This window comes from Myotis yumanensis, unplaced genomic scaffold, assembly GCF_028538775.1.
Source record: "Myotis yumanensis isolate MYYU_CA2020_CCGP unplaced genomic scaffold, mMyoYum1.0.hap1 SCAF_1, whole genome shotgun sequence".
NCBI lineage: Eukaryota > Metazoa > Chordata > Mammalia > Chiroptera > Vespertilionidae > Myotis > Myotis yumanensis.
The window spans coordinates 139,281,948-139,426,126 of record NW_027223752.1 but is presented as its reverse complement, the minus strand read 5'-3'; the positions used below and the strand labels follow the sequence as shown (position 1 = coordinate 139,426,126).

Sequence of the window (144,179 nt, the reverse complement as noted above, 5' to 3'; positions counted from 1 at the left end):
TTCTAGGAGTTTCATGGTATTGGGTCTTAAGTTTAAGTCTTTGATACATTTTGCATTAATTTTTGTCAGTGGTGTAAGATAGTGATTTAGTTTCATGGTTCTTTATGTATTTAACCTGTTTCCCCAACACTGTTTGTTGAAGAGACTATCATTTCTCCATTTTTTATTCTTGTCTCCTTTGTTGAATGTTATTCATCACATACATGGAGATTTAATTCTGACTCTCTATTCTGTTCCATTGTTCTGTGTTCATTTTAATGCCAGTACCATACTGTTTTCTTACTCTAGCTTCATAGTATAGTTTGAAATCATAAAGTGTGATATCTACACTTTTGTTCTTTTTCCTCAGGATTGCTTTGGCTCTATGGGGTGTTTTGTGGTTTCACACAAATTTTAGAATCTTATTATATTCCTGTGAAGAATTACTTTAGTATTTTGATGTGGTTATGTCAAATCTATAGATGACTTTGAGTAGTATAGACACTATAACATTTCTTATGATACTTGAACATGGGATGTATTTCCATTTTCTTGTGTCTTCTATTTCTCTCAGCAAAGTCTTGTGATTGTCATTGCACAGATCTTTCATTTCCTTGGTTAAATTTATTCATAGGTTTTATTGTTTTTGATGCTATCATAAATGAAATAGTTTTTTATTTCTATTTTAGGTGTTTCATTATTAGTGTATAGAAGTTCAAATGATTTCTGCATGCTGATTTTATACACTGCAACTTTACTGAAATTATTGATTAGTTTCAACAGTTTTTTGCTTGTTTTAGGAAATTTCTATATAGAAAATAATATCATCTACAAACAGTAACAGTTTTACTTCTTTGTTTTCCAATTTACATGACTTTTATTTATTTTTTTTCTTGACTAATTGCTCTAGCTAGGATTTCCAGTACTGTATTAAATAAGAGTAGGGAGAGTAGGCATCTTTGTTTTGTTTCTGATCTCAGAGGAAAAGCTTTCAATTTCTTTCCATTGAGTATTTTAACTGTGAGTTTGTCACATATGGCCATTATCATGCCGAGGTATGTTCTTTCTATACCCAGTCTGTTGCAAATTGTAATCATGAAAGGATGTTTTTTCTGCATAAGCAAGATTTTTTTAAATAAAGCTTATTTTATCATTTTTTTATTTTAGGGATGTGATTTCTGTGTCCTCTTCATGAAAACTTTTCCTAACCAATGCCACAATAGAGTCATGTTAGAAGGACCCAATAGTCAGCTTTAAGAGTTTTTAGCTGTTTAAAATTATGACAGTTTTGAACATTGATAAGAACAAGATTATGTGATTGCTGAACATTTAATATAAAACATTGAATCAATAAAAATTTATGATTCCATCATAATAGCAACCAAAAGTGGGGGAAAATCAGAAAAAAACTAATTTTTGCATTTACATTGGGTATCAAATCAATTTTTCTTTGAAAATATGTAATAAAATGGAAAAAATAAATTCATGTATCTCTGCCTTTCTAATAGGAACTGTATTTCAGAGTAACCATGGGGAAAGCTCTACTCTACATAAGAATGCCAGCTAATAGTCATGGAAAAAAGAATACAATTCTAGAAGAATCATTATTTTGCAATGTTCAATTAAAATATGTAGTCAATAATCACAAATTTGTTTTAAAACCATTACACAATGAATGGATGCATATATAATGCCAAAGTGCACCACATAAATTATTTTCTGGTTATAAAATAAAATTTTAATGTGTAACAAAGGAACAAGGCTGTCTTCTTCTTAATATAGTGGCCAACATTTAGTTTCAAAAATGGTAGGACAACCAAATATCATGTGTTTCTAGATATAATGCAGTATGAATATGCATCACCATGATGCTGCCTAAAAATGTTTAGTATCTAATCCAGACTTGGAAACTAATTCTAGGTTACAGGAAATATAAGGTATTTAGTTATAAAGTTAAATGACACTGTGAGGAAGATGTGAGGCAGTGTTCAAAAGGTCAAATTCCTGTTGTGAAATTGTTTTGAACAAAAGAGACTTAGGTATGACAATCAGATACAATATATGCCCATGGATTCAATAATTTTCATGCAAAAAATGTGAAAAACATTGGGAAACAATAAGGGAAAATTTATGGATTGCCTACTAGATGTATATGTAGTAAATGTTCTTACTTTTAAAAAATACAATTCATTGTGTGTGTGTGTGTGTGTGTGTGTGCGATGTAACAACAGTACATCACTTTTAAACGATGTAGGGTAATAAGGGTTAAAAAGAAAAATGTACCCCTAACTGGTTTGGCTCAGTGGATAGAGTGTCAGCCTGCGGACTGAAGGGTCCCAGTTTCGATTCCGGTCAAGGGCATGTACCTTGGTTGCGGGCACATCCTCAGTAGGGAGTGTGCAGGAGGCAGCTGATCGATGTTTCTCTCTCATCGATGTTTCTAACTCTCTATTCCTCTCCCTTCCTCTCTGTAAAAAAATCAATAAAATATATTTTTAAGAAAAAGAAAAAGAAAAAAGAAAAATGTACCCTCACTCCAACTACCTCTCACTTTTTCATGCTCCCATCCCTGGCACACTCCCCAGCACATATTGTATTGTTTTCTCTATGACAGTTATTATTAACTAGAAAGACTGGGTTAGTTGTTTGGTTGGTTGTTGCCTCTCTCCCTCCTCCAGACTGTTATGTTCTAAGAGATGTGGGATCATGTCTGTCACATTTATAGTTGTCCTCTAGACCTTAAATAATACATGGCACACCACAGATGCTCAGTAAACATTGTTAAATGTTAAAAAAAAAAAGTACAGTTGCACTAAATTACAATTAACATTTTATTTGTGAAGAACCTTTTGAAGATTTCCTTTGAATAGCTTCACACATGGTTTCCTGGTGAAATATGTTGACAAAATTGGGAAGGGGATGTTTTTTAATTAAACATATAAATGTAATTTACATTATGCACTGCCAGTTAAGAGGGTAAAAGGATGGAAAGATGTGGGAGTTTAATTCAGTGTTACTTGAATCACATGTGAAGGGTCTGCTGTGCTCTGCTGGAAGACACCACGGTACACTTCCAAGAGCTGAGTGTTCTCGCACCTGTTTCTGAGCCATAACCTGTTTACACTTCCTTAATAAGAGGAAACTCAATGTTTTCAGAAGGCCAGTGCATGACAGTTCTAAACATATCCTGTTGGAATTAAATCTTCAGTTCTAAAAATAAAGCTTTCAGTGCTCAGATGAAAGAAAATTAAAACATTTTATTTTTTAAAAATATGACACTATAAATTGTAATCTAAAGTAACTGTACCAGTGTGAATAAGAACATTTTTTTATATCTACAGGAAGCATATATTAAATTCAATATTATATTTCCATTTATAGATTACAGAGACTTTATGGCTCAAAAAATGCTAGTAACAGATTTTTGTCAAATATGGACTGGATTCCAGGGAAAACTAATAAGACCATATGCTTATCATTTGATAACTTGACATTGAAAAATCTTTCTTAAATAAAAAAAGGCCACCCAAAGAAGTCCACTAGTGACATGTCTAATGACTTATTCTGTATCTCTTACTCTAATCAAAACATGGAGAACTAGAAATAAGCATCATTGATGCTACCATTGCAACAGCAAAGCACTGTTGCATGAACATATTTGCCAGGTTACGATTTCTTAAAACCAGAATTCGACTTCACGTCTAAGTTTCATTGTCATTGAAAGGGAAGATCATAAGGAGTTATATAAACACACAGGATGAGAACTAGTCAATAATGAAAAATAAAATCAATCTCCCCCCCCCCCCCCCCCCCTCCAAGCCATAGTAACCTCATCTATTCAACAAGTATTCAGTGAGCTTTTGTTACTTGCCACATACTATGCTAGGAACTGAAAATATAAAAAAACAAAAGGAACATGGTCCTTGTTCTATATTATAGCGGGAACATCCCTGTTCTCATGGTGTGTTCCAGCAGAAGCTACATGAGTGAAGCAAAATATATCCTAAAACTATGCAGAAATAGATCAGGAAGTCAAGCTTCTAATAATAGTGTTTCCTTAAGAGGCACAGAGTAATCTGTTAAATAATCTATTAATGCTTTGGACTGAATGTCGGTGTAAACCTGAAATTCATATATTCAAATCTCACCCCCTACCCCCCAGTGGTGATATTAAGGTGTGGAGTCTTAGGAATGTGATTAAGTCATGAGGCTGGAGCCCTCATGAATGGGATTCGTGCCCTCATAAAAAAAATCCCACTGAACTCCCCAGCCCTTCACCATGTGAGGATACGAGGAGAGGTCTGCAACCAGGAAAAGGGCCCTCATCAAAACTGACCATGCTGGCATCTTGATCTTGGACTTCACAGCTTCCAAACGTTTTGTAGTATTTTGTTATAGCAGCCAAATAGACAAAAACAAACAAACAAACAAAACAGTTAGTATGTTAAATGCATGTGTCATCTGGTGATTGATGATGCAATGTAAAATAAAATATTTATCAAAGTTTAAGGCATTACACAAACATAATGAAAATAGTAGTCAGCATCCAACTTATTTACTGATGTTTATAATTTTGATAAAAATTGAGAAGCGTAAAAGTACCATACAAATACCATACCTATCTAAAATACACAAATGTACAAAGGTAAAATTAAGCAACTAACATATCAAGATCAAAAAGAGTTTGTTTTGCCCTCACCAGTTTGGCTCAGTGGATAGAGTGTCAGCCTGGGGACTATAGGGTCCTGGGTTCTGTTTTGGTCAAGGGCACTTACCTTGGTTGTAGGCTTGATCCCCAGTCCAGGGCATGTGCAAAGGTAACCAACCAATCAATGTGTCTCTCCCACATCAATGTTTCTCTCTCTCTCTCTCTCTTCCCCTTCCTTCCACTCTTTCTAAAAATCAGTGGAAAAATATCCTTGGGTGAGGATTGGCAAAAAAAAAAAAAAAAAAGAGTTTGTTCTAGGAATACAAAATACTTCAATATAATTTACTGTATTAGCATAATCATCTATATCAGTGGTTTTAAACCTTGGCTGCACATTAGAATCACCTGGGAATCTTTTTAAAATCCTGATTTCTGGGCCTCATCCTCCGGAAATTCTGTTTCTTTGTTACTAATATCCACCCCATAACAAAGAAACAGAATTTCTGGAGGATGAGGCCCAGAAATCAGGATTTTAGAAAGATTCCCAGGTGATTCTAATGTGCAGCCAAGTTTGCGAACCACTGATCTATATGGATGCCAAATGGTTTTTGAGAGAATTCATCATGCATTCAGAATAGAAAGAAATTATCCTGGCTTTATAAAGAGTATCAGAGACCAGCCCTGGCCAGGTGGCTCAGTACGTTGGAGTGTTATTCCCCACACCAAAAAGGTTGCGGGTTCCATTCTCAGTCAGGGCACATACCTGGGTTGCAGATTCAATCTCCCTAGTCAGGGCGTGTGCAGGAGGCAGCCGATCTCTCTCTCTCTCTCTCTCTCTCTCTCTCGCTCTCGCTCTCACTCTTGCTCTCACTCCTTCTCTCTCTTTAAAATCAATAAAAACTTATCCTTGGGTGAGGATTTAAAAAAAAGTATCAGAGAACAATAGCAAATTCTGTACTTTAACAGTGTTCCCTCCCATGTTTCTTACGTAAAAAACAGCACCTATTTTCTGCCTTAATTGTGAGGACATAAATTCATGCATTTGTACCAATGCTTGATGCACAACAGTCTTTTATACCTTTTAGAGACACCGACGAAGTTCAGAGGGAAAGAGGGGTGGGAAGAGATTAACCAAAGAACTTATATGCATATATGCATAACCCATGGACAGACAATCGTGAGTGAAGCCCTGGGGAGGGGTCAGGTGAGGGGTACAGGGGGTCAATGCGGGAAAGAGGAGAGCATCTGTAATACTTTTAATAATAAAGACAATTTTTTCAAAAAGTGTTATAACTATTCTTAGTTCATGAGACAGTGTTACCAACTATGCTTCCCATGCTGTACATCACATCCCTAGAATTTAGGTATTTATGACTGGAAGTTGGTACCTTTTGACAGCTTTGTCCTTTTCTCCCATCCTGCTACCCCTTGAATCTGGCAACCATGAATCTGTTCTCTGTATTTCTGAGCTTGGTTGTTTTTCCATTTTATTTGTTTTTGTTAGTGATTTTATTTAGAGTCCACATATTATGAGATCAAACTCTGTCTTTCTTTTTTTTAAAATAATTTTTAAATATATTTTATTGATTTTTTTACAGAGAGGAAGGGAGAGGAATAGAGAGTTAGAAACATCAATGAGAGAGAAACATCGATCAGCTGCCTCCTGCACATCTCCTACTGGGGATGTGCCCACAACCAAGGTACATGCCCTTGACCGGAATCAAACCTGGGACTCTTCAGTCCGCAGGCCAACGCTCTATCCACTGAGCCAAACCGGTTTCGGCTGTTTGTCTTTTTCTGTATTACTTATTTCACTTAGGATAATGCCCTTGAGGTCCAAATGGCAAGATTACATTTTTTCCTATGGCTGACTAGTATTCTACTGTGTATATAATACACACACACACACACACACACACACACACACAGCGCCAGCCCAGGACAGCTTCAAAGCTGATTTCATTCATACATTTAAGGATAATAAGCCCTGACTAGGTAGCTCAGTTAGATACACTGTTGTCCCAATGCCCCAAGGTTGTGGGTTCCATCCCCAGTCAGGGCACATACAATAATTAATAAATGCATAAATAAGTGGAATAACAAATCCATCTCTCCCCCCCCTTCCTCTTTCTTTCTAAAATTAACCCTATATAATAAAAGCCTAATATGCTAAGTGCCTGGTCAATAGGTCATATGCTCAATCAATCAAAGTGTAATATGCTAATGATATGCTAAGGCTGCTCAACCACTCACTATGACGTGCACTGACCACCAGGGGGCAGATGGTCCAACCAGGAGGTTAATTTGCTGCTGGGGTCCAGCCAATTGGGACTGAGTGAGAAGGGCCAAACATGCCCTGGAGCCCTCCTATGGTCCCTCCCCAGCTGGCCAACCTCCCACATCCCTCCCTGGCTCTGATCATGCACCGGTGGGGTCCATCGGCCTGGCCTGTGCCTCTCATAATCCAGGACCCCTTGGGGATGTCAGAAAGCCGGTTTCAGCCCAATCATGCACCGGGCCTCTGGTCAATAAATAAAAATTAAGAATAAAAATTCTACACAAATTCTTTCAGGAAATATAGATGATAAATATCATCCCAACTCATTTTACAAAGCCAGTATATTCCTAATAATGCAAACCCTAATAATAACATTCCAAAAAAATAATATTACAGATATCCCTCATGATAATGGGCATAAAAATCAACAAGATATTGTTAAATCAAACCCAGAAATAGATCAAGGGAATGCAAAAATAAGTTTCATATCCAAAAATGTAACTCAGTACATTAACAGAAAGAGAAAAAAATGAAATGATCTCTTCAACAGAGGTAGCAAAACATTTCACAAATATTAACATCCCTCATAAAAAAAAAATTAAAAGAAATCTTGCCCTGGCTGGTTTTGCCCAAGGGTCATGGGTGTGATTCCTGGTCAAGAGTTGCAGGTTCATTCCCCAGTCCAGGTTGGGGCATGTGTGGGAGGCAACCAATCAATGTGTCTCTCAAGCATCAATGCTTCTCTCTCTCTCTCTCTCTCTCTCTCTCTCTCTCTCTCTCTTTCTCTCTCTCCCGCTCCCTATCTCCCTTCTAATCTCTCTTAAAAAAAATTAATGGAAAAAGAGTATCCTCAGGTGAGGATTAACAAAACCAAACCAAACAAAACAAAAGATCTCTGTTCTTACAAACATCATATAGTGAAATATCTCTTATGATTGGGGAAAAAGCAAGCATATCCACTTTTACTGCTTTATACAATATAGTGAAGGTTCTAGCTAGTGTGTTAAGGAAATAAAAATATTTAAAAAATTTTTAAATACTGGACAAGAGTGAAACTGTCAATATTAGTAGACAACATGATTATGTTTATAAGATGAATAATTTAGCAAGGTTTCAGTATGTAATACCAATATATAAAATAAGTTGCATTTCTATATATTAGCAACAAATTATGGGAAGATAAAATATAAATATATATAATTTAGAAACAGCATTTTAAAAAATCAAATACCCAGGAATCAATCTAACAAAAATATGGCAGATCTCTAAACAGAAAACTAAAATTACTATTGATAGAAATAAAACATATAAACAATAGAGAAATATTTTTATTAAATTTATCAGGGTGATATCTATAATAATAAAAGCATAATATGATAATTAGACTGGACGACCTTCCAGATGAAGCCAGGGCTGCGAGGGAAGCCCAGGTCCCAGGTGCCAGAGAGAAGCCAGTGCTGGCAGCCAGTGGAAAGAAAGCCTACTCTTGCACGAATTTTGTGCATCGGGTCTTTAGTTGGCCAATAAGATCATAATTTCAAGTGTATATTTATATGATACATGATCTGTACTAGTATATGGCATTACATGCCCACCACCCAAAGTCAAATCATCTTCTATCACAATATATTTGGTCTCCTTTACCTTCTGCTAACCCCCCCCCCCACCCCCTTCTCTCTGGAAACTATCATAATGTTGTCTGTAACTATGAGTTTCAGTTTTATATCCACACTAGGAGCCCAGCGAGCGATTGGAAAGTGCGCAGCGCAGCCCACCCTCGAATCGCCTAGGGATATTTTCCCGTTGATTTTTAGAGAGCATGGAAGAGAGAGGGAAAGAAAAAGAAAAACATGGATGTGAGAGGGACACATCAGTTGGTTGCCTCCTGACCTGGGCCCACAGTGCAGCAGCCCCTACAGTCGCTGCCCATCCGGCTCTGTTTCGCTCCCCAGACCCTCAGCCTATTGGTCTGGCCCTGCCTCGCTCCCCAGTCCCCACAGCAGCCACGCTGCTGCCAGTCCAACCCTGCCTCCCTCCTGGGCCCTTGAAGCAGCTGCGGCTGCTGCTGATCAGGCCCTCCCGCAGCACAGTCACAGAGGCCCTTGCCACGCAGCCCCCAATGCTGCATGCACAACCTCCTGTCCGGTCAACCTGTTATGGCGTCCTGGTTAATTAGCATATTTCTCTATTTTTTATAGATAGATAGATAGATAGATAGAGATATGAATGAAATAATATGGTTCTTAGCTTTTTCTGGCTGACTTATTTTGCTTAGCACAATATTCTCTAGGTCCATTCATGTTGTTGTAAATGGCAGTATTTCATCTTTTCTTATGATTGAGTAGCATTCCCTTGTATATGTCTTCTTTATCCAATCCTCTATCAAAGGACACTTTGGGTGTCTCCTTATCTTTGCCACTGTGAACGAGAAATAGATCAAGTTGAGTATAAGTCTTATAGAGATAACTCTTCTTCCCTAATTGATCTTTGGATTCAACACAATTCTAATCAAAATTCCATCAGGCTTTGTTAAATAAATTAGTAAGCTGATTCTACAATTTATAGGAAAATGCAAAGACCATAGCTGAGGATAGAAACTCTTAACGTAAATTAATAAGGGTAGAGTATTACACTACCTTATTTCAAGTTTATTTGAGGTAAATCATAGACAAAAAATACATATTTTTTGGAATCAAACATAAGAATATGTGTTCACAATCAAAGATAGTCAAATATGTTTTTAAAGTATATAAAAGTATTAACCATAAACGATAAGATTATTTGGTCCTCATTAAAATTAAAAATATTTTTATAAAAAGATGTCATTGATAAAGTACGTACAGAAGCCTTGGCTTGGAAAATACATTCTCAGCATATATATCTGGAAAGAACTCATACTCCAAATATCTAAGGAATTCCTACAAATCAACAATGAAAATATGAAGACTCAAATATTTTCACAGCAACAGACATTTTGCAAAAAAGAATAAACCAGTGGCCAATAATCACAAGAGAAAGTTCTCCAAGGCCTTAATAATCAAGGATATTCAAATAAAAATATGAGATGTGCTACCACTACACAGTCAACAGAATGATTCAGATTTAAAAGACTGGCAACACCCTGCATTTGTGAGAATGAAAAACAATTTAATGTTGATTCTTTGCCAGGAATATAAATGCAATGATCACTTTGGTAATTTCCTACAACATTGAACATTTAGCTACCCTGTATCCCATCAATCCCCCCACCGCAATATATTTATGCAAAGAAATCATCATCGTCATCATCAGAGCAACCTTATTCATAGGAGCCAAAATCTGGAAACAAGTTATCAAACAAGAATGAGGAAACATATTATAGTTTATTTAATTAGTACCATGAATATTATTTAGCAATGAAAAGATATGAAGTATGGAAAAAGGCAACAACATACATCAACCTCAAAAATTATTGATGAATAAAGAAATCATATAAAAGAATAGGTATTTTATGATTTATTAAGTTCTATAACAGTCACAATTAACATTTAGTGGTAGCATTCAGGCAAATGAGAATTTTTGGGGGATGATAATATTCTAGATCTTGTTTTGAATTTACATTGTATGAAGTCATTAATCTAATACTTAAGATCTGTGTTTTAAAATTATACCTTTAGAAGTACCAGAAAATAAAAAGTATATATAAAAAACAATATGTGCAAATATGTTCAACAGGAACATTGTGAATATAGTTAATGCCACTGAATTGTACACTTACAAATGGTAAAAATGAGCCCAGCTGGTTTGGCTCAGTGGTTGAGTGTTGACCTATGAACCAGGAGGTCATGGTTCGATGCCCAGTCAAGGCACATGCTGGGGTTGTGAGGCTCGATCTCCAATGGGGGGCGTGTAGGAGGCAGCCAATCAATGATTCTCTCTCATCATTGATATCTCTATCTCTCTTTTCCTCTCTGAAATCAATAAAAATATATTTGTTAAATGGTAAAAATGACAAAGGTTGTTTTATGTATATCTGACTACAATTAACTATATATATTTTAATACCTATAACATATATGTTACAGCAAGTAGTCATGAATTTACCCAACAATGATACCAGTGGTCACAATGGAAAGTAATATTGAAGGGTGAGGGCACAGGAAACTTTGCCATTAGCATGAAAGCTTCACCTTTTACCTGTAAACATCCAATGTTCTCATTCATAGACTGGTTTTTGCCATAAGAAAAATGCAAAAATTATTATGTGATGAGCAATCCTTGATCTCTTCACCTTTCAAACTTTTCTATCTAGTAATAGTGAAATATTCCAACAGTAAATAAGTCTAAATCTGAGCCAAAAATCTTCCCCAATCTTCCATCCTGCCCATTCCCGTCCTCTGCCCCATCCCCTTCACCTGAGCTCACTTTACCCTCATTACCATGTCTACAAAGCAAGCTCTGATTAAGTCATCTTAAGGTCATCTGCACGTTGGAGAAATGTTTTACTAACAAGAGTTTTCTGGAGAAATGGAGGATTTGGGGAACTTCAAGACAGAACCAAAGTCCTTGCTTTTTATTCATGGTTCTGGTGCTTCCCTGGACCTTTCAATTCTTCCATTGGTCCACACGCCTTCTAAAATAAAAACTTGCCTCATGCACTTTTTTCTGTCACCATTCTTTATTCTTTCCTTCCTCCTTTTCTCTTTTCCTCCTCCCCTTCCTCCTCCTCTACTTTTTTTCCTCCCATTCTTCCTTCCTATTCTTGGTTTTGATTTTGAAGCTTGATTCCAGGAGGAGTAGGTGAGAAACACTTCTTTTTTTCTCCCATTTTTATTTTCTATTTATTGGAGTGATATTGGTCACCCTGAATATATAGGTATCAGGTGTGGGTTTCTATGTTACAAGATCTGTATATTGCAGCACTGTGTACCCACCACCCAAAGTCAAATCTTCTCCCATCACCATATATTAGGACCCTCTCCCCCCGCCCCTTCTTCCCTCTGGCAACCTCCACACTGCTGTTTGTATTCATAAGTTTCAGTTATATATCACATACTAGAGGCCCGGTGCACAAAAATTTGTGGACTCGGGGGGGAGAGGGGGTCCCTCAGCCCGGCCTGTGCCCTCTCGCAGTCTGGGACCCCTCAGGAGATAATGACCTGCTGGCTTAGGCCTGCTCCAAGGTGGAAGAGGGCAGGCCCAATCCCTAGGTGCAGCCCCTGGTCGGGCTCAGAGCAGGGCTGACTGGGGAGTTGGGGTGCTGCCCCCTGTCATGCACAGAGCCGGGCGGATTGGGAGGTTGTGATGCCACCCCTAGTCACGCTCAGGGTAGGGCTGATTAGGGGGTTGGGGCGCCGCCCCCTGTCACACTCAAGGCAGGGTCGATGGGGAGGTTGCGGCGCCACCCCCTGTCACGCACAGAGCAGGGATGATCAGGGGGTTGGGGCGCTGCCCCCTGTCACTCACAGAGCAGGGCCCATCAGGGGGGTTGGGGCTCTGTACCCTGTTACGCACAGAGCAGGGTCAATCAGGGGGTTAGGGAGCTCCCCCCTGTCACATACAGACCAGGGCCGATCAGGGGGTTAAGGAGCTCCCCCCTGTCACTCACAGAGTAGGGCCGATAGGGGAGTTGGGGCACCACCCCCTGTCACACACAGAGCAGGGTGGATCAGGGGGTTGGGGCACCGCCCTCTATCACCCACAGAGCATGGCCGATCAGGGGGTTGGTGTGCCACCATTGTCACACTCAGGGCAGGGCCAATGGGGAGGTTATGGCTCTACCCTGTCACACACAGAGCAGGGCCCGTGGGGGCGGGGGGGTTGGGGCGCTGTACCCTGTCACACACAGAGCCGCAGGGTGATCAGGGGGTTGGGGAGCTCCCCCCTATCAGGCACAGAGCAGGGCTGATCAGGGGGTTGGGGTGCCTTCCCCTATCATGAACAGAGCAGGGCAGATAGGGAGGTTGTGGCCCCGCCCCCTGTCACACACAGAGCCGCAGGGCGATGAGGGGTTTTGGTCACTGCCCCCTGTCACGCTGATCCCGATGCCGGGAGGCCTCGCTGCTCCGCTGATTCTGGTGCTGGAAGGCATATTACCCTTTTACTATATAGGATAGAGGCCTGGTGCACGGGTGGGGGCCGGCTGGTTTGCCCTGAAGGGTGTCCTGGATCAGGGTGGGGGTCCCCACTGGGGTGCCTGGCCAGCCTGGGTGAGGGGATGATGGCTGTTTGCAGCTGGTCACACCCCCTTCAGGTGGGGGTCCCCACTGGGGTGCCTGGCCAGTCTGGGTGAGGGGCTGAGGGCCATTTTCAGGCTGGCGGGTGACTAAAGCTCCCAACCTGTCCTTTTTTTTCTTTTTTTTAAATTCTGGGCCAGCTTTAGCTCTGAGGCTTGGCTCCAGCTCTGAGGCCTTGGCTGCTAAAAGCAGGTATCTGGTTTGTTTGGGTTCTATAATTGTAACACTGTTGCGGTCCTGCTCACTCCAGCTCTGAGATCCCGGCTAGCTGAAAGCAGGGATCTGCGTTTGTTCTATAATTGAAACAATGTTGCAGTCCTGCTGGCTGAAGCCCGGCTGGCTGAAAGTAGGTTTCTGGGGTTTTGTTTAGCTTCTATATTTGTAACAATGTTTCTTAAACTTCAAACTCAGAGGCCGGCAAGGCAAGCGGAGAATGTTGGCTTTCTCCGTCACTGAAGCAAGCAAGCCTCCTGTTGGCTTCAAGCTACCTGGCTGCCAGCTGCCATCTTGGTTCAGAGTTAATTTGCATATCACCCTGATTAGCCAATGGGAAGGGTAGCGGAGGTACGGCTAATTACCGTGTTTCTCTATTATTAGATAGGCTATGAGTGAAATCATATGGTTCTTAGCTTTTTCTGACTGACTTATTTCAAGGCCCATCCATGTTGTTGCAAATGGCACTATTCCATCCTTTCTTATGGATGAGTAGTACTCCATTGTATATATGTATCACATCTTCTTTATCCAGTCTTCTATCACAGGACACTTTGGTTGTTTCCATGTCTTGGCCACCGTAAATAATGCTGCAATGAACATAGGGGTACAGATATCTTTGTGAATACATGGTTTCGAGTGTTTTTGGGTATATACCCAGGAGATGGATTGCTGGGTCAGATGGTCACTATTCTTAATATTTGAGGAATCACTGGACTGCTTGCCATAGTGGTTGTACCAGCCTACATTCCCACCAGCAGTGAATGAGGGTTCCCCTTTTTTCCACAAGCTCTTCAACACTTGTTATTGATTGTCTTGTTGATAACAGACTCTCTAACAGGTGTGAGGTGATATCTCATTGTAGTTTTGATTCTCATTTCCCTAATTGCTAGTGAAATTGAACATCTTTTCATATATCTATTGGCTGTTGGGATATCTTCTTGGGAGAGGTGTATTTTCAGGTCCTTGGCCCACTTTTTGATTGGGTTGTTTGTTTGTTTGATGTTGAGTTTTATGAGTTCTCTATATATTTTGGAAATTAAACCTTTGTTGGAACTAATGTTTGAAAATATCTTCTATCTGGTTGACTATCTCTTTATTTTGTTGTCAGTTTCTTTAGCTGTGCAGAAGCTTTTTAGTTTGATATAGTCTCATTCATTTATTTTTGCCTTTACTTCCCTTGCCTTTGGGGTCTAGTTCAGAAAATGTTCTTTACAACCAAGGTCCATAAGTTTGGTTCCTATATTTTTGTCTATATAACTTATTGTTTCGGGTCTTATATTTAGGTCTTTAATCCTTTTAAATTCATTTTTGTACATGGGGAGTAACTGTAATCCAATTCCATTCATTTGCATGTGGCTTTCTAGTTTTCCCAGCACCATTTATTGAAGAGGCTATCTTTACTGCACTGTGTGTTTCTGGCTCCTTCCATATACATGTGGAAGAAACATTTCTTGCCGGAAGCTGGTCCATCCTTGTTGCTTGACACAGTTGCTGCAGGGAAGAATCATCTGCACAGCATATGTTTTAAGGGACCTGGCATATATGGCATACTGTTCTTAATATGTTTGCTCCCCTTCTTAGCACTATATGTTTTAACCAAGGTCATCTCTCCAAGAAAGGTTGTTTCCCCAGGTGGGGATTTTTTCCTGGAGTTAGGGATTAAAAGGTCTAAGGAAGGGAATAAATCAGTGAAACCTTTAACTAAGTGCCAGGCGGGTAGTTAATCACTTTAACGATGAACAATCACACTTAAGCTACATAATCTTTACTTAGTATAATCTCCTTCAGTTACTTCCTTGTAGCTTAACAGAACAATAGAGTAGTGACTTTGGAATGGAGATAACGAATGCCCTAACCTTTGGAATAGAATGGATAGGGTTAAAATCAACTGGTATAAATACAGATGCAACAGGACAATAAAGAGAGAACCTGGCTATGATGATTGACTGAACGCTGCCTCCGTGTCATTCCTTTGCCGACTCTATCCACACCTTTGGGAACCCCTGGACCTGCTGGGGCTGGACCCCAACAATTTCTGACAGCTCAATAGATGAAGGGGAGAAGCACTGAGTGTGGTTCCCTCACACAGGGGAGGAGGGGCTTGCGTTAGCTTGGGAACACAAAGTTCTGCCTAGAGATAGAAGCTAGAGGCCCTCACAGGAAGCACAGTCCAGCTTCACAGCATCTCAGTCTCTGAAACTGAACTGAGATGATCCCAGATTGCTAGGGCTCTCAGGGGCCTAGCAAAAGCATATATAAAGCCCTCTCTGAAGGAAGATAACACCATCCAAGGCCTCAAATTACTTTTATAGACAATTTTGCAACTGCAATATCCAGCACAAACTCAACAGTAGCTAAACACCAAAAGAGTCATGAACGCATGAAGGAAAATGAACAGAAATGTCACACCATATAATCAGACCTAAAGGAGCTCTAGATATTAATGTTAACAGAACCCAGATTTTTTTTTAAATATATTTTTTATTGATTTTTTACAGAGAGGAAGGGAGAAAGATAGAGAGTTAGAAACATCGATGAGAGAGAAACATCAATCAGCTGCCTCCTGCACATCTCCTACTGGGGATGTGCCCACAACCCAGGTACATGCCCTTGACCGGAATCGAACCTGGGACCCTTCAGTCTGCAGGCCGACGCTCTATCCACTGAGCCAAACCGGTTTTGGCAGAACCCATATTTTAAAATCAGAATGAATCCATCACACAGATGGTATCCTATATAAAAAAAAAAAAGCCTAATATGCAAATTTTTCCCTTGGTGGTCGACTGGGAGTTCGACTGCTCATTATGACGTGCGCTGACCACCAGGGGGCATTGTGGAACATGGCAGGTGTCAGCAACGTGGCACTGGCAGTGGATGGCAGAGGAGGCACTGCGGGTCTCGATGGGCCCCTACAAGAACAGAACCACAGTAGTATGGTGGAGCAAGTGAGTGGGTGGCACCAGGCCAAGGTGGGTGCGAACAGGGGCCCATCAGCAACCAACAGTGCCTCCTCTGCCATCTGCTGGTAGACGGTGACCAGTGGTGGTGGTGGGATGCGGGCCGCTGCCTGACTCCCAGGCGCTGAGGGAGCTGGGCGGGGGAGCCTGGTCCCAATTGATCGCCCTGCAGACAGGATGGTGGAGCAAGTGGGGGTGGTGGTGCCAGGCCAAGGCAGGGCACCAGGCAGGGCTGCGGGGCTGTGAGGCTGGGGGCATGAGCTGGGGCCTGATCTCCACAGGCCACCCCAAGGGACCCCACCCATGCACGAATTTGTGCACAGGGCCTCTAGTTTCTGTTCATAAAAATCACCTTTAACAAATTACATTAGGAGGGTGATCATAAGAGACATGAGAAGTAAGGCAAATGTCTGGAGGTGCTTTGTCCATATGTCCTGTTCCTGGACTGAAGGAGGCAGCCTTACAGGCCTTGAGGTAAGATGGTCATGGGCGAGGAGAGGGAAAAGGCCACTAATGGGAATGGAGAAGGGGGAATTGAGAGCCCATACTCTGCCTTTAGATGATGTATCCAGAGAGGGATCCCAGTGTCTGTGCCTTTCTCTGGATACAATTCAGGATTATTGATCCAGAGCTTCAAAGCTTGAAGGGTTCTTCAGGACTTGAAGAATAAGACAGGGTATCATTAAATTAGAGAAATACAAGAGTTACAAGATGATTTTGGAATTAGAACTATTGAGAAGATAGTAGTTTGGGTATCCCTCAACATTCAGGACCACCCATAGAACTATAAGCTTTAGTTATCTGAGTATCATCATTGCCTACTTGACTATGAGTTCCATGATATCTGGAGTGATGTCTCTCTTACTATGGTTTTCCTGGTATTAAGCAGATTTGGATGTTAATGAAATTGAACTGTATTGAAATAACCTATGTGAAGTCACTCAAGTCAGTGAATAGGGTGGTATTCAATTCAACATTTATTAAAAACAGCTAATACTTACATAATACTAATATACACAAAGCACTGTATACTTTTTCATATATTAACTTTGAAGACCCATTATAATCTTACTAGGGGCCCAATGCATGAAATTCATGCACAGGTAGGGTTCCTAGCAGTTGCCAGCTGCTGGCCGGGGCCTCCCTTTCCCAGGATGCCTGCTGCCACTGCCAACCGGGGTGGGGCCAGCCGGGGGAGGGGTTGAGGGTGGTTGTACAGACAACCCCGCCCCCTTGGTTGAACTCCCAGTCGAACTCCCGGTCGAGGGACAATTTGCATATTAGGCTCTTATTAGATAGGATTCCATAGGTCTTTTAGGATTCTCATTTTACAGATAAGAAAACTGAAGCACAGAAAGGCTAAGTAATTTTCCTGGGTTTACATGACTAGTAATGGGGAGGAGGGGTTGTATTTGAAGGCAGGTGATCAGGCCCTACAGCCCAAGATACTAACTACCACTTCCCAATTCAACAGAAAAATATTAAGGATTCCACCCCAGATTTCTTCTTGCTAGATGATTCCACTATACTAGACTGTCCTCTTTCTACAATGCAATTAGTTCACCTAGAACTGTGTCTTGACTCTGAATTTTCTTTTTGCAAAAGGCTCATCTTACATATTTGTTTTTTAAAAATATATTTTATTGATTTTTTACAGAGAGGAAGAGAGAGGGATAGAGAGTTAGAAACATCAATGAGAGAGAAACATCGATCAGCTGCCTCCTGCATACTCCCTATTGGGTATGTGCCCGCAACCAAGGTACATGCCCTTGACCGGAATCAAACTTGGGACCTTTGAGTCCACAGGCCGATGCTCTATCCACTGAGCCAAACCAGTTAGGGCCATATTTATTTTTTTAAATAACTATTTACTTAGAAGGCTAAGCATTGTACATATATTTAAAGCATATAAGAGTGTTGATGTGCTGGATCAAAGTGTGCTGTTACCCAAATGAGTTACTTTTTAGTGCAAATAAGTCAGTTCCATCTTACCCAATAGTGGCAAAACCAACTAAACTGATAATATTTTCTCCATGAAGTTTTAGTTGAAACATGTTTGATTGACTAAATTAATTTTTTGAAAGGACCTCAGATTTTTCTAATTTAAATTTGCTGTATTTTGCAATTAGGGGACACAATGTTTGCAATAACATGTAGTTTACTCTGCCATTTTGTAAATGGTCTAGTGACTTTTGAACCACTTGTCTCAGTCAAGAATCCACTGCGTAGAGTGGGTATTTTCCTGTTTGAAGGCATTGGCATGTTTGTCAGAATACTAACTGTATTTTCTACACATACATATTTTTAAAGACATTAGTTTGTTATGTTAGCATGCCAATTTCAGGTATCAAATATATGCTTCATATCTGTGATTTGATCAAATCAATATGTATAAAACCTTTTATTATCAATTTTATTTAGACATCAATATTCTTTTTAGCCAGATTTGTTATCTACTTAAGGTCAATACAGAGCATAAAGAGAATTTCCACAGAATTAAACCATCATTTACTCAAATTTAAATTGAAGGATATTTACTAAGATATTATAGTATTTGAAAAAATTGCATGTTTCAAGCAATGTACAGTGAACCCAGCTGAAGAAATCTCTCCACATTATTAAAAATACTGATACAAAAGGAAAGGAAAGCATTTTAGTCAATTGAGAAATGTATTCCCTTGTGGGGTGAGATATTTCATAGTGAAAATGTTGTTATGAGGTGGACAGAGGTCAAAAGCAATGCAATCTGTGAACTCAATTCACCCATGTTCCAGCTAATATTGTACAAGTGAAGGCTTTTATGGATGTATCATTTCTTGTTCCCCATTGCAGTTCCTAAAATCATGAATGCTTTAATTGCACTTAAATAAAACAAAATTAAGTGAAGCATTACTAATTACTTAATTTAAGTCAAAATTAAGTCAGGCATTTGCTGGATGATTTTATGGCTTTCTTGAAGCACTGTGAATATTCCACAGAAAAAGTACCTGCATTATAATAAACAGTGATTACCATACCCTATATCTTCCATTCAGCCTCCAGATCGACACTCCTTCCTTCTCCATGGATACAATGGGGAACCAACCTATAAGAACCACAGCAACATGTTCACTTGCTCTATGACTTGCTATTGGGTTGGCCATTTGGGTGCCCCTGCAGATGGAAGGAAGAAAGGGGAGTTGCCTCAGGATGATCCTGTCCCTGGAAATATGGCACAGTTTTCCTCAATACATGATTTTCTCATTGTAACTTCCAATACCTTTCTCTCCACTCTTCCCTTTGATCCTGGGGGTGGCCACATATCTGCTGATATCAGCCCCAATGTGCTGCCCTGTCTCTTGAAATTTCCCTGTACCCTGAACACCTCTTTTCTATAGTCTTTTCATGAAACATATACCTCCCTCCCAGTGAATTAGCTCAATTTGAGTGTGCCATCAGATTTTACTGGAGGCCCTGGTTTATAAAATTAACATAAGAAAATATATTTTAAGCTCTCCAATGTAATAAAATACATTTAGAACTTGTTATCTAATTCTTCTGAGAATCAAGAATATATAACCTCCCTTTTGCTTGTAAATAGTTTAAAACATTTTAAGTAGACTAACCAAAGAACTTACTAAATCCCTCTTTTATCTGTTACTGGACAAGAAAAATGACTTGATATAAACCTCTGACTTAGAAAGACTGTTCATTTTTTCTTGAGCACTTATTATGTACCAGTCACTCTGCTAAGCCATGGAGATGCATTATTGATAAGAAATAGTCCCTGCCTCCAAGGATCTCAGATGGATACGCTGATAATTATAGCGCCATTTGGCAAGTATGATGATGAATAAGAGAAAGAGAATTATAAAAACTCTGGAAATACAAGTGAAAGTTTCTTGTCGGATTAGATTTTTTTTTTTTAAGATGGAAGAAATTGAATCTTTTTATGGCCTAGACTAGGGAAGGAACAAATTCCAGGAAGAGATGCCAGAGTAAGAAAATTAAGAGTCCATCTTTTTGGGGGGAAAAAAGAAATAAATAAGAGATACCTTTTGTTTACTTGAATGATGGAGGGCAGAGTATTTTAACTTATTAAAATCAATTCAAGTACAGCAATCCAGGACTGTATCTCAACCTCACGATTTATTATCACTCAGCCATCTGTGACCAACAGTCCCTGCGGAACTGTTCCAAATGTATTCTCCAACGTCAAATCTATGAGAGAAACAAAAAACTGGCACCTTTCAGTAGGTGAACATCTGGATTCATTTTGAACAGGTAAGAACCATGTACCTGATATTTTAAATTTTAATGACCACAAGGACCAATGTGGGAACACATTCTATTGTAATAAAGTTGAAAGATTTAAGTAGGTAAGCTGGAAGAATGCTGACTGGTTAGAACACCAAAGGCCCACAGAATGGCAGAATAAAATTTTGAAGATTTACTAGTACAACAGCAGGCTCTGGGGGAAAAGTGTTCAACTTAGGGTTCACAGTCCCCAATTTTGTTTAAATGGAAACAGTAATTTCAAAAAATTTCTTGAAAATGCTATTTAAAAAGGAATGTCTGCAAGTTAGAAAATGTGCATATGATATGGTTGGTAGGGTGGAGTAGACCTCATTTTCAGAGAGCAAAATATTATTACAGAAAAAATCATTAATTTCAGTCTCCCTGAGATGGAGGAACTTGCAGCATGAGGAGTTATCAGCAGCACTGGACTGAATCACCTGGCAGCAGCCCTGAGCTGGGAAATCTACCCAAATGTCCACTCTCCCACGGGTCCTTAGTGTTTCCTCCCAGCCCACAATAGGGATCAGTGCAGAATGACATGTGTGTCTAATCTTTCAACCTCCTTTGTAATAAAGAGTCATGCTGTGCTCTACCTTCCATTCACCCTTCAGATCTACTCTTTTAAAAAACTAATTTATTTTTTATTTGCTCACTTATTTATTTTTAATTTTTATTAAATTTGTTGGGGTAACATTGGTAAGTAAAATTATATAGGTTTCAAGTGTACAGTTCTATGATACATCATCTGTATATTGCATGTGTGCCTTAATTATCTATACTTATAAAAGGGTAATATGCTAATTAGACCAGATGTCCTTCTGGACAAAGCCATGGTGGTGGGGGCCAAGGCAGAGGCAGTTAGGGGCGATCAGGCTGACAGGAAAGAGAAGTTAGGAGGATCAGGCCAGCAGGGGAGAGCAGTTAAGGATGACCACCAGACTGGCAGGGGAGAGCAGTTAGGGGCAACCAGGCCAGCAGAGGAGAGTGGTTAGGGGCAATCAGGTAGGCAGGTAAAAAGGTTAGGGGGCAATCAGGCAAGCAGGCAGGTGAGCGGTTAGGAGCCAGCGGTCCCAGGTGCGAGAGGAATCCCGGATTGGAGAGGGTTCAGGTCGGGCTGAAGGATCTCCCCACCCCCCACCCCCCGTGCACAAATTTTGTGCACTGGGCCTCTAGATAGTTATAAAAGGGATGGAAGAAAAAGGTCCATCTGCCCAAGCCACAGAACTGAAGCAAAGCAGGCCTCTAAGCTGCTCCCTCCAGAAGTGCACCAGAGACTGACTGTGTCCCTTCTCCCAAAGTCTAATGTTGAAACCTAATCTCCAATGGGATGGCATTTAGAGGTAATACTTTTGGAAGGTGATTAGGCCATGAGGGTGGAACCACATGAATGAGATTGATGCGCTTTTAGGAAGAGAATCCAGAGAACTCTTGCTCCCTCTGCCATGTGAGGACACAGAGAAAGGACGTTTATGAACCCAGAAATAGGCCCTCACCAGAATCTGTAAGTGCCTTGATCATGGACTTTCAGCTTCCAGAACTGTGAGAAATAAATGTCTATTTCTTTTTTTTTTTGTAACCCTCACCTGAGGATATGCTTATTGATTTTTAGAGAGAGAAAAAAAACATTGATGTGAGATAGGAAAGATTAATCAGTTGTCCTGACAGGGGATCAAACCTGCAACCTGGGTAGATGCCTTGACCAGAATCAAACCCCAAAACGTTTTGGTGTATAGGATGATGATCCAACCATTGAGCCACCCACCAGGACATGTCTATTCTTTATAAGCCACCAAGTTTATAGTATTCTGGAATAGCAGCCCAAACTCTTACAGAGTGCCATGACTCCCTGAGGTCACCCACACAGGAGGGCTGGGGATTAAGATATAGGGGAGGATAGATTTCAACAAGATTCAGCAGCAGGTCCAGAGGTGAATGGGTCCTCTATCAGAAGGTACTGCTACTGTGGCACCTGATGATCAAGGGCAGAAGCCGGCCAGCAAAGGATGCTCCTGTGGTCACTTCTGGCTTTGCCATCAAACGCTGAGAACATCCTCATTCCCTCACAAATGCACTGGGATTATCTGCATATTTAGCTTTGTATGACTTTCTGTACAATTCACTAGTGGGAATTTATAAAAGGGCTCTTATTAAGTAAAGTGTATGACATTTTTAAGGTCTATAATATACATAACTATAACCAAAATCCATTCAAGAGAAGTATACCTCAGAGGGAAGGCAGGAGAGGGTGGATTGGAAGAGATCAACCAGTGAACTTGTGTGCATATATGCATAACCCATGGACACAGACAATGGGGTGGTGCTGTCAACACATTAGTGCAGTACTATTGTAGATCATTTCAAAGCCATTACTGCATCCAAAAGTAATAGTCTTTCATCGTATAATAAGTTAGCCACATGTGACATTTTATTTATTGAGCAACCACTATGAATTGATACTGTGCTCTGCGGTTATAAATATGAATAAGATAAAAACTCTACAATCAAAGTGTGTATGATTAGGGTTACCAGATTTAGAAAAAAATGCCCAATTATGTATCAATTCCCGATACACAATTTTTGATACAAGTGTGCCCCAAATATTTCATGGGATATATTTATACTTTAAAAAAAATCATAGTTCATCAGAAATTCAAATAGTACTGGTACACCAGTATTTTATCTGGCAAGCCAATTATGACAAAATAGAAAAGTAATAAAAGTAATTATTTATTGTAATAAATATAAGCAGTTGTATTAGTGCTATAAAACAGGAACTTAACCATGTTACACAAGTTGAGAGGTGGGAGATCCGAGAATTCATTAAAGAATTGTTTCTAAACTGGGTCTCAAGAAAGAAAATCAGACTTAGACAGATGATAATCACTGATGTTCCAGAAAGGAGGGAAAGTATGAGTAAAAATGAATGGGAACAAAAGCACCAAAAATATCCTGGTATTGTAGTTCACTTTGATTGGCCAAGAAATTTATATTGGGAGATAGGTAGAAAGGAGTATCATCAACAGCATATGTAGAAGTTACAAGTTATAGAGTGTGAAGAAAAGGCTGCATTACAGTTTTAGGATAATAATTAGAAATTCTAGGATACAGTAGTTCAATAATTTGTTCTAAATTGGTGATATTTCTGCCAGGAAGAAAAAAATAATTATTATAGCAACTTATAGCAAGAGTAATGGCTCCCTCTACTGTTTGAAAGTAGAAAAATTCTCAATTGGTATCTAGAAAAATGTCATGATTTAGAGACTGGATATTTCATTATAAAATATCGGGCAATATTGGCAATATCATGGAACATCTTCATTTAATCTAAATAGTTTTTTCCTATATACTACAATTCATAAACTTCTCAGTGACAAAAGTTTGGGGATTCACTTAAAGACATTAAATAAAAATAGTAAATTGCTTAAAGAAAGCTCACCGAAGTTCTTTCATCCTCACCACAGTTGTCTTCCTACATAATCTGACTTAAAATGAGAGCAGACAGTAAATCTGGGATTAAATACGTGCTCTAAGTGGGGCATAAGTAAGACTCACTCTGTGAGTTTGTGAAATACTGTTTTTATCCCAAACCCTCTAAAGCACATGTGACATAAGAGGGGCTGCCAATTTGCACTTGCAACAATTGCCCTCAAGTGAGTCAGGGAAGTGCTTCTCCCAGGTGCAACTTCCTAATAAACTAACACTCTTCAGCTACAAACGTGTTGCAGTGACTCCTGATTATCCTCGAGTAATTAGCACCACCTGTTTAACAAAAGTGAATCGCTCCCCACTGTCTACTAGATCAACTCCAAACCTCTCTCTCTGGCAGGAATTCGGGCTTTCCCTGCGGGTCTTCCCATCCAATCACACCCCCATCCAAGGCCCCATCCAGCGAGGCTTCTCTCTCATGCAGCCCCACTCTGCCTGGCCTCTCCCTGCAGAACCATTACTCTTGCAGGCAAGTGTGACATCTGCTCTGTTTTGAGGCTTAAGTCTCCACATCTACTCTACTGACCTCAACAGCCGCCTGTGGGCTTAACTCTCCAAATGCTACATGTGCCCCACGTTTCAGACTTGCTCCTGAATGCCATGCAGTATTTACCGGTTTCTGATCAACTTATAGGCCAACATATGTGTTGGCTTCTCTGGCACAATATATGTCTGATTCGTTCGCCTGAAACACTAAAGCACTGGAAATGCCAAAAAAAATTAGTAAATGTCCTTTTTAATACATCCAAGACAATACTTTTTAAAAAGAAGACAAACAGGATATTATCCAAACTTTTTAAACAATTACAAATGCCAGGAATATTTGACACAGAACCAAATAGTACTGCAGTTATTAGAAAATAAACGTACTTGCTACAGCAGAAGCTCCCAGAATATTCAAATTTTAAGGCTATTATGATCACTTTTTTGACATAAAACTTTTGTTTGCAATGATGTCTCTGCTGTCATGAGCTAGAACATCAAGCTGTTCTGATGATGTCTAGTATATTCAGGACCGATTTTCAGCCAAAGCCCCACATAGGGCATGAAATGTGGAATATATCCAATTACAATTTGCTGCTTGCTTTGAAATGACCAAACTGTCTTGAATTACGCACTCTTATCTAGTTTACAAGCATCAATTTGACGAGGAGGCACCCATTATCCATTAATTAAATAAACAAATGAACCCAAACAGACAAGTACAAAGTGTGCACTTTATCTAATAAGGTTACACACAAGTTGTAGTAGTTTTCTATTACTGCAAAGCCAGTTACTACACACTTAGGGGCTTTCAGCAATACCTATGCGTTATCTCGCAGCTGGGGAGACCAGAAATCTGGGGAGACATGCCTGGGTTCTCTGCTTAGGGCTGAAATGAAGGTGTTAGCTGGCTCCTCTGCTTTCTGAAGGATTTAGAAGAATTTATTCATGCTGTTGGCAGGATTCAGTTCCTTTCACTTGTAGGACTGAGGTCCCCATTTCTTTTTTTTAATATACTTTTTATTGATTTCAGAGAGGAAGGAAGAGAGAGAAAGAGATAGAAACATCAATGATGAGAGAGAATCATTGAGTGGCTGCCTCCTGCACGTCCCCTACTGGGGTGTAGGGGTGTGGGGAGGGGATCGAGCCCACAACCCGGGCATGTGCCCTTGGCTGGAATCAAACCTGGGACCCTTTAGTCTGCAGGCCAACGCTCTATCCACTGAGCCAAACCAGCTAGGGCTCTTTTTAAAAGAAATATATTTTTATTGATTTCAGAGAGGAAGGAAGAGGGGGCGAGAGAGAGAGAGAGAGAGAGAGAGAAACATCCATGATGAGAGAGAATCATGGATCGGCTGCCTCCTGCAAGTCCCCCACTGGGGATCGTGCCTAGAACCAGGGCATGTGCCTTTGACTGGAATTGAACCTGGGACCTTTCATTTTGCATACTGATGCTCTAGCCACTGAGCCAAACTAGCTAGGGCACAAGGTCCCCATTTCCTTGATGGATGTCAACTGAGAGCCACTCTTAGCTCCAGGAGGTTACCTGGATGCCTTGGCGTGTGGTCCCCTCTTTCTTCAAAAGCATCATTAGTACATGGCATGTCCCTCAAGCTTTGGATCACTGACTGCCTTTTCTTCCACAACCAGTGATGGCGAACCTATGACACGCGTGTCAGAGGTGACATGAGAACTCATTTTTTTGGTTGATTTTTCTTTGTTAAATGGCATTTAAATATATAAAATAAATATCAAAAATATAAGTCTTTGTTTTACTATGGTTGCAAATATCAAAAAATTTCTATATGTGACACGGCACCAGAGTTAAGTTAGGGTTTTTCAAAATGCTGACACTCCGAGCTCAAAAGGTTCCCCATCACTGCACTAGACAGTGAAAACTCTACTTTCAAAGAATTTGTGAGATTAGAGCAGTGGTTCTTAACCTTCTGGCCCTTTAAATACAGTTCCTCATGTTGTGACCCAACCATAAAATTATTTTCGTTGCTACTTCATAACTGTAATGTTGCTACTGTTATGAATCATAATGTAAATATCTGATATGCAGGATGGTCTTAGGCGACCCCTGTGAAAGGGTTGTTCGACTGCCAAAGGGGTCGCGACCCACAGGTTGAGAACCGCTGGATTAGAGGCTCAACCTTTTGCCTTATCCTATACTAGGGGCCTGGTGCATGAAGATTCGTGCACTGGGGGTAGGTCCCTCAGCCTGACCTGCACCTTCTCCAATCTGGAAGCCCTCAGGGGAGTCCTCTCCAATCCGGGAGTTTCTGTCTGTCTTTGCAATCATATGAGCGAATTGTCTGAGACCCCCAACCCAGTTTTGTTTGTTGCTCACATACTAATAGAGGCATTTTTTTTCTTTGCTTCATTGGTGGAGATTTCCTGGAAGTTTTAGGATATCTTCCCTTTAATTTTTCCTAGACACTCTGATTTTACTTATGTCTCTCACCTTTGCTTTCCCTCCATCCCCACCACAACAGTAACTTGCTCCAGACTCACTTTGCTCTAGTGCAGCAGTTCTCAACCTGTGGGTCACCAACCTGTGGGTCGCGACCCCTCTGGGGGTCAAACGACCCTTTTATAGGGGTCGCCTAAGACCATTGGAAAACACATATATAATTACATATTGTTTTTGTGATTAATCACTATGCTTTAATTATGTTCAATTTGTAACAATGAAAATACATCCTGCATATCAGATATTTACATTATGATTCATAACAGTAGCAAAATTACAGTTATGAAGTAGCAATGAAAATAATTTTATGGTTGGGGGTCATCACAACATGAGGAACTGTATTAAAGGGTCGCGACACTAGGAAGGTTGAGAACCACTGCTCTAGTGTCATCTGTCTGCCACCAGAACTACAATTCCCAGCATTCCTGGTACTCCCTATGCTCTTGGTTTTCCCTTCCTGCTCTGTCTCTGTCCCAGGGCCTCCCACTCTGCCAAGTCCTCCAAGCCACCAGCTCTCCCGCTCTTCTCTCTGCCTGGTGCTTGTGTATGCAAATTAACTCAAATTAACACAGGTTAATTTGCATATTCACTCCTGATTAACTGGTGAGTGTAGCAGGGGGACAGTCAATTTACATGTTTCTCTTTTATTATATAGGGTAATATGCAAATCAACTGAATAGCAGAAAGACCAGTCAGCAGGGGGCAGGGCCAGTGAACAGGTGGCATCAGGTCAGCCAAAGCACGGGCAGAGGGAGGGGACAGAAATGGGGGGAGGCGGCAGCAACCAGCGGCAGTGTGATTGGGGGATGGTGGGGCTGTCCTGGCCAGCGCCATCCCCTGATCAGCCACCTGGTCACCTCCCACAGAGGCCGTAAGTAGGACATCCCCTGAGGGCTCCCATACTGTGAGTGGGTACAGGCCAGGCTGAGGGACCCCCTGAGTGCACAAATTTTCATGCACCAGGCCTCTAGTAACATATAATCATGGGAATGGTATCTCATCACATTCATAGGTTTCACTATAATCAAAGGAGAGGAGATTGGACAAAGGAGAGAACCATTGTCTATCACATATGTCCAGTGTATTACTTGGTAGTTATGCTTTGTTTTTAAAAAGATTGAGCATATATTTATTAATTCAACACACATGTATGGCACTCCAACTATGTCCCAGGTGCTGTTCACACAAAGATTCATTAACCATGGTCCCTGACCTCAAGGAGCTTGATTTAAGTTTTGCTTTATTCCATAACTAGTGGCCCGGTGCAGAAAATTCGTGCATGGGGGGGAGGGGTGTCCCTCAGCCCGGCCTGCACCCTCTCCAATCTGGGACCCCTTGGGGAATGTTGGCAGGATTCCGTTCCTGCTACTTCTACAGCCACCTATGGTCTTAACTCTCCAGCAACAAATAGCACAATCCAGCTGAAGCATATGCAGACTGACTCACCATTACTGTTACTACATTTAGGAGAATGAATTCTAATGGCCCAGTGCAATGATTGGCAAACTGCGGCTCGCAAACCACATGCAGCTCTTTGGCGCCTTGAGGGTGGCTCTTCCACAAAATACCACGTGTGAGCGAGCATGTACAGTGCGATTGAAACTTCGTGGCCCATGCGCAGAAGTTGGTATTTTGTGGAAGAGCCACACTCAAGGAGCCAAAGAGCTGTATGTGGCTCGCGAGCCGCAGTTGGCCGACCACTGGCCTAGTGGACAGAAATGTTAATGTAATTTCAGAGGAACCTAATTTATAACCAGATCGTGGCCCAGGCACTGGGGAAACCTGACTCAGCCTGGCAACTCCTCCATCACGGTGCTGGGACAAGTTTCTAATTTATCTTAATCTACTTTGTCATACTCCCAACTTCCATGACCCCTCCGCCCACCCTCTGCCAGGCTTTCAACCACCCACAAAAAGGGTTTCTTTTATAGACTAGAATTAAAGCTTTGCACATTTTATACCTGCTGTTGCTTCCTGAGAAAAGGTTACAGGAACCTCAGTACATTTTAATGAGTTAGATTTTTAGGTCTCTACTGATTTATGTCAGAAAACATTTGAGATTTTGTAGTAAGTGTATGGTTGACGTGAATTATCACGTCTACCATACCTCATACACCATCCTCTTATTTTAAAGAGTAGTCATCAAAGTAGAATAATTATTAAATGTCACTGTTGGATCTCTAATAACTACAAAGAACTAAGTATGTAGAAAATCAAATTCCTGCTTCCTAGATGTGACTCACCATTAAGTTTCTTCTTATGGACAAAATACACTGTTTTAAAAAAACATCAGGGGTGCTGTGGTCCAGATGAGGAAGGGAGGGTCTTCCCAGGAGGGTTACTTAGGGAATTCCCAGAAATATCCTCGGGCTTTTCTGGACCCCTTAAGGCAATGGTTCTCAACCTTGGCTGCACATTAGAATCACCTGGGAATCTTTTTAAAATCCTGATTTCTGAACCTCATCCTCTGGAAATTATGTTTCTTTGTTATGGGGTGGGGCCACAACATTAGTAACAAAGAAACAGAATTTCCGGAGGATGAGGTCCAGAAATCAGGATTTTAAAAAGATTCCCAGGTGATTCTAATGGGCAGCCAAGGTTGAGAACCACTGCTCTAAAATAGATTGTGCCCCACGCCCGCACCTTTCCCGCAGGTGCAGGGAATCTGAGCCTGAGCTAGTCCACCTGTCCCCTGCACCATTGGTCCCTGCTGGAATAAGCCTGCACAAGCACCTTCCACTGTGCGCTCCCTGCCTCCCCTCCAAACCTTAGGTGCGGGCACCTGAGCCCCTGGCAGGACCCCGCCCCTCCTGCTCCCCCAAGGTTGGAGCCTGCACCTCCACACCAGCGCGTTTAGGAGTCCCCCTGGTCGCCCCCCAACACCACTGGCAATTGGAGCTGGTATGGAGGCCCAGTGCATTCGCGTCTCCCCTCCGCCTCCCCCCACCCCGCCTGGCCTTCCTCTCGAGGCTATTGACTCCACTAGTGGGGCCCTGGGCACAAGAGCCACGCAGGCAGGCAGGTTGCCCAGAATGTAGAAGTGCTGGGGCGGGGCAGGGCGGGGTGCGGGGCGGGCACGGAGCTACAGAACTACTGACCAGACCTGTGGGAATGACTGAAGGTGAGTGAGCAGTGAGCGCGCTGGGCATGGAGGCTGCAGAAGGTTTGTTCAGAGGGGCCTCCACTGGGCATTCCTCGGGATGGGGCGGCGGGAGGGGCATCCCTGGTGCCTTGGACCCCTCCCTGGGCCTGCCCACAGAGTGCACTAGCCCAGGGCGGCTTTCCAGGTGCCCAGCCTGGGCCACTTTGACTTGCAGAAGTTGCTCAAGATGCAGCTGAGGGAGGGAGGCATGTCCTCACTGCCACCTGCAGCCTTGCCAGAGGCTCTGCAAGGCCCATGGGGAGAAGGAGCTGCTTCCAGGGCAAGTCCGACTCATCCAGAGAGCCTGGCAGTCCAGAGTCCTCACAGGCCGAAGCTCTATCCACTGAGCCAAACTGGTTAGGGTACCGAGAGCCCTCTTAAGTAAAGGTGGTGGGACTCTCTTGAAATATAAGTCCCCAGATGCCAGCTGGGCCAGCCTGTGGGCAGACTTCCTGAGGAGAGAGCTGTCTAAGGAGTTTGGCCTGTTCTTTTAAGAATGTTGGGGAAGGAGGAAGTTAAACCTGTATTTAAGACAGTTTATCTGAGCCTGGCAGGCCCAGAGCGCCCCTCGAGGAAGGTCTCAGCTTAGGGAGAAGCATGAACACATAGAGACAGAAGGTAATGCCTGCCACTGATTAACAGGTTCACCTGTAGATAATTCAGGTTTATTGAACAATTAGCAATAATAGGCAACTTATTGTATAAAACAAGAGTTTGATCATTTATCTGTTCAAAGGGAGGACAGTTGACAAGAGTAAACATTGACTGCGTTTGGCTATGGATCAGGTCCCCCAAGACCCCCAGGCTTGCTGATTCATTGGGAAGACTGGCGGCTTTGATGTATCACGGGGAAAGGACAAGGCAACATTTGCAAAGGCTCCAGGGGAGAAGTCCTGGGGATCAGGCTTTGGCTCCCAGTGGAGACACGGGAGCACTGAACTCCCCAGCACCCATTTCTGGGACACCTGAAGTGCTGCCAGCAGAGACTCAGCACCCTGACATTGTGTTGGCGGCCCATCCTGTGGGCATCCCACACTGGCATACAGCCTAGTTCCAGACCCCAGAAGGACAATCGTGTTTAATACAAAGCACATTGCATAATTGGTGTAGGCACAGAGAGCCCTCTTTTTAAAAAAAAAAAATATATATATATATATGTACATATATTTTTATTGATTTTTTACAGAGAGGAAGGGAGAGGGATAGAGAGTTAGAAACATCAATGAGAGAGAAACATCGATCAGCTGCCTCCTGCACACGCCCTACTGGGGATTGAGCCGAAACCAAGGTACATGCCCTTGACGGGAATCGAACCTGGGACCCTTCAGTCCACAGGCCGAAGCTCTATCCACTGAGCCAAACTGGTTAGGGTACCGAGAGCCCTCTTAAGTAAAGGTGGTGGGACTCTCTTGAAATATAAGTCCCCAGATGCCAGCTGGGCCAGCCTGTGGGCAGACTTCCTGAGGAGAGAGCTGTCTAAGGAGTTTGGCCTGTTCTTTTAAGAATGTTGGGGAAGGAGGAAGTTAAACCTGTATTTAAGACAGTTTATCTGTAGATTTTATTTGCATTATTCTGTGTAGAATCAAAAGGTGGAAATAGGGTTTTTCTGAACATAAAATTAACTAACTTATTCATTTATTTTATTTTTACATATTTTGTATTTGTTTTAGGGGGAAAGGAAGGGAGAGGGAGGGAGAGAGAGAAACATGGATGTGACAGAGAAACAATGATCAGTTGCCTTCAGTACTTGCCCCAGTTGGGGATGGAATCTGCAAGCTGGATAGAAATTGAAGTGGAAACCTTTTGGTGCATGAATCTACGCTCAACCAACCCAGCCACACCAGCCAGGGCAACTTAATTATTTCATTTACTGAGGACCTTGTGCCAGTTTGGGTTGTAGACACAGGAAATGCAGGTGGAACAAGACAGATACTCAACTTTGAAGCACCAGTGTTGAGTGCAGGCAAGTTATTTCTTTTCTTTTTTTTAATTCTTTATTGTTTAAAGTATTACATAAGTCTTCTTTTTTCACCATTGACCTCTCCCTGACCACTCCTACCCCCACAACACATACCCTCACCCCCCTACTGTCTGTGTCCATTGGTTATGCTCATATGCATGTATACAAGTCCTTTGGTTGATCTCTTAACCCCGTGGGCCAAAGGGCCGCATGTGGCTTGCGAGTCACTGTTTGTGCCGACCACTGTTAACCCCTCACCCCCCACCTTCCCTCATAGGTTGGACAGCCTGTTCAATGCTTCTAGTCTCTGGTTCTGTTTTTGTTCATCAGTTTATGTTGTTCACTATATTCCACATATGAGTGAGATCATGTGATATTTATCTTTCTCTGACTGGCTTATTTTGCTTAGCATAATGCTCTCCATTTCCATCCATGCTGTTGCAAATGGTAAGAATTTCTTCTTTTTTTACAGCAGCATAGTATTCCATTGTGTAGCTGTACCACAGTTTTCTAATCCACTCATCTGCTGATGGGCATTTAGGCTGTTTCCAAATCTTAGCTATTGTAAATTGTGCTACTATATCCTTTCTGATTGGTGTTTCTGTTTTCTTGGGATATATTCCTAGAAGTGGGGTTACTGGGTCAAATGAGAGTTCCATTTTTAATTTTTTTAAGAAACACCATACTGTTTTCCACAGTGGCTGCATTCCCATCAGCAGTGCAAGAGGGTTCCTTTTTCTCTGTATCCTCTCCAGCACTTGTCATTTGTTAATTTGTTGATGATAGCCATTCTGACAGGTGTGAGATGGAACCTCATTGTCATTTTGATTTGCATCTCTTGGATGATTAGTGACTTTGACCATGTTTTCATATGTCTCTCAGCCTTCTGTATGTCCTCTTTTGGAAAGTGTCTATTTAGGTCCTTTGCACATTTTTTGATTGGGTTGTTTATCTTCCTTTTGTTAAGTTGTGTGAGTTCCCTGTAAATTTTGGAGATTAAACTCTTATGTGAAATAGCATTGGCAAATATGTTCTCCAATGCAGTGGGCTTTCTTGTTGTTGTGTTGATGGTTTCTTTTGCTGTGCAGAAGCTTTTTATTTTGATGTAGTATCATTTGTTTATTTTCTCCTTTGTTTCCATTGCCCTAGGATCTGTGTCTGTAAAGATATTGCTATGACATATGTCTGTTATGTTGCTGCCTATGGCTTCTTCTAAGATTTTTATGGTTTCCCATCTTACATTTAAGTCCTTTATTCTTTTTGGGTTTATTTTTGTGTATGGTGTAAGTTGGTGATCTAGTTTCATTTTTGCATGTATCTGTCCAATTTTCCCAACACCATTTATTGAAAGACTGTCTTGACTCTATTGTATGCTCTTGCCTCCTTTGTCAAATATTAATTGAGCATAATGGCTTGGGTCAATTTCTGGGTTCTCTCTTCTTATCCATTGGTCTATATGTCTGTTCTTGTGCCAGTACCAGGCAGTTTTGAGAACAGTAGCTTTGTAATATAGCTTGATATCTGGTATTGTGACCCCTCCAACTTTGTTCTTCTTTCTCAATGTTGCTGTGGCTATTCCAGGTCTTTTTTCATTCCAGACTAGTGGCCCAGTGCATGAATTCATGCACATTGAAAGGGAATTAATTAGAAGAAATATTTTAATATCACTATTTGCCCTTTCTCTATAATAGAAGTGTCAGAGATGAAAGAAAATTAGAAAAATGTATATGAAAGTAATATATAAATTTATTAATAAATAAACAATAACAAATTGTCTGAGCTCTGGGTGCTGGTGAATGGGATTCCTGGCTGTCAGGCCACTGACAGCAAGCTGACCAACGGCCGATTCCCTGAGGGCTGATTCTGCTGGGGGGGGGGGGGGGGGGTGAGGCCGGCCTGGGCTTGGGCCCCCAGCAGTTTGCAGGCCGGCCATGCCCCCAATCAGGGTGTGGGTCCCTGCTGGGGTGCAAGGCCAGCCTGGGCTTAGAGCACTGGCTTTTTACAGGCCAGCAGCCACACCCCCGATCGGGGTGCATGTCCCTGCTGGGGCCGCTGTGTTCTGGTCTCTGGACCTCCTGGTGACCGGTTGTTTGGTCATTCTGCATTATGGTGTCAGAGCCACAGGCCTTTTATTAGTATAGATGAATTTTTGGAGAGTTTGTTCTAGGTTTTTTAAATATGTCATTGATATTTTAATGGGGAGTGAATTGAATCTATAGATTGCCTTGGGTAGTATGAGCATTTTAATGATGTTGATTCTACCAATCTATAGATTGCCTTGGGTAGTATGAGCATTTTAATGATGTTGATTCTACCAATCTATGAACACAGTATATTCTTCCATTTGTTTCTTGTCTTCCTCTATCTCTTTTTCCAGTGTCCTGTAATTTTCTGAGTACAGGTCCTTTACCTCCTTAGTTAAGTTTAGTAAAGTCTTCAAAGAGAGTATATTTTTATTGGTTTCAGAAAGAGGAAGGAAGAGGGAGAGCGAGATAGAAACATCAATTATGAGAGAGAATGATTGATTGGCTGCCTCCTGCCCGCCCCTCACTGGGATTCAGCCCGCTACCTGGGCATGTACCCTGACTGGGAATCAAACCTTAACCTCCTGGTTCATGGGTCAACACTTAACAACTGAGCAACACTAACCAGGCAATGATAAATATTCTTAATGGTGTACTTTAGCCATTAAAAGCAGATAAAAAATTTTAAGTAAATATTCTGTTTAAGGAAACCAGATTAATACATTGTTTAAATAATACCATCCAAACTACATGATTAAACATGTGATTGTTGACCTAATATGAATAACTTATTACTTAAGAATTATGAATAGCTACTTTATTATACTGAGTAACATGCTATTATAAATAGGCTATTCTAAACATTTGTATAAAATTCCAAAAAAAAAAAGATGTAGTATTTAATCATAACACTAGGTGGTGGTAACTGACTTTATAGAAATTAAAGTGTGAGAATATTTCTAATGTGCTCTATTTTTTGAACATGAAAACATTTAGTGCTGCTTTCATTTCAGAAAAGGAGGGAAATTATAAGGCTGCACAGTACCATTTTTACCTGTTTCACCCCACTCCAGTCTTTTCCTTTGAATGTTATAATCCAATGACTCTCACATTTGTAGGTTTCATCCCCTTAACAATTTTAAAAATTATTGAGCATCCTAAAGAGCTTCAGCAAATAGGGATAAATAATTTTTGTTAGAAATTAAGAATGAGAAATTTAAAAAGATGTGTTAATTCATTTAAAATAACAATAAGACATCTAATACTTGTTCATATGAATATTTTAATATAACTATTTTCCAAAACTAAAACAAATATTAAGAAGAGTTACTGTTTCAAATTTTTTAAACCCCTTTAATATCTAGGTTATTAGTTGACAGTTGGATTCTCATATTTATTTATAGATTCAATCTGTTAGAATATAGCATATCATTTAGTCTCTGGAAAATTTTTCTCTGTACACTTGACAGTGTAAGGAAGGCAATATATGTCAGCCACCACCTGTGTTCTGCCTGGGCCCACAAAGAATAAACTACAAAGCCATCTGCAGTGGGTGCTTCTTGTGCTAGGCTTGGAGGTACCCAGGCAAGGCCAAGCTGTGAACCAAGGCCGGCTGCTGCTAGTGCCAGGCCTGGGCCACATAACTAGAGGCATGGGGTTGGCTGAGACCAGAAGCTGCTTAATTGAGAGTTTTAGAGAAATCTGAAGCATGAGCCAAACAGGCCAGTCCTATGTTAAAGCCATTGGGAACAGCTTGGGTGGGTCCAGAAAGGTAGCTGGAGTAGGTTTTCCCGGAACCACTAAGGTGGGGCAAGCAGTATGAGCCAATTTTAAGGCTCTGGTATGGGACTGGGACCCCTCACTCCTCAGGGGGGGTACCTCCACAGCCAACGTATCTTCCTGATTTTTATCTGTCACACGTAGTTGTGGGACCAGCCTATTCCAACCCTCCATCTCTCCTACCAGTCTCCATGTGGCTCCTTCTTTAAAGTTGTAGTTGTAGGACTTCCCTTCAGCTCTATTTCAGGTGGTTCTGAATGATGGTTGTTCTGTAGTGTAGTTGTAATTTTAATGTCAAAACTGGGTCATTTTTCTGGGGTTCTTGTCCCAGCATCAAGAAGGGTTCAGTAATCTGGAAAAGGGGATGTGCGTAGATGACATAGGAATCCAGAGACTAATAAAGAATCTGGAGATGAGATATAATTTTGAAAGGCCATTGGGGGTCAGAGGACCTTCAGCTAAAGAAACTGAAGACTCCCTTCTTGTCTAAGACCTTTGCTTTTATTAACACAATTTGTCCTAAGGCAAGGTGTAGGTAATACACTTCAAAGGGTAAGGTTTCAAAGGGTACAGAAGCATTGTCAGTTAGGGGAATAGCCTACAGCTGTTCAGGTGTTTGGCCAGTAGGAGGCAATAACATGTAGATTAAGATGCCCTTTAACTGTGTGACAGCCACAATCAGTTTCCTATTCAGGTTTGGGGAAATGCTTTTAGCCATTCCCAACAGATGACTACATGTGTGACTCACCCCTGTTGAGTCCCCAAGTCTCATCAACCTTTTGATGAAACTCTTGAAATTATGACATGCTGGAATTGGTTCTCGGCACATTTTAATACTTTCTTGTAGTTTAGCCTTCCAGTGGGGAAGGTAGGTCCTAAAAAGAAGCAGAAAGTGAATTGCCGAGAAGAGCACATAAAGGGCAGAATAGGAGACTAGGACCTTTTCAGGGATGGTTGTCAGAGGAGGCTTCTGTGGAAATGACAGCTGGGTCGAAACAGGAAGGATGAGAAGAAGCTGGCCATGGGACAGAAGAGTGGGTTGGAGCACATGTGCAGGTGGAGGGGACAGCAAATGCAAAGTCTTTAATCTGGGAAAGAACATGCGTGTTCAACACACTGAGCAATGTGGCCAGAGCTTATTGAGTTAGATTAGGTTGTAGACAGGCAGGAACCAGATCCTGTTGCCCTTTTGAATGCCATGGTGATGAATTACATTTTCTCTTAGCTGGAGTGGGGAGCTGTTGAAAGATTAGGCTGAGAAGAAAGATGACCAAACTTGGATTTTAAGATCATATAATATTATTTTATATATAATCATTAAATGTGATTAAAAGTAAAAAAAAAATTAAGTCCACATTATTTTATGCATAACAATTTCTAAAATATTGCTGGGGTCCAATCCCAGCAGGTCCAGGGGTCCCCAAAGGTGTGGACGGAGTCGGCGAAGAAGGAATGACACGAAGACAGCCTTCAGTTGGTCAGCAGACTAGTCAGGACCTATAGCCAGGATCTCCAGCCAAAGTTCTGGTCGGAGTTCTGGTTAGGAACTGATGAGGATCTGACGTTTATTGTCTTGTTACATCCGTATTTATACCAGCCGATTTTAATCCTGTCAATTTCTATTACAAGGTGTTTCTCATCTTCATTCCAGGGAGTAAAGACCATGTAGCTTAACTACCCGCCTGGCACTTAATTAAGGGGTTGTATCCCCTCCCTAACCTCAGGGAAAGATCCCCACCTGGGGAAACAACCTTTCTCGGAGAGGTGACCTTGGTTAAAACACATGGCGCTAAAGGGAGCAAACATATTAAAAACAGTATGCTATATATGCCAGGTCCATTGAAACATATGCTGTATAGATGTTTCTTTCCTGCAGCGACTGTGTCAAGCAGCAAGGATGGACCGGCTTCCGGCAAAATATGACTGGTAAAAACGGAGGTGCTAGATGTTAACAATTTGGGTGAAATATTCTAGGTTTTTAAACTGAATAGTTACTGTTCACTGAGGACATGTTATCTAACAAGCAATGAGGTATGTTCTTTACTCATACCATCACAGAAATATTCTTGAAAAATGAACTACCATCACAGAGTTAGGATTCAAAACCACATCTGCTTGACTTCATTTTACCAAGATTTTTTTCCTTTATGGCTCTTTGTAGGGCCAAAAAGAGTTGGGAAGGTTGAAAACTGAGGAGAAGGAAAGCAATTTTATATGTTTATTCAATAAATTATTGCATATATTTCTCATTATGAAGAGTGATTGGGAAGGTAGATGCTGTGAATTAGAACAATAACATTGAATTTCCCTAATAGGACATTATCCTGGGAAAGAATTTCAAATCCAGCTTTGATTAAAAGTTAACATTCACTGATTTTATGGTACACAAGCAGCATAAAAAAGATTTAAAGCATGTACATATATCATCATTATAAAGTCATCATTATAATATTAACAACTAAGCCCCTGATCTTACTTGAGATCCCCAGGAAAGGAGTTGGGCATGGTTGGTAGATCAGCCTTTGGAGGAAGTAACTGTGCAGGGCAGAGAGGGCCTGAGCTCTGGAGCTGAGAGCAGTAATTGTTATGGAGCAAAGCAGGGTAGAAACAGTCCTTAACCCTTAAGTGTTGCCTGTTCTTATTTAGTAACATGAATGAATATATGTTGTTGAGCCCTTTGAATGTGACATTACTTTAACTTTTAATTTTTAAACTTCTGGTTTATAAGTTGAGAACTTAAAGCAAGAGAGGTGACAGTGGACACCAAAGGATCAGGAAGGATAACAGGCAGCATTTAGACTAACTGGTTGCGATACAATGGTCAAAAGTAACGTGTTTTTTCTGCTTGTTTGTTTGGCATATGCAACTTCTCCTGCATGGAACAGCATGTGTAATGGCAAATACGTGACAGTTTTGGAATGACTATACTCAACAAATACCTACATGACACTTTAGAGTTAGCCCAAGTCCTGACATTTGGACTGGGAAAGAAAACGATACAGGAAAGAAAAAGTATCATGCTGTCAAGGGAATAGCATTGAAGAAATAATTTAGGGGAAATAGCACTAATTAAACCAACTGGCCCAAAGAGCAATACACTTTTCTCAAACTAATTCTGTAACAAACCTAATTCTCCAGGTTTTCAATGTTTGCTCAACTCAACTGTGTGTAGAGATTCCTTTCATTTTTTAGATGTTTTTCTTTGTAGAGGAAGACTATGACTAGTTGACCTGGTTTTCAGGTCCCACATGTTTTTTGTTTTGTTTTTTTCTTTTTTAGAGCCTAAAAGACTACACTACACTGGAGTCTATCTTTTTTTTTTATTGCTTAATTCTGCCTGAAGTTAGTTACCATAATAAATGTTTTCTCTAAGCAGTGCATATATTATCCATCAGTGCTTGGAAACAAGAAAAGATGTGTTGCTCTAGGAAGACTGCTATTGTTTTGTTTTTAAATAACTATTCATTGTTGAAAGTATTACATATGCCTCCTTCCCCCCTCCCCCCCACATTGGCGCCTCCAGCCCCCCAGTCTAGTCCCAGGTCTTCAACCCTTATTGTCTGTGTCCATGGGTTATACATATATGCATACAAGATCTTTGATTGATTACCTCACTCCAGTTGTGTGATCATAGTGTCTACCAGGGGACAGGTGGAAAGCCAGGCCTCTGGCCCTAGAATGGGTGGTACAGTCACTCCTGGAGTTTTCTTTTTCTGGAACCATAGCTCCTTGGAGGCCAGAAGAAATTAGCCAGCTCTGCACCAGCAAAGCGTTATATGTTGTGATTTTGGGTTTGGTTTGATTGTTGGTTTTGTGTTGGTTTCAGAGAGAAATGATTTTTGGACCAGGCCCCGTGGACTGATTTCCCCACTCTGGAAGCTCAGACCTCAAGTGAGAGGAGCCAGCCTCTGAGGGCTCCGCCCTGTGGGGCCCCCACATTCCAACCTGGAACTCCAAGACAGCAGGGCCACGGGGACCAGGGGGTCCTGGTCATTCCAGGTGTGGCCTGGGCAAGGGAGTAGGAGAACAGGGGCCCAGGCCTTCTATGGAGAGTTACCACAGCACCCACTCCAAGGCTGCTGGCTTTGCTCCCACCAAGAAGGCCACCAGCAGCCTTGCCAAGGACAGGAAGAGTGGCAGGAGGCCTTGTCTTACATGGGGCAGGAGAGCCACAGACAAGTCCCATGGGTGTAACTGTGGTGCTTGGGGTGCCCTCATGCAGTGCAGTGGGGGGTAGCAACTGGCTGGTGGCAGACCAGGAGGTCTTCAGGCCATGCCCCTTCAACCTGACTGTATGACCCTTTGCTGCTTTGGTTACAGTAGGGGTAGATAGGCCTGAACCAAGGAAATAAAGCCTAAAAGGAAAGACAAAGCTCTCCTTTGTTCCCGACAGGGCGAGCACAAAGCTCACTTTTCAGGCATGGGAGTGGCTGCACTACTGGATCTGCCCCTTCGGGTCAAGCTGCCCATGATCCCAGGGAGCAATAATTTATACTATATGACAAAGTTAAGTGAAAAGGTAATTTTTGCCTTGACGTTGGTTGTCTTTGCCCATTTCTACCTGCTTTGAAAGTCAGGTGCTACATTATACAAAAGTACACGAAGAGAATTTGCATTAACATTCACAGCAAAAAAAAAAAAAATCAAACCCACATCTAAACCAAGATATTGTTTAGCATTCATGCCAAGCAACTTCATCTAGTCTGGCTCGCACAGAAAAATGGGATGGAAAGGATTTATCCTTAGTTCTCTCTTAAGTTTTGGAAGCACATTAACATTTCTTTATAACAACACAAGATATACTTATTTAGTGATATTTTATTTACACAGAAATAAATATGTTTGACTCAAAGGTGCAAAACTATTGGTGCTGGCTGGCATTTAATTATATCGAGATCTTAACCAATAATAACTTGTTACACAAACTTCTCTATAGTTATGTTTTGAGAGAAATTCTATCTCATCCACAAAAGTGAGTATAAAATGGAATTGAAATGAATTGACCTGCTTCAGTACTGTAACTTCACTTTAATGGAAGAAGGCTCTGCCTCCCGGAAGACACTCCATCATTCCCCCCAACCTTCCTGTCCAGTCTTACTCCCACCTAGAACCTCTGCTTCCTCCAGTTGGGGTCTTTCATACATCCTCTCACATACCATGGGAATGCTTCTGTGCCTTTCCTCACCTTCCCCCAAACCTGGCGTACTCTTTCCTCTTCTCTGCAGTCTATGAACTTCAGCCACATTTCAAGATTTTTTTTTGTGAACTATCATAGCCCCCAGTGAGCTTATATTTCCTTAGAATTTGCATTGCTCTTGGTTTGTATAATTTTCAGTCAACACTACAATTCAATGCTACACTCATCCTTGACTCAGTCACTAACACTTGTATAATATATCTATGAATGTGCATGCCAATACATGAAGTCATTATTATACCTCATAGGCTGTTTTGTAGATTGCATTTTTAAATAATATTGACAATTTTCCATATCAATAAAGGTTGGACTAAAATTATTATAAAAAATCATCTTATTTTTGACAAACTTAGACTAAATGTAAGATTTACATAATTTGATATATACTACCATATCACAATGTTTTTAATATTGGAAATTGAAATACGTATGATTATCTTTTAAATGTATTTTTGTCACATGTACCTTTTAGTATTATCAGGAACTCTCTGCACAGATGACAATCTCAGCTCAATCCAATTTTTCTAATTATTATTTTCTAATATTCAAATTTTCACCACCTTTTTTTTGAGAGGGAGTTCTCTCCAAGTTGGCTTTTATTTATTTACTAAAGGCTCAGTGCAGAAATTTATGCATTGGTGAGGTCTGGTTGGCCTGCCCCAATTGGGGCCGATCAGAGCCAGGCCAGCTGGGGGGAGGGGCCGTGGGAGGTTGGCTGGCTGGCCCCACTCCTGATTGGGCCAGTTAGTCGGCCACAGTGCACTTCATAGTGACCAGTCGTTCTGGTCATTCCCATTGCTTGGCTTTTATATATATACTAGTAGCACAGTGCACGAAATTTGTGCTCATTGAAAGGGAATTAATTAGAGGAACATAATTTGGACTCACTATCTAATATCAATAATATGTGAGCGTGAGGCAGTCTGCATTTATGAAATTCAATGACATGAATTTTAGCTATTACTTTGCCAAATAAGTGGACTTTACAGATATCATTTAAAAGAGCTTGGACAAGTAACCTCTCTAACCAGCTAGTGTAACAAAAGATTTCTTTAGAAGTAGACAAAATATTTTAACAAACACTTTGCAAAAAAATCATGGATGAGCACAAGATAAGATGCTCATCAAGTAAGTAGATTACCACTTACAATTAAATACAACTGTACAATTAAAAGAAAATGGACTTCTGATACATGCAATGACATGGGTGAATCTAAAAATAATAGTCATCTATGAATTGAAATAGAAATAAAAACTGTATATTACATGATTCCACTTATATAGAATTCCAGAATATTGAAACATACAGTAATAAGACACTGACCACCAATTGTCTGCAGCCAGGGGCAGATGAAGGGATTGGCTACTAAGGGGCATAAGGAATCCCTCTAGGCATGTTCGATGTGGTCTTTTTCTTAATTGTGGTAATGATTCCACAAGTATATTATGGCTCAGGATTCATAGAATCATATACATTCAGTGGATTATTTGTACAAATTATGACACAAGAATTAATATCTTGCCCTGACCAGTTTGGCTCAGTGGCTAGAGTATCAGCCTGTGGACTGAAGAGTCCTGGGTTGGATTCCAGTCAAGGGCATGTACCTTGGTTGCAGGTACTTCCCAAGTGGGGGGTGTGCAGGAGGCAGCTGATCCATGTTTCTCTCTCATGGATGTTTCTAACTCTCTATCCCTCTCCCTTCCTCTCTGTAAAAATCAATAAAATATATATTTTTTAAAGAATTAATATTTTTTACCTAATAATATACAAACCTGTAAATTGACTGTCCCTCCACTACGCTCATCAGCCAATCAGAAGAGTATGCAAATTAACCCAACAAAGATGGAAGTTAATTTGCATACATAGGTGCGAAGAGGCAGAGCGAAGACTGAAGGCTCCAGCCAGAGCAGCACTGGGTCCCAGGTGCCTGAGGAAAACCGGTGCCGGCAGCCAGGGGAAGGGAAGGGAAGGCCTATTGTATGAATCTCTTCATGCAATGGGCCTCTAGTAATTAATAAATATAAAAATGGATTTAAACATGGATGTGCATTGTGCTACAATTTTAAATAGAAAAAATTAAAACATTTTTAATTTTCAATACTATTTTAAATTAATCCAGTTGCCTACAATAATTCCACTAAAACCAGAACTTGTTCCTAATTTTCAAAGAAGCATCATCATAACTAAAGTTTATTAGACTGCCAAAATATCTTTTCCCAAGATATCAGAATGTGTCTCTATGCTTTTAGAATTTGGTTTTGAAAATATTTAGTATAATTGCATCCATCTTCCTTTTTTATTATTAACATTAACCACCTACTGCTCTCCATTCCTTCTGTTATGTAGTGCAAATACATGGTTTATGGTGAATTCATATCTAAGCATTATAATCTGGTGAATAGTAACACAGAGTTGGGAAACATGTATACCTAGGTGCATATTCACTCTCTGTCATCTACTAGCTATTCTCACTGTAGTCTTACTTATTCTCACTGTAAAATCCAATACTAAGAATTCTTATTTCAGAGAGATGATGCAGAAAGTTATTGAGACATGTAAATGATGTGCAATAATGGTATTTACTACTTTCAATTATTACCAACTACTGCTTTTGTTTAGCAATTTCATTTTACAGATGAGGAAGCTGGGATCTAGAAAAGTTAATAGACAGATTCAAGGCAATAGATTGTTCAGTTTAAAGCCCATATCACACCTATTTATTCTAAATACAGTTAGTTTACTGTACAACATGTTGACAGACTTTAGTTGAATTTACCATTCTGTCCATTTCTTTTCTGAAACTAATAAATTAATGTTATTTATCATTCAGATCATATACACTCGGATCCATAATTTAGAAAAATGCCTTAATGTTTCTCTGCAGGCCAGAAATGCACCAGTGTTGAGTCTTTTGCAGACAGATGTTCTAGACTCTATAAAAACATAAGAGGGTGACAATCTCACCTACCCACACTGTACACTCACAAACCCCTCTTGCTCTGCAGTGAGCAAGATGTTTCCAGGCAATAATTGGGGAAAATTTACAGGATTCATCCTGTTGGGTGTTTTTTTAAAAGTATCATAGATTTACACTGAATTTTTTCCAATGTCTGAAAATAATTATTTTATATATTTTTGTTTGCCTTCAGATTTTGTCTTTGCATAAGGAGAGAGGGTTAATCCAGTTCATTTCTTTGTTGTGGCTAGAAAGGGAAACTACTGTTTTATTTTTACTCTGATTATTTTTAAATTATTTTATTAGGAAACCATTCAGTAATTTTAGTTGGGAACTTTGTCCTGGGTATATTAAATATTTGATGGGTTTTTCCAGTACAGTGGGGCCTTGACTTACGAGTTTAATTCATTCTGAGACCGAGCTCGTTAAGGAGCTCATTAAGGAGCTTGTTAACTCAAATTACTCTATCAACTCAATGCAAAAAATTGAGACAGCTGGTATCTCAAAAAACCCGTTAGTCAGGACACTCGTAAGTCAAGGCCCCACTGTACAAGCATTTTACACACTAGGGTTTTATCATTGAGTCAGGATCAAGAGGACACATGAATTTCCTCTGAGCTTAAACCACCAAGTCTAAATATACTTGACTCTAGAAAATATCTAAGAGTATAAGAGTTTAGTTTTTTGTCCACTTCAGAATTGTTGTTTACGTAAATAATATTTTTATGTTCTAAGCTGGTTCATCATATTCAGGAACAATTATATTTTGTGTTTTCAAGTTTCCCATTGCTAATATGTGCTAGGCTCTGATATAATTAACTATGTTCATAAAAATTGACATCTGATCATCGTTTGTAGATCTTTATACAGAGAATTCCCAATTTCACAAGCTTCACTTTAAAGTTTAAAACATGGGTATTTTGGTTGTCTTAACTAGGAAGAAAAGTTTCTAAATAATACTACAACACAATTAGAATAAGTGATCATTATCCATAGGTTTTGTTTTAAGTTACATATTCCTTTTATGAAAATTATTTCTAATTTGCAGACAGCCTATTTCAAACATTAAATAAACTACTTACTCTCCAATGTATTTCTCTTATGTGTGTTTTTTTTTTTATTGTAAAATACGTGGAAAGAAAGTAGCTGCATTCTACAGCTGTGACAAAGTCAATAAATGAGACAAGGAACATCAGTAATAAATAAGACAATTTACGTCCTTCAAAAATGACTATCTCTACTCAATATCAAAGCCATAGCCAGTGGTAGAGCCCAGAAGCTGGCATGGCTACAGTGAATACTTACTGGGAAATCAGGTTGTCACTCTATCGGCTACATTATACTGACAAGGGCACACTAAGATTCCTGTGGAACATTTAAGAGCTTTCCTTTTGAGTTCACTGCTAGGAAATGATCTCATTTCACTTGGTCACTGATATCAGTTGAGTGACAGAATGCATTTCATTGCTGCTACTGCAAAGCAGTTAGCTTTTACTTCCCATTGTAGGCAGAGTCCAGAGTGTTCGTTAGTGAGAAATAGGAAGAAGTGTACTAAATCCATAAGATTGATGCAAAAAAATAAAAATTATATTACATTTCCAAATGTTACTATGTTTCTAGAATGGCTAGGGGTCATGGGAATAGAGCATGTTCCAATATGATGTCAGGTAATTCACATTTTACATACACACACTTGCCCTGCTTATCAGCTATCAGAAGTTAGACTCCTATAACAAAATTAAAAAGTCCCAAAGTGTTTTCAGAACTAATTGTGTCTTCTAGTAACCACTAAATCTATAAGGATCTATGGTTAGTTAAACTGAGTTTCTATTGAAGTATAGTAATCCTCCTTTGGAAAATTGCTATTTGAAACTGCTGTTTGAACTATGTTATTCTTAGACAGTCTCTTATTCAGTAGGTCAATTCTGCTATTTTTAGATAGTCTCTTATTCTGTAAAATATAACTTTGTTTTTTAGCTTGGATAATAGAAAAGTTAAACTTAATTGTCTGACCTTGAAAGCTAGCCCTCTAACATAAGGGACTGATACGCTGATACTGATGTCAGGTGTCTATAAAGATATGACATATACTCAAGGTTACAAGTTGTCTGTATAGTATGACAGGTTTTTGCTAGATATGATATGTACTCAAGGTTAAAGCTGTCTACAAAAATAACTTATACAAAGAACTAGAAGGATATAAAAAGGAAATACTCCTTCCTGTGCTTGTTCAGAATTTGACAGAGGTAATCTGCTCTGAACCTGTGAGCAATAAAGATGACTCCTAACTAATTGGCTCATTAAGGCTTCTAGTCCAGCTCGCTGATTTTCGATACAGCACTATGTCATAGGTAACTAGAGAAACGACACCACTACCCAAAAGCTATGATCAAATCACAACCAGGAATCATATTCTCACACTACTATTTGGATATTAGTGATCTAGTCATCATCTATTCATGGATCCAGGTATGTGACTTGAATTTATATACAACTAAGGAAGAGTATTGTGTTCACTTTTACTGAAATACTTAAGCTCATATCTGTACAGCACATTACAGGTTACATTATATATTTATACATATTAACATATTTAAAAACTATGTAAGATATGGGGAGAATGATTGCCTCATGGGAGATAGGACCACCAATTTTAGAAGGGTAATAGGCTAATGTTACATGTGCAATCATGTGCAATCTTTGTGTTTGCTACACTTTCTAAAAATTAAGGTCCACAGAAACTGTCAATGTCGATATAATATGAATATACCAATTTTGGGGAATAAATGATAGAACTAAAACAAGGGCTTATAATAGAGAATTAGTGGAGAAAGGAGTGATTACAAAGAAATTTCCAGAGGAAATTGTATGATGTATAATATTACAAGAGACTGAATAAACTCTCTTCTGTTAAACCAAACACAAAAGAGATTGTGAAAATGATAAAGCAATGCCACTATTCCATTTTTTTTTTTTTTGCCTCAAATAATAAAATTTATTTTTATAGTTCTGGAAAAACACTCAAGCCCTCCAAGGCCCTCCAGGGTTTCTTACTACAGTTAATTCTAATAAGAAAATTGGCTTTTAACAACATACAACAACAAAGCTGCAGTGTTGATACCTGCTATTTCAGTTCATTTTATCCTTTCTAATAATTGATTTATTTAAAAACTCTTACCCAAGTCCAGCTGTGTAGAGGATTTAATTTTTGTTAGCATTTTGTAAAATTATGGGGGTTACTTCTGGCAGAAATCTATTTCCACATGCTTACACTAAGTCTTTTGTGACTGGAAACAATAGTAGCCTTGGTTGCATGATCTTTATAGATATTTCTGTTTTGTTTGCAATATAAACTATAGAATTAACTTTTAGGCACTTGTGTACTTACTAGTTCATTCCTTAAATAAGCTCATTCATACAAAGCGACCCCCAAGGCTCACAACTGAGGGCTGAGGCGTTGCCCCGCCCCCTCCTCTAGTCCTCGCTCCGCCCCCTCTACCGTGGCCCCTCCCCTCCCCCCTGGCCGCGCCCTTCCAGGCGGTCAAGTCAGTTACTCTCTGGGCTGGAGGTTGGGGCTGGGACCCGGCTTTCAGCATCCAGGGCACCGGTCCATCCTGTGCAGCGGCCTATTGCTGTCTCCTGGCCTCCCCGCCCGGGGCTGCAGGGCCACAGCGAGCCCGCCTCCCGCGGCCACGGCAGCCCAGCAGGTAACAGGCGCCGGGGCTGCAGTGCGATGGGAGCACCCGGCGCGGTGCGGGCGGTGGGATCTGCTCCCCGAGATGCTCGGGCGCCTGGGGGAGTCACCCGGAGCCACCCTCCCGCCTCGAGGCGCCTTCAAGGTGAAGCCCGCGGGGCGGCAGCGGGGGTACCTGGCGGGGCGGTGGGGCGGGGCTGGGCGTGGGGCCTCAGCAGCTGCAGGGGGGACCCCTTGGGGACCTCGCAGGACCCCGGGTGAGGCGGCTGGGCCCACGGGAGGCTGGGGGAGGTGCAGGTGGAGGGAAAACCTTGGAGTTGAGGCAGAGTCAGGTGCTCAAGGGAAAAGGAGTCACTGATAGTGGCTTTAAGCTACTCACGTTTTAAAAACGCCTTTTTTTAAAATTGAGAAAGGTGTCTCTTCTGGGGAAGTGTTAATCACACATTTTCGGAATACAAGCGCTTTGCAGTGAGATTTACACATTAACATTCTTTATCTTTAAAATTAAAAGCATCCTGTGAGTGTAACTGAAGTTGTTTGAGGGCTTTTTCTCAAATGACAAGTTGATGAAAGCAGGTGACTCATCTTTGTCTGCCCTGAAGTGGGGGGCAGGGGGTGGGGGGAATAGCAAAGGGAGGTGGGGTGGATGCTGATGAGGAAGGAATGCCTATGCAGGTTTGTGAGGGTTGTGGGGTGGGACCTTGTTTCTGTCATTCTCTTGGGCGAGAGTAGAATAACTCTTGTTGTGTTTTTTTTTTTCTAATTTTACACACAGCTTTCAAGTTTGTTTTAAAAAGGGCCTCTTTGAAAACAATCTCTGGGTTTTAGGGATGCACCTGCTGCTCATGCAGTAACCCTTTGCAGACAAGTCCTAGGCAATTAGCTATGATTTGATGTACTTGTAAAGAAGCACTTTGAATTGCTGTTACCTTTTCTTTGATGTGCTTAATGTAACCTTTTTCATTCACCCTTTGTTCACAAGAGAAATGGTGAAGGTCACCACGTTTCAGCAGTAAAGGACTCTTGGGGCAGTGTCCCCTTCCAGGTGCACCCTCTTCTACAAACTGGTATTTCCATTTAGGCCCCCCCCCCCCCCCCCCCCCCGTTGTCTTTTCATCTTTGTTGTTGAAAGTATTACATAGGTCCTCCTTTTCCCCCGTTAACCTCCTCCAGCCCGCTGCCATCCCCAGGCCCTCACCACCCCATTGTCTGTGTCCCTGGGTTATGCATATATGCATACAAGTTCATTGGTTGATCTCTTCCCACCGCCTTTCCCTGCTTTCCCTCTGGGGTTCAACAGTCTGTTCATGCTTCTAAGCTCAAAGCATGGGGTCAAGTTTAGTTTCCTCCTACCCTCCGGTAGGCAGGTAGTATTTATCGTGCTCATTTTACATGTACATAAACTCAAGGCTCGAGAGACAAAAGGAGTTCAGCCCCAGGTTACTTGACATCTACTCGATTTTGTATCCATCATGGACTTAATCCAGGACCCAGCAAGGTCCCCACCACCAAGCAAGCTTCTGCATACCCGTTTGATCACATGTACCTGAGTCAGAGATGGAGATGTTATTTCAGAGTGAGGAAATATTGTCTGTTAGATGATGGGTTTTCTTTTCCTCAGAGGTTGCTAAGAGTCTGACTGGTAGCAGAAAGTTATTTTTTTACACAGTCAAAACAAAACAAAACCGAAGTGCTAAGTGAAAGTATTTCAAATTTTCCCTCTCCTAACAGATTAGAGTTTCTAGCACCCAAGGAAAATTCCCATAAAGAAACTTTATCCTGTTAATTTGTATGGAAAATGAGGCCTCTCATCTGATGGTCACAGCTCTCTGGAGGTGTGGGCAATTGGAAGGAGATTTAGGCTGTTTACAAAGTACTTGCCTGTGTTCTTAACTTGGGATCTCTGCTCCTTTTTGACCTCCACTAGATGGTGCTCTGGGTGCTGCTTTTTGGAGATTTCAGACTGTTTCTCCTTAGAGCATTTCACTGACAAAGGAGCAAATGTACTATAACTGTTTCTGTTGTAATTGCGATTCCGAGAGAATTGCAATCAGTGATTTAATCTGTTTTATTCAACGAGATTATTTGGATAGAAGGAAACAACAGCTTAATTTAAAGTGAATGAAATTGTTGTTAATTTTTAAAATAACTTCTACTGAAAAGCTCTCTGGTTCTCCTTGTGTCAGGAACCCAGACCACAATGTGGATTTATTGGTCCTTATCAGGCAGGTAAGTGTTTTGTGTGTGTTTCTTGAATGCTCATTTATATCTTCCTAATCTCTTAGGAGAGCATGATTATCACCCTGCCTCACTTATGAACCTGCTGATGGTAGGAGCTGTTCCTCAAGCTTCCTTGTTCCAAGGATAGCTTGGTGAGGTTGTTGGAGAAGGGAGAGGAGAAAACATAGCGGTTGCTTGGATAAAAAACATGACCTGTTTTAGGTGTAGGAGTTGCAGTGTTAGTGGAGAATAAGGACTAGTTAGGATGATTGCAATTTGTGAGATGTTTTGCAGAAAGCACTGAACTTTTAAAAGGCCGGGGAAGAATGGGAATGGGAAGGTCTTTAGGTAGCTGGTGTGTGTTTATTTCTGTTCCACTGACGTCCATGTGGGGAGAAGAGCTTTGCTAAACCCTTTCTTGGAAACAACTATGATCCTCTGGGGATTTGATTGTGATTGGGAGGAGGAATCTACACAAGTGACATTCCTTCTAGAAAAGTAGCTCCCACCAGTGCTGCCAGCCCTTGGGTGAGTGTGAGCATAGGAAGGTGGGTGGTTGTAAGTAGCCAAGCAGATTAAAGACTTGCCTGAGTGTGGGCTTCCCAGCGCTCTCCGCACCCTTGACAACTTTAATCGAGTAAGAATTCTCACTAAGGCTTATAGCTGTCCTGGGTTCCAGACTTGGACTAGTTACCTATTTAATCTTCAAGTTTGTTTTTAATTTAAATAATTAAGTGGAATACTGAACTTTGTAAAATGAGTTGAATATGTAAGTGAATAGCTTAAAAGACTATTAGGCACATGGTAGGCTCTAGTCTGGTGGGTGTGTGAACATACTTACTATGATACTCTGGTCTTCCACCCCCTAGAAAGGCCCCACTAGAAATAGGCAAACTTGAATATGCATAGCCCTCTACTGCTCCAGCCTGAGAACTCGTGTTCAGGGAGAAAAGAAGGCTATTGGTCTAAATATTGCTTTGAAAAGAGCAGGAGACATAGGATGCTGTAAAGGACTGGTGTAGGTTAAGGTCAGGGACAACTTTAGCAGTTTTTGCTGTAGTATATGTGGTAAAAGCATCTGGTTAGCTTTACTCATGACAAAACATTGTCTTTGAAAGACAGTGGCTATACTAGTAATGTTTACTGTTAGGGTTTGGTCAGTGAGGGGGACTATGGAAGAATTCACAACTGAAAGAAGACATGTAGAGAAGTTCATTTTGCTTACCATTGTACTGCCAGTCAATACAAGGCAGGGAACAAAAAGCTGCTTCCACCTTTAAAGAGTAATGGCTTCTGTTGCTAGGTGACAAGGAAAAGAGGAGGATTTGGGGCTGAAGTTGAGCAGATAGATACCAACGGCTGTCTTGAAAAGTTACAGTTTGCTTCCTTTCCAGGAGACAGTCCAGCAGATGTCCTAGGGAAATGTCTTATCAGTATTTTCCCAAGCCTGTAAAATAGGCTTAGAGCAAAAATTGTTAAGAGTTCAAAAGAGGCTTGTTTGAAGGTGAGGGGGAAGGGAAGTTTCTGTTAACTAGGGACTCTTTGGTGAGAATTATCCCTGAGTTGTGAAAACAGAAAAGAGGAGGTGGATGCAAGAATGTAGCCTTGATGCTGACTGGTCTGACTTAGTGGTTGAGTGTCTACCTATGAACCAGGTTCAATTCCCAGTCAAGCCACATGCCTAGATTTCCAGCTCAATTCCCAGTATGGGGCCTGCAGGAAGTAACAGATCAATGATTCTCTGTTATCATTGACTAGGGATCCAGTGCACATACTCGTGCACCTTGAAAGGAACTGTGGGCTGCAAGGCTGTGGTGGGGACAGGGGCGGGTCTCGGCCCATCCTCTGCGACCTCGCCCGGCCCCTCCTGCTGCTGCTCCCCTCCCCCCACCCATCCCCTTTCTTCCTGCAGTCCTGCTCCCACCTCTGCCTCTGCTCCCACCTCTACTCCCAAGCCCTGACAGCACCAGCCTTGCTTGCACCAACTGAAGGTGCAGAGCACTCTTTGAGGCTGATGGCACAGAGCAATTGGGGCTAGTGCCCACAGCAGTTGCGAGCAGCAGCTGCTGCCCTGATTGCCCCTCAGGAGCAGGGGGATGTGAAGAAGCCCTCAGGGATGATCCAGGCCTGCGCAATTGGGACTGGCTATGGGTGCAAGTGGGGCCAGTGCTGGCAGTGGGTGTGAGCAGCGGCTCCGGCACTGGCAGCAGGTGCAAGTGGGGCTGCCATGGACGATGCCCGCCATGTTCCATGCTCTGCCAACACCCGCTGCCAAAGCCTGCCATGCTCCGTGCATGCCCCCTGGTGGTCAGCACATGTCATAGTGATCCGTTGTTCAGTTGTTCAGTTCGGTCTCTGCATGTTAGAGTTTTATATATATAGATGTTTCTAACTCTCCCTGTCCCTTCCTCTCTGAAATCAATAAAAAATATATATTTTTAAAAAGAATGCAGCTTTCAGTATAGTCCACACTTTATATAAAAGGCGTTTTATTTTTTAATTTTCTAACATTTTTAAAATCCTCACCTGAGTATATTTTTTCCATTGATTTTTTTGAGTGAGTGGAAGGGAGATGGGAGGAGAGAGAGGTGAGAAAGACTAATCAATTGGTTGCCCCCCATACCTGGTCCCACTGAGGCAGGGGATCCTGCAACTGAGGTACGTGCTCTTGACTGGGGATTGAACCTATAATCCCTCCATCCTCTGGCCAATGCTCTAACCCAGACCTAAACAGGCCAGGGCTATCACAAAAGTTTTAAATGTTGCTCCTGGGAGTTTAAAGGAAATAGCTAAAGTGATCTGCAGTACCCAGTAACATCTGGTCTATGGTGACCATGTATTTGATGACCCTGAATGCAGTTCTTGGAGATAGCTTTGCTCAGCATGCTGAATGCCTGGTTGATATCCTTTCTTTTATTTTTTAAATAATTATTGAATTTGAGAGAGAGAGGGAGAGGGAGAGAAACATTGATTTGGTGTTCCACTTATTTATGCATTTATTAGTTGTTTCTTGCATGTGTCCTGACTGGAGGTCAAACCCCATAACCTTGGCCTATTAGGACAATGCTCCAACCAACTGAGCTTCCTAGCCAGGGCAGTGCCTGGTTGATTTTCTTTCTGCCTGAGAGCCCACCTCTTGTTGGCAGTCTTCTGAAAAGCTGCACCCCCTTCCCATTACACCCTGTCACATTCACTCATTTTATATCTGTTGTAGAACACTCTTTTTAAAAAAATATATTTTATTGATTTTTCACAGAGAGGAAGGGAGAGGGATAGAGAGTTAGAAACATCAATGAGAGAGAAACATCAATCAGCTGCCTCCTGCACACTCCCCACTGGGTATGTGCCCTCAACCAAGGTACATGCCCTTGACCAGAATCGAACCTGGGACCCTTGAGTCCATAGGCCGACGCTCCATCCACTGAGCCAAACCGGTTAGGCAAATCTATCACACTCTTATCTTAGCTTTATTTGTTTACCTTTTACTGTTTCCTCGGCTAAAATATAAACTCTATGGGCAAGAATCTGATCTTGGCTACTGTGCTCCCAACACAGTACCTGGTGTAGAGGGACTGAATACTTACTGGTTCAATTAAGGAATGTATGAGGTGGGGAACAGCCTCCTGTGCTCCCTCCAAATCAGGTGTGCAGACTTGAGTGGATGCTGTTTTTTAGATAGGACAGGGGTCTCAAATGCTATTCTGATTGAATGCTGTTCTTGCTAAATGTTCAAATGTAGCACAGTATTTTGCAGACCAGCTGTAAACAGGATGAGTTTGACAGGAACTCAGCCCATAAATGTAGCCAACTTCGATGTAATGGACTAAATAGTGCAGTGAAGCAAGGCTCAGCCTCCCTTCTGAGAGACAGAATTTGGATATGAATGCCCTGTCTCCTTTACTTGCTGCAAGAAAAAGAAAACTGCTTTGGGACAGACAGCCACATTTTGTTCTTGAATAGAGCAGCCCAAGCTAGAGCACCCCAGCTGGCAAACGCCTTGAGTTTGGTAACAAGTTCATGGTCCACTATCATTATGGGTGCATGAAAAGCCTGTCATTTTTATTGTACCTTTCTTTTAAAAAAAAAAATATATTTTATTGATTTTTTACAGAGAGGAAGGGAGAGGGATAGAGAGTTAGAAACATCGATGAGAGAGAAACATCGATCAGCTGCCTCCTGCCCGCCCCCCCCCCCCCCCCAGGGGATGTGCCCGCAACCAAGGTACATGCCCTTGACCAGAATCGAACCTGGGACCCTTGAGTCCACAGGCCAATGCTCTATCCACTGAACCAAACCGGTCAGGGCTGTACCTTTCTTTTTGGTGTTTTATTTTTTTTTTTTTTGGAGGGGGTTAATCCTCACCTGAGGATATTTTTTCCCCATTGATTTTTAGAGAGAGTGAATGGGAGAAAGAGAGGTGGGGGTTGGGGAAGAGAGAGGGGGGAGAGAGAGAGAGAGAGAGAAAGAGAGAGAGAAACATCACCAATGAGAGAGAATCATTGATTGGCTGCCTCCTGCATGCCCTGGACTGGGGATTGAGCCCGCAACCTGGGCAGTGCCCTGACCTGGAATCGAACCATGACTTTCTAATTCATAGGTGGATGCTCAACCACTGAATCACACTGGCGGGGCTAACTAGGTAGCTTTTTAAAATCATTTTCCCCATGCCCTCTAGGTTAACTGAATAATCATTCTGGGGAGTAGAGTCTAGCAATCGTATATTTAAAAACTCCTCTTGTGCCCTAGCCAGATTTGCTCAGTAGATAGAGTGTTGGCCTGCAGACTGAGGGGCCCTGGGTTCAGTTCTGGTCAAGGTCATGAACCTCCGTTGCAGGCTCAATCCCTGGCCCTGGTTGGGGTGCATGGGGGAGGCAACCAAGCAATTTGTCTTTCTCACATAGATGTTTCTCTCTCTGTGTCTCTCCCCTTCCCTTCCATTCTCTCTAAAAACCAATGGAAAAAAATATCCTTGGGTGAGGATTAACCAAAAACAACAACATAATAAAAACCTCCTCTACTGATATCCATGCTTGAAATCATGCATCAAATATATTCACATTTTTTCAATAGCGTCTAAAATTTTTCTCCTTAGTCTTGTGCCTTAGATTAAATCCTAAGTATCTCAGTTTTCATTTCTACTGTGAATGAATTTTCCCCCTACCCAGTATAGGGGAACCCCATTGATATATATGCCCATATATATAGCTATAAATTAATCAGCTAATTTTTCTATATTTAATTTTTTGGGTCATGTTGAACTCTTACTATATTTAATGACTAATTTTTTGGATGTTTTATGAAGATGATTATTTGATTTTATTTATTTTTTGAGAAGAACATTTATTGCATAAATTACAGAGGTTGGAAAAGTTATTCCTAGGAGAAATGTGTTTAGGAAACAAGTAATGGAGGAGAAGGAAGGGCCCTTGGAACTTGGGTGGGAGGAAGCTAATGGTAAAGTGCCTGGGAAGGAGGAGGGGCAGGGGGAGGGCACTGGGTCCTCCATCCTCAGGTTTTAAGGGTGGAGATTTTAGAGGAGGTCCCAGAAGATCTCAATAGAATACTCAGGGAAAAAAAAATGGCGGAGGCTTAGACGGACGTGTTGGTCCTTCGTCCCGGAGCAGATAGGGGCGAGCAGCTGAAACGGGTAACAACCAGCCCGATCAAGCTGGGGAGGTTCAGCTGAGAGACAGTCTGCAGCCAGGAAAGACAGAGAACTCCTGAAAAATGCGGATGGTTAGAGATTGAGGCTGAAACTTCCCCCTGGGCGCCAGCGCAGCGGCGAGACCGCACCATCTTGGGAGGCGGTTATCGGCATCCAGAGATCGGCTACTAACCCAGCGGCTACTAACCCGGAGGCGGCGACTTGTGGGCGGCGCGACTGCGGGAGCCCAGAGGAGGCCTGCGCCCCTCCACGGAGGGGCGGACACTCCTGGGCGGCCAGCAGAGGCACAGCGACCACACCATCTTGGGAAACAGAGCTGCTTGAGACTAGGATCCTGGCCTCAGCACCACCCAGTCTGATCTCAGACGCATACCAGGACCCTGCAGCCACTGGGGACAGAGACCTGTGACCACAGCTACAGACCTGCAGACACGGAAAGTTCGGAGATCCCTGCTGCAGATCCGTGAGTAGCAGAGCCCATCCCCCCTTCCCCCAGGATCGCGGGCAGTGCCAGAGTAACTAACTGATAGACCTACCCCTTGCCGGGGCCTCAGCGCTGCAGAAACTTTGGCCTGAAAGTGCACGAGCACCTTAGAACTGATCCTATGCGCACTTCGGGCTTCAGAGCCCTGGGCTGGGAGCAAAAACGCGCACAGCACCAGGAACTAATCCTGTGCGCACTGCTGGCATCAGAGCCCTGGGCTGGGAGCAAAAACGCGCACAGCACCAGGAACTAATCCTGCGCGCACTGCTGGCATCAGAGCCCTGGGCTGGGAGCAATCGCGCGAACGGGAGTTTGTCCGCCTAGCACAGGCCCAGAAACCCCGTTTCTCAGGGCAGGAGGCAGCACCAAGCACCAGTGACTTGACTGTGTTTCTTATCACCTGCGCCTGAGATCCTGATTTCCTGTGCATTCGTACTAAGAGCCAGTGAATCCAATTCCTGGTGCAAGGGCACACAGGGACCCTGATTCTCAAGGTGAGGTTGCGCGAAGCAACAGAGACTCTGATACTGAACTCTTGGGGAACTCTGACTCCTGGCGCAAGCTAGGGGGCTCTGCTCTGGTGCTAAACACGCGTCAGGGGGGCCTCTATTTCAGCACAGTGCAGGCAGGGTCCCTAATTCTAAGGGCACGCGCGAGGCCACATTGAGTGTTGGCAACACTGACACAGAGCGAGCCTGGTTCCCACCAACCAACAACAACCACACATCTTAGTGTCAGAGCTCTTCAGTGACACTAGGGTGGTGGGAGCCTCCCACTGCGCACGGCCCAGGCCCACGCAACTCAACCTTTGAACCATCAGGAGATAATCAGAATGAAGAGACGACACAATACCCAGAGGAAAGACAATGAAGAATCACCAAGAAAGGAAATTAATGAAGCTGAAGCGTGCAACATGACAGAAAAAGAATTCAGAATGATGGTTGTACAATTCATTCACCGGATGGATGAGAAAATCAACAACCTATGCAAGAATCAGGAAGAAATGAAAAGTGATATAGCTACAATCAAAAACACCATGGAAAGTTTCAACAGCAGACTAGAAGAAGCAGAAGACCGAATTAGTGAGTTAGAAGATAAGGCAGAGAAACAAGCTCAATCTGAACAGCAACTGGAGAAAAGAATTAAAAAACAGGAGGAGAGCCTAAGGGAGCTTCAGGACAACATGAAACGAAGTAACATACGCATAATAGGGCTGCAAGAAGGACAAGAAGAGCAGCAAGGATTAGAAAATCTATTTGAAGAAATAATGACAGAAAACTTCCCAGATATGGGGAAGAAAAAAGTTACACAAATACAGAGAGTCCCAGGCAAGATGAACCCCAAAAGACCGACACCAAGACACGTCATAATAACGATGGCAAATGTACAAGACAAAGAGAGAATCTTAAAGGCTGCAAGAGAGAAACAGAGAGTTACCTACAAAGGGTCCCCCATCAGATTATCAAACGATTTCTCAACAGAAACACATCAGGCCAGAAAAGAATGGACGGAAATCTACAAAGTGATGCAAAGCAAAGGACTGAATCCAAGAATACTCTATCCAGCAAGGCTATCATTCAAAATTGAAGGGGAAATAAGAAGCTTCACAGACAAAAAAAGGCTAAGGGAGTTCATCACCACCAAGCCAGCAATGCAAGAAATGCTAAAGGGACTGGTGTAAAAAGAAGAAATAAAAAGCCCAGAAAGAAAGCAGCCACAAAAAAATAGAAATGGCTACAAACAAGTACCTTTCAATAATAACTTTAAATGTAAATGGACTAAATGGTCCAATCAAAAGATATCGAGTGGCTGAATGGATAAAAAAACATGACCCATACATTTGCTGTCTACAAGAGACCCACCTCATTAGAAGGGACTCACACAGACTGAAAGTGAAGGGATGGAAAAATATCTTTCAGGCAAATGGAAATGAAAAAAAAGCTGGGGTAGCAATACTTATATCCGACAAAATAGACCTCAAAGTGAAGGCCATAACCAGAGATAAGGAAGGCCACTTCATAATACTAAAGGGATCAATACAACAAGAGGATATAACCCTGATAAACATATATGCACCCAATGCAGGAGCACCCACATACATAAGAAAACTCCTGGAAGGTATCAGGGGAGAGATCGACAACAATACAATCATAGTAGGGGACTTTAATACACCACTAACATCACTGGATAAATCCGCTAGACAAAAACTCAGCAAAGAAACAGCAATCCTAAATGACTCACTAGATCAGATGGACTTAATTGACATCTTCAGAACACTTCACCCCACAGCTGCGGAATATACATTCCTCTCAGGTACTCATGGGACATATTCAAAAATAGACCACATATTGGGTCACAAGCAAAGTCTCCACAAATTCAAGAAGATTGAAATCATAAAAAGCATCTTCTCAGACCACGATGGCATAATGTTAGAAATAAACCACAATAAAAACAACCCAAAATACTCAAACACTTGGAAGCTGAATAGCATGTTATTAAATATTGATTGGGTTACCGATGACATCAAAGAAGAAATTAAAAACATCCTGGACACTAATGACAATGAAAACACAACAATCCAAAACCTCTGGGACACAATGAAAGCAGTCCTGAGAGGGAAGTTTATAGCTCTACAGGCCTACCTCAAAAAACAAGAAAAAATGGTAGTTAATCATCTAACTCTACAACTCAAAGAATTAGAAAGAGAGCAACAAGAAAAGCCCAGAGTGAGCAGAAGGAAGGAGATAATAAAGATTAGAGCAGAAATCAATGAAATAGAGACCAAAAAAACAATACAGAAAATCAATGAAACCAAGAGCTGGTTCTTTGAAAGGATAAACAAGATTGACAAACCCCTAGCCAGGCTCACCAAGAAGCAAAGAGAGAGGTCCCAAATAAACCAAATCAGAAATGATAGAGGCGAAATAACAACAGACCCCAAAGAAATACAAATGATTGTTAAACAATACTACGGACAACTCTACTCCAACAAACTAGACAACCTGGAGGAAATGGACAAATTCCTAGAAAAATACAACATTCCAAAACTCAATCAGGAAGAATCTAAAAATCTCAATAGGCCAATAACGATGGAAGAAATTGAAGCAGTCATCAAAAAGCTTCCAGCAAACAAAAGCCCAGGACCAGACGGCTTCTCAGGGGAGTTTTACCAAACTTTTAAGGAAGAACTGAAACCTATCCTCCTCAGATTACTACAAAAAGTCCAAGAGGATGGAACACTTCCAAACACATTTTATGAAGCTAGCATCACCCTAATACCAAAACCAGGTAAAGACAACACAATGAAAGAGAATTACAGGCCAATATCCCTCATGAACATAGATGCCAAAATCCTCAACAAAATCTTAGCAAATCGGATCCAGCAGTACATCAGAAGGATCATACACCATGACCAAGTAGGATTTATCCCAGGGATGCAAGGATGGTACAACATCCGTAAATCAATAAACGTGATACATCACATAAACAAATTGAAAGAAAAAAACCACATGGTCATATCAATTGATGCAGAAAAAGCATTTGACAAAATCCAACACCCATTTTTGATAAAAACTCTCAGCAAGGTGGGAATAGAAGGGTCATACCTCAACATAATAAAAGCCATATATGACAGGCCCACAGCCAACATCATACTCAATGGACAAAAACTAACACCATTTCCCCTAAGAACAGGAACAAGACAGGGATGTCCACTCTCTCCACTCCTGTTCAACATAGTCCTGGAAGTATTAGCCATTGCAATTAGACAAGAAGAAGAAATAAAAGGCATCCAAATTGGAAAAGAGGAAGTAAAACTGTCCTTATTTGCAGATGACATGATATTATACATACAGAACCCTAGAGACTCCATCAAAAAACTACTAGACTTAATACATGAATTTGGCAATGTAGCAGGATACAAAATTAACCCCAAGAAATCCGAGGCATTTCTATATACCAATAGTGAACTTTCAGAAAGAGAGATTATAAAAACAATCCCATTTACCATCGCACCCCAAAAATTAAGATACCTAGGAATAAACTTAACTAAAGAGGTAAAAGACCTCTACTCAGAAAACTACAGGACGTTGAAAAAAGAGATAGAGGAAGACATAAACAGATGGAAGAACATACCATGTTCTTGGATTGGTAGAATCAACATCATTAAAATGTCCATATTACCCAAAGCAATCTATATATTCAACGCACTTCCCATTAAAATACCAATGGCCTTCTTCAAGGATCTAGAACGAACTCTCCAAAAATTCATCTGGAATAAAAAAAGACCCCGAATAGCTGCAGCGATCCTGAGAAAAAACAAAGTAGGTGGGATCTCAATGCCAGATATCAAGCTGTATTACAAAGCCACTGTTCTCAAAACTGCCTGGTACTGGCACAAGAACAGACATATAGATCAGTGGAATAGAATAGAGAGTCCAGAAATTAGCCCGAACCAATATGCTCAATTAATTTTTGACAAAGGAGGCATGAACATACAATGGAGCCAAGATAGTCTCTTCAATAAATGGTGTTGGGAAAATTGGACAGATATATGCAAGAAAATGAAACTAGACCACCAACTTACACCATACACAAGAATAAACTCAAAATGGATAAAGGACTTAAATGTACGACAGGAAACCATAAAAATTCTAGAAGAATACAAAGGCAGCAAAATCTCAGACATATGCCAAAACAATTTCTTCACTGATACAGCTCCTAGGGCAGTTGAAACTAAAGAGAAACTGAACAAATGGGACTACATCAAAATAAAAAGCTTCTGCACAGCAAAAGAAACCATCAACAAAACAACAAGAAAACCCACCTCGTGGGAAAACATATTTGCCAACGTCATATCTGATAAGGGCTTAATCTCCAAAATTTATAGGGAACTCATACAACTTAACAAAAAGAAGATAAACAATCCAATCAAAAAATGGGCAAAGGATCTAAATAGACACCTTTCAAAAGAGGACATTCAGAAAGCCAAGAGACATATGAAAACATGCTCAAAGTCACTAATCATCCGAGAGATGCAAATCAAAACAACAATGAGGTACCATCTCACACCTGTCAGAATGGCCATCATCAACAAATCAACAAACGACAAGTGCTGGAGAGGATGTGGAGAAAAAGGAACACTTGTGCACTGCTGGTGGGAATGCAGACTGGTGCAGCCACTATGGAAGGCAGTATGGAGGTTCCTCAAAAAATTGGAAATGGAACTCCCATTTGACCCTGTGATCCCACTTCTAGGAATATATCCCAAGAAACCAGAAACACCAATCAGAAAGGATATATGCACCCCGATGTTCATAGCAGCACAATTCACCATAGCTAAGATCTGGAAACAGCCTAAGTGCCCATCAGTAGATGAATGGATTAGAAAGCTGTGGTACATCTACACGATGGAATACTATGCTGCTGTAAAAAAGAAGGAATTCTTACCATTTGCAACAGCATGGATGGAACTGGAGAGCATTATGCTAAGTGAAATAAGCCAGTCAATGAAGGAAAAATACCACATGATCTCACTCATTCATGGATAATAAAGACCATTACAAACTTTTGAACAATAATAGATACAGAGGCAAAGCTGCCTCAAACTGATTGTCAAACTGCAGTGGGAAGGCCAGGGAGGGTTGGGGGGGAGGAGGGAGGGGATTAAGAGATCAACCGAAGGACTTGTATGCATCCATATAACCATAACTAATGGACATAAGACACTGGGGGGTAAGGGAGGGCAGGGGTCTGTCAAGGGCGGGGGGGAAAAAAGGACACTTATGTAATACACTTTGTAATACTTTTAGCGAAAAATAAAAAAAATAAAAATAAAAAAAAAATATACACATGAAAATATGGTAAATAGTGAATATGTATGACCAGATTAAAAAATTGAATGAAATATTAAAATGCTAATTATGTAACAGACATAATAAGACATTCAATAATTTTGTTAGAGAAGCTTCCAGAAAGAGGTGAGAAATTGATGATGAAAAATTGCTCAGAGACAAAATTGTGTATGGAATATTGGGTGAATGGAAAGAAAAAAAATCTGTCTGGCAGCAATGAATAAGTGCTTATTCATAGGAATAAACAAAAAATTGTTTTTATTTTCAAAAAAAAAAAAAAATAGAATACTCAGTAGCTTTCCAGTGTGTCCTTTCATGGTGTGGTCTCCACTGACTGATTGGCTGGCACCAGGGCAGGGGGTCCTGACATCAGCTGCAGCTGTTTTTGCTGGGTCTGGAGCTGAAATACAACTGAGGCCTAGATGTCATCTCTAGGGAGGGAAGGTCAGGGGGTCCAAACCTCGTGGCCAGCACTATGCTAGGGGAGGAAACGCTACCCTGGGGGCAAGGTCCCACCCTACAATTGAGTGTCCATTGCTAGGCACCTGGGGCTTTCCATCCTGGTGACCTTCTGTGCCTGGCCCATCGTCCTTGCTCTACTCGTGTCTAACTGCCTACAACATCCTCTCTCCCCCCTTCAAGGATCTTGGCTCTGAAGTCTTTCAGAGAAAAGGGGTGCATGGTCTTTTCTGTAGCTGCTTCCTATTGAAAGGGGGCAACGTTTTTCTTCAGAGCCAAGAGATCCTTGCTTTCTGTCCCAGGGACAATGAGGCCTGGGCATGGAAGGAGGTTGTGCTCTTGTCTGGTATTCCCTGAGTGCACATTGGACTTGTCACCTGATGGAGACAAACTGTGTTAAAAAAAATCTTAATATTATTGGGGCAAAAGCTAGGATAACAATAATTATGACAGCTGGTCCAGTGGAAAGAAAAGCGTTTTAGTACTCACTGATCCAAGTCAAAAGATGGAAGAAAATGAAACATTAGTTGGAGAATTGTAGCTAAATATTTCAGAAAACTAGATAAATTCAGTATTTAGTTCAATTCCTAGGTAAAAAAACAAACAAACAAAAACAACAACAACAACTTTGAAACAATTGAAGTCTAATGCTCACAACTGTGTATTACAGAGTTCATTGAAACATAACTTTCGCCCCTAAAATCACCCTCATTGTTATTAAAGAGCAAAATTAGGACCAATTTATTTACTGTGTTAAATCTAGTTTCAATTTGGCCTGGTTATTTGCCTTATTCTGTGTAAAATCAAAAGGTGGTTGCCCTAACTGGTTGGGCTCAATGGATAGAGCATTCATTCACCTGCAGACTGAAGGGTCTCAGGTTCGATTCCGGCCAAGGGCACATGGCCGGCTTGCGGGCTCCATCCACAGTAGGGGGCATGTGGAAGGCAGCCGATCAATGATTCTCTCTCATCATTGATGTTTCTATCTCTCCCTCTCCCTTCCTCTCTGAAATCAATAAAAAAGATATTATTTTTTTAAAAAAGGTGGTTAATTTCTTGCTTATAGCTGGGTTTTTCGGAACATAAAATTAATTAACTTAGTTGGTCCTTTACTGAGCACCATGTGCCAGTTTGTGTTGTAGGCTCAGGAAATGAAGCTAGAGCAAGACAGACACTCAACTTTAAAGCCCCAGTGTTGCGTGGAGGCAGGTTATTTATTTCTAAAGGGATATATTAAAGCCAGCTAGCCAGCTAGATGCCATTAAATATGTGATGGCCACACCCATCACTGAGAGAGAAAGGGTATTTTTTCTACTGACATTTACTTAGGAAACTTACTGAACACCTAAAAAAGGGGAAAAGAAAGAAAAGAAACCCCTACTCCCTTCTTAGGACTTATTTCAAAAATGCCCTGTGGTTTGGGACTGTAATCACAGTGGACCTTTTGGTCTGACACTGACCGGTCCAATAAGCATTAATACCCTGATGGGATGGCAAACTAACACCCTTATTATTTTTTTCAGAGCATCATATCAAATCAATTAACAGCCTCATCTCAATTGACTCCCTTGCCAGAAAGAAACCTAATGCTGTGAGAAGTGAGATGACTGGAGGCGAGTTCAGAAGGTGTGGAAAGAGACAGATGGCAGAGGTACTGCACAGTTTACTAAAATGTGAATATCAACACCATCGAATGCCCACTTCCTAAAAACCCGGATTAGAATGTCCTGAAGTTGGAAATGGGAGCTGTTCCACATCAAATCAGGTATAGCAATTCTTAGCATTTTTGTTTACATATGCCTTTGAGAATATGATGATAATGATGAACTCAGCCCAGGAAAAGTGTACATATTACTTACACACAAAATCCTGTTCTATAAGAACCACTATAATACCCAAGCTGGAACCCTATTAGTCACAGTGTCCATACACTGTGTAATCCTATGTGATCACTTGGCTGCCAGAGAGTGTTTCTTCTATCTGACCTAGTTTCATTCTATAGCGTAAGCCTCTGTCCAGTGTTTCTGACCTGTTTGCTTCAGAAAAGATTACTACAGAACTTCTTGTAAAAATTTTTCATATATGCAAAAGGGCTATGAAATTTTGTGATGAAAATTCCTGAAGTTGAAACTTTTCTAATCTTTCCCTACAGATTGTGGCATGGAGTGCTAGTTACTTTCCAATACCCGGTTCTCCCTTCTGTGTTAGTTATTCAGCAATAAGATTACATTTTTGAGCCTCTCTTATAGCTACATATGGCGATGTGACTAGTCTTTAAGCCAGTAATATGTAAGCACCACGCTATGAAGATATTCTGAAACAAAATCTACCTTGTCTTACTTTGCCCTGCTGTCTGGAATGAAGACAAAAGAGCCGGAGATCAATAGCCATTCTGAACCATGAGTTTGAGATGTGATGGGAAATACTGTGTGTTGACCCTTCTAATAGAAATAATTTTCATGAAAATAGACACCTTGTTTATCTTGGTCTAAGCAACATCCCCAGCACTTAAAACCTGTATGGAATGTGGGAAGGGCTCAGGTATTGCATGGGTATTGAATGAATGAGTTTACACCAAACTGTGAAACACTGATCATAAAGTCCTCCCAGGGGACATTCTGCCCTCAGTAGCAAAGGCAAGTTCTCTGTTTCTATAACAAAATCTAACTCCTCCATAATTCAAATTATATTACTCCTATTAGCTTCCCTTTGCTCTCCTTGTTATAGGAGATATTCTTTTCTTACTGCTCTCCAATGTTCTCTTCAAACAAAGTATGTTAAAATCTATTTTCCTAATAATTCTTTCCATCATTTTTTGGCTTAGCAAGTTTAAAATTATTTAATATTTAAAGTCATGCATTTCTATTTGTGTGTGTATCTGTTGTTAAGTGCAGGCACTATTTTGCAACATAATCTTCAGTGTTGTCTCAAGCCTACAAGAGTCATCCAAAAGGGTATCTAATGACATTCCTAGGACTTTAGACAATATTAGGATGGAATGCAGTCACCAGGTTCTGAGGATTTAACTAGATGCTATTTACAGAAACTGAAGTTCACCAAATGTTTTCCCATCCCACTGTGGTCTCCACATTTTAATATATTGCTCATTCTTGTCACCAGACCTTACTTATATCTTTTAAGCTATTGAGTATTCATAATTTCTGCTTCATTGATTTTTGAGGTGACCTTTCCCTCCTATCCTTTTAATAAAGGAGAACACTATATCTCATCAATTTTGGTGGGGCATGTATTTGATTAAAGAGTTTGTAAATGTTCCTACTTTTTGCAATTACTGTACATGTCATTTTCTCAACTTTTTTTCTCTACTCCAACAGTTGTTTCTATTTCTTTTAATTATTTGGGAGAAATAATTAGCCTCCTCTTCTACATTTCTGACATACGTATTTATAGTAGAGCTCCTTGGTTTTTATTAAAATGTCTTTTCAATGTACCTGCTTTTGAGGAAAGATATTATTCAGTTTTCCTAGGTATTTTGTGAAAGGACAGAACGGGGCTGATAACCGTGTTCCTAACTCCTCTTCAAGCAAAAGCCATAGAATGTATGTATCAGTTGCTCAGCCAGCCCTTATCTCAGCCAATAGGAACGCAAGGAAACTAGCCCAAGGCCAAAAGTATGCTAGCCACCTCCTGTCTTTGTGTAACCAGACCCTAGCTGCACCCTGCCCTTGCATCATTAGCGCCCCCCCCCCCCCCCCCCCCCCCCCCCCGCCATCACTCAACCAACCAGAATTGGCCAAATCAGTGGTCCGAGTGAGCCCCCACCCCCTGACCCAAGCCCTATAAATTCTTTGTTCTCTTGGAACTCGGAGCTCTCTCTTGCATCCAGTAATGGAGGCAGAAGGGGGACCAAGTCCCGGGCTTGAATAAAAGACCCTTTGCTTTTGCATCGGAAAAGGCTCCCTGGTGGTGGATTATTGGGGACCCCGAACTCTGGGCATAACATTTTGAGCTTTTCTGAGGTGTATACTTCTCTACACAGTATCCTCTCCTTCCCAGAGTAGCTTTCCACAGGGAAGCCTATTAAAATAAAGAATAATAGAGGCCACCAGATGAGCTCTTCCTAAGTCTCTCCTCCACCAGGAATGTCTCTGTGAGCACCCAGGACCCTCTCCCTCCTTGTTTTCCTGTCTTTCTAAAGCAAATCTATCCCTGCTCTGGAGGGCATCCACGGCTGCTTCTGTGGGGGGTCTTGCTCCATTTAGTCTCCCTTCTCCTCTAACTACACACTTTTTCTTTCTCCTTTGGCTCTTCCCCTTTAACATATAAATATACTCATTTTTTTTATCTTAAAATAAAAAATCCTAAAGCTGTATTTCCTTCTAACTACGACCACATCTCTCTTCTCAGCCAAAGGTTTGGGAAGAGAAGCCCTCAGTTGCTTTCCTCACCTTCTCTCTTCCTATTCACTTCTCCACCCAGTTGGATCATCAAATGCATTTGTAGGTTTCCTGCCCTCCTGACAACATTTGAGTGTGTTTAGGAAATGCTGTTTGAAGCCCGAGGCTGGGCCACATGTGTGCGCTGGGAGAGGGGATAGAGGGCCTACAGGGCAGGGAGGACCAGCATTCTGACCCACTGCCTTCCCTGCCAGGTGGGCACGTGGAGGGAACGCTGCCGTGATTGGTCCCTCGTAACCAGGTGACCACAGAATGTGTTCTGGTTGGCTGGGGCCCGCCAGGAGCCCTGCCTTCAGTTGAGAAGCAGCTGTGGCAGGCGGTGGAGCTTCGGCTGTGCTCTCTTCTTGCAGTGGTTGTGATTCTCAGCAGTTGCCTGATCAGCACACCTTTTAAATACGTGAGACTGCTGGCTGTCCTCACAGACTAGTCAACTCTGTGGAGGCAGCAGCAGCTGACAGCTGGGCGGGGGCGGCGGGGCCCCCTGGGTTTGCCCTATTGGGGGTGGGGGGGGGGGTGGTTAGGGGGACTGTTGAGTGAAGGCAGTGACAGCAGCAGGAGTAGAGGTTCCTCATGGGGAACAAACTCACCTGCTGCTTGAAGCCCAAGGCCAGCCGCAGGCGGGGCCGGGAATCTGAGTCGGTGCATCCGGCCCCTGAGTCTGGTGACCATGACCGTGAGGCGGGCCGAGCTGATGAGGATTTTGAGTTCTTGGATTTCATGTTCACCAAATGCCACCCTGTGCTGCGCCTCAGTGACCTGCAATTGCCCGAAGGTAAGGAGGTGGCAGGTGTTCGCTGATCTCAGTCACACCTCTGGGCTCTGCTGACCCCAGGATCCCTAAGGCTCCTTCTTGCCTGGGGCAGCTCTCTAAGACCTGGCTCTTCCTGGCGCCCCCACCCCTTATTTTTTCCCATCATGTCTGGCCAGTTCCTTTCCCTGTTCAGTACCCCAATGCCCAGTTCTTTCCTCCATCCCCATTCAGCCTAAGACACTCTTCCTGCTCATGGCTGTGTTTAGTGTCTTGTGGGACTCCATGAAGACTTTTGGGTATATTTTCTCCTTTTCCTCAATGAAAACTTTAATACCCCAACTGTAGAGTTTCCATCCCATCTCCCTATCCCTACCAAGCCTTATGGTTCTTAGTGAAGGAAGCAGTAGGGCCTGTGAAACCCTTGTTTCTTCCTGTTAAGTTAGTTGATACTGGGGACAGTTCAGCTGCAAAGACTTTATGGTTTGTTATGTAAACTCAAAATTGATAACCGACACAGAACCTCTATGGTGTTCTTAAGTAGGCTGTTTTCAGTTGCCTGGATAGAAGCTGTTTATTCCTTCCAACTATAATTTGAACACAGAAGGAAATGGTGGGAGAGGGAACTCAGAATTTCTGAATGATGTGAAACGTTACCGCCAGTCCTACAGAGAATAGTTGCTTGTTTGATTTTTACACAAAGATGGGCCCAGGGAGTCTGATTACTTTAATATCTCCACTTAGACACAAACACGTCTTCAGTCTTACTTCCGTGACTTAACAGACTTCCCTGTCATATTGCTTGTTCTAAGGAGGAGTGAGTGGTTCAGTTCACAAGAGTGTTGGTCAAAAGTTTCAAAAGAGAACACTGGGCATTTAAACTTAAATTGGTGACATAAAGTCTTGGGAGGTAAGATTCCAAATGGTGCACAAGAATGTCGGTTTGTCTCCATGGCTCCCTCTCCATCCTCTCCCCTCCTGCAGTAGATTCCTGTTTAACTGCAGGAATGTTGAGGTGTAAGTTCTAAAGAGCAGGTGCCTGAAGCCTGGGGAGAGTGGGGGACATGAGTGGAGAAGAGGGAGAAGAGAGGAAATACTGAATAACAATGTAACTAATGAAGACTGTTTTTTGTGTTTTGTTGTTGTTGTTTTTAAGTAGAAAATGTACATTTACAAAGATGTTAAAGCCCCTTTGGCCCATTTTATTTTTAATTTAAATGGCAGAGATTATTTCATTGTTTCATAGAGAAAACACATTATAGCTTTTATTCTATTTAAACTCTAGTTGAGCTTTTAATTTCTTTAAAAGTTAGAATAATTAAGCCTGGGGATTCACCTGGATGGTGGACATGGCTTTGTAACTGAAAAGTACTCCTTGTTCAGAATATTCAAATAGTGTCAAAAAACAAACAAATTATGTGAATTAATTGTATCTTTAAACACAATGCAAGCGAGGACCTGTGGAAACTTCTGTTCACTCTGTTTGGTGCTGTAAGGTGTGCCTCTCCCTGAGTGATTTTATAAACCAGTTAGTAGATGGGTAGTGTTGGAGGAAGACCAAAATAGGACCTTTATATACTTTAAAGATATACAACTGATTCCCATGCATCACTCATTTGGTCCTTCTAACTGCAAACAAGGCCCATGTATACTCTCCTTCTATTGCTGATGAAGAAACCGAGACTTAGAGATGTGAACCAACTGTGTAACCAGCTGCTGAACAGGAGAGGCTGACATGCAGATGATAGATGTGCCAAGTTCAATTTTGTCTGCATACAGCACTCCTTAGAATTCAGCCTATATGTTATAAACTCTCCACAAAGTGAGTCTATTTAACTTGCTCCAGTCTTGATTATTTCCATTTGAAATTATTGTATACAACTCAGAAGCAACAATTACCTCTCCATCCCATGTGTATAATTCATTACCAGGGATAAGAATAAAAATAGAAGTCAACAGCAGCATCAAATTACCAGGTTATTGAGCTGATATATTTTATATAGTTTGTTCTGAGGGGCTCCCATTGAAGGGACAGTGCTCTGGATATTTGCCAGAGGGATTTTGCCAAAAGCTGGTAGGAGGGCAGGTCAAGTAACAAAGATTAAGCATAAGCCTACAAGAAGTCATGATAAATCAGAAAAGTTGAAAAAAATGGAGTTCATAAGTATATAACTTACCTTTTTATGTTTAACATGATAGTTTGAGTTTCAATTCATTTTTAACTTTGGGGGGCATTCACTAAAGTGATATGAGAAATCTCAATTTCATCATTTGCCCATTAGTAAGTTTCCATAGAAACATGGTGGGAATACCAAATATCAAGTACAAGCACATTGAAAGTTTGCTTGTAATGTCTTTATTTCAGACAATTTTACATCAGTTTCTCTGGAAACTAAGAAATACCTTCTTGGATGTAAAACATTCTGGCTTTTCTAAAATGGAGAATTGAATTATTTGGTTACTTACACACAATCACATTTGAATGATGTTCTGCCTTGTTCTTCTGAAACAGATGAACCTGATTTCTTTATGTCATTCCAAAGCAATATTCTTAAGAACCTGGCACAGATCTCAGATAGACTTAACAGAATTTTTCTAGTACCTTGCCTTTATCTAACAGTGTATCTGACCTAACCGATGGTAATATCAGTAACACAAAAAAAGGCCCTAGAGTCCTGTGATCAATTTAATCATTACTCTTCAACTGTTCATGCAGCCTTTTATGTTCTGACCTATGAGCTCTGCTAATTTGCTGCTAAATGTGCTCTCTCTCAATGAAGCCTTTCTCCCTCTCCCCTGAGGAGTGAGTGGGCAGTGAATTGGCAACATGATGAGGAAAAAACCTCTGCACAACAGAACTTTACTTTTTCCAGTAATTACTTTAACCCTCTTTTTTTGTGGGGATGAATATTAATAAGCATTTGATGTAAAAGGTTGGAAAATAATATTTTGGTGTTTATTCTTCCTGAGTCTTTTGTATGCGTATAAACATAACAGTCTATTTTAGAAAAATGAGGGCACTCTTTATGTGCTGCTGTGTCACTCAGAGTTATAAAGAGAATAAGGACATCAAGCTCCTGGACCTGTGCCTGACCCCTGGCGAGCATCCAGGATCTTTCCATGCAGCTGTGTGAGCTCCCCTGCAGGCCTTCTAATAACTGATCCTGTACCTTCAAATGGTTGGAGCACCATTCAGTTACCCACTGTTATGAGGGGCCATCTTTCAACATGAAGCCAGACACAATCCCATTGTAATGCTTTATTCTTGGGACACAGATTAAAATAGATGCATTGTATTTACCTCTAGAATTCAGATGGTATACTTCCTTATAACTTCATTAGGATGTCATTTGTAGTTAAGGTATTTTAAAGTTAAATATTCATATATACACACACACACACACACACACACACACACACTAGAGGCCCGGTGCATAAAAATTTGTGCACTCAGGGGGGGGGGGGGGTGTCCCTCAGCCTGGCCTATGCCTCTTGCAGTCTGGGACCCCCTGGATGATGTCCACCTGCTAGCTTAGGTCCGCTCTCTGGGGGACTGGGCTTAAGCTGACAGCCAGACATCCCTCTGGCAGCCCAGCAGCCCTCGGGGAATGTCCACTTACCAGAATGGAGCAGACCTAAGCCGCAGTCGGATATCCTTAGTGCTGCTGAGGAGGCGGGAGAGGCTCCTGCCACCACCGCTGTGCTGGCAGCCGTCAGCCTGGCTTGTGGCTGAGCAGAGCTCCCCCTGTGGAAGCGCACTGACCACCAGGGGACAGCTCCTGCATTGAGCATCTGCCCCCTGGTGGTCAGTGTGTGATATAGTGACCAGTCATTTCCAGGCATTCTGCTGTTAGGGTCAATTTGCATATTACCCTTTTATTATATGGGATAGACGCCTGGTGCACGGGTGGGGGCCAGCTGGTTTGCCCTGAAGGGTGTCCTGGATCAGGGTGGGGGTCCCCACTGGGGTGCCTGGCCAGCCTGAATGAGGGGCTGATGGCTGTTTGCAGGCTTGTCACACCCCCTTCAGGGTAAGGGTCCCCACTGGGGTGCCTGGCCAGTCTGGGTGAGGGGCTGAGGGCCATTTTCTGGCTGGCCAAGCCCCCGTTGACGGAAGCTCCCAGCCTCTCCTTTTTTTTCTTTCTTTTTTAATTTTTTTTATTCTGGGATTTATTTACCTTATATAATTGAAAGTTTGTAGCCTTGAGTGTAGCTCAGAGCTGGCCAGGGCAGGTGGGAAGCTTGACTTTCTCCATCGCCAGGGGCAACCCAAGCCACCTTCTCACTCCAGCTCTGTGGCCACAGCTGGCTGAAAGCAGGTATCTGGGGTTTATTTATCTTCTATAATTGAAACTTTGTTGCCTTTAGTGGAGCTCAGAGATGCCACGGAAGGCGGGAAGCTTGGCTTCCTCCATCACTGGAGCAACCAAGCCTCCTGCTTGCTCCAGCTCTGTGGCTGCCAGCCGCCATCTTAGTTGGGTTAATTTGCATATAGTTGCTCTGATTGGCTGGTGAGTGTAGCTTAAGGTGTAGCAAAGGTATGGTCAATTTGCATGTTTGTCTTTTATTGTGTAGATATATAGTATTGATTTTTTACAGAGAGGAAGGGAGGGATAGGGAATTAGGAACATCAATGAGAGAGAAACATTGATCAGCTGCCTCCTGCACATCGCCTTCTGGGGATGTGCCTGCAACCAAGTTACATGCCCTTGACCAGAATCGAACCTGGGACCTTTCAGTCTGCAGGCCGATGCTCTATCAACTGACCCAAACCAGTTAGGGTGAAAGTTAAATGTTCTTATCCCAAATTAAAGTCACCATTGGTTTTTCACTGGACATAGCACTTCTCTTTTAGTGTTTTCGTGGGTTTTGTGTCTTTAATTCCGAATAACTGCTACTCCAAGATCAGAAAGCAGTGCAGTTTAGATGACAAATCAAAAGATTGCATTAGATAAAACCTTAGAAGGTTATAAGAAAATTGGGAGAAACTTAATTGGTTTGGGTACACTGAAATAGTAGATATTTATTGGGCACCATTCCAGATGCAGGACAAACAATGAAATTCAAGACAAAGTCCTCCCACCCCCAACTTAGGTTTTAACATTCTAGAAGATCCTAGGGGCAGACAACACATGAACAATCAAGAAAGTCAGGGTGGTTAAAGACAGCTGCTCTCTTTCAGTGACACTGAGCACTTCTAAAGGTGAGAGAGACCCAGTGAACATGTGGGGGCAGAGGCTTCCATGCAGAGTCCCTCAGGTGGGAGTACAGAGTGCAGGCAGTAAGAGCAAACACGGGGTGGCTGCAGCAGACTGAGAGGGATGCCGGGAGGAGGGCAATGGTGCATTAAGACCTTGTATGCCGAGTGGGCCTTGCCAAAAGTACAGTGGGGCCTTGACTTACGAGTTTAATTCATTCCATGACGGAGCTCGTAACTCAAATTACTCGTATGTCAAATCATGAACGTGAACGAGTGAGACACATGATGCTGGGCTGATGTGGCGTTCACTGTGACGTTCGCTGCTCCAACTAGCGGTGGAGTATCTGAAGCTGGCTCGTAACCCGAATTTTAGCTCGCAACTCAAAGCAAAAAATCGGCCAAGGGACGGCTTGTATCTCGAAAAACTCATTAGTCGGGACACTCGTAAGTCAAGGCCCCACTGTATGCATTTTTCTCAAATTGTAATGATTTCCCTGCATATAAACCCATTGGAGGATCACATGTAGGGAAATGATGCTAATTCTATAAAGAGAGCGAGAAGAACAGGAAGAGAGAGATGGAGATGGAGATGGAGATGGAGAGAGAGAGAGAGAGAGAGAGAGAGAGAGAGAGAGAAAGAGAGAGAGAGAGAGAGAGAAGCTACTGTGAGAAGGGTAGAAGGAAGCAGGGAGTTCAGGTAGGAGGCTGGCATAGTAATTCACCTGAGAGCCAACAGTAACTTGAACAGAAACAAAAACAAAAAGGGCCTAAAAGTAGGCTGACTTAAAGAAATTAGGTAAATCTAAATGAAGTAGCAAATATGAAGAAGTCACAGAAAAAGAAATGCAGATTATCTTTGAAAGTGTTTTATATACAAGAGAAATGCAAATAAATCTTCTCCCAATAGGAGAGAAATACTTTGGGAGAAGATCCATAAACTTGGCACTTAAGGTTTTGGTAAGGCTGCAGAGAAACAGTTCCCTTCATATTTTGCTGATGGAAATACAAAATGGCTCCACCCCTTGAAGGGATGTTGGCATAAATCACACAGCAATGCAGATGGCATTAATCCCGAAATCCTACTTTGCGGAATTTATGCTGAAGACTTACACCACAAAATGAAACCACATATCCACAAAGTTTATGTTGCATTATTTTCAAAAGGACAATAACTTACTTCCAGTGAGGGACTGCTTAAGTAAAGTGGGGGACGCAGGACCCACTGTGTGCCCTTTGGTGAGACAGCCAGCTCAAGGCCTTGGGTAGGAGTCACCCTACAGGGTGGGAAGTGTGGACTCAGAGAGATAAAACCAGTGTATATTGTAATAGGTGGACTCCTAACTTTCTGTTATGGGCCACAACATAATACAATGTATAGTAAATACAATGCATAGTGTAGGGCAGTGGTCCGCAAACTGCGGCTCATGAGCCACATGCGGCTCTTTGGCCCCTTGAGTGTGGCTCTTCCACAAAATACCACGTGAAACTTCATGGCCCATGCGCAGAAGTTGGTTTTCGGCCTGGGCGAGTCTATTTTGAAGAAGTGGCATTAGAAGAAGTGGTGGTACGTTCGCTGAGGTCGACCCCTCAGATTGAGGATGTTTTTAGCAAAGGCCAGCTTAGGAGTACCCTAATTAAGTTAATAACAATGTAACTACCTATATAGTTTAAGTTTAAAAAATTTGGCTCTCAAAAGAAATTTCAATCGTTGTACTGTTGATATTTGGCTCTGTTGACTAATGAGTTTGCCGACCACTGGTGTAGGGGATAGAGCAGTTCAGTAAATGCAGGAGGCCTTAAGTAAGGTGCCCAGCAGTGGGCCCAGCAACTGCTGCCATTTCTATTTTATTAGTATAAATGGAAATCATTGTCTTTCTGAAAAATGCTGCTTAAAACCATTCTATAAAAAAACCATTCTGCAGTATTTAGTAAAGAGTACAAGTTATATATAAAATTATTTTAGGCCATAAACAGAAAATATTTTATGGAAGCATCATACAAACTGACAACCTTAGGGCCCTAGTGGGCACAATACATGCAAATGACAGGCAACTCACTGATGTGGAAATATCACTGTTAACTGTGGCCACACTGTGCACTCAAGGAAATGCTAATTCGATTTGGTGAGGTTCCTGACTCACATAGCCATGATTTTTAGTAAGTATTCGAAGCTGGGTAGAAGCTAAAACTGATATGCTTGGTGGCATTATCCACTAATATGCCCTCAGCTGTTTTAGAAAGCCACTTAGTTTTATAAATTAAGCCATAAAAACAATCTAACCTTTTGGTCTAGTCATTTTATTTTAAAGAGTCTTTCTAAGGAGATTTAAAAGGTTGTTATAACACTCTATATATGTGATGAATTTTTAGAACTATGTAAGTACTTAACCCCCCGCAGAGGTTGGCTATGTGAAGTATAGCCAACAATTTATAGGCGATTATGTATCTATTAAACAGCAAATTTGCTGCAAGTTGAAAAAAAACCTATATTAAAATAGATTTAAATCTTTTGAAGAGAAATACTGACTTTATATCCAGAGTTCACAGAGTGAAAATCAAGGTACTCCTTGATTCAGGAATGAAAGGATCTTCTCAGCACTTGTCTCAGTTCTGCTCCTGTTGATTTCTCCTGAAAAGGCTTCCTCCTCATGCTGGCAAAGGGGAGTCTGCAGCTCCAGACTCTCTAAGGATCCTCGAGTTCAGCTCTGCCTTTCTCTCCGGTTCTTGGGAGGTCCCAGGCAGCTGTGATTGGCTGGCCAGCCCTGAGGCACCTGCCTACCCTGGAACCCAGGCGTAGGGAAGGGGAAGTTTCAGCTGTTTGTTTCTTTGTTTGTTACTTGAGCTAATTTTGATTTTTTTTCAGCATGTTGTCATTTCTTTTATTCCAGCATTCTTGATTTTTGTATTTAGAGCTATAGCAACACCTGTTCCTTTGGGGCATGCCTGTGTGTGTGTGTGTGTGTGTGTGTGTGTGTGTGTGTGTAAGCCTTCTTCTTTGTCTCAAGTACATATTTTCATGGGCTTCCCATTGAAAATTTTAATTAAACTTTATCACACCATAGGCATTGACACAATAATATGGCTGCTTCTGCAAATATTTGCTCTTATCTTTTCTTATTCAGATGCAATGTATTTACTTTCTTTTTGGTAGGAAGTAGTCTTGAATTCTGTCAGAAGCCTGAGGTTAGAGGCTGCTGTGATAGTCTCAGCCTCTCACTTTGTGTACAACTGAATTCATTTATTTCTCCAAGTAGCTAACACTGTCTTATTTTTCAAATATGGGGGGAAAACCTTTATCATAACTTTATTGTTTTTTACATTAAAATGTTGAATAGCATAGTTTCTACAAAAGCAATTTAATAAACTGAAATGCAGTGAAGGAACATTTTTGAAGAACAAGGCAATTGGTGCAGTTATTTAAATTTCTAGTGTTGGCATTAGTATCAAAATGGATGGCTCAGATGCCTGTGAAATCAGGATGTCCCAAATTATGTTTGTGCAAGATGCAAACTGTATTACTTGGAGGGGAAAAAGGGTTCTAGGTATAAATTTGTGAAATGATGTGTTAGACATCATTCATTACTAGACTGATTAGTTCTTAACATATCAATGGGAACTTTAATCTCTAAGAATCAGGGATATCATTTATTTATATGTAACTTCCAAATGCCCTTTTAACAAATAGAACCATTATTATGCGATTTGGGAAATATTGCCATAACCATTACTCTCTCAGGATCTTGATCCACTTTCTTAGAAGATTGGTTAAGTGGTCTCAGATGATCATTACTAAAGAATATCATAGGGTTTGTTTTTTTAAAGTAATCACTTTATTATATCACATAGTGACAAACTTTGTGTTATTTAAATTTAGATATCTATTTGGCATACTTTCCTAAATAGAAGATTATCCCACCTTGGTGCAAGGTGGACTGCAGGCACACCTACCTTTACATAGTTACAACAAATTGCATTTATACAAGCAGCCCTATAATCAAGTCCAGAAAGTATTCTTATTGAAGCCTTCAAATTAATTGTGTGGCCTGGAAGGAAGAAGTGGAACTTTAACTTTGGAAATTGAAGGCAGAATTTAAAAATCACTTTGATGAAAGTATAAAAAGTCACTGTCATGACAGTGTTCCTGTAGACTAGAGTCTTAAGCTATTATACTGTCCTTTTAAATGTGCCACGATATGGAGCCCTAAGCAAGCCGCAGCTAAGAAAGTAAGTTCATGTTTTGAATGGAGTTAGAATTAGCCTAATGAGTAAAGAACATTTGCCAAAAACAGCTCATGTGATTTGGGCATATTTGATATATTAGCTGGTATCTGACACTAATTGGCCACAGTGTAAGTTGCTTCTTGAAACTGTTTCTGGAATGTGCTGGTAATCTACATTTATAAAAGGCTAATATGCTAAATGTTTTTCCCTCCGTCTGGATAATGACATCACGTAGCAATGCCAGGCTTCCTCTCCCTAGCAATGACTAGCCTCCTTGCAATTTCTTCAGCCCGGGAACACAACTTGCTTTATAACCAGGTGGAAACACTTCACACTGTAACTAAATGTCTGTGAAGCATTTTCCTGTGCCTCATCTCATTTGATCCTCACAGAAGTCCTGGAGAAGGTAGATAGGAGACTCAGTGGGAATTCTATTTTCTTTTCATTAGCCAGAAAATGGAGATTTAGAAAGCTTAAAAACTTGATCTGACTGAAAAGAAATAAGAAATGGTGGACCTTGAAAATGCCTTCAGGTTTTCTCATGGCCCAGAATATAGTCAAACCCTGCTGCAGTTAAATATTTTACCATTTGTTCTCCCTGTGTGATCTACAATAATAATCTGCTTCATGTTGATATTTACTGCTGTGTTGCTGACAATTACCTGAAAGAGAAGTTGGGGTGCTTCACTGGGCTGGAAAAAGTTTAGCTAAATCAGAAAGCAGGTCTAATTAAGCAAGTTTATTCTATATATAAAAGGCTAAGTTGACTCATGCATGTGCTAGTCATATAAAGCTCTCTCTGGTGCCAATTGCACATGTGTGTTTCGATCTGTCATTGTCGATCATGAATTTGGTTGACACTTCTATTATAGAGAAAGGGAGAATAGCAATATTAAAATATTTCTTCTAATTAAATTCCTTTCAGTGTGCATCAATTCATACACCGGGCCTCTAGTATCAGCATAAATGAGAGTGACTGTGTTTCTAATTGACAAGTAGACGTGGGCAAGCATGTACATGATTCATAGACTACTTAGGTGCAAGTTAAAAAAAAGTCTTAGGCATAGCTTTTATTTATTCCACATGCATAGAAAGATTCTACAATTTTAAATTTTCCCAGTAGAATTTTTATATTGTTGCTGTGAGAAATGTCTCATCTGTCTGAATTCAAATGACGGACTCAGAGACAGAAGTATGGCGAAAATGAGACATTTAATAATTTGGCCTCCAGAGTTGGTGTCCTTTGTTGTAGGCACACCTGATATGGGGAGCATTGGCTATTTATTTAATCCCTCCTCCAGTTCCTCATTGGCTGAGTACTATGGGGTCACCTGTTTCCTCATAGATCACCTAGGTCTTGCTGTCTCCCATTGGGCCTTTTACAAAATTGGGCTGAGGCCTTTCTAGCTTCCTGCACCTCCCCTGTCTAGCTGAAGCAGATGCCTCAGGGGTTTCCACCATGATGCTGGCCCAGGTGCACAGTTCTTTGTTCCTCTTCCCTCCTCCCTACTTTCTGTTTGACCTGGGAAATTCAGTAAATCCCATCAAAAGCCAACCATGTGTAGGATCCCAGAGGTCCATTTCCTACATCGCCTTCACTAAAAGTGGCTTGTTACCATTACTTAAAATCTCTTCACAACACCGTTATAAGTAGTATAAATTGGTGTGTAGCTATTTTTAAATGATGTATTTTTCTATTTGGGCTTTAGGTTTAATCCCTTCTGACCATCCAAGTGGGAGCACAATTTTCCTGAAGAAATCTCAAGTGGACAGTAAGTCAAGATCGGATTTAAATGACAGTTAGGTTTTTATTTGAATAATTAAAAGGATCAGTTGTTTATATATGAGGGTTGAATTTGTAGTGCTCAAACAAAAGGATGCTATTTCACATTAGAATTTGAAGCTCTTCAAACTCTCTCACCCTATGTAATGCTGCCAGAGTACATCAGAAGAACAGAGCCCTATGGGGTTCCCTAGAAGCTTAGCAGGAGCACGTGCAACTATGTCAATTTCCTGTGTCCTGTTTGTTTTAGGATAAGAACCAGAACTGTAGGATTTTAACGCTCTGCTTGCCTGCTTATTTCCTTAATGTTATGTTCAATCGAGTTTACTTGCTTAAAAAGGCACACGGATCGAGTCTTTCCGTTGATTGTGACAGCAGAAGTACAGGCAGGGAAGGGTCCATTTTACTTGAATTCACGCAGCTCAACAAAAAGTGGGGGTTTTAACATGCATTTTCATGGCATGTGTGCATGACTGTCTGGAGCTGATCATTTTGCTTAGGATTGCTGCATTTCTCAGTTTCTTCCAGAGCCAGGGGCTGCTCACCTGTAGAGAGAGGGTGAGAGAGTAAAGGAAGTGCTATCCCATGCCCCTCTCCTCAGTCCTAAGGAATGTGTGCCTATGATGCCCCTCCCACGTTAAAGGAGGCAGAGTGGGAAACAGAGTTCAGCCCAAGACCCTCTTTGGAGCTTTTCTTTTTCTTTAGATCTTTATTAGAGCAAAACTACTTTGTTTTTGTACACTGTTTAGTTAGGTTAGCCGCACTCACTTTAAAATTTAAAATGGATAGTTTACTTTACAATTGAGTAGAGATGCATTTAATTTCTTAGTAAGATATTCAAAGTGGTTACCTGAGTGGTTCAGGATGCTTGCAGGTGCCTGGCCAGAAACTGGTTCTTAGAGCCCTCAACTGTTAGATCCTGGTGGTTCAAGTACAGAGGGTATCTACGTAGAATTGGAAACTACGACTGAGTAGTGGCTCAGAGGGACAACAGATAAGCTTTTTTATCAGCTAAGTTTCTCCCCTGGCCTAAGTTAGTTTGCTCTTTTCTTCTGGACATGGAGAGACTTTTATTTGTACTAAAACAGAATATCCATTAGGTCAAAAAAGCAAATCTTAGTTTTAAGATTTTGCTTAGGGGACTCCTCTTACCAGGTGCTTTAAATTATAAATTTGGTTGGAAGTTATAAAAGAAATGGAATAAAATTTGTTCTTATTTTGTATGTTGGTAATCTTTCAGGCAATCAGTAACTTCTGTTTTTCTATGGCATTGGTATCAGTACTGATTGGTTAATTTTGTTTATTCTTAGTGCGAGAAAAGAGGAAGAACAGCTATTCCTACCATGTAAGTAAATGGTTTAAAAGTTAGTAAGAAATTAGTAATTTGAATTAAAAATTGTCTGCCACGATTTTTAACAATATATAATGGAACCAATATCATTAGCATGGTAGATTTTCTAAATCACTTCTGTTATCTTCATGATCAAACTTCCATATTTAGGAAAGTTTTTGGCTTTAGTAATGTTCATTTTTAGGGCTTCTGAACTTTAAGTTAAATGTCAATAACATGGTTGTGGTATAAATATCTGCCTTAATTTTTGCCTTAACTTTTAATCTTGATTTTTAACAAAATGATCAACAATATAAAGCTAAGTCAATTTTTAGGGTTATATCTTAGCTTATTGTCATCGCAAATGAAAGCTTATGTTTCTTCCTCCAGTGTGGCCTTTTTTCCCTCCCTCTGTCCTCCCAACAAGGATCATGGTTTTTATTCAATCAGAATCAATGTTTACATTATTATGACTTTGTAAATATTTTTAATGCTGAGTCATATAGTTCTTTGGCTGTGCCTCTTTCTTGTATCCCCTTCATTCTTTTGCTCAACAAATGTATATGCACTTTGAATGATTATGCCAGTGTTTATTAACATACAGTTCAGTTTCAAAATTTGAAAGAATCTGCAGAAATGAATAATATTTCTTGTCAGTGCCTATTTTCAAACTGATGACTGGTTTGGTCCAGGCACTGCTGATAAAGCAAAGCAATGGAATTACAAATGTCAAGAATTAATTATTTTATTCTGTATTTGTGTGCCCTCAATTTGTGGACTGTTGCCGGTTTCGTGCTGTAAACTTTATCTTTTATGTCTCGCCATAAAAAAGATCTAGTAGGACTTTAGGATACGTTTTCTTTGTTCTAAGCTTAGTCTGGCTTCGCCCATTATTTCAAATCAGTTAAACCTGAAAAGGAGTGAAACTTAAGTGAGTTATCAGCTGTTCAAATGTGTATGCTTCTTGGGACCCCCAATATTACTGAGATTTGAGCACCACGACACTTCTCCAGGATAATCCAAACCCCTGTTCCTCATCAACATAATCTCACGGAGTCAAATGCAGCAAGTAGGCTGGTTTCTCTGATTTTAGAAATAACTGTTCATACCTAACAATCTAGTAACTTGATAGAGAAAGATGACTATTGGGACAAAAATTCTATATTTATGCTACATTAACATAATACCTAGTAAGTTTTCATTTTTTTGCGTGCGGAATTAATTTTTTTTAGTGTATTCACTTCTTTTCTAGCAGCTATTTTTTTTCCAAAAGTGCTGTGACATTTGTCAGAGGCCTGTCAAAAATATTTTCCATGTACTGAACACATTTGTTCCACTTCTTCTTGGAAGCCTTTTGTTATCCTCCTCCAGTATAGACCTGTTCTCCAAAGGCCTGCTCTGTGCCTGCTTTTAGGCAAAGTTCTTTAAAGTCATCTGGGATCTCACATACTGTTCTCTTGTATTGGATCCCCGATTTCTTAGATCAGCAATTTTCAACCTTTTGTGTCTCATGGCACACATACACTGATTACAATTTCTAGGCATATCAAAAATATATTTTGTTGCTCTAACAAAAAAGTAGGTGTCATATTTATTCATTCACTCTGAACGTCTGTGCGCCTGCCCAAATATAGTCAGGTATTGCATGTTTTAATTGGAGCATTTAACCCATTTACGTTTAATGTTATTATTGATACGAACTTGTTTGTCGTCATATTTATTTTGAATGTTTGTGTTTCTTTTTGCCTTTCTGTTTCTTCTTTTTACAGTAGTCCCTTTAGCATTTCTTGCATTGCTGGCTGGATGGTAATAAATTCTCTTAGCCCACTTTTGTCTGTGAAGCTCCTGATTCCACCTTTAATTTTGAATGATAGCCTTGCTGGATATGGTATTCTTGGATTCAGTCCCTTGCTTTGCATCACTTTGTATATTTCATTCCATTCCCTTCTGGCCTGGTGTGTTCCTATTGAGAAATCAGTTGATATTTTAATGGGAGATCCCTTGTAGGTAACTTTCTGTCTCTCTCTAGCAGACTTTAAAATTCTTACTTTGTTGTTGATGTTTGTGAATTTAATTATGATGTGTCTTGGTGTTGGTCTTTTTGGATTCATCTTGTTTGGGATTCTGTGCTTCTTGGACTTGCATGGTTTTTTTTTCTTGCCAATATCAGGGAAGTTTTCTGTCATTTTTTCAAACAGGTTTTCTATTCCTTGCTCCACTTTCTCTCCTTCTGGTACCCCTATTATGCAGATGTTGTTTCGTTTTGTGTTGTCCCAAAGCTCCCTTAGGCTCTCCTCTTGCTTTTTAAGTTTTCTTTCCAGTTGCTGCTGTGATTGCGTATTTTTTTCTACCTTGTTTTCTAATTCGCTGATGTGGTCCTCAGCCTCTTCTAGTCTACTATTTAAGTCTTCCAGTAGCTGTTCTTTATTGCAGCTATGTCATTCTTCATTTTCTCTTGGTTCCTTTTCATGTTGGTGAAATTCTCATTCAGCTCCTTATAATTCTCATTGAGTTGTGTGTATTTGTCATCCAGTCATTTGAGAATCCTTATAATTATTACTCTGAATTCTTTCTCTGGCATGTTACTTGCTCTATTTCATTTAATTCCCTTTCTGGTGATTTTTCTTTCCTTTGTGGATTGTTTTTTTGTCTCCCCATGTTTTGCTGTAATGTTTTGTTTCTGTGTTCTAGATCCAACTGCTTTGCTACCCAGGTTCTTTAGAGGGTGGTGATACTGGTGTGATGTCTCAGGTTTCCTAGCATTGGTAATGTAGCAGAGCTCCCTACTTGAGCTATTTGGGTTCTCTTGATGTAGTTGGATCTTGAATGTTAGTGTCTTATTCGAGGATGAAGTCTTGTCATGGGTTGGCAGTGTAACTTACCACCGGCTTCATTGTGCAAGCTGTTTTGGATGTGATCATGGATCTGGCTCTTGTGTAAAAGGCTGTCTGAGGTCTCACTGGTATGTGCTCACTATGGGTTCCCAGAATCCATGGCCTGGGAGGAAGGTGTCTCATGGCCTGAGGATCAGGTACTGTGACTTTGGCCAGTGTGGAGTGACTCTTGCTGGATTAGCATCATTCTGCAACTCACTACGAGGGGCCCAGAGCCCGTGACAGTGGAGGGCAGATATCTCGTAGTCTGTGGTTTAGGCAGTGGTATTCTGACCAAAGTGATTTCCCTCTCTGAATCACGAGGGAGTTCAGGATCCAGCAGCTGGGGATGTGGGAATCTCAAGGACTGTGGCTAAAACAATATGACTTTGTCCATGGAGGCAAGTCCTCAGTAACTCACCAAGCTGTTCAGAGGTAGGTAGCCAGGAGGGGGATGTCATGGATCCTACTGAGGGAGCCATGCACCCTTGATTAGAGAGGCACATGCCCACAGGGCAGCACACAGGGGCCCAGGAGCCATCTGTAAGGGGTGTGTAATGAGGCCCACACACTGGATTGGATCAATTGTGGTGTGCCACCGGTCACGTGGAGAGAGAAGTCCCAGTTTCTGCTTTGGGGGATGTGCGCCCTTGGTTAGATATGCATGCCCAATGGCTGCTTACAGAGCTGCCCAGGAGCCATCTGCTGGGGCAGTAGCCTTAGGGGGCCTTTGTGCTGGAGCAGTGCTACCATGGGGACTGAATGCTTACAGCCGGAGTTGTGCCTTGCAGCGGCTCAGAGAAGCACCCAAGGGCAGCCTGCTGGAGCCCTTGGTTGGATACGAGTGCTCCTAGTGGCAGCTCACAGAGGCACCCGGGAGTTACCTGCTGGGGCAGTGGCCTCAGGGTACCTGTGTGCTGAAACTATGCGACTGCTATGTCTGTGGGTAGGCAGCTGGGAAAGGGGAAGTCCAAATTTCTACAGCCAGGGCCCTGCACCCTTATTTGGATATGAACACACCTATCCGGAGCTCAAGGAGGCACCCATGAGCCGCCTATAGGGGCAGCAGGTTCTGAAGGACTGCGTGCTGGAAAGGCGCAACTGCAGTGTCCAGAGGTCAGCAGCAGGGGAGGGGGCTATCCCAATTTTTGCTGCCTTGTGCCATTAGTTGAAATCGCACGTGCCCAGCAGGGGCTCACAGAGGCACCCAGGAGCCGTCTGTTGGGGTGTTGGGGCTCAGGAGGCCTGCACTCTGGAAAGGTGCAATCGTGGTGTCCAGAGGTTGGCAGCTGTGGAGTGGGAAGACTCAGTTTTTGCTGCTTGAGCCTTGTACCCTTGGTTGGGTTCACCTGCACCCAGCAGCGGCTCACAGAAGCACCCAGGAGCTGTTTGCTGGGGCAGCACACTCACGCACCCAGGGGGCCCCTGGCGCTGAAGCCACACAACCGAGGTGTCTGGGGGCAGGCAGCCAGGAGTGGGGGAACTCCGAATTTCTACTGCCGGGGCCATGTGCCCTTGTTTGGATATGAGTGCGCCCAGTGGAGGCTCACAGAGGCACCCAAGATCCCCCTTTGCGGCCTTGGGCTTAGGAGGCCTGCACTCTGGACAAGCATGACTGTGCTGGCCAGAGGTTGACAGCTGTGGAGTGGGAAGACTCAGTTTTTGCTGCTGGGTTCTTGAGCCCTTGGTTGTATTCGCATGCACCCAGTGGCGGCTCACATAGGTACCCCGGGGCCGTTTGCCAGTGTGGTGCACTCAGAGAGGTGCTTGCGCTGAAGCCACATGACCGAGGTGTCTGTGGGCAGGCAACCAGGAGTGGCGGAAGTCCATATTTCTACTGCCGGGGCCTTGTGTCCTTGGTTGGATCCGTGCACGCCCAGTGGTGGCTCACTGAGGCACCCGTGGTCTGTTTGCCAGGGCGGCGCACTCACACACTCAGAGGGGTCCTGGAGCTGAAGCCACGTGACCAAGGTGTATGTGGGCAGGTATCCAGGAAGGGGGAATTTAGAATTTCTACTGCCGGGGCAGTGTTTCCTTGTTTGTATAAGTGTATACCCAGTGGGGGCTCACAGCGGCAACCAAGAGTGGCCTGTGAATCCGTGGGCTCAGGAGGCCCACACACTGGAAAAGCGCGACTGTGGGTATGGAGGTCTGTAGCTGGGGAGGGGGGAGGTCGCACTTGCTGCTGTGGGAGCCGTGCACCCTTGGAGGTGGAGGTCTTAGGGTCTGCAGGTCTGCGGGTGGGGCAGCAGGATTTTGGCTGGAGTGGCTGCACACCAGTGTGTGGCGTGGTACACTGCTTGAAAATCTGTTTCCTGTGTTGTATGTCTTCCTCTGTCTTTTTATACTCCCTTGTTTCACTGGCACACTTTTTCCTGGGAAAGGATACATGGGCAGAAATTGTTTAGAGATCCAGCCTCTCTGAAATGCCTCCTATTTAATAAAGCAGAGAATTCTAGGTTGAAATTAATTTTTGCAGTTGTAAAGATATTTCTACTATTTTCTCATTACAGTGTTGCTCTTAAACCTGTATTACCAGGTTTAAAAATTGTGTATTACCAATTTTAGTAATTTGCCCCACCCTTTCTTCTCTGGATACATTTAGAAGCTTCTCTATTCCTAGGAATCTGAAAGTTTTTGGTATGTTTTGGTATGCACCTTTTCTCTTATGTCCTGTCATTTTTTTTTATAGCATTTCATTCTTTTACCAATGTAATGTTTTGCCTGTGTGGGGTGGAGTTATTTTTTTATTTGTATATTTTTAATCCTAAGCTTAAGGTATTTTTATCAGTGTTTTTCAGAGAGAGTAGCAGGGTGGGAGGATAGAGGGGGAGAGAAAGAGAAACATCAATGTGAGAGAGACACACATCAACTGGCTGCCTCCCAAACGCACCCTGACCAGGAGTAGGGACTGAACCCACAACCCAGGTACTTGCCCTTGACTAGGAATCAAATCCACTTCCTTTTGATATGAAGGCCAACACTCTGACCACAAAACCAAGCATGCCAGGGCAGTATTTATCATTTTACGCTTTTATGTGCTTCTGAATTTTACCACTCACATTATTTTTTTCTTTTTATGCCATAGTTTTATTTTACACTAGAGGTCCGGTGCACATCTCTGTGACACCACTGCAGGCAAATTCTAATCTAATTTGTATCAGTAGTAGGATTTACCTTCCAGTTGCTCTTGATTTTAGATAATTGGTCAAACACTTGTCACACTCCTAATTTGCCCCAGATTCTGTGCTCAGCAATTGGAGGTAGAAGAGAAGGGGAAGTCCTGCCTTCACTGGAGAAGCTCACTTGTTATGAGGTTGATGCCCTGGAAGCAGTTGATACCGTGTAACAAGTAGTAACTCAGGTGTGTGAGTGTAGAGAAAGGGAGCAATTGTTTCCTGTGGCTGCTGGCAGAGGTGTCCTGGAGGTAGATGGGAAGCGGGGTTAACCTTGCTGGGAACAGGAGGAAGCAAAAGGCCTGGTAATCAGAGAAAGCATCTGAGTGAGGCAGGGTCCTGATAAGTATCATGTAGCTCAGGGAATAGAAATCTTAATATCATCGGAAGCATTCTCTGAGGTTCTCTTTGGAGGAATGTAATGATAGTCTTATTTCAACATGAAGGGAAAGTTAAATTCTCAGAGGTGTTCGATCTGTTTTTGGATGTGAGAGAATCTTAAAACAATACTCTTTAATCCTCTAGGTAAGGAAACTGAGGCTCAGAGAGACCTCTGTCCCCTAACTTGTGAGCCGCAGGCCAGCCCTAGCACACACACACCTCTGCCTCAGATACATGTATTTTGTCACACTGCCTCCTGAACTAACATTTTTTATTGGCTTTCATGTAAATGCTCTTGCTTCAATATTATAGAAGGCAGTATGTCTTAATGTAGAAAATAAATAGTAGAAATAGAAATCTCGGCAGTTTTCATTTCTTAAGGAAAAAAACACTGAAATCTTACTTTAAATGTTTTACATTGTTATAAAGGGAATTTATCATAGGTGTTTGCCAAGTTGGATTATAGGTAGTATGTCAAGGGCAGCATTTTATGACCCCTTCCTCAATTCTCGTCATTGGAAGTGAGAGCATGTAATGGGTTTACTGTAGAGCTGCAGATGGTATTGCACTGAAGCAGTTCATAGAGTATGAGAACAATTGTAATGCTTAATTGTCTGACATTTTAACCAAGGAAAAACACACTTTTATAGGTTTAACTTACTGTGGTATTTTCTTCTATTCCCCTTCCCGTTCAGGTGTCTCCTGGTCACCTTAGGAAAAAGTACAGTTCATGTGCAACATTATATGTAGACAGCACTATTTCTCAGTCTGATCTGAAAGTCACCTTGCAGTGGTGAGTACAAATAGGGGACAGACCCCTTATCCTGCCCATATGTACTTTCATTTGATTGTCCTTTTCAGTGCTCAGGTTAAAAAACTGGTGTCAATTATATATTGATTTCCACTTCCATTTTAATCTTACAGTGGATGGAAGAAGGGAAACCCACTTAACAATTGAAAAATCCCCCCAAAAGTGTTTATCTTTACTTGAGGCATTACTGTTTCTGAGACATTGTTGAACCAATGAAAGGAGAGGTGCGCTTTACTGAACATTTCCGGAATAGAGTATTTCTTCATGAGATACAGGCCTAAAACCATGTGTACTACCCTGGAAGCTGCTCTTGGAAGAAGGGACAGCTTGTCCCCTACTGGCACCAGAGTGTATCTGCAATTACAGTTCATTGGATTGTGTCAGGTTTCCCCCATCCTACTTTCTTTTTTCCTACACTATTTCTATATTGAAATGCACTCTCCTTCCAGGAAAAATGCATCAAAGCAGTCTAAAGGAACAATTTTTCAAGATAATTTCTTTGAGGGTTAAATTTGTTTAACTGAGGTTTTAATTTTATAGATGTATTAAATTTAGTTACATATGTGTAGCGTTATATAAATACATATTCAAGAGATTATATCGATCCATATATAACAAAATCAAAGCAGAAAATCATGAGGGAGGTGAAGTTTTGGAAAAGTAGTCACAGGTTTATGCTTAGGCAAACATAACAGTGTCATGATGATGAAAACTATTCATTAAATTCTGTGAGTTCATAGTCCACAATTGGAGATGCACTTTAAAAACACCCTAATATGAAACTTTCAAGCTTACTTAAGAGCAAAATAAAACCAAACTAGGATGTAGAACTTCCTGAATCCCATTGGCGCTGTCCAAGGATCATTATTGTTGTCTCCCTGGGATGTGCGGGTTGACTTTCCAGAACACAGTTTGGGAAATTCTACCTGAAAATATTAAAATCCTCATTTCTAATTTTATTTTTCAGTCCTAAAACATAATTTATTTATAAATTTAATTTTGCTGGCATTGTACCAACTTTTTGGCTAATTTAATTCTCAGTAACTTCTACGTTAATTAAAAACAGCCATTTCACAATCATAATAATGTAAGTTTCTTCTCTCATAACAACCGTTGAGATCAAATTGTGTCTCAGCAAAACTTGAGCCCGTCTCTCTCTAAAGTCCTGAGCTTTGGCACCTATCTCACAATCACTGAGTCTTTTTCTTCAGTCTGGCCACTAAATCCGGGAGTAAAAACCAGTCCTTTCTGGCCACATTCCATAGCTTCTTTTGAGTTCAGAAGAGTCTGATGTTACAGTATATAATTCAAAACTAGTTTTGAAGATTAACCTGGCTCAGACAAGTGGGTGTTATGCTTTTTTCCTCTAAATTTGTCTAATTTTTGAAGACCCGTAAGTTTTCATTTGTTGTCATCAGGTTTTGAAAATGATCATTCAGTACATTTACTATTAGTAAAGTAAAGGTTCCTGAGAATATTAATAGAGCTAATTGGACCTTAGGAATGGTTTTGAAAAAATATTTAGTGCATTGTTCTCAATGGGATGGGTGAGCCTTATTAGAATCAAGTATGCAACTTTTATCTAAATGTGTCTCTAAACACATGCATTCCATTTCTCTTCCCCCCAAACATTCTCTCACTCTCACAAGCCTTCTGATAAGCTGAGGAAGGATGGAAGGCATCTTTACCTGGAGAAAAGCATCCAGGATGATTTTGATTTTAACCCTAATTCATGTGTTCTCAAACTTTGGTGCACTTTGCAATCACCTGAGAAGCTTTCAAAACAACCCCAGGTCATACCCAATGCAAGATGAATCAGGTCAACTCACATGGGGGAAGGTAGTTTGTCAAACTCCTCTGAGGACCCCAATGCACAGCCAAGCCTGGGAACCACACTGCCTGGTTAGAGGGTAGGAGGAAGAGAACTGCTTCTCACTCTTGGTGGGACCTTGAGGAAGTAAGTTTTAAGCCTTGGCTACCTTCTCTGTAAAATTGAATTGTTGAATTATATATCACCACAAGTTCATTGTCTCTTTTCAGCTTCTATAACTTCAAATTCTGTGATTTTAAAATCAATTTGAAGATGAAACTGAAGCACTATGCAAGTACCCATCTTTGATGCTAACAAGGCTACAGGCCTTTTTAGAAGTGCTATTTTTCTATAACTGCCGGAGTGTTTCCGCATCTAGAAGAGTTCAGGAATCTGGAGAAGAGGCTGCGAGTAAATTAAATAAACTAGACATGAAATATAAATTTGGGAGGCATTTTTCGGGAGAGCCAGGGAAGGCTTAGCTTTAGTAGCTGAGTTCTCTGAGTCTCTGGACCCCTATTTACATACTTTGCCCTATAGCAAAGCATATATACATATCAAAGGTAAGGTTTGGTCAACAGTAGATTATCAGGTTGGAGAAACTGCCTTTAGCTGTTCCAGCAGTAGGTAATAACATGCAGATTTTCAGTCCTGCGGAAAGAGCCCATTCAACCTTTTGAGGACTTCTCACATTTATTATGACCCTGCTGGAATTAGCCTCCAGCATATAATCTATTTATAAAATTCAGATTTGCTCCCCTCAGTTATTTGGAGCTTCATATTAGACACTGAGGGCAAAGAGGAAAAGCATGGAACTTAATCTACAGCACTCCTTTGTTTCATGTTACACAGCATCTGGGAATAACTTAGGGATATAGGAACTTACACAGTATCTAAGGACTTACATCTGCTCATTAAAATTATATTTAAAGTAATTTGGAAATGTTACTAATATTACACTGTGTATTACTTGCTGCATTGCTAGCACCGCTAATTGTAGAATTGTTAGATCTATTGATTTTGTGGGTTCTACAATTTGCCATTAAATTTTCTAACAATTATGTAAAAGTGACCTTGAATGATTCTGTTTGGTGGAGAGCATTCTATTTACCTTTATGGAAATGACAGACAATGGGTGGGCAGGTGGAAAACTACTATATGGCTTAAATTGAAGCATGTGCACAAATAGATCTAACTTGTACGGGTGAAAGGTTCTATGGGTAGAAAGAAATGACAGGGGAAGTGTGTAATATCTTATATATTATAATAATCACCAGAAACATGTCATCTTACTGAATATGCCCTAGCATTTTGGTTTTCTAATTTTGCTAAAAGATAAAGAAACAGAACAAGGTGAAGAGTGCCCAAGCGATACTGTCCTGAATGAGGATCTCATGGCCACTGGGCAGGTGGGAAGGTCTTCCCCCACCACAACCCTTTTAAAACCTGTCTTCAGCCAAGACATAAAGTCAATTGTTACTTTTTTTTTCTCCACAGCCTGGCACTAGCAATATATTACCACATAAAGAACAGGTAAGTTTAAAACCTGTCTTGTTATTCTAGCTAATAAACTTACAAGATATGAAGTTAGTGTTAGGTTTTAACTATAGACATTGTTGGAGTAAGCTATGGTGGTTTTATTACATTATTAAAGGCCCGATGCACGAAATTCATGCAAGGGGCTTGGCCCTCACAGCCCCGTCTTGCCTGGGTCCTCACAGGAGCCCCAGAAGGTTGTTCTGTCGTCTGGTCTAATTAGCATATTATGCTTTTATTATTATAGATTGAAGTGAATCACTTGTTTTTGTTTTAAGAGTCTTAATGCTTAAGTTATTGAAGATCCCAAAGAATATTTGTTTATGTGGGCTATATTGATATTTACTGTATTAGAAATTAAAATTGAGACTTTAAAAATAAACCCCCTGTATGTTGAAACATGGTTTTTATAGCACTGTTGAACTTTTGAGCAGGATACTGCTTTGCTGTGCGGATTGCCTTGTGCGTTACAGGATGTTTACAGCTTCCCTGGCCTCTCCTCACTAGATGCCAATAGCACTCTCTTCCCAGACCTTATTGTGACAACAAAAAGTCTCCTCCATGATCAAATGCTTCCTGGGGGACTAAAATTGCCCCTGATAGCGAGCCATAGCATTAACATAATTCTTTATAAAGGAGAATCATTTTCCACAACAAATAGGCCAAGTGGAAATTGTGTCATTTATTTACATTTTGCAAATCTCTTTATGTCTGGTGTAACAGAAGACAGCTGATTCTCATGTCCACTCTGTCTTCACACCTTTGTGATTACTTCAGTCATCTCAATAATTTGTTTTAAATAAACAATTGAAGACCCAGCCTCATGTAGCTTTATGGGCATATTTTTAAAGCCTTCAGAAAATTGTGTATATTTTTTGATACTGTACTAAAAGTCCACAAGAGCAAGTTTCTTAAATTAGTTACATGAACTTGTAATAAGCTCTCTTTTAAATTAGTACCCATTCATATATCTTGTATGCTGAATAAATCTTTTTACTTGTAAGTAATTTTGTAATATTATGCATTCGTCATTTGGAAAGTATTGGTCCACGTTTATCAAAACTCACTTTTGTTAGTTAGCGTCATATCACCACCACTCTTCCCAGAAAACCATTAAGTATTGAAAACGTGTCAAGCTCACAAAGGAGGTACAAGTTTTCTCCATTCTTGATTTCCAGCTTGATAGCTGGAATTGTGCAATGGGCAAGAAATGTATAAGTTATTTTCCTTGAAGTGACAGGCTCACTTTTCAGTTTTGAGATTTTGACACTTGTACTATGAACTAAAGATGTTATTCTATGAAAACAGTAGCTCATTCAGCTCACAACTAAGTTAAAGTCCAAGTGCTTTTCTTTAACACAACCACATTTCTGTATGCATACTACCCCTTACTCAGAATATAAAAGAAGGATCAATATTTAATAGGCATTATTCATTGTTAATTCTTTATCAAAGATGTGCTTAAGTAGATTTGTTTTCAACAACAAGTGGCAGTGAAGAGTAGAATGACTACTAGCACAGGGTGGGACCCCTGCCTTGATTCTTGCTCAGAAACCAGTTTTACTGACTTTGGCTTTTATCCAGTCATTGCAAATGTCAGTGTAAATGCAGGCAGTGCCTTAATATTTCTATACAAACAGTTTTGGTCTCATGGGTCTCCTGAAAATGGTCTAGTGCAGTGGTCGGCAAACTGCGGCTCGCGAGCCACATGCGGCTCTTTGGCCCCTTGAGTGTGGCTCTTCCACAAAATACCGACTTCTGTGTATGGGCCACGAAGTTTCAATAGCATTGTATGTGCGCACCCGCACATGGTATTTTGTGGGAGAGCCACACTCAAGGGACCAAAGAGCCGCATGTGCCTCACGAGCCACAGTTTGCAGACCACTGGTCTAGTGGAACCACTGAAGCCTGCAAAACACACTTGGAGAAACACTGTGTAAATGAGCAGAGTGTAGTAGTGTGGAAAATTAAACTTTAAAAAAAAAAAGAAGCAGCCTGGTTTCCCTGGCACTGTTGGTTGGAGCATCGTCCTGTACATGACAAAGTGGCAGGTTCAATTCCAAGTCAGGGCAGCACGTACCAGGTTGTGGGTTCAATTCTGTCAGGCCACATACCTAGGTTTCTGGTTCGATCACCAGTCCAGCATGTGCAGGAGGCAGCCAATTGATTTTTTTTTCTCTCTCTCTTCCTCTCTCTACAATCAATATACTGTTCACTTTTAAAATAAAAAGGCAAGATTTTAACTCAGACTATTTTAAAGAGACCAGAAAAAATACAGAATAAGAATATAATATAGGAAAGTGATAAGAGAAAACAAACAGTGAAAAAAACAGGAATCTCATATTCACATGAATGCTTGCCCACCACTACTGCTTTATAAAATGTTCCTGTGTCTGCCAATGTGAGCTTAGAGGACTGGCCACCGATTTGATTGCCTAGCATTGCCTATTAGGAAGGGTTAATGTTTATAAAGGCAACTCTGGCTGGTCATTGTAGAAAAGATTTCACAGAATTTGATGTGCTGAGTAAAAAGAGGTCAGAAAATTCCTACAGGATCTAAGAGAAGAATTTGTAGAAGGACTTTCTTTGTTGAAGGTTAAGTTCCCTCCACCCCTCTCTACTCCCAGCAGGTGTGTTGCTAACACAACAATTCCTGGATTAGTTTTTAAAATCATGTCCTTATTTTCTAGAGATGCAAACAGATCCAAGGACATTTTTGATGAGAGGATCCATCCTTTCACAGTAAGTGCCAGTTGTATTGATGTTGTCTTTTTCTCTCAGACAGTTGTGCTTATTCCATGCTGATTTGCTTTGAAATTAATCACTAGTAGAAAATTACTCCCTCCAGCTTGGAGTCAACATTATCTTCCTGTAAGTTTTCTTCCCCACCCATGTTGTATCTAATAATTTAACACAAGGAATGTTGTATAAGAAATATGTCAGCAAGACCTGAGTTTCAACTTCGTATAGTAGTAATTAGTGAGCTAAAGTGAGTCAACATACCCCAAAAAACAAAAAATGTATCTTTAAAAAAGATAATTGCATAATTTTTAGCATCATGCAATACGAATGTTTATAAATAAACAGATATGTGAAAGATCTCTATGAATAAAATTAAAAAACTATTTAAATTAATTAGAACTACAGAAACATTTTTAGCTCACTTCCTCAGACATGCTCTATAGCATGGTCTGGCTGTGACCCTGCACAGCACAGCACAGCCTTAGAGCCCGATGGTTACAGGAAACTGAAAGCACATTTTTAGAGTTGATTGCAGAGAAGTATGACATGGCGACCAGCAAGTCTTTTGAGCCTAAAAATAGTTTGCATTTAGACTGAATCCTGAAGGGGGAAGGTGGAAAGGAATATACAGTTTCTGAGGTTGTGCCTGTATTTATCTTTAGTGAGTGTTGGTATTCAATCACTATTGTTTTTTAAGGTCCCATTGTTTATATTTAAAAGACTAAGAGACATGTAACCCAATCAAAATTATTTTAAGGGGCACGTGGGCACAAGTGGCAGACTGCTGCCATAAAAGTACTTAAGCATTTTTCTTCAGTGAATACTTACATTGCATTTTTTCTCTTTTCAGCAGAACACGGTTCAGGAGGAAAACTTTACACAAAATCCTGATCCTGAATCTATTTACCGATTTATTCACCCATTTTTTATCTCTATAGACGTAACAGCTGGTTATGCAATATCAACTTTGGTAAGATAGTTCTTCTATCAGAACTTTATTAAGGGAAACCTATCAAAGGTGGTAAAGTTCACACATTTGAGCTTAATAATCACTATGATTAAAAATGTTCTTGCTTTTCTTACCACAAAGCGATTGCTATCAAAGGCAGCAGGAGGGAGAGGTTTCCAATTTCTCCCTCCAGACCTCAGGAGACATAGGCACACGCAGTGCACACAGGCACACATACAAGGTGTGCTGATGGGGCAGGATGGGGGCAATAACAGAACCTTCTGGGCCCCAGGCAGTGACAGGTTCAGTGTAGGTCTAAGCTGAGTCGCAGGCTGCATTCCCTGGGCAGTTGTAATGTGTGTCCTGACTGAGAACTAGAGCCCTAAGTTCTCTGTTCCTTGGATGATGGGTGTTCATCCGTCCTTGCTGTCCTCTTGTGCCTGCCTGTGATGTTTCCAGGATTCTAGTACCAGTAGGACCTGAAAGGGCTTTGCTGGTTGTCTGCTCAGCTACAGCTGTGTAAGGGCCTCTGTGTCATTCATCCAGGATTCCCGTGGAAAGAGTGTGTCATTTGGAATGAGTGGTCCATTCTAGTGAGAAGGAATGGGGATTGTATCACTCCTCCCTCGGACAATCCTTAAGGGGAAAGTCTCCTGCTTGGTCTGAGGGAAGAGTACTTAGTGCAGTGCCTCCTCCGTCAGTGTTCAGTCAGAATTTTGGAGAGGCAGCCTGTGCTTCCGAATAGAGACCCCTCAGTGGGCACTGGATTAGACACAGGCCATTCCACGTATCTGCCAGCCCTCTGGAGTGCTGAGCACAGCTGATCAAAGGCGGGAGTGGTGCTCCCACCTGGAGAGCTAGGGAACTCAGCAAGGAGAGCATCTGGGGTAGAAGAGGGTGGGTCCTTTGCAGACACATTATGCTGATGCGCCTGTGGGACAGAGGGGCATCTCTAGGGAGCGTGTGAATATATGGGATTAGAGAGTGAATCTGACTGGAGGCAGGGAATTAGCATTAGCTATTCCAATGCTGAGAAAGCGTATGGATAAAAAGTGCATGGAAGATAGAAGAGTGGCAAGAGCAGGTATTCAGTGGCTATTCATGGAATGGCAACTTCTTGACAGCATTGAGCACTTCGACCTCACTCTCCTTCTGGAACCTCCCTTATCTTCCTTCTTTTTTCTGTTTTCCTCTGGTTTTGCCACCATGCTAAGCCACTCCTGGTGACTTCTCCCTTCAGTGCTGAATCCTCACAGACCTAAGTGCTGAGGATAGAGGAGAGACATGGCTGAATAAAGTGTTTGCTTTTATGGCGCTTCTGTCCTACTGAGGAAGAGATAAATATTTCTTTAACTGAGTGTTGTTGAAAGGTGAATATCTCAGGTAGTAGTAAATATCACGAAGGTACAGCAGGGTGACGTGATATCATGCTGAGAGGGGCTTGCTACTTGAGAGAGGTGATCAGGAAGAGCCTCTGTAAGAGATGACATCTGACCCTGGCCTGACTGAACTGAGGAAGATGAGAGCTCTGGCGTTATGTGCAGAGGGAATAAGTGCCAGCCTCTGAGACGGGAACTTATACTTGGTATTTGAGTAAGAGTGAGGTATGGCCAGTGTGGTCAGAGTGTGGAATGAGGGGGAGAATGTAGGGCATGAGGACCGAGAAGGGCAAGTGCTACCTGATTGGGCCTTGCAGCTTGCAGGCCATGGGAGGAAGTGACATTTTTATTTGTTTGGTGGAAACACTTTGGCAGAGTTGAGCAGGGTGGGGAAGTGCTCTTGATTAAAAAGGCTATCCTGGCTGCTTTGGGGAGAATGACTATTGCTGGGAGTCTGAGTGGAGGCCAAGAAGCCGGGCAGTAACAGTGACATGGGTGATAAGTGACAAATAGACTAGGAAGCAGCCTCACTATCAGTGACAGGCAGAGATAACAAGAATTGCTAACAGATTGCAGGAGGTTAACTCAATTGGACGTCTTTGGCCAAGCACCTAGGCAAATGGCAGTGCCCCACATGACATTAGGGAATGCGTGAGGTGTGGGGAGCTGGGGTGAAGAGCTCTGGTTTGTATGTGCAAATGCACCGATGACCTTAGCAGTAGTAGATTCAGTCGAGTGACAGTGCCAGGGGCAGACTACAGTGGGTGAAGGAGAGATGGGAGATGAGAAGCAGTTTCAGGTCATTCACTGTGAGCAAACAGAGAGGAGGCATCCTAGGGGTTGTGGGGGGTGGGATGGGTACCACGTAAATACATTCATATTGGGGAGAGTCTCTGGGCCACAGGGAAGTGTTCAAAAAGAGATAACTGTGGGAGATGTTCTTCAGAAGTGGGATGGGATCAACTTCACTGCTAGAAGAGTTTCAGTGAGAAGAGAAATCTCAATTCCACTGACACAGGAGGGCAAGTGGTATAAATGAAGGATTAATGGTACATACCAAGTCTACAGTTAAGACCGCAGGAAGTTAAGTGATTTCCAATGTTGTATTTGTCTCTATTTCCATCAAGTAGACAGTTGAACCTTGTAGGATACGATATCTGAGCACTTGGAGCTTTGGAGGATTGGTGCAACCTTTCACTAAGAACACATGATGTTTAATAACCATTTGTTTTTTAAAATACAGTTGGGTTTGAAGAGCTTTGGCAAATGTGAGCTGTCAATCTGGCAGGTTTAGAGGAGAACCAGGGAGACAGAGACTGGCAGCTCTGCTACCACCTGAAACCAACAGAACTGACCAAGCTTCAGGTTGTGTAAGACAGAGATGGATTTCACAGAATCATGATGGAGATGTGAGGCTTAGGGGATATGAAAGGACTATCCTTGGTGTGCGTGTGTGTTTCTTACAAAGGCACTAAGTTCAAGTATACTTGACAATTGTCAACGCCTGATTCAAACATGCCTGTTCACACTACCTGTCCTGCGGCACCGCACAGCAGCCACTGGGGGGCTGTCTTGACCAAGTTTTAGCTTCAGCGTGGGCCACAAAGGGACTAGTTACTGTGTAGAGAAGGTACAGATGTGCTCAGTGTTGGCAGGGATTTACACATTCCAGGATTATGTAAAATCACCACTAACTACCAGCCAGGTATGAAACAGTGCATGTGGTGGGCACTCAAGTGTCTGCACTGGGCCTGGACGGGCTGCCCTTTGCAAGTGGGAAAGTAACATTTCTTCAGGAAGTCCTTTGCTAACTTGTCCATTCATTCCTGTGACCAAAAATTGGGCTGGAAATTCCACATGGGAAAATAGGCAACAGAAGTATCTGATTTGCAACCGAGACTTGGCCTCTGGCTTTGGCTAGCCAACTAGTCTCATGGCCAGAACCTAAAAATAAAAGGCATGTCGAAACTGACGAAACCTGTCATTCTTAATAGTTATTATCACAGCACTTAAACTGAGCTAGAATCAAAGACTGGTGTTTTACTTTTGCAGGTTTACATAGAAAGACTTTTAACATATGCTGAAATCGACATTTGCCCAACTAACTGGAAACGAATTGTTTTCGGCGCCATTGTTCTGGCTTTCAAGTATTGGCACGATCTGGATATATCAAATTCAATATTCTGTCTAATCTGCAAGGGCATTACAGTCAAGGACTTGTGAGTTTGCAAGGTTTTGGTGAACTTTCTAACCATTTTGTATTACTGTATTTGCCCCCATAAAGTTTACAGATTAAGAAATGTTTTTAAAATTTAGAGTGTGCAAAGAACTGAACTATGCATAAAATTACATATATTTTGTCCGAGCTTGTTTGGCTCAGTGGTTATAGCATCAGCACAGACTGAATAGTCCCAGGTTCAATTCCAGTTAAGGGCACATACCTGGGTTGTAGGCTCAATTCCAGTAGGGACGTGATAGGAAGGGAGTAGGAGGCAAATAATTGATGTTTCTCTCTCTCTCTCTCTCCCCCTCCTTCCCTCTCTCCTTCCCTCCTTTCCACTCTCTAAAAATCAATATTAAAATATCCGCAGGTGAGGATTAACAACAACAACAAAATTACATACATTTTTCTATTCACATTTCCTATAACATATCATATTCTTTCTAATTAATTAGTAGGTTTCCAGGTGTAATTATTCTAATAATCTGTGTGATAATTTGAAATGTATTTCTCTGGTGGTTATTGGCAAACATTGTATAAGTTCAGATGCACAAGCAACCGTACTTTAAATATCTTTATGGATTTTTAGGGCTGCCTACCTGTTCTGGTCTTTTTTTTCCCTCCTTTATAAAATTTACTTATTTTTATTATTCTTGTCAATAAGACTTTACATTTAATATTATTTTTGTATTAGTTTCAGGTTAGAAAGTCATGCTTTGCAACGTGTTTTCCACAATATTTTTAGTACTGACCTGACATCCTACCTCATTATTACAGTATTAATGACTATATTTCCCAGGGTTTACCTTATATTTCCATGAGTGTTTTATAACTGCCAATTTGTACTTCTCAATTTCCTCACCTTTTTTCACCCAGCCCCCCAAACTCCTCCCTCTCTGATAACCATCAAAATGTTCCCTGTATCTATGAGTTTGCTTCTGTTTTGTTTGCTCATTTATATTGATCTTTGGATTCCATATATAAGTGAAACCATATGGTATTTGTATTTCTCTGACTAACTTATTTCCCTAACATACTACCCTCTAGGTCTATCCATGCTCTCACAAATTGCAAGATTTCATTCTTTTTTATGTCTGGGTACTTGAGTTGCTTCCATAGCATGGGGATTGTAAATAATACTGCAGTGAACATAGGGTGCATATATTCTTTGGAATTAGTGTCTTGGTTTCTTTGCATATATACCCAGAAGTGGAATCTCTGAATCATAAGACAGCTCCATTTTTTAATTACTTGAAAAAAACTCCATACTGTTTTCCACAGTGGCTGCACCAATCTACATTCCCACCAAAAGTGACAAGGGTTCCCTTTTCTCCATATTTTGGTCAATACGAGCTTTTTAAAAATTTTATTGATGATCGCCATTCTGACAGGTGTGAGTATATCTCATTGTGGTTTAAATTTGCATCTCTCTGAGGACTAAATATACTAAGCGTCTTTTCATATGTCTATCAGCATCTGTATGGAGTCTTTGGAGAAGTGTCTGTCCAGGTCCTCTGTCCACATTTTGATTGGGTGGTTTGTATTTTGGTGTTGAGTTGTATACTTTTTTTTTTTTTAAATATATTTTATTGATTTTTTACAGAGAGGAAGGGAGAGCGATAGAGTTAGAAACATCGATGAGAGAGAGACATCGATCAGCTGCCTCCTACACATCTCCTACTGGGGATGTGCCCGCAACCCAGGTACATGCCCTTGACCGGAATCGAACCTGGGACCTTTCAGTCCGCAGGCCGACGCTCTATCCACTGAGCCAAACCGGTTTTGGCAAGTTGTATACTTTTTAAATAAATTTTGACTATTATGAGATATATCATTGTCAAATATGTTTTCCCATTAGTAGGTTAGGTTGTCTTTTTATTTTGTTGATGTTTTCCTTTGCTGTGCTAAAATATTTTAGTTTGATACAGTCCCGTTTGTTTATTTTTTCTTTTGTTTCACATACTGCAGGTGATGTATCAACAAAAAAATATTATTAAGAGAAGTGTCCTAGATTTTACTGCCTATGTTTACTTCTGGGAGTTTTATAGTTTGAATTTAAGTTGATAATCCATTTTGAGTTTATGTGTGTATATGGTGGAAGAAGGTGGTCTAGTTTCATTTTTTGTTTGTATCTGTCCAATTTACTCTACACCATTTATTTTTTTATATATATTTTATTGTTTTTTTTACAGAGAGGAAGGGAGAGGGTTAGAGAGTTAGAAACATTGATGAGAAAGAAACATCGATCAGCTGCCTCCTGCACACTCCCTACTAGGTATATGCCCACAACCAAGGTACATGCCGTTGAATGGAATTGAACCTGGGACCCTTGAGCCTGCAGGCCAACACTCTATCCACTGAGCCAAACCTGTTAGGGCCCTATACCATTTATTGAATAGACTGTCTTTACTTATTGAATGATCTGTCCTCCTTTTTCAAATATTAATTGACCACATAGTTAATTTATCTATAGGCTTTCTATTCTATTCCATTGGTCTATATGTTTATTTTTATGCAGGTACCTTGGTATTTTGATTGCTATAACTTTGTTTATAGTTTGATAGCAAGTAGTATGATACCTCCAACTTTGTCTTTCTCTGGATTGCTCTATTTAGGGTCTTTGGTGATTCCACATAAAAATTTGGATCATTTGTTCTACTTCTGTAAAAGCTGCCATTGATATCTTAATAGGAATTTTATTTTAGGTGGTATGACATTTTAAAGATGTTAATTTTTCCTATCCATGGGCATGGTGTATGCTTCCGTTTTTTGTATTTTCCTCCATTTCCTTGTTAGGTATTCATAATTTTCCAAGAGTTTTTTCCTCAGAGATATTAGTGGTGGCTCTCAATGGATTGTTTTGTTACTGTGATGATGTGCCCGATCCTTTTGTTGGCACATCTCTACTTTACTAATCACCTTCCTGTTATGGGCCTGGTGAAAATGTCTGCAAGTTCTTCAGGGCTAAGGAACAGTACATCATTCCTTCCATCTGAACACTAGAGTGGGGCCCTGTGAGTGAGCAAGGAGCATGAACCTACAGCTGCACTAATGGGACTCTGATGAATAAGCCTCTATAGTCAGCAGCAGTTGAGCACAAGAGACGTAACTTCCTCCCCTTGTCCAAAATTCAAAAAGCTGGATGCAAGAGGGACGACAAATAGCTGTACCTTGCCTATGTCTATTTGAACATTAGTGTACTAGTCCAGCTAGGTAGCCTTTATTTGTTTCAAAACAAAACTCAGAGTCAACCTAGTAGTTTAGAATGATAATTTTGAAGATAGCCAGGTTGACTAAAATTGCCCTGTATTAATTTTGTGTTTTCCTTCTTGCCTAGAAGTGAACTGGAAAGACAATACTTTTATCTACTACAGTTTAGTCTTAATGTTTCCGTCAGTGTCTATGCCAAATACTATTTTGACCTTCGGTCCTTAGCAAGTGACCACGGATTGCCTATTGCATTTGCTCCTCTTGGAAAAGAAAGAGCACTGAACCTAGAGGTAAGGCTGTGGGATCCAAAGTGGGGTTTGCTGCTAGACACCAAAACCAATATCTGTGGATAAATCTTATTATGTAGTAACTAGGAAAATGAGAAGCTTTTTACACTAGCACATTGAAGAAGACTTATGAACTCTTTCACATCATATTAGAGGTATCTCTTCTGGTTTATTTAAGAATCCCATATTATACAAAAATGATTTCTGTGACCATGATTCAGAATAATTTATATCCAATTTAATCTTGGATGGTTTTTTTTGGAAACTCTGTTCTTATTTCTAGCTATATATGAATAATTTCTTACAATTGTATAACTAATCACTTCTACAACCATATTCTACTTACCACTGTTAACTCAATTTGCAAATTCATGTCTTTTCTGTATATATCACAGTTTAGTACCTTTAGTTTGTTAACAAATCTAGCCTGAGAGACTTATACTAAGATTGTAGAATATGTGCTTCAAACACTTGCTATAGAAAGTATATAGGTTTTTAATGGAGATGGTAAAGTACATTGAACAAAGTAATTATGGCTTATGGCGAATATAAAACAAAATTATTTTCAACAGAAATGGACACTTTTAAATTGGACACTTTCTGTGGTACTTTGATGGTCCTTTAGAATAAGACCTGTTTCTACCTTAATTAATGTGCAACTGAAATAGTACCTTTCTAGTGCTTCAATCATTAGCACTTTCCTACCTTTCAATCAAGTACAACCCATGCCTGCCTCATTAAAATTTGCCTAGAGCAATTGCTAACTAATGAAGATTGGCTAGAATTTAAATAGCTGAGTCAACAATGGCTTTGTCCACGTGTAAGTTTATTATGTTTATGGAACCAAGTGTACAGGCAACAGATGATATTGTTGTTAGGACCTTGTCACACCTTTGACATCATTGAGAAAATCCAAACTGTAAATTCTAAGTTCCCCTTTGCTCTGGCAATCTAATCACAGTCCCTAAATGACTTACCTTAGTGAATGAGCATGAAGTAGGATCCCAAGGACCAAGCAGTGTATACGCCAGCTCTCTGAAGAGGAAAAACTGTAATCCATATAAAGAAGTGGGAATGTGTGGCTAACAATGATGCTTTCTCTGTGAAGGCCGCAACTCCTTTATTTTGAATGTACCTGTGTTCTATCTCATGTCTCCCCCTAGGCCATTTCCAGATATTGTGAAAACAAAAACCTGTGCAGGGTGGCCATAAAAAAATCTGGCAGCTGTGCTAACCTTACTGATGTGCAGCATGCCCATGCCATCTTATCTTAAGGAGGAATGAGGGCTGTGACATGATGAGCGCCTCATCTGCAAGGACTGGAGAAGAATCACCGCTCCTGCTCCAATCCCAGATAAGTTCTTTCCTTTTAAGGGGGGGGGTGGGGGGGGTATTGACATAATGAGTTTCTCACCTACCGAAACAAGGACTGTTGAAATATAATATTTCCTATTCTGGCAAGTTTAGTATTTCCTCTTAAACATAAGTGAAAGGTTTTAACCTGATGAGGATCTATTTTAGCCTATGCTTAATTTATGATACTTAGTATTTTTCATTTCCCTTTTGTTATTTTTATTACTAGAGGATATTACATTTGTTTAATTTTGTTTTCATTTTTGGATAAAAAGGAAATGTCTCTCTTAAACTTTTAAAAAGTTCTAGTTAACCTCACAATTGACAATCTCTTTTGAGCTTTAGAACTCTCATTTAGAAAATGTAAAGTATCTATTTCTATACACTATAGTTTCAAATGCTTTAATGTTTACTTTGATATTGGGGAAAATGGACTTCTTAGACATAAGGAAATTTCTTAAATATTTTCCATTGCTTCTTAGAGCAAAATAGGCACTTTCTTCCCCCCCCCCCCCCGCGCCCCCCCCCCCCCCCCCCCCCCCCCGCCAACCATTATCTGTTCTTTGCATTCCTTCTCAACTTTTTGGACATTGTTGCTGTATATGAATTATTTTAAAATAATTTTAGTTCTGAGTTTTCATTATAGTTTTTCAGACATTGAAGATTTCTCTACTTTTTAAGTTGATTTTAGAGAAGAAGGGAGAGAGGAAGAAACATAGATGTGAGAGAGAAACATCCATTGGTTGCCTCCCAGACAGTTCCCAAGACATGGGATCAAACCCAAAACCTGCACATGCGCCCTGATTGGGAACCAAACCCACAACACTTTAGTTAATGGGAAGACACTCCAACCATCTGACCCAGCCAGGTCAAAGATTTCTCTTTAAAATAAATTCAATAACAACTATTCTTATTATAAAAATCATATATTGTGTGGTCTTTAGCCTTTGAAAGTTGTTATGTAACTGGCCTAAAAACTGCCAGAATGAAGTTGTGAAAAGGAGATTTCTGGTGGTATAGAAGCTAGGTACAAAGGGTGCTGTTCCGTATTACTTTCCAGGACCATCTTACTAGCAGGTGCCTTTTGGTAATTGGTAGTTCCAATGGCTTATCTATATATCTATATATATAAAAGGCTAAATAACCAACTGTCCATCCAGCCGACCAGCCGACCAACCGGCCGGTACATATGACACACACTGGTCATTTAAAAATAAACCTTGACTCATGCATGCATGATACATATAAAGCTCTGGCTGACATACAGTCAGTCGCTTAGCCTTATATATATATATAGATTATGACATGTAATTTTTGCAGTAACATAAGTACTGCATGGATCTTTCTTCTAATTAATTTCCTTTTGATGTACACAAATTCATGCATTGGGCCATTAGTATTGAATAAGTGACTTATTCTACCTATAATGCATGCCATTAGCTATCATGTCTGGAAATTGTTTTTAAAGAAATTAGACAACCGATTTCTAGAAAATAAAATTTCATTGTTTGTGATCTACATCTTGCTTTCCCTGTAGGACTGTCTGTGTTGCACTATTGCCTTTTTGAGTTAAAATGTGTCTGTGATGTCAGCATTTTCTCTCCTAACTCTGCAGTTACAATGGTGAATTCTAATAGAACATTAGCAAGGAAGAATTTTAAAAATTTGGACACTTCCATGATGTTTCTTCTTGAGGCTTTTCAAGCATAACCTTTCAAAAAATTTAACATGTTTAGAGTTGGTAATACAGTTGAAGGAGGTGAGTAGAAAATATTCACGAGGATGATAGTCAAAAGTGTCATTAAGATTGGTTTTAATATTTTCCAGGTTTTACTGGGTTGCTCTAAGCATAATTAATATTTCATTAAGGTTATCAAAATTTTAGCGGGAATAATTGAACTAATTAATTTTTTTTAAAAAGATTAGATGCTTAAAGCCAGTCTCTATATTAAAAAGTAAGGAAATAGTAAGATCTTTTTATATAACTTAAAAAAGAATCTTTATTGTTCAAAGTATTACATATATTCCCCTTTACCCCATTGACATCTCCCAGTCCGCTTCCGTTCCCACCCCAGGCTTTCACCAACCTATTATCTGTCCACGTGTTATGCATATATGCATACAAGTTCATTGGTTGATCTCTTCCCAGGCCCCCATGCTCTCCTCCCTTCCCCCTGAGGTTTGACAATCTATTCGATGGTTTTATGTCTCTGGATCTATTTTGTTCATCAGTTTATTTCAGTGATGGCGAACCTATGACACACGTGTCAGAGGTGACATGCAAACTCATTTTTTTGGTTGATTTTTCTTTGTTAAATGGCATTTAAATATATAAAATAAATATCAAAAATATAAGTCTTTGTTTTACTATGGTTGCAAATATCAAAAAATTTCTATATGTGACACGGCACAAGAGTTGAGTTAGGGTTTTTCAAAATGCTGACATGCCAAGCTCAAAAGGTTCGCCATCACTGGTTTATTTTGTTTACTAGATTCCACATATGAGAGAGAGCATGTGATATTTATCTCTCTCTGACTTGCTTATTTCGCTTAGCATGATGCTCTCCAGGACCCTCCATGCTGTCTCAAACAAAGGGTAAGAGATTCTTCTTTTTTACTGCTGCATGGTATTCCATGATGTACATGTACCACAGTTTTTAAATCCACTCATCTGCTGATGGGCACTTAAGCTGTTTCCAAATCTTAGCTATTATAAATTATGCTGCTATCAACATAGGGGTGCATATGTTCTTTCTGATCAGTATTTCTGATTTCTTAGGATATATGCCTAGAGATGGGGTCACTGGGTCAATGGGAGTTCCATTTTTAATTTTTTGAGGAAACTCCATATTGTTCTTCACAGAGGCTGCACCAATCTGCATTTCCACCAGCAGTGTACTAGTGTTCCCTTTTCTCTACATAATTGCCAACACTTGTCGTTTGTTTATTTGTTGATGATAGCCATTCTAACAGGTGTGAGATGGTACCTCATTTGTCATTTTGATTTGCATCTCTTGGATGAGTATTGACTTTGAGCATTTTTGCATATGCCATTTGGCCTTGTGTATGTCCAGTTTGGAGAAGTGTCTTTTTTAGGTTCTTTTCCCAGTTTTTAATTGGATTATCTTCCTTTTGTTAAATTGTGTGAGTTCCCTATAAATTTTGGAGATTATACCCTTATCCTATATAATAAAAGGGCAATATGCAAATTGACCCTAAGGGAGGAACAACTAGGAATGATCAGTCCCTATGATGCACACTGACCACCAGAAGGAAGACACTCAACACAGGAGCTGATCCCTGGTGTTCAGTGTGCTTCCACAGGGCGGGGCGCCACTCAGCCAGAAGCTGGCTAATGGCTGGCCAGCTCAGTGGCAGTGGTGGGAGACTTTTCTGCCTCTGCAGCAGCACTAAGGATGTCCAACTAACAGCCATTAGTTGGACATCCCCCAGGGCTCCTGGGCTGCCAGAGGGATGTCTGACTGCTAGCTTAGACCTGATCCCCCAGGGAGTGGGCCTAAGTCGGCAGGTGGACATCCCCCAAGGTCTCCCAGGCTGCCAGAGGGATGTCTGACTGCCAGCTTAGGCCTGATCCCCCAGGGATCAGACCTAAACTGGCAGTGGGACATGCCCCAATGGGTCCCGGGCTGTGAGAGGGCACAGGCTGGGCTGAGGGACCCCCCCGAGTGCATGAATTTTCATGCACCAGACCTTTAGTTGGATATATAATTGGCAAGTATGTTCTCTCATGCATATTGTTGTTTTGTTGATGGTTTCTTTTGCTGTGCAGAAGCTTTTTATTTTGATGTAGTTCCATTTATTTATTTTCTCCTTCATTTCCATTTTCCTAGGAGCTGTATCAGTAAACATACTGCTATGAGACATATCTGAGATTTTGCTGCCTATGGTTTCTTGTAAGATTTTTATGGTTTTACGTGTTACATTTAAGTCTTTTATCCATCTTGATTTTATTTTTATGTATGGTGTATGTTGGTGGTCTAGTTGCATTTATTTATTTATTTTTTTGCATATAGCTGTCCAGTGATCTCAACACCATTTATTGAAGAGACTTTTTTTTACTGCATTGTTGTTCTTATCTCCTTTCTCAAAGATTAATTGAACATAATGGCTTGGGTTGATGCTTGGGTTCTCTATTCTGTTCCATTGAACGATATGTCTGTCCTTGTGCCACTAACAAGCTGTTTTGATCACAGTGGCTTTGTGGTATAGCTTGATATCTAGTCTTGTGATGTATCCAACTCTGTTCTTCTTTCTCAAGATTGCTGTAGTTATCCAGGCTCTTTTTTTGGTTCCATATAAATGTTTGGAAAGTCTGTTCTACACCTGTGTAGTATGCCATTGGTATTTTAATAGGGATTGCATTGAATCTATCTATTGCTTTGGGTAGTATGGACATTTTCATGATGTTAATAATTCCAATCCATGAACATAGTATGTTCTTACAGTTGTTTATGTCCACTTCCATCTCTTTTTTCAATGTTCTATAGTTTTCTGAGTACAGGTCTTTCACCTCCTTGGTTAAATGTATTCCTAAGTTTCTGAAATTTTTTTTGTTGCAGTGACAAATGGCATTAATTTTTTTTTTTTAGTTTCTCTCTCTGAGAGTTTATTATTGGTATATAAGAATGCTAGTGATTTATGGGTGTTAATTTTGTATCCAGCAACGTTTGCAAAATCCATGATTAAATCTAGCAGTTTTTTGGTGGAGTCCTAGAGGTTTTCTATGTACTATATCAGAGCATCTGCACATAATGACAGTTTTACTACTTCCTTCCAATTTGCATGCTTTTTATGTTTTCTTCTTGCTAATAGCTATTGCTAGGACCTCCAGTACTGTGACCTGCACAGCTAGGGTTCAGGATATGAAGAAGGAGCTGACACACAAATGAAAACTCTAGACAAGAAATATGAATTATTAAGGGGTGGGGGCCAGGTGGAGACCTCTCTCTTGGAGAGGCACACTGAAACCTGGCCTTATCCGCTTTTTATTCAATTTTAGGTACACATCTTGCCCTCAGTAAAGCATGGCAAACAGGTAGCAGACTCTAAGGTCAATAAAGATCAGTAGGGTCCAGTAAACATTTACTTTGGGGCTATTAGGTCAGGAAATTGCTTCAAGCCACCGCTATCTCAAAACAAACAATGGTGCTTGCTAACACCCAAGTTCCATCGGCCTTCCACTTTCCTTGGTGCACTCTCATGATAGTATCAGCAGTGGGTGGCTTCCCGCACTCCAGTACTATCCTATCTAATAAAAGAGAAACATGGTAATTAGCATACGACCGCTACCCTTCCCATTGGCTAATCAGGGCAATATGCAAATTAACTGCCAACTAAGATGGCGGTTAACCACTAACAAAGATGGCGGCTAATTTGCATACTGAAGGCAGGGTAGGACAGCGCAAGCCGCCATCCAGGCCCCTGTGAACCATTGGGGTGGGCGGGAGCTGGGGCTAAGGCAAGCGGTGCTGATCACTACACCGGAGCCCTCCCCCGCCCACCAGAGACACAGGGCCCACTCCCCTGTGCGATCTGCAGGCGGGCGGGGGCTGGGGCCAAGGCAAGCGGTGGTGATCGCTACCCCTGCCTACCAGAGACAGGAGGCCCACTCCTGTGTGCGACCCAGGGGTGGGCGGGGGACCGGTGGCATTGCTTGCCTTAGCATGAGCCCCGCCCACCCACCTGCTGGGAGCCATCCAGCCCAGGGCCAGGAAGGCAGGAGGCAACCCTGGAGCACTGGAGCCACCGGTTCTCCCAGCTGTCCACGCTTCATGAATCCCAATTTTTCGCGGAGGCGACAGCTGCAGGATCCAGAGCAGGAGACAGGGGAGTGGGCCAAGCGCAGCTCTGGCTCGGGCTTGATGGAGGGCACCGGCGGTGGCATGGAGGAGATCTCCCCAGGGGGCAGCGACTCCCCCTGCTGCCAGGGAGATCTCCTCTGCACTGGTGGTGCCCTCTGTCCAGCCTGAGTCACACTCAGCCTGCTTCCCTGACTCCTGCTCTGCGTCCTGCAGCTGCTGCCTCTGGGGAAACTTGCGATTCATGAAGCTAGGGCGGTGGGGAGGAGGAGGCACCTAAGAAGTCCCCAGCCACTCAGGGAGCTGGGAACTTTGTGTCAGGGCGCTCTAGGCGGGGCCATGGCAGAGGGGAGCTGGGACTCTGGCACCACCACCGCCGCCCCCCAGCTGGCTACTGCTGCTGCTTTGGCTGCTGGAAGCTCCTCTGCTGCTTGGGGTCCAGGAGCAGGAGGCTGGCCAGGGGCCTGGGCCAGGTCAGCAGTCCCCGCCGCCGCCTCAGCAGCAACAGAGCAGGCAGCAATACAATGGTGAGCGGGGCCTGAGCCCCACCCGCCTGCCCAGACACAGGGCCCTCTGAGAGAGAGAGAGAGAGACGGAATTTGGCACCCCGCATCCCTCCCTGATCAACCACTGTGTTTCAGGCCAGTGAGGGCTGCCTTCAGGCTGCAGCTCCAGGTCCCTCATCCCCACCCCAGGCCCGAGAACACAGTGCTGGGCAGAGGCACCCAGTGGTTCTGGAATGCAGTGCAGCAAGGGGCAGGCACAAGGTTGGGGAGGGAGGGCTGTGTTTACACCACCAAGTTCCCCACTTCTGCCCTGGCCCACATCCCTCCTCCTTTCCCTCAGAGGCCCATGGGGCATGCACAGCCCTCCGGCAGTGGGGGTGGCCGGCCAAGCCGTGTCTGGCTACAGTGGGGCCAGTGGGAGCCCGAGGCCACCCCAACCCCCACAGGTCCTGGGCAGACGGTGGCTCAGTGGAGAGTGGTATCTCCATGCATGGTGCCCAGGGGCGGCTGTGAGCTGCTGCAACCCCACCCCACGCTTCAGGGAGGGGGAGAAGGCTCGCAGCCACCAGCACCCTAGGCTGCACCGCCTGGCCTGTGCCTCAGCCTGCCAGGTTGGCAGGGTCCAGAGAAGGTGAGCTGTTCCCTTCCCCCAGTAGTAGAACAGGGAGGAGAGCGCTGGGTGCAGGGAGGGGACCTCAGCTGGGATCCTCCTGGTGTGGGCCCGGGCAGGGGCCGGTGCAGAAGTACCAGGGCACAGTTGCTTCGGTGTCTCGGTGAAGTTTGCAACTGACCCAAGGAGGAAACCCGGACTTCATGCCGGGAGTCATGAATTGCCAGCACTGTAGCCACTTGAAAACAGCTCCACTTGGAATGTGAGGCAGTTGTATGTTCAGCTGAGAAGTGAGGGGGCTGAACTCTACCGTCGCTGGGCTCCTTGTCAGTCTGAGGCCCAAGCGTCCACCATGACAAGGGGAGAAATGAGCGAGGGGCCCGGATGAAGGGAGGACAATTGAAGAAAACCATGTCTAGACTTTCCCCAGCCCTCTCTTTCTTTCTGCTGCCTACAAGAGCCCCAGGCCTGGCCACAGTTCTGTGTCCACCTTTTAGTCCCCTATTCTCTAACCGCAGAGGAAAGAAATAAGGAAGGAGTCTGTGCTGCCTTCAGAAAGTATCTATATACCTGATTGGCCAGTTGCCTTCCATAGAGGGAGGCCAGACTTTGGCTTAGGCCCGCTCCTCACAGGGACATCAGTAGGACTTCCTGTGAGGGCTCCCAGACTGTTAGAGGGGGCAGGCTGGGCTAAGGGATGCCCCTGAGTGCACAAATTTTTGTGCACCGGGCCACTAGTGTTGAATAAAGGTGCTGGAAGTTGACAACCCTATGTTGTTCCAGACTTTAGGGCTTTAGTTTGCAGGGAGTTTTCATTACTGCTTCTACTTCATCAGTACTTATTGCCCTATTCAGGTTTTCTGTGATTTGAAAATTCTTTTATTTCATTTCATTTTTGGAAGGTTGTATTTTTCTAGGCATTTTTCTATTTCATGCAGGTTGTCCAGCTCATTGGCATATAGTTGAGTTGTTCATTGTATTTTCTTACAATCCTTTGTATTTCTGTGATGTCAATTGTTATTTCCCCCCATTTATTTCTGAATTTATTTATTTATTCACGTTCTCTCTCTCTGTTTCTTGATGAGATGGTCTAAAGGTGCATGGATCTTATTTATCTTTTCAAAGAACCAGCTCTTGGTTTCATTGATTTTTTGTATTGTATTTTTCACCTCTATTTCATTTATTTCTGCTCTGATCTTTTTATTTATTTCCTTCTTACTATGGGTTTTTTCTTGTTGTTGTCTTTCAAAATATTTAGGTTGTAGTGTTAGACAGTTTTTTAGCAATTTTTCTTGTTTCTTGAGGTAGGCCTGTAGTGCTATGTACTTCCCTCTCAAGATTGCTTCCACTGTATTTCATAGGCTTTGGGTTGTTGTATGTTCATTTTCATTTTTTTTTTAGGAACTATTTGAGTTCTTCCTTGATGTCATCGGTAACTCGTTTATTATGTAATACATGATATTTAGTCTTCATGTGTTTGAATGTTTTGGGGTATTTTTTTTTATATTTGACCTCTAATTTCATGTCATTGTAATCTTAGAAGATGCTTGATATGATTTCAATCCTCTGGAATTTGTAGAGATTTGTTTTGTGCCCTACCATGTGGTCTGTCTTTGAGAATGTCCCGTGTGCACTTCAGAAGAATGTACATGTATCTTTGGCGTGAAATGTTCTTTAAATGTCTTCTAAATTCATTTGATCCATTGTGTCATTTATGGTTGCGGTTTCCTTATTGATTTTTTTGTCTAGAAGATCTATCCAGTAATGCCAGTGGTGTGTTATAGTACGCTACTATGACTGTATTGCTGTCAGTCTCTTCTTTAAATCCTCTAGAAGTTAATTTATGTATTTGGGTGCTCGTATATTGGGTGTGTATATATTTACCAGGGTTATATCCTCTTGTTGTATTGATCCTTTAAGTTTATTGACAAAGCCTTCATTGTCTCCTGTTATGGCCTTCATTTTGAAATCTATTTTGTCAGATATGAATATTGCTACCTCCATTCTATTTTTTATTTCCATTTTCATGGAAAAATTTTTCCCATCCCTTCACTTTCATTCTGTGTGAGTCTTTTGTTTTGAGGTGGGTCTCTTGTAAGAGCATATATATGGGTCATGTTTTCTTATCCCTTCACCTACCCTATGTCTTTTGGTTTGAGCATTTAATTCATTTACTTTTAAGGTTATTATTGCTAGGTATTTGTTTATTACCATTTTTATTCTTTATGCCTGTGTTTCTCCCTTTTTTCTCTTTCTTCTTTATATAAGTCTCTCAGCATTTCTTGCATTGTTGTTTTGGTAGTAATAAACTCCATTAGCCATTTTTTGTTTGTTTTTTGTCTGTACAGCTCCTAATTTCACCTTCAATTTTGAATGATAGCCATGCTAGAGAGTCTTGTATTCTGTCCTTTGCTTCTCATTACTTTGTATACTTCATGCTACTCCCTTCTGGCCTGAAGTGCTTCTATTGAGAAATCAGCTGATAGTCTAATGGGAGTTCCCTTGTAGGTAATTTTGTCTCTCTCTCTTGTAGCCTTTAAGATTCTTTCTTTGTCTTTACATTTGCCATTTTAATTATGATGTGTCTTGGTGTGGGTCTTTTGGGATTCATCTTGATTGGGACTTTTTGTGCTTCCCCAAGTCAGGTAAGTTTTCTGTCATTTCTTCAAACAGGTTTTCTATTGCTTGCTCAACTTCTTCTCCTTCTTGAGCCCCTATTATGTGTGTGTTGTTTCTTTCAGACTGATCCAAAGTTCCCTCAAACTCTCCTCCTTTTTCATTTTTTTTCCCAGTTGCTGCTCTGTTTGGAAGTTTTTTTACCTTGTCTTCTAACACACTGATTTGGTCCTTAGCTTCTTCTAGGCTGCAGTTTAATACGTCCAGGCTGTTCTTTAATACACTTAGGTCATTCTTCATTTCCCCTTGATTCTTATCCATGTTGGTGCATTTGTAATTCAACTTCTTATAATTCTCATCAAGTTGCTTGTAATTCTCAGTCAAATGTTTGAGCATCCTTATAATCATTACTTTCCATTATGTATCTGAGAAATTACTTGCCTCCATTTAATTTAGTTTCTTTTCTGGCGATTCCTCTTTTTCTTTCCTTTGGGGATTCTTTGTCTTCCCATTTTAGCAGTCTGGTAGATTGGGGAGCTGGGTGAGGCAGGTGGTTTCCCAGCAGGAGTCCGTGTGTTCAGATGTAACTAGTCCCAATGGATCTCAGTGGTGCATCTGATCTTCTGATGGCCCTGGTTTAGGCATATCTGGTCTCTGTGGCAGGTCCCTGCATCAGGGGGCTTCAGGTAGCATCTACCTGGCAATGTCAGGCAGTAGAGCCATTTCTACACAGTAGGTCATGATGGCAGATCTGTGCGTCTGGGGGTGTTGGGGAACAGGGCGCTAGGTTAGGTGCACCACATCCAGGTGGTGGGACCAGTCATCCAGGGACACTGGGTCAGGTGTGCTGGTTTGGGTGGCCAGTCCCTGTGTCGAGGCTGGGCATGTGTCAGGGTGGTGGTTGGGGGATAGGGGCTCCACTGTTGAGGGAGGAGGGTCAGGCTGGGCATTGCTCCGTTCATGCAAGAGGCAGGCCATTGCCTCGCTGGCCTCTATGGAGGGGTGGGCTGGTTCCTCTGCCCACAGAGGGGTTGGGGCAGACTGAGCACACTCTGCTCATGAGGTGGGGTTCCTGGCCCTCCCTTGTGGAGGGGGTGGGGCCTGCTGCTCACTGACAGGCTGGGGCAAGCTGGGCACTTCATTGCCCAGTAGTTGGCAGGGTGCCCCATTAGTCCCCATGGCAGGGCCAGCCTGTCACTCTGCCCATGAGGAGGCTGGGCAGGTTAGGGCCCCTGTCACCAATATGGCAGGTTAGCCCCTTGCACTGCTGGCCATTCCTACAGGTGCACAGTTCAGGTAACTGAGCACGGAGTGCTGGTCTGTGTGCCCGGAGACTTGGGGTCTCAGCAGTGGGGTTGGGTGCCTCTGTCAGGGACACAGAGGTGCTGGGGCAGGGTGCTGACTGCACCTCCTCCCATGGGAACCCTACACTTTCTCACAAATGTGCTCTCTCCCCTAAAGTGGAGAGCAGTGCCTGCAGTGGCAGCTGCTCTGCCTGGAGTGCCCAGTGGCCTCCCTGAGCTCCTGCTCCCGCTCCCACAAACATGCCCTCCCATCTCACACGTGCACACACTCCCTTTCACACGTTCACCCTCTCACATGCTCACCTACTCCAGACCTTCCCTCTTCATGATCCTCAGGCCCCAATAAGCTTTCTAATGACCTGAGAGTTATGTCAGTTGCCTAAACCTCATCCAGCACAACCAGTGATGAACCTGAGGAGGGGCAGTGAAGAATTAAAGAAACAAAAAAGAGCCCTAGCTGGTTTGGCACACTGGATAGAGTGTCAGCCTGGAGACTGAAGAGTCCCAGGTTTGATTCTGGTCAGGGGCATGTACCTTGGTTGTGGGCACATCCCCAGTGGGGGGTGTGCAGGAGGCAGCTGATCGATGCTTCTTTCTCATCGATGTTTCTGACTCTCTATCCCTCTCCCTTTCTCTCTGTGGAAAATCAATAACATATATTTTTTAAAAAAGAAACAAAAAAAGAGAATATAGTTGGGGCCAAGTGGATCACTGTGCCTGGATGAAGAAACAGTGACACAACCTGTAAGCTGAATCTTTATTTTATAGTCAGATCACACAAAGCAAAACAAGGGAGTGGTCAAGATATTTACAATGTTCTTGTGGGTTTCAAATCTACTTCTTTTCTGTTTTTGCAATTCTCTGAACTCTATCAAGCTTTGTTTTGGCAGCACTTGCTGCACCTCCTGCAGCTTAATCCCTCAGCTACCTAGGACTACAAGGTCAGACTATAAGAGCTTATATACAACCATAGCCTTTGGCTATAATTGTGCTGGGAGGGCTTTGCCCTCCAAGCTGGGACTTGTATGTGACTTTGCCACAAGAGGACTGTGCTCTCTTATCAGTCTGAGGATTGAACCTGTCCAAATGCGGTAGCCACTCTCCACAGTTGCCTTAGCAGGAATAAGAGTTTTAAATTTAATTCAGCCTAAAGTTAAATGAATATTAACTTTGGATTAAACATTTTTCTCTTTCCTCCTCTTGAAATTTAAGCATTACCTCTCTCTATTCATTTAACCAATATTTGATCTATTACCTATATTCTTTATATAGTTCCCATGAAAGAAAATAAAATGGTATTCTTATAGAAACTCCTTCTTACTGTCATCATCTGAAATGTAACCATAATTCAAAGCTAGTTAAATCTTTGGGAGAAAAGTTATTTAATAATTATGTTTTATTGCTTTACAGTATAAATTAGTTAGTTTTTAAACTACGATAATTTTTATTTATAATGTTTAAGACAAGCCATGAATATTTGGTTACATTCGGGCATTGAAAACATAAATGAAACTGAAGATTCAACTGAACCTTTGATAGATCGTGTATATGAGCAAGGCAGGTAATTAACTAAAATTGATTATCTCCTCAAATGGACTTTAATTTAAGAACTTGACTTAGAATAAAGTACCATGGAGTTAGAACATTTTTCTTATCAGTGTTAACAGGATAAAGTCTTTGAATTGGAGCAGTCTTGTGCTTTATGCATTGCTTGCCTTATGTGTGAAGTGTTAACTTCCACTTTAGGCTTTTGTATGTAGTGCATTTATTGTAGCACACAGTTTGTTTCAAGGTGACAGGGATATTCAAGAATAGTGTAACAACTTCTGCTTGATATTTCATTTATGAAACTTTTAATAGATGAAATTTATTCATTTTGACTTAGAAATCCTATATAATAAAAGCCTAATATGCCAAGTGTCCAGTCGACCAGTAGATGGTTTAACCAATCAAAGCATAATATGCCAATAATATGCTAAGGCCTCTCAACTGCTTGTTATGACATGCACTGACCACCAGGGGGAAGACACTTTGATGGGTAGGTTAGCTTACTGCTGGGGTCTGGCTGATTGGGACTGAGCAAGATGGGCTGGACACACCCTGGAGCCCTCCCGCAGTCCCTCCCTGGCTGGCAGACCTCCTGCATCTTCTCCCTGGCCCTGATTGTGCACTGGTGGGGTACCTCGGCCTGGCCTGCGCTCTCTCACAACCCAGGACCTCTTGGGGGATGTTGGAGAGCTGGTTTTGGCCCCTATTGTGCAGGCCAGGCCGAGAAACCCCACTGGTGCATGAATTTATGCACTGGGCCTCTAGTCAGTATATACTTACCTGTCTATAAATGTTTTCCTTCTTGACTAAAAAAATTTTTTTACTATTATTCTCTATGAAACTACCCTCCCTCTCAAGCTCTTTTATAGCTATTTCTATTAAAATGGATAAAACAATGATTATTAACTCACTCTATAAAAATAAGTACTTCTCAGAGGTTAAAACTCACATAGGTTCTATCAAGCACAAAATAATAACAGTGATATATGTATTTGTAAAGATGATTATAAATATTAAGAAAATTATCAGTCTAAGTATCATTTTATTCATTCAAATACGGCATCTTAGATAAAGTTGTTAAATTTATGTGAATAAACAGAATGATGTCATTCTGGTGATTCACTTAGTGATTCAGTTAACAAGGCTGTTGTTCAGTTGAGTGAATAAAATGAAAAATGTAAGTTGTTTTTTTTTTTTAACTTTGTTTCTTAAACAACATAATTTAATGTAAAAAGTCATTACTGTTATGCCTTACCACAGGGGTCATTTTATTTGAATACTTGTTTACTCATATTTTAATAACTTTATATTTTTTTCTTTTTTTTTTCTCTTTTCTCTCTTTCTAATAACTTTATTTTTTATGAATATCCAAAGTTTCACCTCTCATTGATGGGACATGCTGTTTCTACTGTATGGGATGGTGATAGAGAATGCTCAGGAATGAGGAAGTATATTCTTTGTTTATTTCCCTCTTTTATGGTATTTCATTAGAATATAGTTGGTGGTTATTCATCTGTTTAATGGCTCTGCATTACTTAGAGTTTAAGGTAAGTGCTTTACAGCAGAAGAATCCTTTACAGTTTTCAAGGCACCGTATGTGAGGAACTTAGACCTCAGAGCCTGATTTGGGCTAAAACCTTAAATTACTCCAATGCTCAAGCATTGCGTTTTCTTAATTATAAAATATGGGTAACAGGACTATCTTCTTTAGAAATGTAGAATATAGATCTCTTTATATAAACCAGTACCAATTTATGCAGTAGTATTTATAAGTCTGGAATGCTATTGCATTTGCTTAGAATTGAGAATTACTAGACCTATTGTGATTTAAAACACTTGCTTTGAGTGGTTTTCCTGTAGTACTTTCAATGTGAATTACTTCCTTTAAGATGCTGGGCAAACTTAATGTCACCTGAGAATTGTTAATTGCTAGCACCTCCACAACTACCTCCACTTCTGGTCTCAATTATTTCTTTCCTATTGCTTTGTATGTTGCCAAGGATACTGAAAGGACACCTTTGGCCAATCCATCCAGCTAAGGAAACCTGATATATAACTCAGAATAAGATGGTCTTCAGTTTATATTCATGTATTTACTCATTCAACTTAGATTGAATAACTACTGTAGACCTTCTATTGAACTATGTAGTATAGGACAGGAAGTTCCATCGTCTCTATAGTTCACAGGGAAATATATATTTTTCTTCTATAATTAGATAAAATTGACACCAAATGTCAGAAGCAATGTTACCTCTTGATGTTGTGTTGGCATTTTTGAGCCAGGGGTTATTTTTTATTCACACTCTCTAGGAGCTCTTTATAAACTCTCTTAGTCTTTGTTGGTTAAATCTGTGTTGCAGATATTTTCCCTCATTCTGTTCTGTCTCAGTTAACTTTGCTAATGGTGTCTTTTAATGTTTGGCTCTTTATTATGTTTTCCCAAATAATTACCTAATATCTAACTCCAGTCAATTCTCCACAAATAGGAAACATCTATTCCATGAAATCAATTTTCCCATATGGATGAGTCATTTTTTGGACTCATCTATTCCACTAATCTATCTGTGAGTTCTTATGTCAAAACAACACTTAAATAACTTTATAACATACGTTGATAATTATTAGCATATATTTCCTAGTACTTTTTCAAAATTGTCATAGTCATTTCTACATTATTCCAGTTGAACTTTTTTCAGCTTTTTAAGTTTCAGTTTTAAGAAATGTTTTAGGATTTTGATTGAGGTTACATTAAATGTACAGATTATTTTAAAGTAGTTACACATCTTTATAACATTAAGTCTTTCCATCTAGATTGTTTGTATGACTTCTATTGAAATTATATATTGTGAATCAAATAGATCATATAGTTTCTGAAACCACATAGTTTATTCTACCTTAATTGTTAGAACTGTCTTTTGCTTCACGAGACTAGAAATAAAACTGCAATGGAAATAACCACCTAATTTCCTTCTTGCTCACCCCCTGGTCCTTCACAGGGGCTACGATCATATATTTAAACCTAAATCATATCCTGATACTCTTTTTTAAGAATAGTTTATTGATTTATTTATAGTCTGGCTGGCGATCAGGGCCGTCTTGCCCAGTCAGGATTGCCGGGCGGCCAGGGAGAGGGACCATGGGAGGTTGGCCGGCCTGGGCCACAGGAGGTTGGCTGTGGGAGCACACTGACCACCAGGGAGCAGCTCCTGCATTGAGCTTCTGTACCCTGATGTTCAGTGCATATCATAGTGACCGGTCGTAATGGTCACTTAAGCTTTTATATATATAGATATGCACATCTATGTATATTTTTTGTTAGAGAAGGATGAAGGGAGAGGGAGAGGGAGAGAGAGAAACATCAATGTGGGAGCTCAACATCAATCTGCTGCCTCCTGCCCAGCCCCTACTGGGTATTGAACCTGCAATGGAGGCATGTGCCCTTGACCAGGAATCCAATGGGCAACCTCCTGATGCATAGGATGATGCCCAGCCAACAGAGCCACACCGGCCAGGACAGATCAGGATACTATAAAGCCACTGAATGGCTGGCTTGTCCATGCACTTAAAATCCAAACTCCTTACCCAAGCTCTCAAATCCTCTCGTGGTGTGGTCTATGCCCACCGACCAGCCATCTGCATTTTGTACTACTGCATGAGCTTCAAACTGAGGTTTCCTTTGATTTTGCTGTTCTGTAGATTAATTTCCCATGGTCTCTTTTCTATTATAAGGAATCTCTCTGTGTTTATGTCTTATACATGCATTCTTGTATGTATGTATTTCAGGATTATTTTTGTTTTCATTTTATGTGATTGAAATAGTCATCTCTTGCAAACCAAACACCTAGAAAAGTATTTTACTTATCCAAATTTACATGAGAAAAGATCAAAAGTGCTTTTCTCCAACTATTATGACTTGTAGAAATATATTTAATTAGCTAGAACTAAGTTGCCAGACAAAATATTTCATACTGCCAGTTAAATTTAAATTTCAGATCAAGTATGGGTATTTTTTAGTGGAAGTATATCTCATACGTTATTTGGAATATACTTAAAAACTAAAAATCTATTTTTCATCTGATATTTAAATTTAAATGGGCCTCTTGTGTTTTACTTGCTACATCTGGCAGCCCTAATCAGATTCCAACTTTCTAGCAATCTGACTACTTGGGAATACAACAAGCAACCAGTAAGGGGGTTTAAAAAGCTCTTCTCTTTCAGAAATTAATTTCACAAATTAAAAAGAGATTGGGGTCACTGCTTCCTCCCAAGTGCCCCCAACCACCATTATGTGCCTCCAACCACCATTATGTGCCTCCAACCACCATTATCTGCTTCTGTGCATTTGACTATTTTCTTAGTTTTTTATTGCATTTTATTTTTAGCTATTTTAAACTTATTAAAAAGTTAGCTTTTTTTTCATTTTTTCATCTACAAATCTTTACTTCACTTACTTAAGGACCTTGCATAATTTTATTCCAGCTACTGTTTTCAGCCATCATGAACCCACATTTCAACAGAATTATGCTATTTGCTTCCATGTCTTTGTTCATGCTGCTTCTTGTACCTAAAGACTTATATAGGGACCAGTAATGACCAGTCTTGAATGTGCAGCTAAGAAAACAAAATTAGATTGAAAATTCTAAAATGTAATGACATAATTATTAGAATTTTCTGCTATGTAAATAAACATTTATACTTGTAAATGTTTATAAGAAAAGTCTTGTAAGTCAATAATAAGTTGTAATACATGAGAATATTGTATCCTCACTCTGATTACAACTTTGTACAATAATAAATATCCTTCATTTTACCAATAAAAATACATTTTTATTGGTTTTAGAGAAAGGAAGAGACAGTGAGAGTGAGATAGAAACATCAATGATGAGAGAGAATCATTGATTGGCTGCTTCCTGCATGCTCCCAACTGGGGATCCAGCCCAAAACGGGGGCATGTGCCTTGACCTGGAATCAAACCATGGCCTCTGGTTTATGGATTGACACTTAAGGACTGAGCCACACTGGCCAGGCAATAATAAATATCTTAAATTTGTACTGTAGCCATCAAAAGCAGATCAAATTTTTAAGTATATATCCTGTTTAAGGAAACTAGATTAATACATTTTTAAATAATACCCTCCATATTACATGTTTAACCATGTCATTGTTGCCTAATATGAATAATGTATTAATCAAGAATTATGAATAGCTACTTTACTATACTGATTAACATGATATTATAATTAGACTATTCTAAGTATTTGTTTAACATTCCATGAAAAAAATTATGTAGTATCTAATCATAAAACCAAGTGGTGGTAGCTGGTTTTAGAAATTAAAGTGTGAGAATATTTCTAAGGTGTGTTTTTTTTTTAACTGAAAACATTTATTGCTGCTTACATTTTATAAGACAAGGAGGGGAAATTGCAAGGCTGTATAGTACCATTTCTGCCTGTTTGGGCTGCTCACCCCACTCCAGCTTTGTCCTTTGAATGCTATAATCCAATAACTCTCAAATGTGTTGGTCTCATGCCATTTACACTATTTAAAATTATTGAGCATCTTAAAAAGCCCATCAGCAAATAATGATCAATGATTTTCTTGTTAGAAACTAAGACTGAGAATTTTTAAAAGCTGTATTAATTCATTTAAAAATAATAATACATCCAATACTTGTTCATATATTTTTAATATAAAATAACTATTTTCCAAAACAAAAACAAATATTAAGAAGAGCTACTGTGTTTTAAATTTTTAAACTTCCTTTAATGTCTAGATTATTAGTTGACAGCTGGATTCTCCCATTTATTTATAGATTCAATCTGTTAGAATATAACATGTAATCAGGACAGTATTGAAGTTCCCTGCATTCCACAGCTCCTTTGTATCGAAAGCCACATCCTGTTTCAATCAGGCAGTATTTCTTTGCTTCTCAGTCTGTCTGTGGTTGTATATTACACAAGAGTCAATTTGTGATTCAACCCCTGGGTGCCAATATTTCTGTATTGACATCTGGGGCTATAGTCCTCTCTACCCAGTATTTAGGATTTGTTTTCCCTGCTGCACTTAACACTGGTTTGGGGTATGGACTGCCCCAGAGCTTGTTTTCTGATGGTTTCTCCCTGCTCTGATCCCCAGGTTCCACAAGAACAACTTTCTCCTGCAGTCTCTGAGAGTGTTTTTAATTAGGTGATCTATGTACTGGGCTCAGTATTCAAAAACAAGGCTTTAAAGAGAAAAAAGAGCCAAGGTAAGTGCACAAACTCGCGAGTTTTTCGCCCTGGCACTGCGCGCAACTCTGCTCAGGTCTCTTTGCAGGTCTTTTCCCCCTGGCACAATGCAACCGGTTTACTGGTGAAGCTGCAGGCTGCCTTTTTGTTGCCAGCCCAGCTATGGGTTGATTTCTAGAGTTCCCTTCTGTCAGCAGCCCTGTGGACCCCCTTCAACATTCACAGACTGCGCTGGCCCCAACGGCTACGGATTTTGTGGGGCGCAGACTTCCTCTGAACCTCTAGATTCCACGGCATGCATTTCTCCCTCCAGTCTGGATCTCAGACCTCACCTTTCTCTGGGAAAAATCTGACCTTTCCATGAGAAGGTTCAGAGCTTGTCCTAGTCTGTGTATTCACGCTGCTTGAGACCTGGTGTTTGTGGGTTTGCAGCTGGTCCCTGGGTGTTGTGGTTGTAGGGTTCCAGGAGGTATCCAATTCTTCCCAATTAAAGATAAGGCTAGGCTTCTGATCACAGTCACTCTCCCCTTCAAGATGGCACAGTCTCTGCAGCAGAGCTGGTTGCTCCAGAGGAGATTTCAGCAGCAGTGGAGGCTGCCCCGTGAGGGGAGCCCGGTCTGGCAGTCCCCAACAGTCTCTTGGAGTATAGCTGTCCCTCACTCATAAATAGACACTCTCCGTATGTTTACACACTCTCCTTTCATTCTTTCACTCACACACTGTCTTGCAGCTGCCTTCCCGTCGGCAGCCATCTTCAATCTCACAGAAATTTTCTTGAAAAATGAACTACAATAGCAGAGTTAGGATTCAAAACACTGTCTGCTTCACTTCATTTTACCAAGGTTTGATGCTTTATGGTCCTTTTTAGGGGGGAGGGAGACGAACCGAAAATTAAGGGAGAAAAAAGCAATCTTACAATATGTTTATTGAATAAATGAATGCAGATATTTCTCATGTGGGATACTGGAAGGGAAGGTAGATGCTGTGAACTAGAAAAATCAAATTGAATTTCCCTATATGGACATTATCCTGGAAAAGAATTTCAGGTCCAGCTTTGATTAGAAGTTAACATTCACTAATTTTATGCTGAACCAGTACCATAAAAACATTAGAAAGCATGTATATGTATCAGACAATTAAAACCATCATTATAATATTAACAACCTACCACTTAAGCTTAACTTGAGACCCAGGAAAGGAGTTGGGCATGGTTGGTAGCTCAGCCTTTGGAGGAAGTAGCTGTGCCGGGCAGAAAGGGCCTGAGCTCTGGAGCTGAGAGCAGTAATTGTTATGGAGCAAAGCAGGGTAGAAACAGTCCTTAACTCTTAAGTGTTGCCTGTTCTTATTTGATAACATGAATATATGTTGTTGAGCCCTTTGAATGTGACATTACTTTAACTTTTAATTTTAAAACTTTTGGATTATAAGGTGAGAGCTTAAAGCAAGAGAGGTGACAGTGGACACCAAAGGATCAGGAAGGGATGTGAGGGCGATCTGGCTGCGACATCTGTCACCCCATTGATCGCCAGGGTTGATTCGGCTGATCTGGCTGGCTAGGCGGGTGTCCCCCTCCTCCCTCACCGATCCATGTGCGTCCCTCCCGAAGCTGCGCGCTCAGTCGAAGAGGACGACCTTCCCCCCCGAGGAGAGGACCGGTCTTCGGTCAAGGGTATACGAGTAGCTGCGCTCCCCTGCTAGAACCTCCAAACAAGCTCTCAAAGGATCAGGAAGGATAAAAGGTAGCAGTGAGGGACAGCTATACTGGATGAGAAACAAGGGTCAAAAGAATGTCATTGAGACCTGGAGGGGGAAGTGGTTGCAGGAGCCTGGAGCAAGGTGTGGTCATAGTGTCTAGGAGGGGACAGGTGGAAAGCCAGGCCTCTGGCTCTAGAATGGTTGGTACAATCACTCTTGGAGTTTTCTTTTTCTGGAACCATAGTTCCTTGGAGGCCAGAAGAAATTAGCCAGCTCTGCGCCAGCAAAGCGTTATATGTTGTGATTTGGCGTTTGGTTTGATTGTTGGTTTTGTGTTGGTTTCAGAGAGAAATTATTTTTGGACCAGGCCCCGTGGACTGATTTCCCCAGCTCTGGAAGCTCACGCCTCAAGCGAGAGGAGCCAGCCTCTGAGGGCTCTGCCCAGTGGGGCCCCCACATTCCAACCTGGAACTCCGAGATAGTGGGGCCACGGGGACCAGGGGGTCCTGGACATTCCAGGTGAGGTCTGGGCAAGGGAGTAGGAGGGCAGGGGCCCAGGTCTTCAATGGAGAGTTACCTCAGCACCCACTCCAAGGCTGCTGGCTTTGCTCCCACCAAGAAAGCCATCAGCAGCCTTGCCAAGGACAGGAAGACCAGCTATAAGGAGATGTGAGTGGCAGGAGGCCTTGTCTTACATGGGGCAGGAGAGCCACAGACAAGTCCCATGGGTGTAACTGTGGTGCTTGGGGTGCCCTGGTGTAGCACAGTGGGGAGCAGCAACTGGCTGGTGGCAGACCAGGAGGTCTTCAGGCCAGGCCCCTTCAACGCTGACTGTATGACCCTTTGCTTCTTTGGTTAAAGTAGGGGTAGATAGGCCTGAACTAAGGAAATAAAGCCTAAAAGGAAAGACAAAACTCTCCTTTGTTCCCAACAGGGCGTGCACAAAGCCCACTTTCCAGGCAGTGGAGTGGCTGCACTACTTGATCTACCCCTTGGGGTCCAGCTGCCCATGATCCCAGGGAGCAATCATTTATACCATATGATGACGTTAAGCGAAAAGGTAATTTTTGCCTTTGTGTTGGTTGTCTTTGCCCATGTCTACTTGCTTTTAAAGTGAGGTGCTACATTATACAAAGTCCATTACAGCAATTCGCATTAACATTAACAGCAAAAAAAAAAAAAAAAAAAAAAAATCAAACCCAGGTGTAAACCAAGGTATTATTTAGGATTCATGCCAAGCAACTTCATTTAGTCCAGCTTGCACAGAATCATGGGATGGAAAGGTTTTATTCTTCTTTCTTAAGTTTTAGAAGCATATGAATTTTTCTTTGTAGCAACACAAGATATACTTATTTAGTGAGATTTTATTTACTTAGAAATAAATGTTTGGTTCAAAGATATAAAATTATTGGTGCTGACTGGCAATTAATTATGTTGTGATCTTAACAAATTATAACTTGTTACACAACTTTCTCTGTGGTGATGTTTTGAGAGAAATTCTATCTCATACACAGCAGTGAGAATAAAATGGAATTGAAATGAGTTGACCTGCTTCAGTACCGTAACTTCACTTTAATGGAAGAAGGCTCTGCCGCCTGGAAGACACTCCATGATTTCCCCCAACCTTCCTGTCCAGTCTTACTCCCACCCAGAACCTCCGCTTCCTCCAGTTGGGGTCTTTCATACCTCCTCTCACATACCATGGGAATGCTTCTGTGCCTTTCCTCACCTTTCCTCAAACCTGACGTACTCTTCCCTCTACTCTGCAGTCTATGAACTTCAGCCACATTTCAGATTTTTTTCTGAACTATCATAGCCCCCAGTGAGCTTATATTTACTTAGAATTTGCATTGCCCTTGGTTTGTATAATTTTACTCAACACTACAATTCTATAATTATAGTTTTATAACTTAACTCATACTGGGTTATAGTGTGTACTTCCCTCAAACCCTTTCTTGTTTTTAGTCTTCCAGCTACTCCCACCCTTAAACCTCTCCAGCCCTTGACCTCAATCACTACCACTGAAGCTGGTTCAGTGCATTGTTTTTGAATGGTTTATTTCGTTAATATCGCAAAAAATTCTACAAGGAAAATTTCCGAGTGACCACCTACCTTTCTATGATGTCAGAGTGAGTCAGGCCTCTTGATATTGTATATTTGCCCAGTAAACATGATTTCTTAAGGCAAGTTTTGCTTCTGGAAAATACTTGTTTTTAAAAACAAATCCGTTCTACTAGGATAGAGCAAGCTGACGAAAACTATGCCCACCTACCACAATTTAACTGGGTCACATTCACAGAAACTAGCTTTCCTGCAGCATACTTGCCACTATACTACTCTTCTTTTTTGTCTAAACTTAGCGCTGCCTTTCTTTTGCCTGCTTCCTCAAGTATAATGTTTGCTGTACGATCATTTTCTGTCAAATATTAATTTGCTTATCAAGTACTTTTAAAAAGATGTCCCACCCCAAATTGTCTTCATTTAATTATAATTAGGCACCAAGCTATTTCCCTGAAGACTGAGTTTGTGAGAGCTTTCATTTTGTTTCTGTAAAAGCTCCTCAATGAAGTAATGCTTTATTTATATTTACATTTTCAATTTTTTTTTTTATTTTTTGAAGGGAAACAAAACAATTGGGATACCCTGGCTCCAGTGACTGGAATTGTTTAAAAGTTGTTCTTTGTTTATAGGTTAAGTAGCCTATGTTTGATCTGGAGAAACATCTCATTGCTGTGACCTGCAGAGGTAGGTTCAGGATCTGAAGGAGGCGCTGATGCACAAATGAAAACACTAGACAAAAATATGAATGATTAAAGGGTGGAGACCAGGGGAAGCCTCTTTCTTGAAGAGACACACCAAAACTGGGTCCTGTCTTTTATTCAGTTTTAGATGCCCATCTTGCCCTCAGTAAAGCACAGCAAACAGGTAGCAGACAGACCGTCTCTAAGGTCAATAAAGATCAGTAAAGACCAGTAATGTCCAGTAAACATTTACTTGGAGGCTATCAGGTCAGGTGATTGCTTTGAGCCACCACTATCTCAACACAAACAATTGGTGCTTAGCGTCAGCCCTGCTAACCTTCAAGGTCCATTGGCCTTCTGTGTTCCTTGGTGCATTCTCATGACGGTATTGGCAAGTGGTGGCTTCCTGAATCTCATCACAGCCAAAAGCCAATATCTAAAAGAAGTCAACAGTTAAATGTCAACCTCTAAAAGAAACAGACAACCCTTGACTCATGACTGTTGGTTGCTTCATATCTGGCTTCACTAAATTCAAGACATTGCCCCATAGAATTCCTTGCTCTTCCTTCTCAGGGAAGCACTGGCAATTAAGGAATGATTACACTTTATGTTTTAGACCCCTTGGAAGGGAATAAAGCCTGATGTTAAGGCTGAGAACAGAAACATTCCAAGGAAGCTTTAAATGGAAAGGAAAGCTAGCATCCTATCAGTTTCCACCAAACTGCCCCTTTGCCCACATATGAAGCATCCTCCCATGCTGCAACCTTTTGCAGTGAGGATTCAGGATCTGGAGAAGGGGCTGCACATAAACAGATATACTAGACAAGAAATATAAATTTAGAAGGCATGGGGAGCCAGGCAGAGACCTACTCTCTAGTGGAGTGGCTCCCTGAATCTCCGGACCTATAGCTTTTTATTTACTAGAATATACATTTTCCCTTTAGCAAAGCAAACAGACATCAATGGTAAGGTTTGGTAAACAATAAAGGATTATCAGGTTAGGGGATTGCCTTCAGCCATTTATCCAGCAGCAGGTAATGTTATGCTGATTCTCAGCCCTTGCTGAATATCAAAGCCCATCAGCCTTCTGAGGGACTTCTCGCATTTATATGTTAACAACTTGTTTGTCTAGCCTCCAGATATCCCCCCTTTTGTTTTATTAATAAGTTTAGAAGGATGTATGCCATTTGCAGAGCTCAGTTCCTTTTAAGACTTTTAGATTCAATGAAAAGGGTTGAGTTCTATCATGTCCTTTTAAAATGCTGTCAGGCATCTAAGGAACTGGCTTTCAGTAGGCTCCTTTTTGGCCATCAGTTCTTTGTGTCCCCTTCCCGATCACTGTCCCCTGTGACATGACAGCAATGACATTCCAGTTCTGGATGGTGGACAAACAGTGGGCAATGGCAATGCACATCCGACCTTCTTTGGCTTTGTCCAGGGCAACCTGCACCGACGCACAGCTGATGACTGCTAGGATGGCAAGGTGTCTTTACCATCCCCCATCTCTGGACTATTACTCCAGTCTCGTCAGCGTGTTGCTTGGGGCCACTGCTGTCTGTGGTCGGAGTATCCTGGTCTGTTCCTGTCTCAGATCCATTGTTGCAGTTTCCACATGGACTTGGAGGAGTTCTCTGGAAATACACAAGCATATCTTAGACCAAAGGTTAATAAAGGGACCCTTCCATAAACTAGACTCGAGATCTTTCCATTTAACCAAACCATTTTCCTTGGCTTATTCTGAAACCAGTGTAATTTCATGGGTGTTTTGCCATCAGCATTATAAGTAAAAAAATTTTTAAAGTGAAAAAATTTGAAGTAATTAAGGCTTGATTTAATTTACTTACAGGAGAATACTCCACTGACCCCCCTTTTTTGTTTTAACCTGCAAGGGGGGGGCATGTTTTTTTGCTTGCTGTACAGTCATTTGGCTTTTTAAAATCCTGCAGTGCAGCCTTAATAGCTTTTAATTCAATTCTTAGCACAGAAGTATGACTGCTTTGGATGACTTAGTCTGAATTCATTGCATGATAAGCAACTTTACTATGACATGAGCCATCAGTAAAAAAATTAGTTAATGCTCCAGGAAAAGGTTCCTGCCTAGTACAACTAAGTTCCCCTGAATATTCACTTATTTCAATTTGCCAATTTAAATCAGTCTGAAATAAGGCTTATTTTCTAACTTCACTTGTCCTTGGGTATGGACAGTAAATGACACTAGTTGAATATCTGCTATCAGTCTTTGAGTATATTGACATAAGCTTTGTTAGGGATGCATAATGCAAATTATTTACTTTTCTTTTTGAGGCCTAATGCATTGACTTTTAATTACAGTATTCTAGATATTTGACAGGAATCTCCTTCTGTTTTTTCCCCCCAGAGTAATTTCTAGGACACCTTTTTGGAGTTTCTTTTAAAAACCTTTTTTCTTTCTTTTAAACAGAGCAACAAACTTCATTGCTTTTCAGATCCTGGCCAATACTGTAATGCACACATATCAAAGAAAGGTAACTCTCTTTTTACTTATGGTGTCTTATTAATGGTGAGATTTAATGCTTGAATAATAACTTTTAGTTTACTTTATAAATAGTAGTGGAAGAAATTTTAAAATTTCTCCTTTTTATTAAGCTTAAAATTTACTTTTAAACAGCATTCTTTTTGGCTAGTGTTCATTTGCATACATATGCAAATTTTTACTTTGGCCTTTGTTAAAGCCAATTGCTCATAAAAAGATTGGCTTCTCATATAACTGAGGTTATATGAAACCTTGAATATATTGTAAAAAGCTAATTTATTAAGTAATTAAAGTAGGCATCTTTATTGGAAAAGTAAAATAAGCAAACTTATACATTTGACCTATGTGTTACAAATGCCGTCCCATCCCCCAGCCTATTTAAAGAGCAGGCTGCCCAAGGCTTTTGTTTTTAAAATTCTGCTGCTGAATAATCTAGTTTTGCTTAAGAAGTATTCAGCAATTTTGTCTTGCCCTCCCTTTATAACATTTAAAATATATGTATATAAATAAAATATAGTTATTAATTTTTATTTGATAAAGCTTCCCCTATGATTTCAAGTATATTAGATCAGCCTAATTTAGTTCAAAAATATTTCTTTTAAGAAGAGAGAATAAATCCTTGAATCATTCCAGGGCCCTTGAAATGTCCCAAGGCTTTCTCTCCATTAAAGTCTTGAAATTTAACTTGGAAAGACTATCAAATATACATAATCCAAAGGTTATATTATATACTTTTTGTAATTATTCTAAAAGATATTAACTTTAAACTGGTTTTTATATTAAAAATTTGGTTCAGACCATAAATTAATGCTTAGTTTTTAATTAGGCCAATAAAATATTATATCCTAGGTTGAAATCTTACTACATGTAGTACGTATAAGGACTAAAATATATTTTGAACTACTAATTTCTCCAGAGAAAATAAAAGAATTGTTTTCTAAAAAAAATAAATTTCTATACTTTATGCATTTTGTTATCACAACCATGTAATTTCTCCTAACTTAATTTGAACTTTAAACTCTTAGAAGCCTTAAATTTTAGGTGGCAGGTTAATTACTTAGCATTTCTCAGATTAGTAATAGCTTCACATTTTAAGGCTATATTTAAAATAAAATATAAGACATATTTAATTAATAGATTCAATTCTGTCCTCTAGATTTTTCATGAGGCAAACTCAGATTAATATTTCAGTATTTTGTTATTTTAAAATACCTAGATATTTAATAGTTTTTTATTATGTAATTCAGCAAATTCCAAAGTTTTAAATTACCAAAGTCTTTAGAAAACTATGTTTAGAGGGGGAGGAGGGAAGCAGGTCTTTTGAATTTTAAAACTGCCACATTCTTCCTTATAGATAACATCTAAGGTTACTGCTGCAGGAAACAGGGCCAGCCCCCTCCTCCATCAATATATCTGTAATTATCACTGAAAAGCTCCACCACATATTCTTCATTTTAGCTACATCTATCCATCCATGTTTCAACATCTAAGGCATTTACTTTGGCAAATTCTGCAACAGAGATAACTTACTGGCTTTCAGTGGCTTTAATGTTAAAGTATCATTTTATTTTATTTTCCTTTATAAAAACAGGAGTGCCCAGGACCTGTGAGGCAACCTTGGAATGCAGTCCATTATTATTCAAGAACGACCTTTTATTATGGAAACACTAATCTTGTTGCCTAAATACAGCCCCTATATGCTCCTTGTGTCATTTTAGCCATCTTTTAGGTAAGGTAGCCTTTTTCTCTTCACGGAAATAAAAACATGGCGAAAATGAGACTTTTAATAGCACTCTCAAGTGTTGGCATCCACTTGACAGGATCACCAAAAGACCTAGTAATTAATGGGCTGGGGCCTTTTTCTTTAATTACTTCCCTTTGTCTCCTAGGACATGTACTATTGGCTAAATGTCTCCCCACCCCCACATCTTGTTTGCTCTGGGGAAATTCAGTAAATGGCCTGGCCTAGGTTTCTTTTCTTATTAAATTAAATTAAAGGCATGCTTAATAAACTAACAATAAACAACAAAGACAGATAAAACTATAATCAACAGACAATCACCCATAGCATATAGGCAAGACTTAATAAAGTTTTTTTCATGGATCTTTCTCTCCATAGCATTGGCTAGCCTTTAAAGTTATTTTAGCTAAAATCTGCCTGTCCCAAAGCCTCGTATGGTAATTTTTAGACAAAGCATTAAAGAGTCCTTTTGCATTCGTTTTCCATGAGCCTCATTCAAGAGAGCACTCTTCTGGCATTTTAATTTCTTTATCCTTGAGCGTACAAGCTAAAAATTTACAATGATATTTTTTCCTTTTAATCAAATTCTTCCCCATTATTTCCTGGCTTTAAAAAAAACATTCCTGCCTACTTTGGATTGTGAATTCCAAAGCTTGGTACAGGCTTTATGCGCAGTGAGTGAGTCTCCCCACCTTTTTTTGGCGATTCTCACCTCTCCGGGTGATTTTCCTTCATTTTTCACTCCAGCAAACCTTCGTCTCCAGTCCCTGTTTAGAGGTGCCAAAGTGCCGCAACCTTTTGTAGTGAGGATTCGGGATCTGGAGAAGGGGCTGTGCATAAACGGATATACTAGACAAGAAATATAAATTTAGAAGGCATGGGGAGCCAGACAGAGACCTACTCTCTAGTGGCTCTCTGAATCTCCGGACCCATGACTTTTTACTTACTAGAATATACATTTGCCCTTTAGCAAAGCAAACAGACATCAATGGTAAGGTTTGGTAAACAATAAAGGATTATCAGGTTAGGGGATTGCCTTCAGCCATTCATCCAGCAGCAGGTAATGTTATGCTGATTCTCAGCCCTTGCTGAATATCGAAGTCCATCAGCCTTCTGATGGACTTCTCACATTTATATGTTAACAACTTGTTGGTCTTTGCCTCCAGCACTCCCACCTACATTAAGGGAGTTCCTTGAGGATCCTACCCAGCCAGGCTGCTTAATGTTCAGAACATGACTGACGTGGCTACTGCAAAACAGAACAACACAGGTCCCTGCAGACAGGTCAGGACTGTGGAGTCTTGTACATTGAATCAGGACCTGCAAACAGGCCAGGTGCTCTCAAGTTTTCCACATCCCCACACATTCCAGTCACCTTTCATTTGGGCCAGTTCCTGCTTTGATGTTACTTTAGACTAAAACTTCTGTTTTCCTGAGCAGAAACGTGTAAATGAAAACAAAAATAATGTAAAGACATTAGGACAAAGTCCACACTTACTTCTGTCCTCCACTTTTTCCCTTTCAAAGGTTCTCATTAAGGCATTAACACCATCCTGTTAATGAAAATGGACTAAGAACTCATACCAAAAACAAGCAAGCAAACAAAAACCTCACCACTTTGGTAATGTTTTAATTTACAAATGAAATTAAATAACTGAGATTTTTTTTTTTTCTGAAGTATCACATATAGAGACATGACTAATAGCTGATATTTTTCTTCTTTCATATGCTAATGGATATTGCACAAGGTTGTATTTTGTCTTTCATATATGGAGAAATCTCAATCCCTGTCAAAACCTTTATAACTGGTTCTTTGATACATTAAACTTTATAATTCAGGTCTTGAAAATTTTTCCTGAATATAGTACTCAGACATTGCTGAGTTTTTTGTATTAGGTAAGACCTCAAGGTACAATAACTATTTAGTCCATCATTTTAACATCTGGTTTTACTTCTATCTTTTAGACAAACTTGTTTCCATGGCTATTGGAAAAAGATTTCACATTTTCTTCATTTTTAGGTAATTGAGATATAATAGTCATAACTAATATTGTATCTTTATAATTGAATGCAGTGCCTTGATCTGGAAGGAAATGGAGAAACTCAACATTAAACTCAGCTTTATCCATTAAAACACATTTTATCCTAGTTTCTTTTGTTTGCTCTCTTCCTTTCTTCTCTGGCTCAGGGCCAAGGACTGATAGAGGTCAATGGAGGAATTGAGTGAGGGTGGGTTTTTAGAATAATTAAGGTCAATGGAGGGAAAAGTAGGAATAAGAATTAGCATTACACAATCCAGATCTTTATGTTGCTGGTTTTCCCCCTTTCACACACTTCTTGCATGCTTTATTTTGAATGAACATTCTATCATATTAGTAGGTCAATATTTAAAAATGAAACTCATTACGTTTATGTTTGTGGCCTTTTTAAATGTGTTTGCAGCTTTCTTGACATTCTTATGGCTAATGACCAGGAGTTCAAAGAATCAAATCTCTGACCTGAAGATTTAAACAAAAGCATGGAAAATTTATTGAGACTCCCTGCACGAGGAAGTGGCCCATAATGGGTAGCCACTGAAGCCTTGTCATCTAAGGGTATGTATTTGCTGCAAGCCTGCTTCATAGCTACCCAGGTCCCTACCTGATTGTTCTTGCCTAGCAATGGACCTGGAATTTCCCTGTTCCTATACATCAGTTCACCTTATTGCTGCAGCCTCTCCCTAGGTTCATATACTCCTGCTCTGATTCTAAAAACATTGTTGTTTCTGCATGGTTGACTGTGGTTAGGCTTGCTCAAATTGCCTTGTCTGCCCCTGCCTATGTTCCACCTGCCCTGTCTGCCTACGTGTCAAGCTAACTCCTCTCATTATGGCTGTAACTTGACTGATCCTTATTGTCAGCATTTGGACAAGCAATATAACAGTCTCCAGGAGCGTCCATTCACAGGAAGATATCCAGAGGATATTAACGGAAGGAGGCTACCTCACCAGCAATAAAGTGGGTTGAAAAGTACTTCTTTTTAATCATTGAAGACTTCCAACACTTGATGTAAGCTGACTTCTATAACCACTGGGGTGGGGGTGTGGTTTCACCTTTAACTTGATCATGAGAGATAGTTAATGAGAAATTCTAGAAATTACTGAGTATTTTGGGTCAAGGGAAATCTGACAATAGTTGTTTCTAAATGATACTACTCCCACATTTAAAAATTTTTAATATCAAAATATGATTACCAAATAATTTGAGGATGTAAAGATAATTTCCCAACTGTATCATAGTACTCTTTCTGTGCCTCCAATGTTCTGTATGCTTGTCAAAGATTATGTCCTATAAAATTTTTAAAGCTTGAGGCAAAATAAAGACTCAGCAATATTAGCCAGATAGAATCTTGATAGAACATAAGAATTGTCTTATATTCTAATTTGTTTTAAAAACTATTATTGCATTGATATTTTATTTTAATAATTTAATAAATCAGTTGTGTGTACTAAATTCATAAATTTTAATACATAATGAAACTTTAACATAAATGTGCTATTGTTTAACAATTTTAGAGAGATACTTCTTACAAAATGGTTAAAAATTTATTACTTTATACCACATTGTTACCAAATTACATATTATTATTATTTTTCCTCCTGAAAGTGATTGCTATCCATTTTAAATGTTTGTATTTTTATATATTTTTATTGTTTTGTTCTTTAGGTTGTCTATAATCTGAGAGAATTTAATAAATATGGGCAACATTTCATGAGTCTAAAGTTAGATATCAAAAACAACTACTTAAAGAACAAGTAAGTTAAATATTTAAATTTGTTTTCTTACATGGGATTTGGAAGAAAGTTTTACTCATATGAAAATTATTTGCTTATAATATTTTTACCTTCAATTATGACAGGTTAGTTAAATATGTTTTTCCTAATGTAAATTTAGAGCAGGAATAGAGAATAATTTGAGGTTGCTTTATAGGGCCAAGAAATGGAAAGGGACAGTCCTCTATATGTCAGTGATTGTTAGCAGAAATCCATAATTAAATTGCTATTCTAATGTGTTCCTTCTGTCTGAGTTGGGGCCAATAGGAAGAGTCTTGTGGCAGAAAGATTCTGAAGCTGGCCTCTAAGAGTAGCTTTTTATGATACATTTTTAAGGGCTGACAGCATTAAATTTGAGGAAGTTTGTGCAAAGTCAAAAATAGAGGTTTGATTATATCTAATGCCAATATAGAGATGCATTGTCCCCCAAAGAAAATGTATAAGCTCTACGATGTCACGTGCTCATGTTCAGCCATTACCACCCCATGGTCCAGCCCAAATAACTTAGGAAATGAAGGGACATCATAGTGTTTTCTACTCCTCTTTCCTCCTGCATTAAGGTGAGGGATTGGGCTGCACAACTTGACTTTCATATTCTGTGGGTCCAATTTGTGGTAGTTTCGTAAGCATACTGACAAAGCAGAGACCAGGACTATAGATAGAAGATTTATTGAAGGCTCTGTAAGCCACAGGGAAGCAGGATACATCTTTTTCTTCTGGAAATTCAAACCTGGTGGGTTTTTTTGTTTTTGTTTTTGTTTTTTCCAGATTTGAAATCAATTCTCAGATATTCCAGCCGTCTTTGGAAACTCATATCCCTAAACCCACTGAGTTATGAATAATTACTGTGCAAAAATGTTTTGAAGGAATCAGCTCCACATTTTCCACTGTCTTGGCCATAAGACCAGTTACTGTCACGGAAGGGAGATCTGTATGACTGAGCATGGTCAGAGCTGGCTTACAAGTCCTTGAATAGCACTGAGAGAAAAACTGTGAAATTCCTGAGTTCAAGAAGTAAAAATAGAGCAAGGAGGTGGTCTGGGCATTTCAAAGCAGCTGATGCCACTAGAAGGGCAAGATGCAATTCACCTTCACCTGCATTTGCACTTTATTTAGATATTTGAATATGACAAGTAGGAAATTAGACCAACGTGAGGGCACAGCGGAAGAGCAGCAGCACCTCTGGATGGACAGAGAAGAAAGATGACAGCAGGAACAAACAGGAAGAAAACTGAGTCTCCCTAAACTGTGAAGAGGTCAGAGATACATTTAAAATATGAAGAGAAAAACTCATGTGCAGTGTTTTATTTGTAAACATTTTTAGCTGTCTGTCATACTTCTAGAAGTTATTTCAGGTCTAAATAATTTACCCACATTGATCTTTCTTTACAGCTGTGATATACAAGTTGTTACATAAATAACGAGAATGACACCACAAACTATACGTATGAGTCAATTATCGGCTCTGAAAGAGATGATTGTGGAAGTTATTAGACACCATTTAACTCCCTGATCACTCTAAAATGTTAGTAAAGGTGAATTGGGTGTTTTAAGTTTAGCTTTAATAAAAGATAACCATGCCCAAAACAACCACGCCTGCCTTCCAAGTTAGGAGTGCAGGAAGGAGAGAAGCCCATTCGAAAGCATGTATGACTCCATTCACTTGACCTGGTTTCTGTTAGGCTCTTGACTTGTTCTAATTTGCTTGTTGGTGGTGGACAAAATACAAGGGGTTACTGTAAACACTAATCACAGCAACACTGTGCTCTCCAGGAATGGAAGACAAAGGAGATGCTGCTTCTGACAGAGACTGTAGAAGGTGTTCAGAGAGAAGCTGCGATAGAGGAATAATGGAGCAGAAGCGGAGGAGAGAGTGACAAGCAGGTAGAGTTAACTTTCACCTCTAATCTGGGCTGATAGAGGAGAAGCTTTTGCTAGCTTGGATTTTCAAAAGTACCCTATACAAGAGGATAGTGTATCAGCTCCCTCAAATGATATGTGTTACACAAACCTGAAAGTTATGGAAATGTTTACTATATTTTGGCCATATTATATTCTGACTAATATAAAAAGTGCTGCCCTACTATTTGAGATAACTGCTTTTGACTTTATCTCACACCATAAACTATACTTATAATTTCCATAGATAAATATGATATGACTGATTTTTTCTTAGAATCAGAATTTCTTAGAAAATGTTCTCATTTCACCACTAATTAATTTTGAAGTACTTTTAATTTTAGATAATATATAATATTTTATGATTTATTATTGTTTTTATTAAATCTTTGTTGTTCAGATTATTATAGTTGTTCCTCTTTTTCCCCCCCATAGCTCCCCTCCACCTGGTTCCCACCCCACCCTCTGCCCTTCCCCCCCCCCCCCCCCCGCACTGTCCACATCCATAGGTGTACGATTTTTGTCCAGTCTCTTCCCGCACCCCCCCACACACCTTCCCCCACCAAGAATCGTCAGTCCACTCCCTTTCTATGCCCCTGATTCTATTATATTCACCAGTTTATTCTGTTCATCAGATTATTTATTCACTTGATTTTTAAATTCACTTGTTGATAGATGTGTATTTGTTGTTCATAATTTGTATCTTTACCTTTTTCTTCTTCTTCCTCTTCTTAAAGGATACCTTTCAGCATTTCATATAATACTGGTTTGGTGGTGATGAACTCCTTTAGCTTTTTCTTATCTGTGAAGCTCTTTATCTGACCTTCAAATCTGAATAATAGCTTTGCTGGGTAAAGTAATCTTGGTTGTAGGTTCTTGGTATTCATCACTTTGAATATTTCTTGCCACTCCCTTCTGGCCTACATAGTTTCTGTTGAGAAATCAGCTGACAGTCGTATGGGTACTCCCTTGTAGGTAACTAACTGTTTTTCTCTTGCTGCTTTTAAGATTCTCTCTTTGTCTTTTGCTCTTAGCATTTTAATTATGATGTGTCTTGGTGTGGTCCTCTCTGGATTCCTTTTGTTTGGGGTTCTCTGGACTTGTAAGTCAATTTCTTTCACCAGGTAGGGGAAGTTTTCTGTCATTATTTCTTCAAATAGGTTTTCAATATGCTCTCTTCTTCTGGCACCCCCGTAATTCGGATGTTGGTATGCTTGAAGTTGTCCCAGAGGCTCCTTACACTATCTTCATATTTTTGGATTCTTTTTTCTTTTTGTTTTTCAGGTTGGGTGTTTTTGCTTCTTTGTATTTCAAATCTTTGACTTGATTCTTGCGATCCTCTAGGCTGCTGTTGGAACTCTGTATAATATTCTTTATTTCAGTCAGTGTATGCTTAATTTCTAGTTGGTCCTTTTTCATATCCTCGAGGGTCTCACTAGATTTCTTGAGGGTCTCACTAAATTTATCGGCAGTCTCACCAGACTTTTTGATGGCCTTACTAAATTTATCAGCGGTTTCTAGAAAATTCTTGAAAAACCATATAAGTTTGGTTTTGAACTCTATATCCAGTAGTTTGCTTTCCTCCATTTCTGTCATTTGTGACCTGTTTCTTTGTCTTCGCATTTTTTATGCTTCCCTGTGTTGATAGAGTGGCTTTCTGTGCTAGGTGTCCTATAGGGCCCAGTGGCTCAGCCTCCCCAATTACCTGAGGTGGACACTCTTGGTGCTCCCCTTTGTGGGCTTTGTGCACAGTCTTGATGTAGTTAAGAGTTTATTGTTGTAGGTATCACTGGGAGGAATTGACCTCCAGGCCAATTGGCTGTGGGAATCAGCTGTGAGAATCAGTGGGAGCACTTCTGTGCTGGAGACACCCTTCTGGGGCAAGACTTGCTTCAGTGGGGCTTTGGTGCTCACTGAGTCTGCCCCCTGAGTGTGTCCCTTATGGATCTGAGGAGTTGTAATCTGCATGGTCCCAATCTGACCAATGGGTACACTGGCTCTTGGATCTCTAAGGAGGTGCTAATTTAGCCTCTGCCTGAGGCTACCAAGCAGGAGATATGGAGAGATCTGCAGATTCCTCTTCTTTGTTTGTGATTTGGAGGTGCCCAGATGAGGCCCAGCTGTGAAGCAATGCAAGCTGCTTTGGGGCCTTTGGCTTTCTTTTGGAAGTTCTGGTTCTCTCTGACCCAGCTGCAGTTTGTTAGGTAATTTTCAGATTGAAAGGGCCAGGCCTTTCATATGCAAAAGCCTCTGAGCTCTGCTTGGGTGCAGTGGGGTCTCAAGTAATCAACAGGGCGGAGCAAACAGCTATGGCTGATCCTTGGGCCTACCCTAAGAGGCCCCGCGTCTCAGTGTCCCGGTAATCACCGCAAGCACTTCTGAGAGAAAGCTGCCCTTGAATTCCGCCCAATGCCAGACAGTCCAGTTTCTCCCCGTATGAGTCTGGATCCCCAGAGACTTGCCCGGAACTGGTGTTCAGAGCAGTAGGGAGCTTGAGACTCCCTCCTGATTGAATAAGACAACAGTGTCCTCAGTTGCCAGCCCTTGCCATGTGTGCCTCTGTACCTCTGCACTTCACTTCTGCACCTCCTCTGAGTCTCAGTGTGCTTTTCTCTTTCCTTCTAGTTGTAGAATTTCCACTCAGCCAGCCTTCCTGTGGTTCTGGATGATGTCCATTTTGTCTTCCAGTTGTATTTTTGAAGCAGTTGTGTGAGGCAGCAATTTCCAGTGTTTACCTATGCCGCCATCTTGGTTTCTCCAATATTTTATGATTTAGAGTCTAAATCTGTTTAAAGAGAAAGAGAAATCATTTGTAATTTCAGCACCACAATATTAACTTACAGGCACACACACACACTCTTGTATAATATTTCTATGAATGTTTATGTATTCTAATAAATCAATTCATATTATTATACCTCATAGGCTGTTTTATAGATTGCTTTTTAAAATAACATTGACAATTTACCATATCAATAAATGTTGGTCCAAATTTGTAAATAATCATGTTGATTATTTTTTACAAATCTAAACTAAATTTAAGAATTACATAATTTGGTTATACTGATATATAATGCCATGTCACAATTTTATTAATATTTGAAATTCAAATATGTATGACAATATTTTCATTATACTTTTGTCTCATGTGCATTTTCATGTGTATTATCAGGAACTCACTGCTCAGATGCCAAGCTCAGCTTATTCCAATTTATTTTAATATTTTCTAATATTCAAATTTTCACCACTTTTTTGGAGGTGGGCATTATCTCCAAGTTGGCTTTTATTTATTTATTCATTTTTCTTCCAGATGCCTCTGACAATATCACTGTTTTTGGAGAGCCACAGAATGCCCCGTATTTCCCCTTCATTTTTACTTGATGCCAATTTCTCTTCCATGAGTCCTAGCCAACCTTAGTGGCAACCAGTACAATGGATAAACTCTGGCCCTGGGAATCCCATTAGACGTGACTACTGATGGGAGGCATGGTGACACCACAGGCTGCTTAAGGTGTGTTATGGGCAGAGCTATTTCAAGTACTGACATTTCCAATGTACTTATTCTAAATCATCTTTTTTACATCATGTTTTACTACCAAGAACCTCTGAATTCATTTGTGTGTGTTTATCAATATTTTTATAACTTTTCTTTCAGATTTGACATTCCATGTATTTTTACTCCAAATGATGGGCTTAAATTAGAGTTACAAAAATCTCTAAAAGGTTTTTGCAACTGTATATTTGTCAAAGTAAGTCTGTTTTTGAACTCTTTTTTGCTCTGTGAGTTGTTTAATTTACTGTCTTGAGTATTGTATTGTTAATAATTTTTAAATAAGTAGTATTAGCCTTTCAAGTTTTGTCTTCCTTTTTGAGGTTGTTTTGACTAAACTAAGCCCTTTAACATATTCATATACATTTTAGAATTAGCTTATCAATGTCTACCAAGAACTCTTGCTGGAGCCGAAACCGGTTTGGCTCAGTGGATAGAGCGTCGGCCTGCGGACTGAAAGGTCCCAGGTTCGATTCCGGTCAAGGGCATGTACCTGGGTTGCAGGCACATCCCCAGTGGGGGATGTGCAGGAGGCGGCTGAAAGATGTTTCTCTCTCATCGATGTTTCTGACTCTCTCTCTCTCTTCCTCTCTGTATAAAATCAATAAAAATATATTTTAAAAAAAAAGAAAGAAATCTTGCTGGGATGTTGATTGGCATTATGTTGACTCAATAGCTCAGTTTGGGAACAATCAATTCTTGATAATACTGAGTTTTCCAACTCATGAACCAAATATGTCTCTCCATTTATTTGAGTATCATTAGTTTTTCTTATCAATGTTATAAGTTTGCAGTGTACAAGTCTTACACATCTTTTTGATCTATTTATCCCTAGGTATTTCATAATTTTTAATATTAGTATTTGCACTTTTTCAGATTAGATGTTAGTATATACAAAAGCAATGTGATATTCCTCTTGTGTTCTGCATTATTAAAAATCATTTATTAGTTCTAGTACTTTTCTTCCAGAAGCCAATCGATATTCTACACAAATGATCATACGGTCTGTAAATAAAGGGAGTTTTATTTCTTCTCTTCAAATTCTCTTTGTATTTCTCTTCTTGCCTGATTGCATGGACTACAGCCTCCACTATAATGTAGAATAGAAGCAGTGATGATACCATCATTGTCAAATACTTCTTTATTCCCTACCTCATCTCTACAGAAATATTAGGCTGCTTAGTGTTGTCCAACATCTCACTGATACTCCTTATTTTGTTTCTCTTAGTCTTTTTCTTTGGATAGTTTCTGTTCCTCAACAGGAATTAAACTCTTCTTTTGAATTATCTACTATGCCTTTAATGTATTCATTGTATTACTACCTCAAACATTTACAATTTTACTTTGTCCATTTTTATATCTTTCATGTCTCTTCTTTGCCTTATTAATATGTGGAGTGCAATTATGTTATCTATGTTAATGTTCTTTTTTAATTATAACATTTGTGTCATTTCTGAGTCAAATTTGACTAACTTAATCATTTTATGAGCCATCTTTCTTTTCCTCTTTATATCCTTAGTAGTCTTTGATTGGATGCCAGACATAATGGATTTAACTTTGAAGGGTCCTGAGGATTTCAATGTTTTCATAAATGTTTTTAGCTTTTTCCTTGAATGTAGATAATTTATTTAGGAATAGTTTGTTATAAGACTTTCTTTTTAAAATTAGTTAGATGGAGCCAGAACCATGTTTAATCTGGGACTAGTAGTTCCCCACTATTGAGGCAAAACCCGTTTCAATACTCTACCCAACACTCTGTGAATAACATGTTTTCAGAGAGGTTGTTGAGGCTACACATGATAGGTGGTTGAGAAGCGCTAATCCCTAATCCTTTAGGATGGGCCTTTCTGTGGCCTTGGATAGTTTTTCACATGCGTGTACTGATCTAGTCTCTTGCTGACTATGCTAGGGAACCCTCTGAGGAGATCTGGGGTTCCTGCTCTGTGCAATCCTATCCTTTCTGGTACATCCAGGATGAATATTAGCTCTGAGATTCACAAAGGGAAGTCACATTTCATGTACTATGTCATGTTTACCTATGGTCAGCCTGCATGACTGTGGTTAAGTCACACAGACATCCACCAATTGAAGGTGATTTAGAAATTCCCTCAGCTTCCCAGGACAGCTATGGATTAAGAGACCTTTTCTGATTGCATCTACATGTTAAATATGTATACTCATTATGTTTGACCATAAATGGAAATTTACCCCTTAATATACTACCCTCCCATATTCATACTCAGAGTAACCTCATAAGCCACATGACAGGAATGATTGTTCATTTCCAATATACTATCATAATATAAATATTTTTTGCATAGCTCATAGCAAGTTGATGGTAACCAATATATTTTCTTTAATATTTTAGAAAGAAGCACTTTTAAATGAAAATATGGCTTATAATTTTCCAAAAATGCAAGAAAATGTGTTCACAAGAGAAATGTGTTCACATGGGAAAAAATCCATCTGATTACAGAGGACAAGATGGAACGTGGTGTGAATGCAAGAGCTTTAAAAGTTGATGTGATTCTGTAGAAAGCACTCTTCTATGTATTTACACTAAAATTCTTTTGTAAAACTATGCTCACACTTGCTCTACTTGCTTTGTACCAGGCACAGTTCTAGGCATTTCCCTATTATAGTTCAAGGTGAAAAGAGTAGATAATGTAAAAAACAAACCCAAATAATCTTGCCAATTGGCTCTGTGGACAAGCTGTCTATACTTCAGTTCTATCCAATTTCCCTATACTTAAAATAATGTAGTTTTTTACATTGAAACTTGAAAAAGTTACATGTAAGATAACAGCTATATTCATACCAATATAGTTTTCTGCTATTTTTTTAGCCATAAGGAATAATAGAGAATACCTGAGCAAAACAAAGGGAGGGAAGAATGGGAGGAGTTAGAAAAGGGAGGAAAGTAAGAAAGAATTGAAGGGAAAAAAGAAGGAAAGGAAGAAAGTTTAAAGGAGGAACATCAGGTCAAGACTTGCCCTGCCTTTTTTCTACCACCTTCCTTTGATTTATAACATTACAAAACTATAGAGGGCTCTATCATATCAGTTTAATTAATAATATTTAAAATTACATGGCCAGAATGCAAAAAATGTAGACCTGTGTTAATGATCAGTGACTGTGTAGTATCGGGAAAACATGATCATCTTCCATGCAGTTATCCTCAAAGCATCCATCCATCCTATCTGTCCCACTAGTCTTGTTTCTAGGTCAGAGCCTACCTATGTCACTCCAGTAAATTACTAACTAATCTTCACCGGCTCTTAATTTAACCTACTTCAAATCCATTTTATTTAAACTGCTACCTAATGATACTGTTTAAAACTCTTTTTATTGTTTCTTCTCCTGGACCCAAAACGTAAAGATCCCCATTACCTCTCAAATGAAGCTCAGGCTTCTTAGGCAACCAACCATTCATCACATTCATCACTGTCTGGAGTCCACACCCAATCTCACCTTTTTACTTTATTTCACATATCGCCCTGAAGAAGGCTGCTGCTATGACCTAAGCTTTACTTATATAGGCTCTTGAGCCAAACCACTGAAGTCCACGTCCTGTTTCACCATTTTTCCAACCATGTCAGTAGCTTGGACAAGTAACATTTCTAACCATGTAGAGTAAGAAAAGATTTCTTTACAAGTAGGCAAAATATTTAAACAAACACTTTGCAAAAAAATCATGCATGAGCACAGGATAAGATGCTCAGTAAGTAAGTAGATTAACAATGATGGCAAACCTCCTCAATGATATACAACTGTACAATTAAAAGGAAGTGAACTGCTGATACATGCAACAACATGGGTGAATCTAAAAATAACAGTCCTCTGTGAATTGAAATAGAAATACAAACTGTATATTACATGATCCCAATTATATTAAATTCTAGAATATTGAAACATACAGTGATAAGGGGCAGATCACCGATTGTCTGCAGCCAGGGGCAGATGAAGGGATGGGCTACAAAGGGGCATAAGGAATCCCTCTAGGCATGTTGGATGTGGTCTTTATCTTAATTGTGGTAATGATTCCACAGGTATCTTATGGCTCAGGACTCATAGAATCATATACATTCAGTGGATTATTTGTACAAATTGTAACACAAGAATTAGATAAATATAAAAGGGTTTTTGAACAAGAATATACATTGAGCTACAATTTTCAATAGAAAAAAATTAAATCATTCTTAATTTTCAATATGAATTTAATTTAATCCAGTTGCCTACAACAATTCTACTAAAACCAGAACTTGTTCCTAATGTTCAAAGAAGCACATCATGACTAAAGCTTATTAGACTGCCAAAATGTCTTGGCCCAAGAGATCAGAATGTGTCTTCATGTTTTTAGAATTTGGTTTTGAAAATATTTAGTATAATTGCATCGATCTTCCTTTTTTATTATTAACATTGACCACCTACTACTGTCCATTCCTTCTATTATGAAGTGCAAATACGTATTTTTTGGTGAATTCATATCTAAGCATTATAATCTGGTGAATAGTAGCACAGGGTTGGGAAACATATATACCTGGGTGCATATTCACTCTCTGTCACCAACCAGCTATTTTCACCTGGGACAGGTTATTATTCTCGCTGTAAAATGCAATACCAGGAATTCTTATTTCAGAGAGATACTGTGGAGAATTACTGAGACATGTAAATGGTGCATAATAACGGTACTTATTACTTTCAATAATTACCAACTACTGCT

The 144,179-nt window shown here is 40.8% G+C and overlaps 1 protein-coding gene and 1 long non-coding RNA gene across 3 annotated transcripts; both read left to right on the top strand.

Moving 5' to 3' along the window:
- The first annotated feature begins 49,952 nt into the window (after positions 1–49,952).
- LOC139017551 (cyclin-Y-like protein 1) lies at positions 49,953–102,798 on the top strand. Its single transcript, XM_070426192.1, has 11 exons — positions 49,953–49,998; positions 64,025–64,214; positions 78,746–78,808; positions 80,130–80,164; positions 87,275–87,372; positions 90,698–90,733; positions 93,427–93,478; positions 94,329–94,448; positions 97,859–98,025; positions 101,365–101,527; positions 102,688–102,798. Coding segments are annotated over exons 3-11 (783 nt in total). The 5' UTR covers positions 49,953–49,998; positions 64,025–64,214; positions 78,746–78,807.
- Positions 102,799–103,439: 641 nt separating this feature from the next.
- Positions 103,440–143,460, top strand: LOC139021731 (uncharacterized). 2 transcript variants are annotated; one of them, XR_011473542.1, is made up of 17 exons: positions 103,440–104,636; positions 105,432–105,473; positions 121,416–121,527; positions 123,548–123,721; positions 124,137–124,262; positions 125,893–125,947; positions 127,382–127,606; positions 128,384–128,447; positions 130,047–130,184; positions 132,639–132,790; positions 133,096–133,243; positions 133,901–133,989; positions 134,776–135,263; positions 135,781–135,891; positions 139,217–139,417; positions 139,562–139,655; positions 141,825–143,460. It is a non-coding gene; the product is annotated as an uncharacterized lncRNA (long non-coding RNA). The 2 variants fall into 2 exon arrangements; XR_011473543.1 differs by lacking the exon at positions 127,382–127,606 and having other exon boundaries at positions 103,442–104,636.
- Positions 143,461–144,179: the final 719 nt, after the last annotated feature.

What these genes read in the sequence shown, in the direction of transcription:
- LOC139017551 (XM_070426192.1), top strand. An exon ending in CTGAAAGTCACCTTGCAGTG is followed by an intron (nt 87,373 to 90,697) that starts GTGAGTACAAAT and finishes TTTTCTCCACAG; the next exon opens with CCTGGCACTAGCAATATATT. An exon ending in AGAGGATCCATCCTTTCACA is followed by an intron (nt 93,479 to 94,328) that starts GTAAGTGCCAGT and finishes TTCTCTTTTCAG; the next exon opens with CAGAACACGGTTCAGGAGGA.